The 126,927-nt window shown below is 37.7% G+C and overlaps 4 protein-coding genes across 7 annotated transcripts in view; 1 reads left to right on the forward strand and 3 right to left on the reverse strand.

The window, feature by feature from the left end:
- The window catches only part of prrt1b (proline rich transmembrane protein 1B), a 14,271-nt gene extending 9,878 nt beyond the window's left edge, over positions 1-4,393 (forward strand). Inside the window, exons 3-4 of the mRNA XM_079827148.1 lie at positions 3,437-3,565; positions 3,648-4,393. Coding sequence (XP_079683274.1) covers positions 3,437-3,565; positions 3,648-3,794 — 276 coding nt within the window. The 3' untranslated portion in view covers positions 3,795-4,393. The remainder of the gene's footprint in view (positions 1-3,436; positions 3,566-3,647) is intronic.
- A 731-nt stretch (positions 4,394-5,124) lies between these two features.
- Positions 5,125-33,401, reverse strand: sh3glb2a (SH3-domain GRB2-like endophilin B2a). Of its 3 annotated transcripts, XM_079826252.1 has the most exons (12): positions 33,228-33,395; positions 32,805-32,946; positions 32,251-32,379; positions 22,754-22,887; positions 22,575-22,667; positions 16,791-16,853; positions 14,133-14,156; positions 13,662-13,751; positions 11,823-11,923; positions 10,313-10,327; positions 10,014-10,224; positions 5,125-9,889 (listed from the first exon to the last, which is right to left on the reverse strand). In XM_079826252.1, exons 1-12 carry the CDS (start codon positions 33,288-33,290, stop codon positions 9,782-9,784), a joined length of 1,173 nt encoding a protein of 390 aa, XP_079682378.1. In that variant the 5' UTR covers positions 33,291-33,395; the 3' UTR covers positions 5,125-9,781. The 3 variants fall into 3 exon arrangements, with proteins under 3 accessions (XP_079682378.1, XP_079682379.1, XP_079682380.1); XM_079826253.1 differs by lacking the exon at positions 10,313-10,327 and having other exon boundaries at positions 5,138-9,889; positions 33,228-33,401; XM_079826254.1 differs by lacking the exon at positions 10,313-10,327 and having other exon boundaries at positions 5,138-9,889; positions 10,014-10,221.
- An 8,980-nt stretch (positions 33,402-42,381) lies between these two features.
- On the reverse strand, positions 42,382-108,724 carry eeig1a (estrogen-induced osteoclastogenesis regulator 1a). Of its 2 annotated transcripts, XR_013817357.1 has the most exons (13): positions 108,530-108,653; positions 108,016-108,283; positions 69,585-69,705; positions 69,314-69,343; positions 62,870-62,986; positions 61,343-61,389; positions 61,079-61,203; positions 56,540-56,635; positions 54,744-54,912; positions 54,061-54,182; positions 52,675-52,744; positions 52,401-52,553; positions 42,382-42,755 (listed from the first exon to the last, which is right to left on the reverse strand). XR_013817357.1 is itself a non-coding variant. In XM_079827792.1 (12 exons), the coding sequence occupies exons 2-12, from the start codon at positions 108,159-108,161 to the stop codon at positions 52,508-52,510; spliced, it is 1,089 nt and encodes a 362-aa protein (XP_079683918.1). In that variant the 5' UTR covers positions 108,162-108,283; positions 108,530-108,724; the 3' UTR covers positions 51,840-52,507. The 2 variants fall into 2 exon arrangements, 1 of the variants encoding a protein (XP_079683918.1); XM_079827792.1 differs by lacking the exon at positions 42,382-42,755 and having other exon boundaries at positions 51,840-52,553; positions 108,530-108,724.
- A 2,204-nt stretch (positions 108,725-110,928) lies between these two features.
- Positions 110,929-120,821, reverse strand: naif1 (nuclear apoptosis inducing factor 1). Its single transcript, XM_079828272.1, has 3 exons — positions 120,275-120,821; positions 117,985-118,032; positions 110,929-112,200 (listed from the first exon to the last, which is right to left on the reverse strand). The coding sequence occupies exons 1-3, from the start codon at positions 120,708-120,710 to the stop codon at positions 111,728-111,730; spliced, it is 957 nt and encodes a 318-aa protein (XP_079684398.1). The 5' UTR covers positions 120,711-120,821; the 3' UTR covers positions 110,929-111,727.
- Between the last annotated feature and the right edge of the window lie 6,106 nt (positions 120,822-126,927).

Raw genomic sequence — 126,927 nt, forward strand, 5'->3', positions numbered from 1 at the left:
CATATTTTACTCACATTTGGGTTGAAACAACCCAGCATTTTTGTTAGAGTGTATGAATCACCCATAGTTCCAAGCCAGGGTTGCCAGATCTGCGGTTTTCCCTACACAAACATGATTTGTAATGCCTCCCATCCAATAAATCGCTAAGAGCTTTTGTTACTTCAGATAAGAAACAAAGCCTCATCTTTCAAATTCTGTCAATTATATGAAATTCAAACAATAATTGGCATTTTGACACTCTTAGACGTGATAAATCTTTTCTTCCACTTTAATACAAGTTATAGCACAAAAACATGCATGAACATCGAAAGGTACAGTATAACAATGAAATGCATCATATCTCATGTACTCGCTCAATCAGTGTTTCAACTAAAGAAAGACTTTGTCTTTGAAACAATTTGTCACTTAACGTTGCATTTATCTCAGGAAAGTTATCCAATGTTCACTCACAATTCATTATTAAGCCATAAAGAGGAGTTATTTACTGTTAACTATATATGCATATTTGAACCAACTTGCCATGACTGTGTTTATGAAAACTGCCTACAAATATTTCAGTTTTTATTTGAGTGTAATTATTATATCTGAAAATAAACATAAAAATACAGTAATGTACCAAATGAGAGGGTTCCCTGTATAGTTTACAGCATTAGTCGGGAGATTTTTTTTTCTTTCATTAAGAAAATCAGCTGGATTGGCTGAGAAAGTGCATCTCTCTTTGTGAATTGTGAAGTAAAACCATCTTTTATCAATGTCTAGGTAACATTTTACAGTAAGGTTCCATTAGTTAACATGAACTAATCTAATCTAAAGCATCTATTAATCTTAGTTAATGTTAATTTCAACATTTACTAATAAATTATTAAAAATCAAACATGTATCTGTTAATGCCATTTTAATAATAAGCGGTTGTTTTTTATTAGAGATTAATAAATTACTGTAACAAATGTTTTGTTAGTCAAAGCACTAATGGACTTATTGTAAAGTGTTACCATTGTCTCTTTAACTTCTTAAACTCCAAGGACCCTGATAAGGAACCGAAATGACGTAAACAAGTACATATTTACATTTTAAATGTCTGTGGAGGAGCTCTGACCTCATATGTGGTACCATCTGAAAGCTTAGAATGTCTACTTCCTGGCATTTTTTTTTACACAAAGTAACTTATTTACACTAAATTACTCTGTGACCATTTCCGCCTGGATTTGGCCTACCCAAATTGAAAAGCTTCCCATACCCGCATACAGTGGCCTCTAAATACACAGTATAAATACAGTGGACCGCATACAGTCGCCTCTGTCGCTTTTGGCTTGCTTAGTTGGGGACACTAAATATTCAACTATATCACTGATCTGCCCGCATTGACATTGACACTATATGATAATTGAGCTGGATGACATCACTGTTTTCTATAGAGCGGCTTAACAGCCGGATCAAATTCTGTTGCATTATGTTCAATGTTCAATGTTCAATTTATTTATAAAGCACATACTAATACAACAGAAGTTGACCACAGTGCTGTACAAGGGCCAATACTACATAATTATACAATCACATTCAAATTCAGTTTCATTACACCACCATAAAAATATAAAATAAAAAATAAAATAAAATAAAAAAAAGCATATAAACACCACTAGCACACACTCATGTATGATCGAACGCCAAAGCAAAAAAATATGATTTTAACTGTCTTTTAAACTCCCTAAGACTGGAGCACTGTCGGATATAATGGGGTAATCCATTCCACAGTCTAGGACCAATTATTTTCCGGTTTACACAATGTGAAGCTGCTTTGAAACAATCTGCATTGTAAAAAGCGTCAGGGGCGCTGCTAGCAATTTTGGGCCCTATGAAAGAATATGATGTTGGGGCCCATACCACACCAACCTAGCTATCCAAAATCTTTGTCTGCAATTTATTAATACTGACCAATAAGCTCCGCTTGCTCAACCCAGAATGCCCCAATTGGCTGATGAAACATTTATTAAAATTTAGATACAATTTATACAACATTTACTTTAAAGAAAGGCTTTCTACAAAACAAAACATAATGAAGTTGTCAAAATAATGTCTGACTCATTCCCACTCTCCTGGCATTGCGCATCTTATGATGTGTCCTTTCTCACTCATGCTGTTCACTTTTCATAATCAACATAGATAGACATAAAAATAACTTTACACCTTTAACTTTTTATACCTTTTCTTAATGCCTACAACAAGTATAGTAGCCTACAGTACAAAGAAATTCATGTTGGAGTGGGATTTGAGCAAATGTTGTTTTACCCATGAGCTTAAGCGGTTCATGAGTGGAGCGTTTTGCTGGATTTTTCCGGAAATGCAGAAATAAGACATAATTTTGTTATATTTGTAACTCTTTGGTAGATTACTCATTTATAATTTCTATTACATTACTACTTGTACTGTTACTACTAATAAAACCAGTCTCTGGGGGCCCCAAAAGTGCGGGGGCCCTTAGAATCGTCCTAACTTTCCCCCCCTTAGTGGCACCCCTGAAAAGCGTTACATTAATAAAGGTGACTTGACTCATTTAATGCAATTTTACAGGAAACCCTTTGAAGTTAACAAACAAAAAAGCAAAAGTGATAAACATTTAGGTAGTATATGTTGCCTGAGCTGTGATAAACCCCCCAAAAAAGAGGCGCTTTTTGATTTTTTGGTTATAAATTCATTTTTGAAAGTGTATATCTCAGGCCCTGTGTGCTCTAGCACCCTGCAGACAATTTGGGCTGTTTCCAGCATATGTCAGCATACACTGGAAAAAAATATTTTGTGACACTGGGATATTGCATTTATACCACTGTATATGAGGAGACTTGTATATTGGAGAGATTTGGGTAGGCGGAAATTACATTACAAAAAAAAAAAATCATATTCCTCCCTTCAGATCTATTTGTATAAATTTTGCATACAACATGATACAGACAAAAAAAATTCAAAACATTTTTTTTTTCCAGTATTTGCTAGTGGAAACAGCCAAAACTGTCTGCTGGGTGCTAGAGCACACTGAGATATACACTTTAAAAAATAATTTATAACCAAAAACATTTTTTGGGAGGGTTATTACAGTTCAGACAACTTAAATGTTTATCACTTTTAGCAGTGTTTTATGTAATTTCAAAGGGTTTCCTGTAAAATGACACCAAAATGGTGTATTTAGAGACCACTGTGGGTATGTGGGTATGGGAAGCTTTTTAATTTGGGAAGGCCAAATCCCCGAAAATGGTCCCAGAGCTAAGGAGGTTTAACAAAATCTTTAAATTCAGGTTATTCTTGGCTATAAGTAAACCATGAGTCACTTTAGATCAAAAGTATCAACCAAATGACTAAAGATTGCATTGTAGGTCTGGAGCTTCAGCTGTAGTCATTACCTTGTCCTGCTGTTTGGATCTAAACGTCTAACTCTTGATTTCAGTACATGAACGGGCCACCGATGGGAGAGGAGCAGCCGCCCCTACCCAAAGACTACCTGGTTGAGTCCCTGCTGGTGACCATCTTCTGCTGTCTCATGAGCGGCCTCGTCGCGGTGATGTACTCGTACGAGGTGAGCGCCTGAAAGACAATGCATGAGTACAGATGCAAACACAAATGATATTCATTAATCCTGACCTCTGACCTCTCTGCAGACGCGTGCAGCGTTGACCAGGGGTGATATCCGTGAAGCGGAGAAAACGTCCCAGAAGGCCCGTCTGCTTGTCATGTTCAGTTTGATGTTCGGGATATTTGTTTTTGTGGGCTGGATTATTTATATAGTGATATTGTTCTGTGTGTAGAAACCACTTACAGAGAAAACAGTTATTACGTACACTACCGTTCAAAAGTTTGGAGTTGGTAAGATTGTTTTATGTGATCAAAAATACAGTAAAAACTGTGAAATATGATTACAATTTAAAGGAACTGTTTTCTAAGTGAATATATTGTAAGATGTAATATATATCCAGTGATCAAAGCTGAAATTTCATCATCATTACTCCAATCTTCAGTGTCACATGATCCTTCACAAATCATTCTGATATGATGATTAGCTTCATATTTTTGTTGAAAACGTGCATTTTATTTTTCAGGCTTCTCTTCAAGTTCAAAAGAACCGAATTTATTTGAAATAGAAATGTTTGCTACATTATAAACGTCACTTTTTTTGATGCATTCTTGCTGACTAAAAGTATGAATTTATTTAAAAATAATAATAATCCTGCTCCCAAGCTTTTGAACGGTAGTGTAACGCTTGAGAAGAAACTAGCATTACAGCATGGAGATGTTTAAATGTGGCACTTCTCATTCTAAAATGTGACCCTGCACCACAAAACCAGTCATAAGTGTCAATTGAAATTGAGATTTATGCATCATCTGAAGCTGAATAAATAAGCTTTCCATTGATGTATGGTTTGTTATATTTGGCCGAGATACGACTATTTGAAAATCTGGAATCTGAGGGTGCAAAAAAATCTACATATTGAGAAAAACTCCTTTAAAGTTGTCCAAATTAAGTCCTTAGCAATGCATATTACTACTAATAATACATTTTTGATATATTTACAGTAGGAAATTCACCAAATACCTTCATGGAACATGATCTTTACTTAATATCCTAATGATTTTTGGAAGAAAAATTGATCATTTTGACCCATACAATGTATTGTTGGCTATTGCCACAAATATACCCTGGCATGCGACTTATGACCAGGGTAAATAGTAATAATCAAGTCATTAAAACTCACTCTCATAATAACTGCACAAAGCCTGTAAAAAAGATTTAAATACTAAAGTCAGATTCACCCCTGACTTCATGGTATCAAAGCGTACAATATTGTAGCATATTTCAGGAGGAAATCATTGATAGAGTTTGTATTTACATTGAAAGCTCTTAAAGATTATGTCATTTCTTCCTAGAATCGGGACTTCCTGTCACCGGTAATAAACCTTGTGCCTTTGTTGACTTTATTACATGAAGACTACCATCATCTATAACTGCTAACAAACTGAATTAGGTGTACAGTGGTCATCTAAATATTTGTAATAAGCGCTATTGTGTGAAATGTATTGAATTTATTCCCAATAAAAAAAAGCTATTTATGTGTTTAAATGATCAGTGAAGACTTTGAACGAGATATAAATATCAATAAAATGACTTTTATTACATTATTAAGCCTGATTCTCTCAGCATGGTTTGGAGAGCCCGCATTAAACACAACGAAGAGCAAAAGAGAGCTGGAAAAACAGGAAGTGACCAAGAGAGGGCGCCATTGCAGACGACCTTCTTGGCTTATATGGGTTCATGAATTCTGTTTATGCTATTATACATAAACCACAATGATTTACAATAAAAATAAAAGAATAAAACATCAATACAATAAATACTGCACAAATCTAAAGAACGTCACAATATCTAAATAACGTTTTGCTGCATTTTGGCACTAAAATAAATAAATAAGCAGGAAGAAAGTTATGAAGCCAAACTCTAAATCAAGAAAGGTCTGAAATGAATTTGAAATAAATACATCAACAGGCGTCATATAAAACAGGCTGTGCAGTCAGTGGGTTCATGATGGCATAAATCAATCAAGTACGGTTTGAATCAACACTATATAAATAAACATAATAGTGTCATGATTAGAATTACATCAGTCAGAATAGTTTGAGAGGTGATCAAATTCATGCATTATAGATGCGGCGCTGCTATTACAGAGCAAAACTCATTTAAATCAGTAGATGAGACTCAGGGTGTGTTCACACTTGAAGTACGGTCCGCTTGGACTAAAAAAAAAAACAATCAGTCCTGGTCCGTGTTCACATTGACAGTATAACATTGAACCTAAAGGCATAGGGATACGTTCACAACCTGATTGGTCGGCTTTTATGGTGCATATTTCGCATGAAACATCCAAAACAATGCTGTGTTCTGGGCTAAATGTGCTCACTTGTGTGTGTGCGTAGCTACATACAGGGTTTCTGCAGGTTTCACCAAGTCAAATGTAAGACTTTTTAAGACTGTTATTAATTAAATTTAAGACCTATAAAAGGAAAGGCAGTCACAAAATTACTTAAATTGAACAAATCGATAAACTTGCACTTCCTCATAGCTCAATCCCACCAGGATTTCGCTAAATTTTTGGTGATTTTTGAGATCAAAATTACTGAATTTGTGGTGGTAATTTCCAGAAATGTGAATTTTTTCAAAAAATGATTATTTTCATAATTAAGATACCACATTTGCCATGTATTATGTTAGATGCACAATAGTCACGCATGACAGTAGAACACACACAATACATAAATCTTGTTTTTTTGGTTACGAATAATGCAGGATAGAAATGCATGTTGATTTTTTGTTGTGTTTAGTAATTGCAGAAACACGAAAAAATGGAGGACTATTAACAGAAGAATAAAAACTGTTTAATGAGTCTGTGGTACAATCTGAAAGAGACTCCAATAACAGGAAAGCTGATTGGCTGCAATATGAGCTGCATGTTGGTCTCATTTGTAGTCGTAACACAGGGAATTATTTTTGGACTAGCGAAAGAAAGAACTACAACACCCCAGAATAAAAAATAAAAAAACGTGCACGCACACACACGCACGCGCGCACACACACACACACTCTAAAGCGCTGCAGGAGCATTAAAATGAGCAATAGAGGTAGCGTTACATTGATGTAGGAACATTAAGACCTGTTTAAAATTATTGAAGACCTAGAACTCAATATTTCAGCGAATTTAAGACTTTTTAAGGCCTAAAATTTAGATTTTGAAATTCTAGACTTTTTAAGACCCCGCGGAAACCCTGTACATATGATGGTATTTTGACCAGCTGAGAACTCGTGAAGAGCTTATAAAATGTGTAAAGGAGTCAAAACAACGTCAGGAATCTCTCTGTCACACACACACACAAACACAGATATGCTGTGAGGAGACGCAACTAAGGCGTCCAAAATCGCATACTCTCTTGAGTAGGTACTTATTTTGAGTAAGTGATCTACTTCACGACTGCTAAAAAAGTATGTATGTTCCCATCACCCTGTTTTCATGCGCATTTTGAAGTATCGCATCAGAAACGAGCGATGGAAACCAAATTTCGCAAAAAAAAAAAAGTTTTTACTCTCGCTTGAGGTGTTTTTTTCGCGAAAAAGAGTTATTGCCAATAATTGTGTCCATTTGCACACTTCAGAATCTCACCGGAAGTAGGTCATCCGGATATTTTTTGCCGACTCTTTTATGAGTACTGGGATTTCAGACATACATCTTTTGCCAAGTACTGTTTTTTGCCTGCTAAATAGTGGGGACGTAAGTGGTTTCAGATTGCTGTGTCCCAATTCGCCTACTTATACTACGCCCTCAAAGTAAGTACTCTTTTTGTGAAGAAAAAAAAAAAGAAAAATCGGTTTGTTGACACGTTATTTTGAGGAACTGAAAACAACTGCGCCATTGACCAACACAAACCTGCTCTAAAGTCAATAGTGCTGTATTTTTTGTGTTATTTAAAGGGTGTGTTAGTAATATGCGCCTATAGGCGGTGCACAACACGCGTACACTCTGCTTATTACACACACACACAGGGACGTGCAGCAGCACACACACACATTTTTAAATATTAAAAATAAAAGGATTCCTCTCTGGAAAAGCGTTCAGTCTTTCCGCTCGCATGTAATAGTGAATCCGGCATGGTGCGAGCACAACTGGCTTTTAAAGGGAAAGGGAGATGAGACTCTGATTGGTTTATTGCACGTTACGCCCAAAACACACCCATGACTCCTTAAGAGACGAGGCACAACCCTTTTGGACCATGCACCTGGCGACAGTTTTTCTATCGTTAAACTAGCAAAAGTGGATTCGGACACGCCCTAAGTGCACCTGTGCCGTGTTTTTGGCTCATTTACACGTCTTTGGTCCGTGTTGCATTCATATTTCACTAGAACCACACCATGGTTCGTTTGGAAGCGGAGCGAGACCCATCTTTTCAGCGGTCTCGGTTTGCTTGTTTGGTTCAGATGGCAGCGTTCACACTAATTCAAATGAAACACGCTAAAGCCTTGTTTAGACTCGACGCGTCCGCACGAGCGCGGCAAAAAATGACGTCAATGTGGAGTGGGCGGTCGTGCGTGTTGGGTGCGCAAGACCCCATTTCGCCTGCCAGTGTGCAGAGCATTTTTTGTAACAGCGCCCGTGGCTCCGCATTCGAAGATGAACGAGTTCTAGGCGAATCTAGCCGAGCGTGACGTCTCATCACACCGGCACACAGTTTGCACATACAAATTAGGCGCTTATATTTACAACATGAGCCTACAAAAGCAGAAATAAGCCCTTTTAAATAAAGATCCATGTTTAATGAAAAAAAATGAAAATGTTTAGTGAAATTAGGAAATATTTAAGAGATTGTTAATTTAGTTGTATACATGTGTGCATATATTTTGTTCTCGTCACAAGTAATATCAAGGTTTTTTATACTGAGTTTTACACGATTCTTTTGTAGTGTGGTTTTCGGTGAAGAGTACTAAAATAAATCATCACCTGTGTACATTAGCCCACTTCTTCTTGACGCTTTTTCCTGATGTTTATAGAATAATTACACCAAGTCGCCCTCTGTCGTTTCAAAGAATAGTACAACGGCGAGCGCGTCGAGTATAAACGCCTCGTCCGTTTGGGGAGGAGCGCGCGCAGTCAGGCGAAAGTATAAACAAGGCTTAATGGAGCAACGGCAACAGGGTTCGTTTGAATCAAACCAAACATGCCAAGTGTGAACACACCCTTAAAAGAACAATGGAATGTGGCAACAGCACTTTTCAAAACAATAATAATTACAATAAAATTCCACATATATCTGTAAATCATGTCACACTGGGCCTTAAAATGGAGATACCTTACATTTTGTCTAATTAAAAGAGATTAAAAAATACTTAAGTGGCACTTTTCTGAGCAGCTATTAGTGCGCTGTCAGCTTCCTCATGCATTACAAGTTTTGCCGAAGAAGAATTTAAGGCTGGAGATCAACATTCATATTCTGGACAGTGCATGGAATATTTAGTTTGACGTTGTTTGCAGTGATCAAGGCTGAGCTCGTTGCATTACATCTGTCTGTATGAGACACGGTTAAGGCTGCGTTTAATCTAACTCACTAAACAGTGCAAATATGTTAGTGCTTAGACAGTGTTGATGAACATTTAATATTAAGTGAATATTTCATATCAGTGGTCAGTTTCAGGAGAACCTGAATGAAGATCTTTAACTGTGTATTAAAGGCAGAAAAGACATTCTGACAGTTTCTAGTGCAGAAAACAGGCACACACATGCATGTGCTCGTCATGAGGGATCGTTTCAGGCATTTGTGAATGAATTATCAGTTTTGCACTGGCAAATATCTGTGAGATTTAATGTTAGTCTGAAATGTAAAAAGAATTATATGTTCTGTGAATTATAATGCTTTGGTATTAACATCACTTAATAATTCATAAGGGTTTGATGTTCGGTATTAAAAAAGAAGAGCGGATTATAATATTACTGTGATGCCCTGATTTCCACTCAATGTCTGGCAATATTCATGAGCTTCTCCAAAATCATGTCAAAACTGTCAGAGACATTGTGCACATCTTAAATATTAAAATCAAACAGAAACAAAGCCCCTGACATGCATGTAAACACACAATAGTTTGCTTTCCTGTAAATAAACCCACACTCGGGTCGATCCCACAAGCGTCCGTGATTCTGTTTGGGTGTTGAAGCTGGAAACTGTGTGTGAGGACATGGAAGAGTGTGTGTTTCTCGCCTCTTTAGCTCAACAGCTCCAGATATGTAACAGGCACCTTCCCCTTCTGGTTTCCTCTCTCTCCAATCAGCCAATCAGAGTCCATTCCAGGCACTGTGTACACAGTGATGAGCTGATCGTCCAATCAGAGGATGGAGAAAAAAGACATTAAGACTCTGAACTGATGAAATGTTTAAGTAAACAGAAGTGCTGTGCGATTTCTAATAAGCAACAATATCCATATGTCTGTTTTTCACCTCATCAGCCTGCAGTGAGAGCTCACTGGAATCTCCAGCATCGTAGGCATACAGGACTTTGGCCTTGCGTGTGCCGCTGGCGGGCGGCTGCACTTCTTCAATCTGAAGAGCGTCCGTGTCTGGAGATGGAGAGTTCAGTGGCAGGACGGCGGACGGGTCTGTGGGGCTGCCGACACCATGGGAATTCACCTCCAATGAGTCGGGGCATCTTCTGAAAGAGAGAAGATTGATGAAGGAGACGTATTGAGGGCTCTGCTGACTCGTGTGTACACTAACAAGACGACAAACTCAAAACTCACATGTCTCCACTGGAACTGCCAGCAGATGGGTGGGAAAAGTAAAACAGCGGTTTAGAATAATGTCTATAATATCATGTAATGAAGGTACACCAAGTCATATTTCCACTGTAAAGTTTTAATCTCGGTAACACTTTATTTTAGGGTCCAATTCTCACTATTAACCCTCTGGGGTTCTTCATTTATGGGTCACACTCAGGACCTTCGGGTCAAAAATGACCCAGAGGGCGGGATTAAGATAAAAAAAGATTTGAGTAAAATCAATTAAATATATTTTTGTTCAATAATATTTTTATTTTCTTTTTTGGTGTTTTGAGATAATTTTATGATTTATAATTAATATTTATGTAATAATTATGAGTGAGGTAACGCAACTCTGTTTATCGTATTAGATATATCTGAGTGTGTTGAAAAGGAAGTTATGACGTTCGCTCGGCGGCTGCTATGACACTTGTTCACACTGCAGTGAGAGTAAAGTGTTTCACTGAATAAAACCGGAAACCGAGGGTGACGCAGATATGACGCAATCGACAGACGACTCCCTCACACGCATAGCTCACACGTCCTGGTTCCTCGCTTAAAATAGCAATTTCTCACGATTTACAAATAGTTGGAAACATTTGGGATATTCTAAGTACTCAACTGAACAAAATATATAATACTGGCCTAATGGTTTCTGGATATTTTACTGCAAAAATCCTACATAGTTCACCTTTAAACGAAAAACGACATGATGGTGAGTACATGATGACAGTTTACATTTGTGGTAGCCTACATTTGTAAATTTGTGTTTGGGTGAATTATACCTTATAAATAGGCCGACTACAGCAAGTTGAACCTTGGATAAAACAACTATATATCGCGAATCATATCGTTTCCATCAACGATACATATCGGCGCATTTTTATATCGTGATATATCGTTTAACGATATATCGTTACACCCCTATAACTTACCTGTATAAACTGTGTAAAACATGCAATTACCATAGTTATTCTGAGCATCCATATTGCATAAACAAAGATAACTGCTAATAAATCTTTCCGTGTGCCTGCAAACTGCACTTGATGTGACTGACGGGGTGTAGTCACTTGACTAAAACCGGAATATCCAACATGGGAAAATTACATTGGTTAGAGGTTCTGAATTTCGGTTTCGATTACTTTTCGATGAATCGTCCAGCCCAAGAAAAAACATAATTGGGGCACTTTAACATGAACTAATAATAAACAATACATCTACAACAATTATTAATCTATGATGTTAATTTCAACATTTACTAACATTTTCAAATCAAAAGCAGCATCTGTTGACATTAGTTAATGCACTGTGAACTAACATGAATAAACAAAGAACAATTGTAGTAAGAAATGTATTGCTCATGTTAGCTAATGAGACCTTATTATAAAGTGTTAACATTTAATGTTATATTTTTTAGGTTGGGAACAATTATTCAGTGACCCGAATTGTATTGTGCGCATGCTAAACAGCATTAAATGTGAGGTACGCCCACCTGCCCAGCTCTCTCTGCAGCTCCTGCATGTATTTGTGGCACTGGTTGTAATAGACCGTCTGCGCTTCCACAAACTCACACAGGCAGCGCAGATGATTCACCTGCACAGACACAAAAGACATCATTAAACCTCTTTAAAACCCTCGGCATGCTGTGCAAACACAGACTGCACTTCATTTGTTTGCATTAGGATAATAGATATTTAAGCTTGTTGTCAAAGCCTTTTAAACTATGATCAAACCATCATGCTTTGATATTCTTTGAGTTTCGATAGAAAGCCTTTAAGTCAATCCTGGCAATGAGGGTTATCCGTTTAAAGTGGCTTGTTTACGTGCCGTTAAACTATTCAAACACACACTTCTGATCAGGTGTGTGTAGGTTTGGGTATCGTTTGAATCTGATTCTTACTGATTCCCATTTCCAGTTATTGATTCCCTACTGTTTACGATGATATTGTGACATAATTGTGTGTGTATTTGTCTGTTCAAGCGCAAGAAGGCGCAAAAGAGAACTCAATTCAGTATTTGCACACTACATGAGAGGTGCTTTGTGTCCACGCTTCAGATGTGTGCGCAGAGAAAACAGCTCACATGTGCTGAATTGAGTTCTCTTTCTTTTTCTCCAACCCTAGGTCAGTGTTGCCAGGGTTTGCTAGAGAAACAAGTGAGCCATTCTGAAAAAAAAACAAGCCACAAATACACAAACCATTCTGGAAAAGCAAGTCCAAAAGACCCTCTTCTAATCCCTGGTTTTGGGGGTGGGGGTTACAGAGAGCACCAATCAGTGCAGAGCAATAGATAATAAATGATATGCAACGAAAATGCGGGGATTATGAAATCATGCAATCCCTGCATGTTTTGCGGGCGGAAATCGCAATTTATGCAGCGAAAGTGTGGCGTATTTGAAAAAATGCGGCCCCCGCATGAATATGCGGACTTTGGCTGATTATGCATTGAATTATGCGATCGCATAATCGCATTTTTCAGGAGGGACTGTATAATGTTGGATTATGAAGCAGACGTTACACAGCTCAGTGCCTTCACGCAGTTCATTAATAAACCATCGGTTTGTTATATCGGCCTTTCATGCTATAGCCGATATGCCGATGGTTGTAAATTGATCAAAAATCGGCCGATACATTGGTGCATCTCTAAAAATATATATATTTTGGCTTCTTTTATATCATGGAAATTTGTCAATTTTGACAAAATAACAGAACAAAACACCCTGAAGGCATTTTTAATGATTTCATGCCTAAATGGCATACTTAAAAGTAAAGGGTCATAACTCTACAAAACAAAACAACATATAAATATATATTTATACAAGTGCATGGTCTCATTTGATAGAAAACCTTTTAAATATAGAAAACAATAGATTTTGATCATGTTATGTTACATCATTGCTGAGAAAAACCCAGAAAAAGTAATGCAATTTATTTTGTTATTATTGATTATTGACATGATGACTATTGGAAAGTATATATGGAAGCTCATAAAATCATTCACAATCACGTCAACTACATCTGAGCCGAATTTTGTGTTTAAAGAAAAGTAGTAAAGAAATAAGATCTGGTTGATGAGTGATCATTTCAGCTGTGCTTTATTCTATGGTGCACAGACAGAGAAGCATCATCACACAGGATAAAGCGCTCCTGTGTTTTGTCATACGAGTGCTGATCACTAACAAGAAATAAACGCAACCCGTGACTGGCCAAATATATGCGACTTCTTGAAAAAATAAGTACAAAGTCGCGTATAATAAACAGACTTGTAAACTCTGCCCTATGTGTGTGTGTATCGTGTGTTAATGCAACATGTGTGTGAAAACATGACTCACGTGTGTGCTGCTGATGCCCTCCACGAGCAGTCTGGTGACCTCAGCCTGTCTGTCAAACTCTGTCTGAGCAACACGCAGTTCATGCTCCGCCTGCACGAGACGAGGAGAGAGAGAGAGTTAAAAGTTAGAGTTAGTTTAGTTAAAAACAGCAAAAATATAATAAAAAATGTGTGATTTACAAAATGTTTTTGGCTATGAAAATTCTCACAATGCAATTTTTTTTAAAAGCCTTCACTATTAAAACTTTGTGCGACATATTTATTTTATATTAAAGTATTTTATGCATAATATTTAATTTCTTATTTTGAAATATGACCTGACATTTCATCAAGAAATTCAGTCAAAATTAAATTCAAAGGAACTAAAAATGCACACAAGAAGCATTGACAAAATGACCTATGATGACCTGACGAATAATATATATATATATATATATATATATAGACACACAGATGGTGATGTCACACTTACTTTATTAAGCTCCTCATGCCAGAGCTGATCAGAGGAAAGAAAAAAAATGCAGATAATATAATTCTGAATGCTGGCCAACTATTAAATACTATGTAATAAAACTGTTCAACAAGAGTGCATAAGAATATGTGATTAGTTCGGTTATAGTGGTGAATATGCCGTTGCTCATTAACCGTACTGTACATAAAGAAGACCAATGTAGATTTGTGGTAAAATAATTACAAAATAATCACAATCTCTGGATGTACAGAATTAGACAATAGCATGCCAGGATAATGATTAATGATGAATGTGGGCCCAATTTTACCCATCTGAGCACATGTTCTGAAGCTCATGGCACAGGTGCACTTAGGGCGTGTCCGAACCCACTTTTGCTAGTTTAACGATGGAAAAAACGTTCTGAGTGCCCGGCTCATAGGATTCGCTATTTACATGGCGGAATTAGCAAGCGGAAAGACTGAACGCTTCTCCAGAGAGGAATTTATTTTATTTTTTAATATTTAAAAATGTGTGTGTGCTGCTATGTGTCCCTGTGTGTGTAGTAATCAGAGTGTACGCGCGTGTGTTGTACCCGCCTATAGGCTCATATTACAAACACTCCCTTTAAATTACACAAAAAACACTGCACTATTGACTTTAGAGCAGGTTTTTGTTGGTCAATGGCGCAGTCGATTTCAATAACAACGCGCCAACAATGCTCCTGAACACACCTGGGGCCCGTACCATGAAGCCGTTTTAGCTGGCTAGCCAGATATGTTTAGGCTAAGTTTTTGCCAATCCTGGGTTTTAGGTACCATTAAAGTGGTTTGGCTTTTAGCCGTGTTCATCTCCATAGTAACTTATGCTCCACGGCTAACCTGCTCCAGGGCAGGTTATGTTCTGGATAAGAGATCTCAAACTCAAATTGGACCAATCAGCTGTGAGCACACCTCTGATGCAATAAAGTCACTCCTCCTTTTTCTACTCCAAATTAAAGGTTACTACATAGCAAATGGTTTTTGAAGACTAAAGCATCTGGCTTTAAACAATGGTTATTTATAATAATAATTTTGAATGATTTAGATATCATTTATGTAATTATTATATCCTTATATCCTATATCCTACAATTATTATGTATAATTTTCAATCATTAACAGGCACTTTGTTAAAATTAATATAAATAGTCTATATAAAGGTCATACAAAAAAGCTTTAAAATCAATAAATAAAGCTATAAAAATAATGCGTCTACATGTGAGCTTAAATGTTAAATTTCTCTATGTATCAACTAAACAATAACTTTTACTTGCATTGACGTATAAGATTTCCTCTTCCATAGACAGCTCTTTTCTTCTTGCTGTGTAAATTTGTTTAAATTAGAAGAGAGAAATTAATCTCACTGCTTCTCTCATGAGAAGTGAATCTCAGTTTCCCTGATCCACAGCATGTGATTGGCTGTTCACTACTGATGTCACAGCTAAACTCCTAAACTCAGGATCAAAGCCTGAGTTGACAGAGACAGTTGATGATCAGCATCATGGGACCACCAAAGCCTGAATAGATTGGTTTGGTTTTGTCAACTCAAAACTAATCCTGTAACCTTGAGTTTGTTAAACCACCATCATGGTACAGGCCCTTGGTTTTCAGACCAGACGCCCATGGGCGAACAGATGTGCCAGTGCATTTGATATTTAAACAAGGTGGCGCTGGACATGAAAATGAGAACTGCGTCAGGCTGAAAGTAGTTAAAAACACTTGTGTCGCGCCTGGCCTCACATTGTGCCGGGTGTATAGGGTGGCCATACGTCCGGATTTTAAATCCCCCTGTCCGGCGTCCGGCACAGCCTCAAGCCGGACACTCATTTGTCCTCCTTTTTGGAGTTGCGCTGAATCTGCCTAAGAAAAACCCCGCTCTAGAATCTTTATTGGGATGCAGCAGCGCAGCGTCTAATGCTGTAAGATCTCTGGTCAAACAAATGATTGGCTGAAAGCGGTGTCAAATAAATATCTGATATATCATTGGTTAAACAAGCCTCCACGTGCTGGCTACGTCACATCATAACGTTAACATGCCGAAACGTCACCTCATTCAATCCGGAATGGAAAAAAGAGCACAAATTTATATGAAAAAGCAGTGGAGATGTTTTTATTGGATTTCGCACACTGTTTTGCTGTGAAATGTTATGTTTTCTGGCACTGTGCCAGATTATTTGTTTATTAAAGCCTATGCATTTCTTTTATTTCCAGAAGTCCAGAAATGTTTTTTGCACTTTGCAAGGTTCCTCTCAGCGGTCAATTTTTGAAACAGATATCACAATGTCTTGAATACTGTGAACAAACACTTTTTTGCCTCTTCTGATACACATAGGTCTACATCAAAATATATAGTAGATCAAATTTGTCTGGCAATGAATAGAGTAGGCCATTTCAGAATCACTGTATCATGATACCATCGATATGAGGGACAAAATTGTATTGTAGTTGCGAGTACACCAGAGTCCTATGCAATTATTCTTGTCTCACCAAATGCTGCAAAGTGTCCTCCTTTTTGGTGTTATGGAAAAGGACACCCTTCGGGTGTATGATAGCGCCCTGTGTCTCTATACTGGAAATGTAATCGAGTATGTGCATGTATATGTGTGAGTTCAGACAGTGAATGTCCAGCAGGATGTTCTTACCGCAGATGCACTGGCAGACAACACATAATTACGTGGTCTGGTCTCTTGAAAGTCTGGAGCAGCCTGAAACAGACAGCAACACACATAGATGCACACCTCATGCCAAAACACACTCATCAAACACATAATGCAGCGGATATTTTAGGTAAGAGACTGACTGGCACCGTTGAAGTATGGGAAGATAACTCCGTGCAATGTGAGAAGCTTCTAAATGCCATGCATCAGAACAACAGATACATTCATAGATCAGAATATTGCTTGTGTAAATCTAGATGACATTTATCTGATCTCTAAATAATATGAGAATGAAAGATCTTGCTAAATGGCGAAATAAAGTTCTGTTGCATTAATGAATCCCAAAACAATTAGCGTGTGTATATATTATGATATGATGGAACAAATTATCACATAAATCACTGGAGAAAAAAATTAAGCTTGTTGCAATGCATTCTGGAAATTTGGACTTTTAATGTTTACTTAGATGCATGTAATTCCATCATATCATTCAAAAGAAGATCTTATGCAGTTCCTGGCAAGTGGAGTGCATGAAAAATGAGGAACAAAACTGAAAAGCCATTCAAAAATGTTAAAAAGGCACAAAAAGCACAATGAGGAAATTCCCTGCGATACTCACTTCTCCCTCACACTGTGAAGGTTAAAGCAGAGACACAAAGTTAGTGCTCGTAGGGTCAACAGGGGAGAAATCGCTCAATATTCACAACAAACACGAGGCAATAAGGAAGGGGAATGAGAGGGTTGGGAATCGAGAACCGGTTCTTATTAAGAACTAATTACAAGTAAGATGCAAGTCTTCAAGATTAACAAAGCTGTAAATGCACCTTTCAGTGATGGACATGCAGAGGAAAGACACACACGTGGAGCATGTTTAAGAATTATACTGTTTATTTCTGATTTGGCATGCCTGCTCTGTTGAGTTCATCATTTGACAAAACTTGAGGTCAGTAAATGCATTAAGACTTGTTTTCCAATCATTGTCCATTAGTCTTTCCTCAGAATTACTAAAGGTACTCTTAAAGGTGCACTATGTAAAACTTTTTCAGCCAAATATCCAAAAACCACTAGGCCAGTGTTATAGATTTTGTTCAGTTGAGTACTTACAATATCCCAAATGTTTCCAACTATTTGTAAATCGTGAGAAAATTGCTATTTTAACCAATGAACCGGGATGTGTGAGAGCGTGGCCTGTGAATTGAGTCATATCTGCGTTCCCCTCGGTTTCCGGTTTTATTTTGCAGAAACGCTTTACTCTCACTGTAGTGTGAACAAGTGTCATAGCAGCCGCTGAGAGAACGCACTGAGAGTAACGTTATAACATCATTAACACACTCAGTGTGTGTCTAATATGATAAACAGAGCTGCGTTACCTCATACTCATGACCAAAGGAGGGGAAATGGCGCCGGCAACTATGTCAATAAAAGTCCCGCTGCTCGCGAGGCGTGTGTTGCGTTCATCTTATTAACAATCGCTCCAGCGGTTCCTCAGCTCCACAACACTCGGTCCTGCTCTGCTTCAGACTACAGTAATGTTAATAATCACATCAACATGATTTCTGCCCGAGTCCTATCCCGATTCTTTCCCATCGGCTGTGAGGTGAAGACCACATGTCCCAAGATTCTGCGCTCAAACCTGATGTCATCAAACTACGCCTTTGTTTTGAATAGGCGACCTCTAGTGGACGGAAAAGTTACATAGTGCAGCTTTAAGGAACCAGAATCATTAAGTCATTTTTACAGTGGTTTATACTAATAATTATTAGGCACGTTGATTTTCTGATCATATTTTTTTCCAGGCACATTTGACCAATTCCAAACCACAGTAATCCTAATAACTACTATTCATTTAGTATTTAATAATGTACAAGTGATATATAATTGTGCATGAAGGCTGGAAATGAAAAACACCTTATATATCTGGCAGTAAGTTTTGGGAGTTCATTTTTAGTCCATCCTGAAGTCTGTTTTGCAGAGATAGACTAAAAATGAACTCCCAAAATGTACTGCCAGATTCTGGAAGATGAATTCTTCAAACAGTGGTACTAGAGGATGTGGTGCTGGTCCTTCAAGAGTCATTCTCAACCTATCTGTCCATAAAGCCTATAAAATATGTTGCTTATTAGCATGCATATTACTAGGATCGTGGCTGTTTATAAGTACTCATAAAGCACATATTAACGCCTTATTCTGCATGACCATATTCTACATCCCTTAAAGGGTTACTTCAGCGATTAGCATTAAGCTTTGTATCAGTAGAAAACCGGTAATATATTCAAATGATTGTGCTTCTCCCCCCTCATATCCCCCTGAGACGAGAGATTTATGTATTTTATGTCTGGAATAAAGCCTCCGATGATGCAAATATCGTCATTTTGCGTCATTGAAGGATTTTTTGGCCAGAGGCTAGAGACTACAGCCAGTAGAAGGAGCTAGTTCTGCATGTGTTCAACCCGCACACAGGGGTGAGATCTCACTCACAGAATGTAAAAAATATGGACGTAGTGTTCGTGACGTCACCCGTAGGTTTCTGAAGAGAGTTTTTGAAGTCTCAAAGTTGGTCGTTGCCATCTTGGCAGTGCGTCACTCCCGGATAACAGAAAATGGGCAAAGAGGCGGGACGTGGGCGGAGCTGAGGTGTTGTGATGACTAACAGACAGCAGATAAATGGCTATCCACCTGTCACTCAAAGTGTCCACGTCCTTAATTATGCAGAACTTTAAGGCTTTATATAATGTAAATGAATGAGTTATAAAAAAAAAAAAAATCACCCCCTCACAGTCATCATGAAGGGCAAAATTAGCCATATAGACCAAAACCACAATTTGTACCAGACTGTAAACATGTGTTCTTCTGCTCTAAAGTTGGGCATTTTAACATGAGCTCAATGAGATTCTGCTGTCTTTTGGAGTCTGTCTCTAGCAGCCAGTTGATCGATTGTGAGCATCAAGAAGGTAAAAATCAAACATATAACCTCTGGAGCACTCGGAGTATGCATTTATTTGTCATTTTAACTGTTGGAAAGCGTAAAAGTGTCAGGAAATGGCTTATCTTGTTGCGACCTCTATAGGCCATGATCAGTGACTAGACAACATCTCACTTAAAGCGTCATGGGAGAGCATTAAAGTCGACTAATTGATCAGTCTGTGCAACCCCTAATATGTTACAAAAACAGCCTTCTTCCACCTCAGACACATCGCTAATCTACAAAACATGTTATCTGTTTCTGATGCAGAAAAGTTAGTTCATGCATTCATGACCTCTAGACTAGATTACTGTAGTGCATTACTAGCTGGCTATCCTGCATCCTCAATAAACAAGCTACAATTAGCTACAATCATCTCTACACTGACCAATACCAAAGTTTAGCTCCTATGTATTTAACCCATCTTCTATCTTACAACCCATCTCGCTCTTTAAGATCACAAAACTCTGGCCTTCTGGTAGTACCTAGGATATCTAAGTCCACTAAAGGAGGGAGAGTGTTTTTTGACATTTGGCTCCTAAACTCTGGAATAGCCTTCAGGGCTGTACCCTGCACCCTAACTTTTTTTGCACATAGCACTGGTGCTACAGAGGTTGAACGTTTTGTAGCACAGGCCAAACAATTGACCGTTCGCAAAGACCCACCCTTTAGTTACTGTTGCTATGCCCGACAAGCCATGGGCCTCTCACGCCACACACACACGTTCTCATGTAGAGAAAATACATCGTGGAGCAAAGAAGATGCTGACAATGCGCCGACAGACAGGACAGAGCAAGTTACTTTTGATATGAAACAGTCTCAACTTTAAAATGTTGTCTTTTTTTAAGAAATGTAAACCACAAATAGAGTTTTGTGGCTCTTTAATGTGTCGTGATCGCTGGATCACGACTGTTAAACAGGGTATCTGCAGGTTTCACCAAGTCAAATTTAAGACTTTTTAAGACCTTTTCAAGACCATTATGAATTAAATTTAAGACCTATATCACGCAACAAAAAATAAAAAAATGTACAAAAGGAAATGCAGAATCACAAAATTACTTGCAAAGCAAATTAATTAATTCAAATTGAACAAAGTATTAGTAATCTTGCACTTCCTCATAGCTCAATCCCAGCAGGATTAATATACAAACACACTACCGGTCAAAAGTCTGAGAACGGTAAGATTTTTAAATGTTTTTACATTCTGCTCACCAATGCTGCATTTATGTTATTAAAAATACAAAAAGCTGTAATATTGTGACAGTTCTGTTGTGACTGTTTTTTATGTGAATATATAGTAAAGTGTCATTTATTCCTGTGATCAAAGCTGAATTTATCATCATTACTCCAGTCTTCAGTGTCACATGATCCTTCACTAAATCACTAATCATTCTCATATGAGGATCTGATGATCAACAAACATGATTATTATCAGTTTTTTTTTTTTTTTTAATTCTTTGATGGATAAAAAAAAGGAAGGATTATGTGACTCTAAAGTCTGGAGCAGTGAATCTGAAAATTCAGCTTTGAATCACAGAAATAAATTCTATTTTAAGATATATATTGAAACATAAAACAGTTATTTTAAATTGTAAAAAAAATAAAAATGAAAATATTCACAATAATACTGTTTTTGCTGTATTTTGGATCAAATAAATGCAGCCTCGGTGAGCAGGAGAGACTTCTTTAAAAAACATTTTAAAAATCGAACCGTTCTCAAACTTTTGACCGGTAGTGTGTGTGTGTGTATGTATATACATTTTTTGTGAGATCAAAATTACTGATTTTGTGGTGGTCATTTTCAGAAATGTGCATGTTTCTCTTTTTTTTCATAATTAGGATGCCACATTTACCATATCATTATATTAGATGCACAATAGTCACACATGGCAATGAAACAAACAAAATGCATGAATCTTGTTTGACAATAGGACAAATAAATACAACTTAAATATACAGATACAAACAGTGCTTTAAGTTTAGGTAGGCTACTGTTTGTTTTTCCCCGTTGTTGTTGTTTGATTAATACTAACGACACATGGCAGGTGAGAAAGATTCGCCTTTGCTGTCACTATCGCGTGAACTGGAAGAATTGGAGAACTGAAGCTGAAGAATAAAATCCGTTTGATGTGTCTGTGGTACAATCAGAGAGAGCCTCGCGCCAATAACACGAAAGCTGATTGGCTGCTATATAAGAAGCACATCCAATCTCAAAAGTAGGTTATTTTAAACACTCGATCAAATGTTCTCTTTTGTTGGACAACAGGTTTGTAAACGCTTCTCATTAGAAGTTCGGAAAGATGTTTGGCACATGTTGCCTTTGGCTTTTCGCAGCATTGGTCTGGTTTCACACTCAACTTGATTCTATCGAACCCTGGTGCATTTGCGTTCATCTCATCACAAACGTGCACAGCATGATAGAAAACGGGGTAAATATATCGTTTTTTATTAATTTGGTGCTTATTATGCGCAGCTGAGTGAACGACACTTTTACTGTACTGGGTTTACTGTACGTGCATCGCATGAAGTTGGCTTTCTGCTGCTTGCAAACGGACTCTTTAGAGGAAACAGTGGATTGCCATTCGCTGCCCTGATTGCACTCACTATGTGCAAATACACTGTAGGCTCACACTTGAAATGTTTTGAACAGCAGCACTAATTATTTTCCTATTGCTTTTCTGTTTCTACCTCAGGATGCCCATTATCATTCAGCTCAATCCAGTTAATTGCTCATTTAGTTCAGTTCAATAATAAAATCTGACTGTGAACCTTGAGAAAAGAGAGAGAACGGGGTAAATAAGTCTTACAGCCGCTCTGGTCTCTGCTGCTTTGGCCTTCTTGAGTCGAGCTTTACAGGCGTCGAGATCCAAGCGCCGATTCTCCAGGAGTCGCCGCTCTTTCTGTAAAGTCAAGAACATTTGTCCATGCATCAGAATCGTGCTAATGAACAGAAATACCATCTCTCAAATCTACTAGTCAAACTCACAGAAATGGTCCTCCAGTCTCCCTCCAGAAAGTTGCGCAGGGGTGTGAGGAAGCTAATGGATGAGGTCTGCAGGAAGTCTCTCTCCGCGCCGCCCAGCCTCCTCTGGCAGTCGCCCACTTTGATCAGGGTGCTTCCTACACGGCCAAAGCACAGATGAGTCACGGTGTGGGCAGATTCAGAGCTGGACTTACTTTCCCACACAAATAAATAAAGAGCATTAAATAGTTGTCAGGTTTGTCCTGAGTGCAGTGCCATTTACTAAATTGCAATCAATGCAGAGTTTGTTTGTTTGTTTAACGGCATGCATTTTCATGCTGTGAAAAATCAGATTTGTCCCAACGCTGAGTTTGTTCATGGTGTATAGATCCCCCTCTGTTTGCCTTTTGCCATTAATATAGGAATTTACCAAATGTTTGAAATCCATAAGAGGTGTGCTGATAGCAAAATGGAGAGTCTTACTCTTGCTCCAACGCAAACCCTCTTTTGGCGTTAAAAAACTACTGTCAGGATTTACTAAAGACACGCAGTGAAAAATTTGCGCTCAATAGGCATGGACAGGGTTATTTTTGCAGCTGACCTTATAGCATATGCACTTGTAGGAGTTCATGGGATGCAAAAAAATGTATGGGAAATATTTTAATAAATCATGCAAGGTGAATGGACGGATGTTTCCCGCATTAAAAAAAGATGTTCCCTTCATCTCAGTGGCATGAGATTTTGTGACTTTTTTTGTTACATTATCCGTCTAAACACACACAAAAACTGGGCTAGATTCGGTTGTTTTGAAGGTATGTTATTAAAAAAATAAAAATAAAAAACGCACTCATCTGGGGCCGAACGGACCCCACATTGAAAATGAATGGGAAAGGCGAAAATAAAGAGTTTTTTGAAAAATAATTTTTCCATAAAATCAATTAATACAGCATAAATCCAACATAATTCACACAGAAATGAAGGCCTGGTACTAGAGGACAAATGCAATGTGGAACAAACATACTCACACTCACTCTCACTCTCACTCTCACTCTCACTCTCACACTCACACTCACACTCACACTCACACTCACACTCACACTCACACTCACACTCACACTCACACTCACACTCACACTCACACTCACACTCACACTCACACTCACACTCACACTCACACTCACACTCACACTCACACTCACACTCACACTCTCACTCTCACTCTCACTCACACTCTCACTCTCACTCTCACACTCACACTCACACTCACACACTCTCACACTCACACTCACACTCACACTCACACTCACACTCACACACTCACACTCACACTCACACTCACACTCACACTCACACTCACACTCACACTCACACTCACACTCACACACACACTCACACACACACTCACACACTCACACACTCACACACTCACACACTCACACTCACACTCACACTCACACTCACACTCACACTCACACTCACACTCACACTCACACTCACACTCACACTCACACTCACACTCACACTCACACTCACACTCACACACACACACACACACACACACACACACACACACACACACACACACACACACACACACACACACACACACACACACACACACACACACACACACACACAGAGAGAGATGTGCTGCAACAAATTTTGTGGCGTTTGTACATAATTTGGCAAACAAAATAAGCCACAAATGCAGATATGAAGGGGTGAGACCCTAACACACACACACACACACACACACACCTCCTGTTCTTTTCTACTTATTGCTATTGTTTTTATTAGGGGCCAAGCACCGAAGGTGCAGGCACCTATTGTAATCGTTAGATTTCTTATTATTATTATTCCGCCACGAAGTCTATGGCAGCCCATAGAACCGCTTGCGGGAAAGTTGTGAAATTTGACACACAGATAGAGGACAGTCCCAGCATTAACCACACCAATTTTGGAATCTCTAAAACAATCCCTCTAGCGCCACCACCTGTCCAAAGTTTGACTCATGTTTTTGCTAATAACTTTTGAACCATAAGGGCTAGAAACAAAATTCTTTTTTCCTCTGATTCCTTGGCTCAAGCCGATTCGATTGCACCCTATGACGTCACTTTCCGTCATAATAATTTTCCCGCCATTTTTAATTAACCGAAAAAACTACTTTTGCGAACTCCTCCTAGGCCGTTGCTCCAATTTGCACGAAAATTGAACCAGATCATCTTCAGACTCTGCTGACAAAAGCGTATTAGACTCGAGATGATTAGTCAAACTGTTATTGAACAACGCTCGAATTAAATCGACAAAGTGCATGCAAGAATGAAAGTCAGGCTTTATCTCCGAAACACTTTAGCATATTCTTACCAAACTTGGTGTGTGTTATGCCAACCATGACCTGAGGCTGCCTGCAGCGTTTCGGCGCAGTGCCACCTAGTGGTCCAGAGATACAGAAATTGGATATTTTGGATTATAACTTAAGAACGCTTTAGCCAAATATCACAAAACTGGTCTCTTTAGAGTCGGGGCATCACGCCGAGTCAAACCATACCCAATTTTCCCATATCAACCATTTTGGGCGTCGGCCATTTTTAATTTTGTCAGAAAGTGCTATGTTTTACAAACGCATTGGCGTATCGTTACGAAACTCGGTGTGTGTCTTTGTCACCAAGCCCTGAAAGTACACAAAAAGTTTCAAGGCAGCGCCACCTTGTGGACAAAAGTTATAGTGAATTTTCCAATAATGCTAATAACTTTTGATTAAATTTGACTATTGTCATAAAAATGGTTTCAATATATTCCTTGGGTCATGCCAAAAACATAGATCCCAATTTTGCCATATTTGGCCAAACATTCTGTTCGCCATTTTGATTTCCTTCAGAAACCTACTTTTTCGAACTCCTCCTAGTCTATTTGCCTGATTTTCACCAAAATCGAATCGTAACATCTTCAGACTATTACAGCAAAAAGTTATTAATTTCGTGTCAACAGACAAAACCGTTTTCATATACTGCAGCGACAAAGTTGAGCCATGATGCCAAAATGACTCTTGAGGCTGTATCTCTGCACTGCTTTGACATAATGACACCAAACTTTGCCTTTGTCATTGTCATCTCACTCTGACCACAACACATCAATTTCGTTACTGCGCCACCTATTGGTCAAAAGTGACAAACCATTAAATCATATTATTAGTGACTGTATATATGATTTTTCAGCCATTAATTTACATATATTTTTTTTATTCTAAAGCAAGTGATTTTTTTACATTTGGTTTATTGAAATAAATAATTTGTGAATCTGACATTATTGCAAAACCCTTCACTTCAAACAACAACAAAAATTCTAGCCATTTTATAATGTTTATATACATATATATATATAACAATTAATGGATATCTCTGGTCCTCTGTTGGACATATAAGGTCCATAACACAATTTCTAAAACTAATTCCTACAGGTTTTCAATATCAATATCCAGAAACAACTCATATTATTTAATTTAGATAATCACTAGTCATTTTTTTCATTAAAAAAAATGTATATTTCATATGCAAGCTAATGGTGTAGTTAAGTAATTTAGTGGTAAACAGGTAAAAAAGTACCACATATCCATCCAAAACACAGCATAAATGTGTAGTTGAGAAGTAAATTAAAAAAACATGATAGATCTTTGTATTAAAATGTTTTATTTATAGTTTTGATACAAATCGCTCCGTAAATGTCTGGGTCCAAACGGGGAAATGAGGAGCGTATGAGGGTTAAACCAGACGCTAATTTGCACTGCTCTTGGTAGATTGAGTCAGTCATTATGAAAATGATCCGTCATATTTTCGTAATTTGCACGTCGTCAGTAGATGAAGTGAACTTTCCATCAGCGCTTTTTTGGAATTGCGCTCTAATCTAATGTGCCCTGTTTTGTAAATCTGGCCCTTGATGTGGATGCAAAATGGAGATTGGAAGGAATTGTCACAGCGGGTTGAGAGAGGGACGTTCACACACACACACACACACACACACACACACACACTAGTCAGAGCAGCTGTTCGGCCCACTGAATCAATAATCAATGCTGAACGCCTCTTCACAGTCTGTGGTTTTAACTGCAAAATCGAATTGGCTGATCTAATCTCGTTTTGACCTAAAACTAAAGCTTTGAAAAAGTTCAGTGAAACTAATCCAATGCAAGTCAATGAGTATCATGTGACTCTTTGTACAGATGGTCAGATGTTCTGTGGATCATCCTAAATCCTGCTGGAGAACATTTTTAAATGTACTGTATTTCAACCTGTATGTGGAAATTATAGCGTGCTTTCTTGACATAAGCAACCTAATTAATGTCCTACTGCAAATCCAGTCAAAAGGTCAAAAGATTCATCCATTCATTTTACAAAACACTTCAAGGTTTTCTATACTCTAGATCGGCTGTACTTACAGAGATAAGTGTATTTCCACTCTCACAACAGCCCATCCTAAAGCATGTGGTCAGTCACGGGACGTTAATGAGCCATTTAAAACCACTAAGAGCACTTTAGCTGGAGAACAGAACAAGAACAGCACTATTCCCTCAGCACTGAATGGATCTATTAGATATGAGAAGTGGCAACCGAAGACAGCTAAAAAAAAAAAGTACATTTATCATATGGATGTAAACGAAACAAAAACAGAAAACACCTAAAAATCCAGCACTGGAATTCATATTCATTCGCTTATTAATGGCTATTTACTAGTATATCCATATTTAAATGTAGTCGAGTCAAATTTATTTGTATTGCGTTTTTGACAATACCGATTGTTTCCAAGCAGCTTTACAGAAAATCCTGATGCGTTTATAATATCTTAACATTAGCAGATTAGAGCTGTGTGATAATACACCGATCAGGCATAACATTATAACCACTGACAGGTGAAGTGAATAACACTGATGATCTCTTCATCACCTGTTAGTGGGTGGGATATATTAGGCAGCAAGTGAACATTTTGTCCTCAAAGTTGATGTGTTAGAAGCAGGAAAAATGGGCAAGCGTAAGGATTTGAGCGAGTTTGCCAAGGGCCAAATTGTGATGGCTAGACGACTGGGTCAGAGCATCTCCAAAACTGCAGCTCTTGTGGGGTGTTCCCGGTCTGCAGTGGTCAGTCTCTATCAAAAGTGCTCCAAGGAAGGAACAGTGGAGAACCGGCCACAGGGTCATGGGCGGCCAAGGCTCATTGATGCACGTGGGGAGTGAAGACTGGCCCGTGTGATCCGATCAAACAGACGAGCTACTGGAGCTCAAACTGCTCAAGAAGTTAATGCTGGTTCTGATAGAAAGGTGTCAGAATACACAGAGCATCTCAGTTTGTTGTGTATGGGGCGGCATAGCCACTGACCAGTCAGGTGCCCATGCTGACCACTGTCCACCGCCCAAAGCACCAACAGTGGCACGTGAGCATCAGAACTTGTAGACCATGTCCAGCCTTTCATGGAAACAGTATTCTCTGGTGACTGTGGCTCTTTCAGCAGATAATGCGCCGCCACAAAGCACAAATGCTTCAGGAATGGTTTGAGGGGCACAACAATGAGTTTGAGGTAGTGGTGTAACGGATCACAAAACTCACGGTTCGGATCACACTACGGATCATGAGTCACGGATCGGATCATTTTTCGGATCAGAATAAAAGGGGGAGGAGACTATTTTCATTTGCTTTCCATTTATTGCATGAAAACTTTTGGTGTTAACATAACCTATATGATTTATAGGCTAACAAGGAACTTTTGGTTTTAACAAAAATAAAATAACCATCTGAATAAATCATATTTTACTCAGTTGTTAAAGTGTAACATGTAAAAAACAACCTGAGACGTGAAAATGGGCCCTTTTTTTTAAAGATAAGGATGTCAACATTCTAAGGGGAGAGAGTAGACCTCTCACACTTGTCAGCATTGCAATTCTCTTTGTAGGCCTATACACTATTTTATAGATATAATGTTAAACGCACTACACTTAAACAACGTTTTATTGAATTCATTACTTTATATTTATATAGCCTAGCGCCTACTTTAGATGTATATATTACATTGCTCATGCAAGTTGCAAAACAGGCTATAGACTATGTTAAAATAACAAACATTTTAAATTAAAACTTACGATAGACAAAAACCGACTCTCGATCGTCTTTTCTTTCATTTCTAAATCTTTTTACACTAAATCCTGCAGGTCATAAAGAATTTTGTTTTTCCACCTCCAAGAAAGGACAGGTGCTCTCCATTATTTCTCCTTGTTTACTTAAAGGCCGTTTTCCTTGCTTTACCTGAGGCAAAAAGGAGTTTTGTTCAGTTACAGTTTTGTCCACCACCCTTCTTCCGTCATCATTATATTTTATGGGGAAGCCAAAATGCTCCCGTACACGCGATTTGAATGATGCGGGAGGCTTTTCAAGTTCTTCTACTTCTCCGCTAGCCACTGTTGACTGATTAACATGCCCTGTTCACGTGAACACATGTGTTTCTCTGAAACTCAGCATCGAGTTTAAACGAGATCACTTAAAAAGCAATATCGGCAGAAAAACTGTCTTTTAGTCTGCGATCGCTTAACAACTCAGATTAATCCACAAGTTAAAAAAAATGCGCAATAAATCCACGGGTCACGTGCGTTCCGAACCGTTATACCCCTAGTTTGAGGTGTTGACTTGGCCTCCAAATTCCCCAGATCTCAATCCAATCGAGCATCTGTGGGATGAGCTGAACAAACAAGTCTGATCCATGGAGGACCCACCTCGCAACTTACAGGACTTAAAGGATCTGCTGCTAACATCTTGGTGCCAGATACCACAGCACACCTTCAGGGGTCTAGTGGAGTTCATGCCTCGACGGGTCAGGGCTGAGCAGGGCAGCAAAAGCGGGACCATCACAATATTTGGTCATAATGTTATGCCTGATCGGTGTTTTGTTACATTTTACAACGATACAAGCAATCAAGCAGCTGAAATTTACTATATAGTATATAGGGCTGGGCGATATGGCCAAAAATATTATTACAATATTTTTTTCCATATTATATGATAATATTTCCCACAATATTTATTTACTATATGTAATGGGGATTGAAATGCTTTCCACATATTTGTTAGACCTTGAGAATTAATGCAAACTTGTTTGTGCAATAATTAAACTCCACAGAGTTACATTTTAATTTATGGCCCCCATTTTATTTTTGGGGATTCTGTGTTTTAAGATTAATACAAATTTATGTAAACTTTGACAATTTAATCAAGCTTTTAAAATGTAACCAAATTAAAATGTAACAATTCATTTACAACAAAATATTTTTTTGTCAAATAAGGACACTTAAAAACTTTTTTTAAATGGATGAAAAATTATATTAGTTGTGTGATATTAGAAATACTTTACTATATATTAAATGATATACATTTCTATAATTTTAAATTATATGAATTATTATTATACATTAAATATATTATTATAAAAATATCCAGAGCTTATCATCATCGACATAACTTTTATCGAGATCCCTATATAATTGTGTTTATCGCCCAGCCCTAATAGTATAATCATGTGCCAATATGCCAATAAAGTACTTTTGTCTCTTTATATAAAGTTGGATATTTTCTTTTACATACTGTGGTTTTGTTCATAGTGACAGATGAATTTCCCCCCAAATTATTATTATGTATTTTGATGGCACACATAACCTTTGGTGGTGTTTCATATCTACTGAAAGTTATAAAGGTAAAATCTCTGTGGAAGAAGAAAGCTGGCCAGGAAATGACATCAGACACTGCTGTGACCTCTATTGACCACTGTGAAAATGCATGGAGATGTATTGGTTTGGCTGTTTCCACACAGCCTGCAGGGAAAACCCATCAGAGACGGCGAAATCAATTATCAATTCAATCCCACCGAAAAACTTCAACATCACAGTCTGTGCCATTTAATTATTCCAGCACTTAAAGAGCGCGCCGCTCGCTAACCTCGCTAACCTATTGTGTTTTCAAATGACATCTACCAAAGCAGCTTTAGAATTACAAACGCTAACTTAATGTTACTGAATTCAATTAAGAGCAACATTTCAGAACCAAATCAATGGATTTGTCCTCGTCCCAGCGGAGTTCAGCTTATTTCCAAATCAAGCACTTCATCTCTTGGCAGCCAAAACTGCACATGATCAATCCAACGCTGAGGTGTGCAAAGATGCAACACATGCTAATTAAAGGCACAATATGTAAGATTTTTGGATTAAAAATATCCAAAAGCCACTAGAACAGTGTTATATATTTTGTTGACTTGTGTACATTACCCCAAATGTTTCCAAGAATGTTTAAATCCAGAGAAATAAGCGATTTTTACAAGAACACGGACCGTTTCCGTGCATTCGCCTATCAATGACATTAGGGGATATTCGATATGCCGATATTTTTCAACTCCTTTTGGCCGATGCCGATATCGATACAGATATATGTTTATTTTTTTTTTGTACAAAAACTGCATTTGTATGTTTATCTGCTTACCCCCAGGGCATCCAAGATGTAGGTGTCTTTGTTTCTTCAGTTGAACACAAATGAAGATTTTTAACTCCAACTGTTGCAGTGTGATAGTCGTATAATGCATGTCAATGGAGATATTTTAGAGTATGAGAGCTATGAGAGTAAAAACACATAGACATACGAATCCTTATTAAACCATGCGGTCTATATATACCATGCGGTCTTAAGACACAAAACGATCGGTTTCTGCGAGAAACCCAACAGTATTTATGTTATTTTTTTACCTCTTATCAGACGAATGTCATCTAGTATTCCCAGCGCCATAACTTCCGGCGAATAAGGTCAAAATACTGGAGTGATCAAAGATATATATACGTAGATGCCTCATTTCACCGATCCGCGCAGGCACTAATGAGGAATCTATGTACATATCTATGATCGCAGCTTTATTTTGACCTTATTTGCCGGAAGTGATGGTGCGGGGACGGAGAGCCATAGAAAAAAATGAAATACATTTTTAAATATGGATATTTTTCTTACACAAACGCATCGATTCGCTTCAAAAGGCCTTTATTAACACCCCGGAGCCGCGTGGAGCAGTTATTTGACGGACAGATGCATTTTTTATGGACTTCAAAAACACTATTATTGCTATTATAAAGCTTGGATTAGCCAGAACATTTTTAATATAACTCAGATTTTATTCGTCTGAAAGAAGAATGTCATATACACCTCGGATGACTTGAGGGTGAGTAAATCATGGGCTAATTTTCATGTTTGGGTGAACTATCCCTTTAATACAGTAGCTCATCCATGAATATGATTTCTGCCCGAGTCCCATCGGATTCTTTTCCACCGGCTGTAGATGTAGAACTCCCATGATTGCGCAAAATCAAGGCGTCATCAAGCTACACCTTTGTTTTGTATAAGCGACGAAAAATTGTGCCTTTAACAAGTATTGATACAAAAAATTCATGGATTATTGCGAATTGTGAAGACACAAAAACAATAAATGAATGGTGAAGAGTTTGGATTCTTACCATAAGGGGTTCCTGCTCCGAACTCTTTCGCTGCCTCCAGCATGAACTGGCCTAATATTTCTCCATTAGTGGCCCGCGGTGGAACCTTCCGGTCAAGCTTTTCATACAGGTACTCTTCGATGCGAGAACCTGCCGCACAAACAGACAAATAATCAGTCAGGGCTCCAGACCAAATGGTCACATTTTGATTGATGGATGGATGGATGGATGGATGGATGGATGGATGGATGGATGGATGGATGGATGGATGGATGGATGGATGGATGGATGGATGGAATGTGTGTTCAACACAACAAAGAAACTCATACAGGTTTGTAACAATTTGAGGGCGATTACATGATGACAGTATTTTCATTTTTGGGTGACCGGTCCCTTTAACTGAAGCAGGACCCTTCCAGCAGGTAGGTGTGTGTAGGTAGGTGTGTGTGTGTGTGTGTGTGTGTGTGTGTGTGTGTGTGTGTGTGTGTGTGTGTGTGTGTGTGTGTGTGTGTGTGTGTGTGTGTGTGTGTGTGTGTGTGTGTGTGTGTGTGTGTGTGTGTGTGTGTGTGTCTTACCAGGGTTCGGCTGCAGCAGAACTTCAGTCTGTCTGTAGATTTTCTCGGTCCAGTTTCTGGTGCAGTCGGCTCTGGTCAGCAGACTCTCAAAGTGAGTGTCCAGCTCGGTCTTCTCAGCCTGTCCCAGTTTCTCCTCTGTAAACTGGAGCAAAAGTAATGAGAATCTACATTATCCCTGAGAGGAAACGCATCAAAATAATAACAAACAGCCTGAAATGTGTAAATAAGCCACATATCACTGTGTAACTGTTGTTGATAACTGATGTTTGTTTTTATATACACTGGATGGAGTTGTGATGATATCAGTGAAACGGTTTCTTGTTTTGGTGTAAACGCAGAGTCACGCGCTACACATTAACTGTCACCGACACTCTGACCGTTGCGTTTAAACTCGCATATTTATCCATAAAGGGGCCTTCTTACCTGAACAGCCCGAGAGAAGAATATCCCAGCATCTGAAGCGAGTTTCCTCACGTTGAAATCCATGTTGTAAACGGAGAAAGAGGCGGAATCCCCGCGGCATCAAGCGCTCCTCAGAGGCCAGTGTGTGTGTGTGTGTGTGTGTGTGTACTTGTCTTTTTCCGACCGTTTCTGTTTATTCCTCTAGGGGGCGCTGAGCGGCTAACAGATCAGTAACAGTCAAATCTTAGTTCGGTTTTATTTTTTCCTGTTGGAAACATTTGCTCATGGAAGAGCATAATTGTTAGAATCCGTACATTCTAATGATTCATCGCCGATTTACTAAAAATAATAATAATAAAATAAATCCATCAGATTAAATGACAATTTCGCTGACTCGCACTGTGATTGGTCCATTCTAGCAGGGCTGAGAAGAGTAACAGGTATCACGTGATGTGACGCAGTCTATATTTCGTGTTTTTTCCGTATTTCCGTATGTCGTTTTAGCACATATCCCGATAATAACTTAGTCCTGAATATTGACATAGACACTGAGAACTAAATAATAAAATAGTAATTAAAATAATTATTACGTACCAATTACTTTCATGCAAATGCGCTCATCAGTTTACAGCTCCGCCTGATTTAAAGGGCAATAGCACCGAGTGCACGCATGAACCTGTGATTGATGTGGGTAGTAATTTGAGAAATTAAATATAATTTTTGTTTCATGTGTTATAATAATTTGATGCACCCCTAAAAATTAGTGTAGCCTAAACACATATGAAATACACTATACTGCCAACATTTTTGGGATATCTGCCTTTACATGCACACGAACTTTAATGACATCCCATTCTTAATCCGTAGGGTTTACAGTTTTTCTCAGTCGCTTTGGTACATTTCTCGAATCATCCTCGACATTTGCAAAACAGTAAAGACCATTTCTCAAACCAATTCGTACAAACAGCAAAACACCATGGATTACCTGCAAAAGCCAGTCTCTTGCTCAAAATCCTTAGTTCATCTCTCAAAAGTAAATATCTGTGTCAATGAACATGTCAGTGCCATCAGAATGACAAGTCCTTGTGTCATTGTGTATGGATAAGACAGTCAAAGTGCTTAGTCATATTGTCAATATAACTGTACTCTGGAGGGATGTTCTGATGAAAATATGGCTAAAATTTTGATGACAATTATTGTAAATTGTTGGTTACACCTTAGTGTATGTGTGAGTTTGATTGTAAGAGACTGGACAAGATTCACATTTACGCTTTTACTGTTTGTACTGTAATTTGTTGACAGACCGTGTCATTGCGATACAGAGAGAAAAAGACAGCACTGCATAGCACAAAGGGAAAAAAAACTGAAAAACAAAAGTAGAAATGTGAACGTCTAATGGAAATGTATAGAAATATGCTTGACATATTATGACAACTTGTTCTACCATTTTGCATGTAAAGACTTCTGCTATGAACTAATGGCTAAATGTTGTGGGGGGTGAGACAATTAAACGCACCTGTACCAGCTAATCAAGGTCTTATTAGACATACTAGAAACTTCCAGGTAGGTGTGTTAAGGCAAGTTGGAGCTAAACTCTGCAGGACAGTGGCCCTACAGGACCGACTTTGGACACCCCTGTTCTAGAAGCACATTTGTGAGGTCAGGCACTGATGTTGGACGAGACTCTAACTCATTCCAAACTCATCTCATGTTCTATCGGGTTGAGGTCAGGACTCTGTGCAGGCCAGTCAAGTTCCTCCACACCAAACTCGCTCATCATGTCTTTATGGACCGATGCTTTGTGCACTGGTCAGTCATGCTGGGACAGGAAGGGGCCGTCCCCAAACTGTTCCCACAAAGTTGGGAGCATGAAATTGTCCAAAATGTCTTGGTATGCTGAAGCATTAAGAGTTCCTTTCACTGGAACTAAGGGGCCAAGCCCAACCCCTGAAAAACAACCCCACACCGTAATCCACCCTCCACCAAACTTTACACTTGGCACAATGTAGTCAGGTAAGTCCCGTTCTCCTGGCCACCGCCAAACCCAGACTCGTCCATGGGATTGCCAGACAGAGAAGCGTGATTGGTCACTCCAGAGAACACGTCTCACTGCTCTAGAGTCCAGTGGCGGCGTGCTTTACCCCACTGCATCCCACACTCTGCATTGCACTTGGTGATGTAAGGCTTGGATGAGCTGCTCGGCCATGGAAACCCATTCCATGAAGCTCTACACACTGTTCTTGAGCTCATCTGAAGGCCACAGAAGTTTGGAGGTCTGGAGCTATTGACTCTACAGGCAGATAGATAGATAGATAGATAGATAGATAGATAGATAGATAGATAGATAGATAGATAGATAGATAGATAGATAGATAGATAGATAGATAGATAGATAGATAGATAGATAGATAGATAGATAGATAGATAGATAGATAGATAGATAGATAGACGGACGGACGGACGGACGGACGGACGGACGGACGGACGGACGGACGGACGGACGGACGGACGGACGGACGGACGGACGGACGGACGGACGGACAGACAGACAGATAGATAGATAGACAGACATAAAGACAGATAGATAGATAGATAGATAGATAGATAGATAGATAGATAGATAGATAGATAGATAGATAGACAGACAGATAGACAGACAGACAGACAGACAGACAGACAGACAGACAGACAGACAGAAAGACAGACAGACAGACAGACAGACAGACAGACAGACAGACAGACAGACAGACAGACAGACAGACAGACAGACAGACAGACAGACAGACAGACAGACAGACAGATAGATAGATAGATAGATAGATAGATAGATAGATAGATAGATAGATAGATAGATAGATAGATAGATAGATAGATAGATAGATAGATAGATAGATAGATAGATAGATAGATAGATAGATAGATAGATAGATAGATAGATAGATAGATAGATAGATAGATAGATAGATAGATAGATGATGAGCTGTTGTGTAGTTGGCGTGAGCTCTGCTGGAATCTCACACACTGGTGTTCATTCTCTTCACTGGTGTGTTAGTGGTCAGTGCTGTGGTGAGTTAGTGTCCGCTATGGTTCCCTCGGCTCTGACTCTGCTTTATCTCTCTTTTGGCCTCATCTCAGCGGATCCTCCACACAGCGGCTGTATTAAAGTGAACCAGTGTAAATGTCTGATGCGGGACGGATCCGGGCTCATCAATCTGGGCTCAGTGGCGGATGAGGACGGGTTCTTACAGCGGCTGAAGCCCCTGCCGTCAGCGCCGCAGGACACGGACCAGCTGCTGTCCTTCAGCCCCTGTGTGTCCTTCTCACAGCCCGAGCGCTTCAGCACCAGCGACTGCACAGATGTGGCCGCCTGTGTCATTAGAAGGTCAGGTCAGCACCTGTGCTTAGTAGGAACACAAAAACAGCTAAGATGCATGGATACAAGCAGTGTTGGGGAAAGTTACTTTGAAAAGTAATGCATTACAATATTGCGTTACTCCCTTACTTTACTCCCTTAATTGAGTTACTTAGTTACTTTTTAAGAAAAGTAATGTGTTACGTTACTTTTGTGTTACTTTTTCTCACCTGGGCTGGGCTTGATTTTTTTTTGTTTTTTAATAGCAAAAAAACTTCTATTTTTGTGCAAATGTAAAGACCTCTTCATACCAAAATTTAAATAATAAGCCTATATATAATAAAAAGTTTTGCTCATGGTTTAACTGAATCATCGAAGGTCAGCAGCAAGAAATTAGTCAATTAAATGCATAACAATAGTTGTTTTATTTAACATTTAATTATTGGATGTTTGCGTAGTACTCTGATTCTGCATATGACTGATTTTATTGATTTTGAGGAGAACTGAATCTTTATTGTGCAAGTGAAGTGAATAAATGCTCACATTTAGTCTAGAACTACAATAACCATCATGTTTACACACAACGCCTCTGCAATTACTCTCGATTTCTCTCCACATGGGGACAGGAGAGCTGTCAGTCAAATAAATGTGAAAAAGTAACTCAGATATGTTGTTGTAAATTTGAAAAGTAATGCATTACTTTACTAGTTACTTGAAAGAGTAATCTGATTAGTAACTCAAGTTACTTGTAATGCGTTACCCCCAACACTGTATACAAGCTCAGAATATCTCATTGTGAACTCATTGTCCGTCTTATCTGTAGACGTTGAGATGTTGAAACTCTGTTTTTAGGATTCATCAGGACAACAGCTTCATCACTCAATACTTGAACTACGGCAGACACGAGGGCAATACATTCAGCTATAACCACTCACAGAAGACACTCTCTGTGTCTTATTACAGTAAACGATCTATCTATCTATCTATCTATCTATCTATCTATCTATCTATCTATCTATCTATCTATCTATCTATCTATCTATCTATCTATCTATCTGTCGGTCTGTCTGTCTATCTATCTGTCTGTCTGTCTGTCTGTCTATCTATCTATCTGTCTGTCTGTCTGTCTGTCTGTCTGTCTGTCTATCTGTATGTCTATCTGTCTGTCGATTGGTCTGTCTGTCTGTCTATCTATCTATCAGTCTATCTATCTATCTATCTGTCTGTCTATCTATCTGTCTGTCTATCTATCTATCTATCTGTCTGTCTATCTATCTATCTATCTGTCTGTCTATCTATCTATCAGTCTATCTATCTATCTATCTGTCTGTCTATCTATCTATCAGTCTATCTATCTATCTATCTGTCTGTCTATCTATCTGTCTGTCTATCTATCTATCTATCTATCTATCTATCTATCTATCTATCTATCTATCTATCTATCTATCTATCTATCTATCTATCTATCTATCTATCTATCTATCTATCTATCTGTCAGTCTATCTGTCAATCTATCTGTCAGTCAATCTGTCTATCTATCTATCGATCTGTCTGTCTGTCTGTCTGTCTGTCTGTCTGTCTGTCTGTCTATCTATCTGTCTTTATAGACCATGAAACATTAAAATAAACATTTTTATTTTAAGATCATTTTGTTGAATATTTGGTGAAATATTGTGTCTTTTTGTTCATGTCTGTAGTCATGAGCACTTCTGAATGCTAGGCTGCTCCTAAACCTCAACAAAACATTTGTTGTTGTTTTTACAGATATTGTATATGCATTTAAAATTACAGCATTTCTCCAACTGGGAAATGGAGCAAATATATAATTGTTTTTGTCCAATATGATACTCTCTCATAAAGTGAATCATGTGTCATGGCTGTAAAAACAAAAGGCATAATAATGAGAACAATATATAATTGTTAGCACACAGTAAAGAAAACTGCACACGATTTCACAAGATCTTTGAGTGGCACTTCATCCTCCTTCATAATTCAGAGCAATATAGATAAATGTTTCATGCTGTGTGTCAGTCATAAATTCAGCTGTTGATTGTCTCTCATCAGTGTTTCCTGACAGCGAGCCTCAGACTGTGGTTCATTACCGATGCAGCCCGAATCACTCCGTCACGTGCAGCCAGAGCTTCAGCGCGCGCGCGCCCCTGCAGGTGTGGGTGGAGAGTCCGTGCGCGTGCCCGAACGCCTGCGCGCCGGTGGACGTGGGTCCCGGGACCGTCCTGCTCATCATCCTCTGCCTCAGGGCCGGCCCTGACCAATTTGCTGCCCTAGGCAAGATTTTACTTGGTGCCCCTTGTATCAAGGTTTAGCATTACACGTTATCAGTCTAAGTTGTGGAAACACTCGCACTGTTTTATTTTTGTAATGCATTGATGTTTTATTTTTATTGTTGTTGTTTTATATGATGTCCAGTCCATTCTACCCCATCATTATGTTCATGATATTATTATTGTTTTTTATTTTTTAAAGGCTGATGATAGTAAAACTGTACAAATATTACACCTATGCCACATTACAGCCTAAACACAAAGAGCAAGAGTAATTGCATCTAACATTCATGCACAAACTATTCATTGAGATCTAGCAAAAGTGTTTGTTTTCCAGTGGATGGCAGCAATCTTCCACTAAACTATGAGCATTCATGTTTTCACCAGGAATTCAACTGAGAAATTTTGATATTTAATGTGAATTTTACATAAAATGTTGCCATTTTAAATAAACCTGTATATAAATATCATTACTAATTTCGGCAAATACATTTTATAATTGCTATACACCCCCTTAAAACTGCACAACTGCAGAGTAAAAACATTAGGCTATTAAAAAAGTGATATTACATGCGTTTAATATTTTTATATTATTTATTTTTTACAAAATCATACTGGCTGTGGCCTCTGGAGAACCCAGAACAGCTGCTTGCATAAAGTTTAAGGTAAAAATATCTGGAATTAATTAGCAAACATTAGTATTTTCCTACTACGCAATTAAATAAACTGTTAATTAATTTGCCTACATCACTTTACTTCTGTCTTTACACAGCAAAAAAATGCTCTTCTTATTTAGAATCTTTTTCTTGTTTCCAGTCCAAATATCTAAAAATTCTTAAATCAAGGTGCATTTAGATGAGTAAAATGACATAGCCTACTTCATTTTGATTTTATTTTCAAGTAAACAAGAAAAATGTTGCTTAAAACAAGCAAAATTATCTGCCAATGGGGTGAGAAAAAAAAAAAAGATTATTTTTCCAGATAATTTTGCTTGTTTTAAGCAAAAACTCACTTCATTTTGATTTATTTTCAAGAAAACAAGAAAACTATCTTCTGTCATTTAACTTATCTAGTAAATGCACCTTCAACCTTGATTTAGGAATTTTAGATATTTAGACTAGAAACAAGACACAAATACTACGTAAGAAGAGCAGTGTATCCCTTATCTTCCCTGCATCAGAGGGCTTCTGTCTTTTTTTTAAGACACTTCAATTCGGCCATCCGTCATAAATAATCAGGCAACTTACACCGTGTCAACACCTGGAGCGAGCGGCCAAGCACCCTAAAAAATGAAAGCAATCCTGTCTGCGTTGGATGCGGCGAGAGGCGACGCGACACAACAAATTCCCCTAAAGCCGCCTTTCCACTGCACACGACATTCGGACACGACTGTCGGAATCTGCCCCCTAGTGGCAGTCGCACGTAAATTTCACTTTGATCGTACACGGCAACATGGGAGAGAAGCTTATCCTCGCGGTCTCAGAAAACCCCATTCTATATGATACTTCTCTAGAATCATACAGAGACTTTAATAGGAAAAATGAGGCTTGGAAGAAAGTTAGTGAGGTTGTCGGGTTGACAGGTGTGTTTTGTTTGCCAAATTTGCTGAATGTATTCAAATCCTTGTCATGCCTTAATTAGCCTTAATAGGTAACGTTAGCCTATATATAGGACAAATGACCGCCAAAAATTTTAGTGAAAATAAAGACATTAAAAATAAATATAATTCAATTACTAATGTAATATTAATCTATTATGCATTTTTTTGTAATGTTTTAAAACAAAATAAAATGTGATAAGCAAAAAGATTAATAATTCTCAACTTGCGCACACTGATTTGATTGGACAACTTTGGAATACATCACATCCGGTCGGCGTGTCGCATACGGTGTAGTCGTTCAAGTTCAAATATTTGAACGCATCCGCAGCTCAAATCGGATCCGAAAATTCCGCATTCGCAGATGGTCGGCACCCCACGCAACCCCTGTACGACTCTCCATTGGAAATGAATGACTTCCGGTACGACGGCTGTCGTTTGTCGTGTGCAGTGGAAAGGCGGCTTAACGATAAACTGATCGCGCGTTGTATTTCTGACGCACTTCAAGTAGATCGGCGGGGGAGATTGATGAGGCGGACCGGAAAGAGGCGGGGGACTTAGTTACGTTTTTTTGCGCTTTATTTGGTAATATTTCAAATTAATATTAATAAAATAGTATCAGTAATACATTTTGGCGCCCCTATGGATGAGTGGCGCCCCTAGCATTTGCCTATTCCGCCTATGCCACGGGCCGGCCCTGCTCTGCCTCAGTGCGACGGCTTACTTCATTATAGGTCATTCTGCATCTCTCGCTGATAAACTTGTGTTAAAGTCCAGTAGACAAGTCCAAACTGATTATACCGAACGGTTGTGGAAGAAGCCACGGGATAGAAAAATAAAATACATTATAACTTGCAATTGCGAATTTAAATCTCTCAATTCGGACGTTTTTTCTTAGAATTGGGAATTATTCTGACATCTCGCAATAAATAAATAAATAAATAAATAAAGGTATAATTGCCAACTAAACTTCTTATCTCACAATTCTGACTTTTCTCATAATAGCACGTTTTGAGTTTGATTGACAGGCGATCTGACCAATCATAATATGCCATCCGCCGAATCCGCGATTTTGTCCGTCAAAGCAGTCGAGAGTTCATCGTAGACGTCGATGGACTTGAACTTGAAAAACGGTGTGTAATGACATCTTTCCGCGGTTGAAACAAAATTCCTTCTGATGTTCATTCATGTTTATTTGATGCTATGAATTAACTAGAAGGAAGAGATGATCGGCTCACGAGCCGCTTGAACTGAGGCGCTACAGCGATCTGTCACGAGCCGTGAACGGTATTTATTGTTTAAGTAAAAAAATTTAAAATACAAAATTTGAAAGGTGAGACTTTGTTTTATATCAAAAGTTACCTGTTCTGTCTTGTCTGTCGACGTGTTGTCATGAAGCTTCGGAACCTTTACGAATCTTTTGTTTCGAATCAGTCCAACGTCACGTGATTTCAATAAACGATGCTTCTTTGCTGTTTCGAAACGTGGTTCACCGCTGACGAATTATTGAACAAGTTTCTATCTTTTCCTGATCTTTGATGAATTTTACACATTTGAAGACATTTTAATGAGGGATTTGTATAATTAAAAGGGATAATAGTAGTTAATAGTCTCCGTTTAGCCATAGAACAAACGAAATAATACTATACAGACACTTAATATTTAGTTGGGATTATGATTAGTTAATTTGAGATTATACTTTCGATAAAACATTTGCAGTTTTTATGCATGTTTGGCATTAGCTTTTGTTGCATTTACACTGTTCTGACCAGCAGGGGTCACCAGCGGGTGGTGTTTCGAACGCTTCGACACAATGAATCATTTTGCGAACCAATTGATTCGAATCTTTGAAAAGCTTCGTTTCTCCCATCTCGGTCGTAGCAACCGTAGCTAAAGGAGGCTGGTCTTTGCAAACGGTCAAATACGAGTCAGAAATCAGTTTATATCTCTCAATTCTGACTTTATAATTCGCAATTATGAGTGTGTATCTCACAATTATGAGACAAAAAGTCAGAATTGTGAAAAAAAAGATGCAACAAGCTTCCATAAAAGGTACTTATTTTACTTTTCATGTAAATTCGTAGACTCCTCACACACGAAAATTATTATTTTTTTTCGTGTCAGAAACAAGCATCCATTATGGCATTAGTACAATATCCTGCATAAAACTGCATAAAGGTAATGATGTGTGTCCTGCAGGATCCTGTGCGCTCCGGCCCTTCAGGACCAGTAATGGTGTTCAGATGGCTCCGGAGGAGAGTGTGTGGTGTATGATCTGCTGTCAGCTGACCGTCAGGAGGAGAAAACGCCACTGCTCGCTGAGAGAAGACACACTCTGACTGAGAGCCGGGCCAAGGAGGGTCATAACACTATTTCACACATTTCAAATGCATATGTATGGACATTTAATTTGCTGAGGTGTGAGTAGCCCACACGTTATTTTAAAGGGATGGTTGATTACCCCTTTTTGCTAGATGTAAAATAAGTCTCTGAGTGTGTATGTGAAGTTTTAGCTCAAAATACACCACAGATAATTTGTATAGCATGTTAAAATTGTCACTTTTTAAGGGCGAGAAAAAACGTGCTGCTTTTGTGTCCCTTTAAATGCAAATGAGCTGCTGTTCATGGGGCGGAGCTTCAAGAGCTCATGTTAGCAGCTTTGATGACCTCATTCAGACGGGCAATGAAACTGTTCAGCCTTTTATGTTAGGGTGAACATATTTTGACTACCGAAAACCAGGACACTCAATGAGATACTCAAATGATACTCGAAGTTTACTCAAAGATTCCTTATTAATTTCAATACATTTAAAGTATGCCCCCTCTGTATGGATAGAAAATTGTTATATAGGGCCAGGACAGGACTTGAAAACAAGACATGTCCTGGGAAAACAGGACGTTTGGTAGCCTATTTTATGATCAAACCGGAGTCAGACAATGATGGAGAGACTAATTTATGAGTTAACGATCTTCAAGTCATTGATTAGCATGTTCTGTCATGATAATATCACCCCCTTTGTTGTGTGTTCCTGGGGGCGGGGTTTATGTAAATTTAAGGGTTTGTGATGTCACTAACATCACCAGCCGTTTGTTGTAGTCCTTAAAAAGCGATTTCTTTAAAGAAAATCTCTCCCTTTGCTTTGAACTTTGAGCGTCATAACTTTGCAGATGTTGTTTATGCTCAAACAGCAACATTACACACTAGCTAAAGTTAAAAAATACTGAAATCATAATCAACCACCCCTTTAAAGATATAAGTAGGCATTTTTTTCCACCAAGGATGCATTACATTGATCAAAAGTGACAATACAGACATTTATAATGTCACAAAATATTCCATTTCAAATAAATGCTGTTCTATTCAGCAAAGAATCCTGAAAACAAAAATATGAAGTGGTTTCAACTAGGGCTGGCCGATATAACGATATGTATAGTGATAGACACGTAATCAATATCAATAAAAAATGCGTTCAATAAAACGTTCAATCTTTTTTTTCTTCATTGGAAGAAACCAGAGGTTGCGAAGCAAGTTTGGTTGCATGAACAAAGGCACTCACTCTCTGGTAACCAAGCAACGTAGGGAGTGACACACTAACAGCCAATCATGTAACAGTATCAGGTTTGGTTGTGCCATATTGTTGTCTCGTGTTGGATTCTTCAGTGGCCCTGTCCCAAATGGCACCCTAAACTCTCACGGTCTTCCTCTGAGTCCGCACTTTCATGACGTAATGCCGCTTTGACTGCCGGGTAGAAGTTCTCTGCGTAGCTCGCAAACTTGCGGCCTCAGCTGAAGTGCGCATCGAGGGCGCATAGCAGCCCTAAAGGGGGCGCTCACAAGCACCCTTCTTTAAGCTTAAATGATGAATGGGACACCCTACGGACTTAAAGCTACACTGTGTAACTTTTTTAGTCTATTCTTAGCTAAAAACACTTAGTTCTTTCAAAAATATATGTGCTCATTAATGTATATATACTTCTTTCAAGTAATAAAGTATTCTCGTAAGTTTATAATATGCCATTGAAAATACATAAGGTAATGGGATCTAACGGTGGTCGCCATGTTGCTCCTCCATCTTGAAAGTACATTAGCCAACGAGGGACATACCCGTAAATTCAAGCTTCGCCATTCGCGTTTTAACCGGTTTTAACACTGTGCGCGTCAACTTGTTCAGACTTGTCTGGTGCATGCACAGAGAGTTTTCATCTCAGCAGCTCCAGTAACAGAGTTATACGGAGTTTTCCTGGCTTGTTTATTCCTCAAAAGTCTGTTTTTCCTTGTGTGGTATTTCTGTGCGTTAATAACTCTGTAAGTAATAATAGTTATTGTCATTGTAGATGTGTTTTAGAGTGTGTCATCGCGTAATTCAGTTGATGTCACCTCAGAAGTATTTTTGTGTCAACATACAATAGCGTAATGCTCACCTATTTGAATAATCATTCAGTTATTAACAATGTTTATTCGTTTATAGAAAATATTTGCTTGTAATGTATGTTGATGGAAATATGTATCAGGTCTGATCAGCATATTAACACTTGTTATACAGAGCTAAACCTGCGCACACACTTTTGTAACCGGACACCGCTTGTTAGCAGCAGCAGCGGCAGCTCCGCTCCTTTTAATGCAGCTGCATTTAGCGCCTATATATGGTACAATAAGCTCTGGTTTACGGTTACATTATACAAATGTAACTTATAAGTGTAGTTATACAGTTCTTAACTGTGTATATTCTGTCATGTCATTATCATGTATATTTACCATCCTAATTTGTTCTCTCACAGAAACCACATTTATGTACATATCCATGCAAACCTGTTTATGCCTTGCAATTGGATGACTGAATAAACATTACTATCATCAAAGTTCTGGATTGGCTGCAGTTCTTTCTAGCCGAATAATTAGGCCAGTTGAGTTCCAACCATCCCACTGCGCACAGAATATCCCACAGGCACCGTGTCGAATGTGGACGAGGTCGAACAGGAAGCCATATTAATCTTGGACTAAATCGGCCACCGTAGGAGTTAAAACGAAATCGGAATTGAACAGAACAGAAACTAAAATTCACTGGATGGTCATATACCAGTTCACCACTAGATGGGGGAAAATATCACACAGTGTAGCTTTAAAGGGTAAGTTCACCCAAAAATGAAAATTCTGTCATTAAAGTCAGCGTGAAACGGATGTTGAGATCGTCTTTTTCTCCTTATTGTGACGTATATCCGAGTGAAACGGCTTCTGAAATAAGAAAATAATGTAGGGCGAGGCTTGATTTCGTCCTTCGGGAATTGATTGGATCGTTGGAAGTTGTTGCTAACAAAATGGAGGCAGATTTGAAGTTTGCACTCAGTTGTGGAGAAAAACTCGATCTATCTCTTAAATAAATGTATTTTCTCTCTAAATCTTTTCTACATATGTTGCTGAGCATATTTCCTCACTTTTCGCTGGTTTATGCTACAGATCCTACAGATCACTTATTTTAAGCCTTTTATGGCTTTATTTCTGTAAAACTTTTTTCTCAGCTCTGCCTTATAAGGGGGTTCACACACGCTGCATTCCTAAGTGCGAGCCGTCATGACAAGCTGTTCGTCCGACTATATTGAGTAATTTTTACATAAAAAAGCTTTTATTTCTCATATATTTCTCTCTTTTTGAGTCCTTCTTGAAGAAGGTATTGTGTACACCGAGAAAAATGTACCTAACCACCATATTGCTACGATCAGTGTCAGGTTTCTGAGAGGCGGTGCAGAAACGAGACAGGGGGCGATAACCCCGCCCTCGCGCCATAGCCCCGCCCTCACGCCATAGCCCCGCCCTCGCGCCATAGCACATGACCGGGAGAGAAGAGAGGTCGTTTCGATGGGGGAGGGAAAGTTAACTTATTTGATTAAAGATTATAAGGGTAAATTAATTTAAAAAAAAATAATGAAGTGCACAGATAAATCAGTTATAGTAAACACTACAATATTAAATATAAAAATACGAATTGTAAAATTTGATTTCATGCCGCCTTTAATTACTTACCCTCATGTCGTTCGACACCCGTCAGACCTCCGTTCATCTTCGGAACAAATGAAGATATTTTAGTGTAAATCTGATGGCTCTGAAAGGCCTCCATTGGCACAATGCACTGTACACTCTCAAGACCCTTAAAAGGCACTAAAGACGTCGTTACAAAGTCCATCTCACTACAGTGGTTCTACAATAACTTTATGAAGCGACGAGAATAGTTTTTGTGCGCAAAAAAAACCTAAATTCTGTCAGGTCCACTAAAGTAAAAAAACACAATAGACAAACATTTAGTAAAAATTTTTAATTGCATATTTTGCAAAGATTTAGATTTGCAAAATTCCCCTTCCTTTCATGAGCTCCATGAAAAGCCAAGACAGGGAACAGCAGCAGATTCTGGGGACGACCTCCCATTTAACTGGGAGGGCAGAGCAAATCCCCCATTTAGAACAGAGCATGCATCAATGACAACAGAATGACATGATTAAGTTAGCAATTTAAGGAGGAGGTGGGTTGCAAAGCAGCGTGCAGCAGAAGCGTGCACGCCAAGCAGGCAGATTGAAGTGAAGCTATGCTTAAGTAAGGCGCTCTGTTTGAGAGAAGCCAATTGAGAGCATAGGATCAGCTGAAACAGATCAGCTGAAAGAGGGGCGGAGTTAGAATTTCCCAATCAGCTGATAGCGGAGCTTGACTACGTGGCCTGCCAGAACTAACGCTGGCGCTTGATTAACGAATTATATAGCGATGACCGATATCAAAACACAGCATCATGAAGCTTCAAAGCGCTATGAATCAGTGAGTCGAATCATGATTCGAATCGCGTGTCGAAACCGCCAAACTGCTGAAATCACGTGACTTTGGCGATTCAAACCGCTGAATCGACTCTTCGAAGCCTCATGATGCAGTGTTTTGAAATCGTCATCCCTATACAAGTCGTTATTTAGGTTGTTTTGCGCACAAAAACTATTCTCGTCGCCTTATAAAGTTATTGTAGAACCACTGTAGTGAGATGGACTTTGTAACAACGTCTTTAGTACCTTTTTAGGGTCTTGAGAGTGAACCGTGCATTGTGCCAATGGAGGCCTTTCAGAGCCATCGGATTTACACTAAAATATCTTCATTTGTGTTCTGAAGATGAACGGAGGTCTGACGGGTGTCGAACGACATGAGGGGAAGTAATTAATGACAGAATTTTCATTTTTGGGTGAACTAACCCTTTAACAGACAAGCGCACACAGCGACCATTGTAAGTCCACAAGACCGAAAGTGCACATGAAGTGTGCCATTTGAGACCGGGCCAGTAACAGAGCCGGCGTGGAAAATGAGTGCCGCGGCAAGCGAGGAAATTGTTGATAAAACAGGAAAACAAGTCAGCTCGCCAGTATGGCCGTTTTTTGGATTTTATAAGTGACCGTTGTCAGACCAATGTCGTCTGCAAATTATGCAAGACCGTCGCCCCCACCAAGACTGGTAATACCACAAACTTGTTTTACCACTTTAGCCGCGCTCATCCTTTGGAGCACTCGTCTAACATCCAACAACATCTGCAGCTGCAACACCGCACATTGTGATTTTAGACTTGTGTTTACATTTGAATTATTTGAGTGTTTTCCATGGTCGTGTTGACATTTCTGCCGTTATAACTGAGGGGATTATAATCAGAGGAAGGTTAAGTTTAAAATAAAAAGTTTTAACCTCCTGGGACCCAGGAATAGATAGACTTTTGTCCACTGTAGTGCACATTATATTGGAGTTAATTTCTCTGACATGTCACAGTTTTGAGTCTGGATGTCCTGTCAAGAGCACATTCAGGGCTTTAGAGATACCAAATGTTTGGAGGTTTCACCAGGACAACAACAACTCCTTGGTCTTTAAAAACGGCTGACATTAATGTTTAGCCCTCTTATGGAAAATGATAATATTTTTTACTTTAAATCAGATTAATTTTCAAATTGTTTGTTATAAATCATCATCTCAGGAAAATGTTAAGGGGTTTCTAATCAAAATATGACTTTCTGTTAGAAAACAGGGCATTGATTTCATAAATGTCCACTTTAGTGGACGCCTGGACTGTTTATCAGGCAATCTGGGAGACACAACAAGTGAATAGGGAAAGAAATTACATATCAATATTCCTATGAAGTATTAGATATTATTATGAAAATGTTGCCAATTATTCCTCCCATTATTACACTTATTTTTTCATTACATGTTGCACCAAGAAAACATTAATATGCAAATTAGATGCATTGTATAGATATATTGTATTGTATATTGAATGGGAAAATCCAAGTATGGCCATTTTACCCACATATTTCATAAAGTAAAATGGTATATCAATGCATTTCATTATATCTTTCATAACACAGTTCAGAATAATCTTTAAACAAAGTTTGTTTAAAAAAAAAACTGAAACCTAAAAATTGATTGGTGAATTAAAAATAAATCCATTGTTTCTGCCTATACATGCAATTTAATGTCACATTATTGTTTAAACAACTGAGTCCTGGTGTCAACTACAGAGGACATATCATAACATATGAATAAAATATCATTTTTCAAAAATGTTTTTTTTTTTCATTTGTTTCTTATGCTCTAAACAATGTAATGACATGGAAAAAATACTGTTAAAAAAACTTTTTTCTGGGTCCCAGGATTTTTCTCCTGGTCCTTATTTTAAATAGGTCATAAAAATATCAATAATTATCCAAATCGACCGATATGAAACACTTATATCGTGATACAGTTTCGCCCAGTCCTAGTTTCAACACTGATCATAAATGTTTCTTGAGCTAATCATTATATTAGAATGATTTCTGAAGGATCATGTGACACTGAAGACTGGAGTAATGGTGATGATAAATTCAGCTTTGATCACAGGAATTAATTACATTTTACTATATTCACATAGAAAACAGTTGTTTTACATTGTAAAAAATATTTGACAATATTTCTGTGTTTGATCAAATAAACTCTTGGTGAGCAGAAGAGACATTAAACAAATCTAACCGAGCCCAAACTTTCATTACCTATATAAACTGTCTTTTTTCCATCTTAGAGAATTAAAGACTTCTGTTAATCAGAAATATGGAAGATTAATGCATCACATCCATAATGACAACAAAACGGCAACGGGTAAAAGAACTTCTTAAAATTTATTGATTAAAAGCACATTTGAGATTCACAAAAATAGTGCGCTACATATAGAACTACGAGTGAATTTCATTGAAATTATAGACATTTATTAAGTTATAGGTCTATTTTATTAATATAGCATTAAAACGTTAGCTTATTTGCGAGAGATATGAAGGGCTTGTGCATTTTGTGCTCAACAGTTAAAGAGCATGTGAAGATCTCGGTGTCTGTGCCGAGCGGATGAACGTCATTCTGCTTGTACGGCCCAAAGCTGAACCTGCGTACTGTTTAGTGCTTATGATCGCTAATATTAATGCAGGTATATCCTCATTAAAATAAATGAGAACGGTTTGAACGCTACAAGCACTCAGTTCATCCGAGCGGCACCGAAAGAGTCCGTCACAGCTTATCAAGTGCACTTGAGAAACACAAACACACGCTTCGTCTGTCCTTACTGCAAAACTCCGGCTCTATTTGTCTTTAGGGATTGTTTGTGAAGGAAACTAACCAGCCAGCTGGCTCTGGATTGGAGAACTGAGTCTGTGAGCTCAGGTGAAGGATCTTAAAGGGATAGTTCACCCAAAAATGAAGATTCTGTCATTAATTCCTCATGTCGTCCAAACCTGTGAGACCTTCGTTCATCTTCAGACACAACTGAAGATATTTCTGATGAAATCCGAGAGCTCTGACCCTCCATAGACAGCAGTTTAATGAACACTTTCAAGGGCCAGAAAGGAAGTAAAGACATCGTTAAAATAGTCCATGTGGCTCAACCTTATCCTTGTTATGACTTTATTCAACAATTTCTTCTCGTCTGTGTCAAGTCTCCGACGCTGTTGACGTTGGTCAGCTCGTGTGTCACATGAACAGCTTCGGCCAATGGTAAGCCGGCGTTCTGGTGTAGAACTAGGAAGCTCTGCACTGTATTTAAAACGTCAGGTAGAAGAAACGAAGAAATTGTTGAATAAAGTCGTTATTTTTGCGCACTAAAGTATTCTCATGGCTTCATAACATTAAGGTTGAGTCACTGGAGTCACATGGACTATTTTAACGATGTCTTTACTTTCTTTCTAGCCCTTGAAAGTGTTCATTAAACTGCTGTCTATGGAGGGTCAGAGCTCTCAGATTTCATCAGAAATATCTTCATTTGTGTTCTGAAGATGAACGAAGGTCTCACGGGTTTGGACGACATGAGGAATTAATGACAGAATCTTCATTTTTGGGTGAACTATCCCTTTAAGAGCAGCTGAAACTCACTCAAGACAGACTTCACTGCATGTGAACCAGCAGTGGCTGCGATCATGATTATGATGTTGTGAATGATCACACAGCCGCTGACTCTTCATATCTGAGGGAAAACTCATTTTATTATTTTTCTGACCTCAGTGGCAGATATTTTTACTCAAAAATACTGAGTATTAAAGTATAGTGTATTTAGAAATATGTATTTTCTATTATATGTATGAAGTGTTTGTGGGTATTAGTGAATCTCATTAAATCTCTCAAGACGCGTCCAAGTCACATTTTATCCCAAAATCAGAAAGGAAGACTATTATTAGAACCATTAAGATTTGTGACTTTATTCTTTATGATAAAGCACATTACCTCTAATGTCTTGTAATGCAAAATATGTCTGTGTGTGTCTGTGAGTGTGTGTGTGTGTGTGTGTGTGTGTGTGTGTGTCTGTGAGTGTGTGTGTGTCTGTGAGTGTGTGTGTGTGTGTGTGTGTGTGTGTGTGAGTGAATGTGTGTGTGTGTGTGTGTGTGTGTGTGTGTGTGTGTGTGTGTGTGTGTGTGTGTGTGTGTGTGTGTGTGTGTGTGTGTGTGTGTGTGTGTGTGTGTGCGAGTGTGTGTCTGTGAGTGTGTGTGTGTGTGTGTGTGTGTGTGTGTGTGTGTGTGTGTGTGAGTGTCTGTGTGTGTGTGTGTGTGTGTGTGTGTCTGTGAGTGTGTGTCTGTGAGTGTGTGTGTGTGTGTGTGTGTGTGTGTGTGTGTGTGTGTGTGTGTGTGTGTGTGTGTGTGTGTGTGTCTGTGAGTGAGTGTGTATGTGTCTGTGAGTGAGTGAGTGCGTGTCTGTGAGTGAATGTGTGTGTGACTGTGCCTGTGAGTGAGTGTGTGTGTGTGTGTGTGTGTATGTGTGTGTGCGTGTGAGTGTGTGTGTGCGTGTGTGTGTGTGTGCGTGTGTGCGCGCGAGTGTGTGTGTGTGTGCGTGCGTGCGTGCGTGCATGTATGTATATATATATATACGTTTTTTTTTGTTTTTTTTTAAATGTATTTGTAAATAAAGATAGTATTTGTTGTACTGCCTATGCATTTAGTCTAACATAAACATATATTGCAATGAAAAACTAATGGGAATTACAAAAATACTAAATTATCAAAAAATCTTAATGACCTAAAAGTCATTTTCTTGTCTTTTTGATTTTGATTTACTGTGTGAGCAGGACGTGTTTTCAAGAGATTGCCCAGTAAAGTGCATCAAGCTGGTCTTTATAACACTAGAATCTGAAGGGAGGGAGTTTTGCGTCGCACAGCAACAGAAAAACAAGACGAGACGAGACGTCCGGTGGGTCAGAGAGCATCTCTGGTCCTTTCACAGCATTCAGACCGGCTGATGCTCCAGGACAAACGCCCACATCACAGCCTGTGCCAAAACTTAGTGTTCGCCACAAATTATAAAAGTGCCATCCGACACGCACAAACACACACACACACACTTACAGGTGTGAAACCTCATTCAGAGACAAAGAAACACGCATATATGCAGCTGTAAGTAGACGACACACATGTGCTCAAGTGTTGTGTTGTGCAGTGGTTTGTTCAGGCACCTGCAGTGGCACTTAAACATCTGGAAATGAAAACGCAGGTGATTTGAATAGATCAGAGATTGTGTGATTGTTCCAGTGATAAAACCGGACACACAGTGGCAATAACTCTAATGGCTCTCAATGACGACTGGCTCGAACACACCGGCTGAGACCCTGTGAACACAACACACAGATTGATCAGTACGTTTGTGTTTTTGTGACCGCAGAACAAACCCTGTTCCAGTGTGTGTGTGTGTGTGTGTGTGTGTGTGTGTGTGTGTGTGTGTTGAGTCACCTGTTTCCCAGCTGGATCCCGCTCAGCGCTGTAGTGCCGTCTCTGCTCACGAACAGTCTCAGGTTACTGTCTGAACACACACACACACCAGAGGAGAAATGAGTGCATGTCTTTAACACTGGAAGCTCTTCTAAATGGATTTTGTCAACATTTTATCGCATTAAAAATAAATAAAATGCAACTAAATGCAATAAAAATGTACATACAATAATGGAACTCATTTTTGCAAAATTACAATAAACAATTTTATATATTTATTGCATTATTTGCATTTTTTATTAACAGTTTTGATGCAGGTAAATTAATAATACATTCTAATATGTTAATGTATAATTTTGACTATAATTTATTTAACACACACTCACTCACAGACACAAACACGCACACATTCAGACACACACAAATATTCACACACAGACACACTCACAGACGCACACAAACACTCACGGACACACACACACACTCACTCACTCGCAGACACACACACACACTCACTTACAGACAGACACACTCACACACACTCATTCACTCGCACACAGACACACACACTCACTCACTCAGACACAATCACAGACACACATACACACTCACAGACACACATACACACTCACAGACACACACTCACACGGACACACACAGACTCACATTCACACACAGACTCACAGACACACGTATTCACTCTCTCACACACACACACACACACACACACACTTATTCACAGACACAAGCAATCACACACACTCATACACACTCACAGACACACTCACTCACAGGCACTCACTCACAAGCACACACTCTCACTCACTGACACACACACACACACACACACACACACTCAGACACATGCAGTCACGCAGACACACTCACTCAGACACGCACACACACACTCTCTCACACACAGACGCACACATTTTGATGTAAATAAATAAATAATAGATTACTCTATAAATTATAATAATATGTTCATAAATAATTATATTATATATATTATATATAATTATAATTAATTTAAATTAATACACACACACACGTATATATATATATATATATATATATATATATATATATATATATATATATATTAGTTTTTAAATAAAAAAATAAGATGGATATACAAAAATGGAACAATGGAAATATGCAATGGAAATAATTTTATTAAATCACATTTAATTGAAAAGACTTTAATTGCACGTGTTAGCATTGGTAGCATCAGCAGTTTTCTTTTAAAGCTGTATTTAGCTGGCGATGTTTAAAGCCTTTATTTTTATTGGTGCAATAGTTATTGATTATGTGAGCAGCCATGAGTATCTACTACACATGTGAAAGACGTCCCTGATCAGTGATCGGACACATTCAGCGCCGAGACGGAGGACCTGAGACTCTCACCTTCATTGTTACTGATGTCAGAGAAGTTCTGGCTCTGGACGATCTTCTCCACGATGTCATCTGCGTCTATGCGCGTGTCGTTGACCCAGGTCGGGTGATCCTCCACCGAATCTTGTTTCCTCCTGGAATAAACAGAAGGAAAGAAGCACCAGTGACATTTACTGTCAGACATACGAGCGGAGGAACAATATTTCATGACTACATACATCAGTGTGTCGCCGCATGTTTATATCAGCGTGTTTAAGATGTTCGGTGGAGTCGTGCGCATGTAAATGAAATTAAATTAAGGTAATTCAATTTTAAAAAATAGAAAAACAAAAATGGAAGTCAATGCGATAAATATTTTATCATTATAATATTTTATATAATAATTTTTATTGCAGATTTGCATCGAGTTTCATTTTTTATTTCCAGTTTTGATGCAGATAATGAATTATTAAATAAATTGTATACATATATACACACACATATATATATAATTCAATAATAATAATATGATTTATTTATTATATTTTATTTTACATCATATATTTATTAATTGAATTTAATAATAATAAAAATGCTTTATTTATTTATTATTATTAATTAATCATATTTTTTCCAGTATATATATATAACATGAAATATAATAATGCCTGTCATTTATGTATTTCCCATTTGAGGCCCGGCTGATGTGGGCGTACCGTGGAGGTCTGTTGGAGGGTAAGATGGGCCGCGGAGGTCGTGGAGGCCGGTCGGGGCGGCTGTCGCTCTCAGAAGGGACGTCTGTGCTCACGCTGCTGCCTGTAGATGTGTTTCTGCGATGGGTCAAATCAGACAGACTGGAGGAGCAGGAGTGTTCGGTGCTGTAGCCTGCACACACACACACACACACACACACACACACACAGAGTCAGTAGACTACACACACACACACGCTCAATCAACAAGGGTTTCATCATGCACCACTTCAACCTCCACCTGTAAAGCACTGCAGCATCACAGAAGAGCGACTTTATGAAATTACTAAATAGTAAGAAAGCAGAAAGTGTGCATAGTAAACTGAAAACATGCATTCTAACAGAATAAAGCTCTGCCAACGGCTTTTTTGTGGATTCAAAGTGCAAGTTTGTTTCATGATGCTTTCGAAAAATCTCGAAATGTCATTTCAGATCCATGTTTACCTCTCCTTTTGTTTTAAGTAAAGTGATAAATGTTGACAATTACAAGTTCCAGAGAAAGAATATCAATCAAACATCAGATGACAGCAAATAAACAATGAGAACACTTTACAATAAACTTTCATTAGTTAACATGAACTAAGAAGAAGAATACTTCTAAAGCATTTACTAAAGGTGCACCATGTAACTTTTCTGTCCGCTAGAGGTCACCTGTTCAGAACAAAGGCGTAGTTTGATGACATCAGGTTTGAGCGCAGAATCTTGGGACATGTGGTCTTCACCTCACAGCCGATGGGAAAGAATCGGGATAGGACTCGGGCAGAAATCATGTTGATGTGATTATTAACATTACTGTAGTCTGAAGCAGAAGCAGGACCGAGTGTTGTGGAGCTGAGGAACCGCTGGAGCGATTGTTAATAAGATGAACGCAACACACGCCTCGCGAGCAGCGGGACTTTTATTATGCCACAGTCGCCGGCGGGACTTTTATTATGCCAAAGTCTCAGCATCAGCTCTGCTGATCATATTAGACACATCTGAGTGTGTTGAAAATTATGTTGTGACGTTACTCTGTGTGTTCGCTCGGTGGATTTACAAATAGTTGGAAACATTTGGGATATTGTGAGTACTCAATTGAACACAATATATAACACTGGCCTAGTGGTTTTTGGATATTTTACTGAAAAAATGTTACATAGTGCACCTTTAATTTTAGTTCATGTTACTTTCAACATTTACTAATACATTATTCAAATCAAAAAGAGTATGTGTTAATATAATTATTTCAAATTCCTGAGGTGACATGAACTAACAGTGAACAGTTGTATTTTTATTAACTAACATTAACAAATATGATTAAATACGGTAACAGATGTATTGCTCATGATTAGTTCATGTTAGTTGATGTATTACCTAATGGGACATTACTGTAAAGCATTACAGAGAAAGTATGAAAAGTTAAACAATATGCATGAAAAGAAATCATGAATGAAAATAAACTTAAATTGGTCCCGGCGTAGCAAAGACAGTCTGACGGTCATCGCATATGTCGGGTGAGTTGTCATGCAGCAATAATTAGCTTCAAAAGTGCACAAACACTGTAGCTGATGAGTGTGTTTTTGCTCTCCTGCAGTGTCAGTGTCAGTAGGAATATGTTAAACAAACATTCCCACACAATAGCGAGGACCTAATGGGGAAAAGACAGGAAGCTGTAGGCGCACTTCCTGATTCAGCAACTAGTGACGGCACGCAAGAAAACGTTCAGAATTCACTGAGGACTCCTTGATTGTGAAGAGACACACACACACACACACACACACCTGATAGTTTGCTTTGCTGACTGGCATAACTTGAGTTGCGTGAATGACCCGTGTGAAACGATTCATCGGGACTCTGATCCACCTCCTCGGGAAGAGCTAAATGAAAACAGACAACAAAACAGACAAAATAATGATATAGAACAACTCAAGATTGTCAAGTGGTTCATTTCGTCAGCTATTTAATTTAGTCTTAGTCCTGTGTCAAATGTGCTTTTTAGTTATCACAGGGCTCCAGACTAACTTGTTTCACTAGGAGCACAGCGGCCCCCAACTGAAAATTTTAGGGGCACAACCAGAAAATTTAGGGGCGCACACTGTAAATCAACATGCTAACCAAATCTACTAATTTCCACTGTATTACTAATAAATACTTTGATAATACAGGGCTCCAGACTAACATTGGAGAGCAGTGGCACCAGCGCCTGATTTGGTGGCACTGGAGGAAAACGTATCATAAGGTTAATTTAATCATAAAATTACTATTGTTTTGCATTGTTTTGCTAATAAGTGCAGTTACTTATAATAGTACATGTTTGTTTATTGGAAATTTAACCGTGAAGCGCTGAGCTTGAATTGTTATGCAGAAAAAATTTACTTTTATTAACAACAGTAACGTGCAAAAACCTCATTTTTATAAGGAAAATTGTAATACTGCGATGTCTATTATTGCTCAGAGCTGAGAAAGGGTCCGCGCAGCACAGCTCAAACGAGTAGCGCGGGTCTGTTCCGCTTTCGTTTCGTTTGCCGTCCGATGTTTCTCGTATGTAACAGAAATGGCAGGTCTTATCAGTTCGCACCAGTGCGACCTCCAACCAAATTCAGTCGTACCAGCAGGAAAAAAGGTCACAAAATGCCACCATTTAGTCTTAGTCTGGAGCCCTGTATCATCATATTTAGTCAACCATGTCCTGTTTTTGCTTAGTCAAGTTTTAGTCGACTAAATGTCTGAGCAGTTTAGTTTTCGTCAATGAAAACATAAGCCCTATTGGGACGGTTTCTCGTGGGGTCATAAGGTATTTCATCATTGACAGGGGCTAGTCAGTGATTTTATTGCCGTCTGAATCCAGAACGTCAGTGTTTTTCTCCCAACACCCGCGTAAAAATCCCCGGCCGAATTACCTCCTGTTTTTGGACAAACACAGAGGTTGTGTGGTCATTTAATTGCCAAAAGAAGGCTTACGATCAGGCAAGAAGTCTCAGCTTTCCAGCGCTGGAGAGAACTCAAGGAGTGAAGGCAGAGGGTGCTTTATTTCTTCTCGATAGGCGAGTAACTTTGGTTTTGTTTTGTTTCACAGAACTAATATATGCTGGCTTTTGCTTGAATATGATTGTGTGTCATGTTTGCTTGCTTGTCCATTTGTGATCGTATCGTCGTTCACTTCAGCGATGATAAAGACCCATTCATTTCCACACTGTATAAGCCTGGAGCGTCTAAACCTCCTCTCTGTCTGTTTCAAGCGTCAGCTCCCAAAGTGTGTCCGAAGAGTAAGATAATATACTCCTAATATATGTTTGTTTCCTTTGGTTCCTCTTTTCGTGATTGATACAACCAACAATGTTTGTGCCAAGGTTATAATCGTTAACCAAAAACGAAAACTAGGTGGGAAAAAACATTGTCGTTAACTGAAATAAAAATAAAAACGAGGCATTACAAAAAAACGCTAACTAACCAAAACTGTAATGTGTGTTTGGCAAAACTAACTAAGATAAAACTATAGATTAAATGTCCTTAGTTTTCGTCTTTGTCAATGTCTTTCATAGAGCAAATAACGTTCAGCTGCATTTCCTTTCCCTGCGTCTCTCTCACGCGTCTCTCTCGCTCTCACACACACACACACACACACACACACACACACACACACACAGCCCCTCCCCTCTGTGCACACCGCGTCTCCATGAGAACGAGTCTTCGACGTTGAAAGCAAGTTTGCGAAAGGTTGTTATCTCGTGAACACCTTTACACAATCACACATTAAAAAGTGGTATAAAAATATTTATAATTCTGAATATAATTTTGTCGTCCCGAGAAGCGATGGCTACTTTAGTAAGTTAACTATTCGTAAGTTTGAGGTAAAATGCACTTGGGTTGTCGATGTCAAAACACTATATAAGCTGTGATTCAAATACTAAATAATGTTATGTCATGCGTTTCCTCATACACTGAATGTTTGCTGCTTCAGTCCAGATGAGTGGGCTATTGTGTTGGGTAAAATTAGTATAGGGTGTGAAAATTGTACAGCTGTGGTATTTGTATAGGTGTGAATTCTGTATAGAAGATGTGTAGATTTTTGGTACGGCGTGTGGATTTTGTTAGACCTTTTTGAATCTCGACCCTGACAAATAACCCAAATTACAAAAAAAGACTAAAACTAATAAAAACTAAACTAAAACTAAACATTTTCAAAAAATAAAAACTAAACTAGCAAACCCACTTTAAAAACAAATTAAAACTAAACTGAATTTGGAAACAAAAAAAGTCAAAATAAAAATAAAAACTAATGAAAAATGCAAAACTATAATAACCTTGGTTCGTGCCCGTGCCATCGAGTTGTTGATGAGAACTGTGTTTGTGGGATGTAAGGGATGACTTTTTCACTGAACATTTGACCTGGATTACCATAGTAACACACATTGCTTTCACTTTTAGACGACATTATATCAACATGCAATATTGTTGACGAGGGTATGTAGTCACAATTATCGTTTAATGACGTTTGTGTCATCTCGTCTCGTCTTAGTCATGGAAAAATAGGTCATCAACGAACCTTTTTCGTCATATTTTCGTAAACGAAATTAACACTAATGTCAAGTCACATTTATTTCTATAGCGCTTTATGAGATACAGATTGTTTCAAAGCAGCTTCAGTAATAAACAAGAAAACATCACTATTAAAGTCGCAAAATTATTCAATTATGATAATGATAAACTACTGAAAATTAACAATAATACCACAAACAAAAAAATGTGTGCTGTCAAATCGATTAATCGCATCCAAAATAAAAGTTGTGTTTACATAATATATGTGTGTGTACAGTGTATAATTATTATGTATATATAAATACACACACATATATCATGTAAACACTAGGGCTGTAATCAACCAAAGAAAATCTTGGTCGACTGAAGTCCTGAAATTTTCGACTAAAAATCGACTAAAATGACGTTAGGAAAAAAAACGTTAAATGAATAAGCTGCACACTGTGCGCAGTACTTGGTAGCCTTGTTGTCTGCCTAAATTAATTATAATAAACATAAAAAACTAGTAGGCTATTTGCAGAATATTAAATCGTTTTTGAGCTGATTATTTTGCACTGAAATGAATCTGACACACGAGTCTGTCGGCTCTGACAGCATTGCATCAAGTGCACCTGCAAAATATCATAGCCTATGACTTCCGAAAATATAGTACTATGTGTTGTCAACTAGATATCATCACAAGAACTTTTGAGGAATATGCAACATAATTTAGACAATTGTTTTTGTCATATGTATTATAATAACTGACAGACACGATCATTTCAGCCGCTCTGTGAACACAGGATCAGCTCAGCTTCGCGGCTGAGACACGAATAGACTATTAACTTAAAGCTTTTACTCTTAAACACAAAAGGCACGTCCACTTTAATAAAAAAGGAATATTTATTAAACAAGCCAGATCAAGAGCAGAAAAAACGCTCTCACATTTAAATAAATAATATACAAGAAAACTAGCCTTCTTCAATCTGTCTCTCTTCTCCAGTGGGTTGGGCTAATCCAAAAGTGAAAACAATGGGGGTGTTCTGAAGGCAGACTGTTACCTGTGAAACAGGGCTGCTCTGAAAACACCCCCATTAGCAATTAGTGCTTTACACCTGATGAAATGAACGCGGCGCGGCAAAACTCGGCAAAACTGATGAAATGAACGCGGCAAAACTGACAGTACAGATCCACTTAGCGCGTTGTTGTGACGCTTCCCCTCATGTGTATGTTGATGGGCGTTCCTCAAGTTTACCGCTATGGGTGTGCGTTTGAGCCAGCGGGGAATGAAAAACAAAGGACCCGCGAGAGACTTCTCTTCGCCAGCTGGCTGGGCTAATCCAAAAGAAGTGAAAACAATGGGGGTGTTCTGAAGGCAGACTGAGACCTGTGAAACAGGGCTGCTCTGAAAACACCCCCATTAGCAGTTAGTGCTTTCCACCTGATGAAATGAACGCGGCGCGGCAAAACTGATTAAATGAACGCAGCAAAACTAATGAAATGAACGCGGAAAAAAATCGACCAATCAGAATTTTGGTCGAGCCAGAACGTATCGACTAATAATTGACTAATCGACTGGGAGATTACAGCCCTAGTAAACACAACTTTTATTTTGGATGCGATTAATCACGATTAATCGATTTGACAGCACTAAAAAAATATAAACATTTCCTGGACATGCGCCATGATGATGAAGTATCTTGGAGTACCAAATAAATATCTTAATTCAATTTTGAAACACTGACACAAATGACTCGTATCATGTCTGCGATGAAATACAGCTTTAATAATGTGACTTTTACCAGAGCCGAGTATAGAAGACCTCTGTTTAGCCAGCAAAACTTCAGCTGTTCCTTCTCCTTTACAGTCCAGCTGCAGGGAAGAGTCTTGGCCGGCCACAGATATACATTTGGCTGTGCTTGGTGCTCTAAATGACACAAAAACACATTTCAGACTCTCTTAAATCAGTCACAATCTCATTATTGCTTGTTGTATTGTCATTTATGAGCCTCAAGGGGGCGCCAGAGCACACTTTACAGCAGCAGACGATAAAAAGTCACACTCACGTTTTAAAACACGGATCTCCAGATAAGAGGGTCATTCCAATGGTCACCTTCAAATGGACGGGGAAGAACATTAAGAATTATGCTTGCTTATGTTACAATTTTAGACTTTAATTCAATATTTTGGGGGCAAGATGTAGAATATTGCATAACCACGTCTAACAAATCATATTGGAGAGCAGAAATGTGCATGACATCACATACATGTTTACAAACCTGGTGTTATTTTTCTTTTGTGATTGATTTTAAAAGTGTTAAGTTTACTTTCTTTCTTATTTATTTACTTATTTTTCTTTAATTTCTGTCTACTGTCCCTTGTATTTACACCCCTGTTGGCTTAGAAGAAAAATAAATACGTAAATAATAATAATTATTATTATTATATTAATAATAAATATATTAGGGCTGTCAAAAAATTAATCACGATTAATCACATCCAAAATAAAAGTTTGTGTTTACATAATATATGTGTGTGTACTCTGTTAATTATTATTTATATATAAATACACACACAAGCATGTATATATTTAAGAAATATTTGCATGTATATACTGTATATACATTTATATAATCTATAATATATATAAATATAAATGTTTTATATATATAAAAAAAAAAATCTTAAATATATACATGCTTGTGTGTGTATTTATATATAAATAATAATTAACAGTACACACACATATATTATGTAAACACAAACTTTTATTTTGGATGCGATTAATCTTTTGACAGCCTTAAAATACATATATATGTGTGTGTGTGTGTGTGTGTGTGTGTGTGTGTGTGTGTGTGTGTGTGTGTGTGTGTGTGTGTGTGTGTGTGTGTATCTATATGTGTGTGTGTGTGTGCATATTTATATATGTGTGTGTGTGTGTGTATGTGTGTATATATATATATATATATGTGTGTGTGTGTGTGTGCGTGTGTGTGTGTGTGTGTGTGCGTGTGTGTGCGTGCGTGTATGTGTGTGTGCATATTTATATGTGTGTGTGTGTGTATGTGTGTATATATATATGTGTGTGTGTGTGTGTGTGTGTGTGTGTGTGTGTGTGTGTGTGTGTGTGTGTGTGTGTGTGTGTGTGTGTGTGTGTGTGTGTGTGTGTGTGTGTGTGTGTGTGTGTGTGTGTGTGTGTGTGTGTATGTATGTATGTATGTATATATATATATATATATATATATGTATATGTATATGTGTGTGTGTGTGTGTGTGTGTATATATACACACACAATTTAAAATGTATATATGTTTTTGCTTTCCTTTTTATTTATTACATTTGTTTGTTTTTATATTTATTCTAAATTAAATATGTCTACTGTCCCTTGTATTGGCAACCCTGTTGCCTCGATTATAAAAATGTTAAAAATTGTTATTATTTATTTGTTGTCTTTGTTGCAATTTTACTTGTAATTACTTGTAACTTGTAATTGTATCTCTTTGTGTATATCTGCTAGAAAATAGTTTCTAATAAGGAAGAGTTTAAAAAAAAAAGAATGATGCAGCATGTCAGCTGGAGTTTGACCTCTGACCTTCAGGATGGAGTTGTCCTGGCGGGTGTTCTTGGTGTCGTATCCCTCCAGCAGACAGCAGCGCGCGGTGGAGCCTGAACCAGCAAACTCCGCCATGTTCAGATCAGCAAAGCCCAGCTGGGAAGATCAGACGCATACAGACACGGTTGACATTTGCTTTTGTTTATAAGCACAGGATTCCCATCATGCCACAGTAAATGTGAAATATGCGCTGATTATAGTTTGGCAGCGCTAGAGAGCATATGGTGGACGTCAGGCTTGTTCTGCTGTGAACTCCCGCCTGCTCTTTCTCAGCCAAACAGCTTGTTGAATATTTGCCTTTTCATAACTAATATGATTATAAGATTGAACTGTGCTACAGGGGAAAACCGAATCCGTCCATACCGGAATATCACAGTGATGACAAAATTAATCATGTTCCCCAGATAGTGACAAAAAACACAAAATAACTTCCTCTGTAAGATGTTTTTGTTTTGTTTTTGAAAGAAGACTCTTCTGCTCACCAAGGCTGCATTTATTTGATCAAAAACACAGTAAAACTGTGAATTATTATTACAATTTAAAATAACTTTTCTATGTGAATAAATGTTCAAATATAATTAATTCCTGTGATCAAAGCTGAGTTTCTTCATTACTCCAGTCCAGGGGCGCCGCTAAGGTGGGGAAAGTTAGGGCGATTCTAAGGGCCCACACACATTTGGGGCCCCCAGAGATCATTTTTATTAGTTCTAGTAACAGTACTACTTTAATAGAAATTATAAATGTATAATCTACCAAAGAGTAACAAATAAAACAAAATTACAGCTCCCTCACTGAAAACAAACAGAATGTAATTTTGGTTTTTGTAAATGTGACTTATATAATGCATTTAAAGGGGCTATATGCGTTTTTCTGAAATTTAAACTCGCGACTGACACCTGTGGCCAAAAAACAGAACTGCTCTTATTTTCTGCTCGCTCTCGCAGCGGTGGTGACGTCACATCCGCAGACAGCGCGGGAAAATCCGACCCGCCAGAAAATAGGAAAAATAGGATACGGGCTTATAGATGCACCCACTGTGAGCGGATAAGGTGTCAGTATGCTCATCAGGAGACGTTTGAGTCATAAATGGTAAAATAAAAAGGCTATTGTTACGTTTATTTTGGGGGAAAAGTTGCATATAGCCCCTTTAATGTCAAATAATCAAAAAATAAAATAGGCACTTAAAGGTTTCTATTGATAGATTTCTCATGTCTGTGCGTCAAGTATTTGCTGTGTTTTTGTTCATTTTTGTGCACGTGAGCCAGAAAGATGTTTAAGGAGACGGAGACCGAAAAGCGCATCCCGTTGTTCCCTTTAGTTTTCAAAGGCATGACATTTTGTAGTAATTTTTAATGTTACGAGTACTCTACTGAGATCACCAGGGGGAAAACAACACTGCAAAAAATACTTTTCTTATTATTTTTGTCGTTTTTCCAGTCCAAATATCTCAAATTCTTCAATCAAGATGCTTTTATAAGTAAAATGACACAATATTTTTTCTTGATTTCTGGGGGGGAGGGGATTCTAAATGAAGTGAGGTTTTGCTTATCTTTATTTCTCATTTAATATATCTACATTAAAAATGGAATAAAATTAGATATTAACCTACATTTCTGACAAATTACCACGGTTACAGTTAGTGTTACCACAGTAAATCCATGATAAATGTTAGTGAATTGTTGGTTGAAACTGGATCGGCTCAGTGTTTCTCATGATTTGCACGTTAGTGTTGTTGATTAAGTCAGCGCAGTTTCGACTGGCTTTAAACTAAACTAAAATCAAATCACTTTTACCGGAGACCTCTACGCCAAACTCGAACACTTCTCACTGGCTGTGCAGTGGTCATGTGAACGAGACACTCAAGACAGCAAGTAAACGGATTTGTTCAGACTCGGAGCTCGCGAGTTGCGCTGCACGCAAGTAGCACTGTTTCGTTCCGCTTTTGCCGCTTTCCCTGGCCTTAAATCTTGACATTGTGAAACTGCACGTTTTGTAAATTATGCGTGGCGGGCCACATATAATATATTTTAATAGACAAGCTGCGGGCCGTTTGAAATTCATCCCTGGGCCGCATTTGGCCCGCGGGCCGGACTTTGGACATCCCTGGCATATACTTTCCTCACAGACATGAGAAATAGGCCTCTAGAAAGCTTAAAATATCTAGCTAAATAAGCTCAAAAACAAATACTGTATGTAATCCAAAAGAAAGGTGCATTTCCCTCTATAGGCGCACTACTGCGGAGATGACGAGTCAGCATCGTCAACGTAATCTTTGCAGCCCAACTCGGACTCAGAAAACACTAGTTTATTAATAAACAATTAAAATTAATGTCTCATTACTGTTGTAAACATAAACATTAGGCTACTTTTGCCAGTGCAAGGCATAAATTCTGCCCCCCAGTACCCTATATATGAGTCTTTGAGTCTGTAAAAAAGTCAACAAACTGAATAAATAAAACCAAAGGGTTTTTCTGAGGTAATGTAATCTTGTTAAAACAGAAAAATAAAAGTTCAGGAACTGGTATCGAAGTCAAGGTATCGGTATCTAACATTTTTTAACAATACCCAGCCCTAATCTGTAGTAGGGGTGGGCGATATAGCCTCAAAATTATATCACGATATTTCAAGAATATTTGCGATAACGATATTTATGACGATATAGAAAAAAAATTTATGGAACAAAGTTTTATTGGTTATTGCAGCTGGTAGGCAGCAGCATGTATTAGTGCAAACAAAACCATTACATAATATTTTAGTTTAACAATAATGTAATTTATGCCATGGTCTGTCTGAATATTTGATTCTGATTGGCTGGAAGGTGTGCAATAAAATAGTTTAATGCACAGGTAGTTCCAAGTCAGATGAATCCTCGTTCTATATTAATGCGCTGTTTTCATTTCAGGTGTGTTCATTTCAGACGGAGCACTGTAATCGGTTTAAAAGTCTGAAAGTCCGAATGAAAATGCTGCATATAAACACTGCTTTCATAAGGATACACTAATATTTCTGAAGTGTAAAACTTTTTATTTTGTAACAAGTTACGAAGATAAATGTTGGAATAAGGACACAGACATAGCCTGGCTACGCCATCTCATCTGACAGCGTTTGTCCCAGGTACTTTCTACTTCAACTGCGCCTGATGTGTTTCTTACAGCAACACCAGATCGGTTTAGATAACGTCTCGTGTAAACTGTCCACAGAATCGTTCAATCGGAATGATTTTAATCGGAATGACATAAAAGTGTGCATGTAAACGGGACTATTGAAGCGCGCACGCACACACACGCACGCGTCACTCGCATTCAGAGAGCAGAGATCGCGCTGCACATTCATGAGCACAGAAACTATTAACGCCGCCCCGTGACTTTTAGCAATAAAATAGCTAAGTTACTGGATCACTACATTATATTTCTCAGCAACGATGGGGTTACATGGCTATTTTTCAGTAATAAACTCACATCTTCGTTAAGAGAGACGCTGAACTGACGCAGTCATACAGGTACGAACCTCTCTCTCTCTCTCTCGCTCTCATTAATCCAAATAAATGCTATGATCCATTAATTCAAATAAATGTAATCTTACGCACTACTTTATCTCTGTGTCTGATTCAAAGAAGGCAGAATGCTAGATCTAACCAGCCGTAACTGACGAAAATAACTGTCAATGTTACCCTTCCGGTCAAATATTGCGCTGCAAACATCAATAGCAGCTTTAAGTTGTCAATGTTTAGTCAGTTGTCAAGAGGCCTGACCTCTTGTAACCAAGTAGCTCCCTTTTTAGGTACTAAGTCATTATCGGAGGCTGACATGCTATTCTTCGTGTATACTCTGACAAGTGTTGTTGTTGTGCGCGCTAGGGAACGTAAATGCGCCATACGCCGTCGCGTCGCTATATCATTTATATCGCGATATGACACTTTTTTTATCATGTAAAAATTTATACCGGTATTATCGTGGACGGTATGATATGGCACACTCCTAATCTGTAGGATATTTTACATTTTCTGTTTGAGTTGAAAATCATACGTCTAAACTTACGACTAACAGACATTTCCTCAACTAGAGCGACTAACAGTAAGTGCATTCATTAGGTTGGTACTCTGACACCAGCGGAGCGGCATTGAGCGTTAGGTAAATGTTTAGTAGAGGTCTGCGAGTTAAACATCCTGTTGACTTATTGTCAGTTCTCGGAGCTGCTCGCCCGATCCCCCGGGGTTCGTTTCCCTGAACACCTACTGCTTCCAGATGCACGTATTTAAAGAGCCCTTCATGAGTATTTTTAGATCCGGGAAATCCAAACTTAGCCCTGCTGCAGGGGAAAATACAAGGAAAAGTCGATTAACTGCTGAAGAATGAAGCATTTCCCACTTCTGTGTGCTATCTAGAGCACTCGTTATGGGTAACACCGGGTCACGCCGCGACTTTGAATAATGTGAGCAGTAATAAGCATTGCTTATGTAAGATAAGCGTCACATGCCTGAAGACTGCGGTCAAATGACCATGGCATCATAAGAAGCGTGTAAATCTTGTGACAAGCCAGACAAATGCGTTTACAACATGGTGAGTTGTTGACTCCTGTACACGATAATGCTGTAAAGTTTAATGTGATGTATGACTCCAAATACACCTTGTAAAGGTCTTTTCACATGACATGAAAGCACAGATAGACGAGATTTCTTTATGAGATTGTTATGCCATTTAAAGAATAAAGTTGAGAGTATTACAACTCAAGGGTTCATTGACCAATAGAAAAGAGGCCTTTCCATTATTTCATCATTTCATTTTCTATTTTACTGCATGACTTCAAATTGACACAGCACTTTATAGACCCTTTATTAAATTCATTGAGTTTTATGTGACAAAGTCATAGGCATATCATGACATTCAGATAATAATCTTAAGTATATTATCCATGGTATATTATTTATGCAAATTAATAAGTAATAATAATAATGCTTGATTCAAACATCACTAATAAAATGTATAAAACCACTGATATACACTAGGGATACACAGATACCACTTTTTCCATAACTAGTCCGATACTTTCATTTTATGAATACCAGGTACCGATTCCCCGAAATTTCATTGCATTTGTAAAATATAATATTTAAATATAATAATTTAAATTTGATTGAATGGTCAAAAATATGTAAAAATGCAGATCCTGGCGTGTATTCGGGTAAACGCAGCCGGAAATGTCTTTAGTGAACGTATACAGAGTTGAATGAGAAATCGGGTGTTACAATGAATTTGGTGCATGCAGCTCTTAAAGGGCCGGACCTCATATTCTGTGTGAAGCAGGGCAGGGCAGGAACATGCCGGCCATGTGAGTTTTTAGGGTCTACATTTTTTTTTTTGATAAAACAATGAATAGTAAGTTCTGTCATATTATTCAATTACTTTTACTGTTTTTTGCCATGGTATGGATTCAGTATCGTATCGAGGTATTTTAGTCTGGTATCATATCAAAGTCATAATTTTGGTATCGTGACAACCCTATTCTATATAAAAAGTATTTGCTGATATTCTCTTTTTTTGTTATGTTGGTTTACAAATTTGTACCTTTTTACATTTTTACTCTTTTAGTTTTACATTTTGTCAAGAGCTTGTTTACATTTATACTTTTTATAGTACACTACTGAAGGCCAAAGTAAATTAAATGTTTTTAAGTAAAATAGTTGAAAATGATTGCGATAAATTAGTCGATAGATTAATCGATAAATAAGTCGATAGATTAATCGATATAAAATAGTCGTTAGTGGCAGCCCTAGTGTGTACTGTGTATAATTATCATTTTAATACACACACATGCATATATTTATATAAACAAACTTTTATTTTGGATGCAATTAATTGCGATTAATCGTTTTATATATATTGGGTAGAATAAAATGAATATGAATCATATTAGTTGGCTTAATTCGTTGAGCAAATAGAGGTTTCCTTCAATTATTTGCAAGCTTAATTATGCCTGTATTACTGTTTTTTTGTTTCTTTTTTTCCCCTCTTCTACTCACCAAGGCTGCATTTATTTGGTCAGAAATTCAGTAAATACAGTAATATTGTGAAATATTTTTAAAATTTAAAAGAACAGTTTTCTATGTGAATATATTGTAAAATGTAATTGATTCTGTAATTTATTATTTTAATAGCATTTATTTGAAATAGTAATCTTGTATAACATAATAAATGTCTTTCCTGTCAGCATCCTGAATGAAAGTATTCATTTCCTTCTTTCAAAAAACACTTGAACAGTAGTAGAAGTCTTCATCTCACGTGAGTGAACATCATTTTAAAGAGATTTCAGTATTATTCATTCTTCAAGTATACAGTAAATTGTTTGAATGAACCTTTGAGTGTTAAATTGCACAGTCTTAGATCTATATGTACGGAAAGGAAAGATGTGGATGCTTTCACTCACCTTTGAATATGTTTTTCCTCCTTTGAGTTCCTGTAATGAAAACAGGAAGAGTGTGAAGTTCAGTGACGGGACAGTCAGACACACTAAACGGCATCAATGTTTATCCCAACATACCTAAACACAACCTCACCCAAACACACTCCTCATAAGCAACACTTCAAGCTGACAATATGTAATGAAAACCTTTCCAAGTTCAACTCAAACTCGGCATGCAAGTCCTGCGGGAGTTAAGACCTCAATTTTTAATCTCACTTTAACGAATTCATCCTACCTTCCTCACAGAGACGCGACACACACAGGGGTCCAGAACGCCGGTGTTGGGGTTGGCGCTCATTTTGCATACAAAGGAGAACCTCTTCCTCCAGCGAACGGCGTTGTCGTGGACTTCTTCTCTGTGGGCGAGAGAACAAAGATTCAGGACTGTTATTTCAGACACATGCTCGAGTCGGATCCAGACTGATGCTGATGATATGTTGATGTTGGTTGTGACATCGACTCTCTGCTAATGTTTCAAGCTGTGGGTCTGTTTGTAATGGCTGGTCGTGTAGTAAAAGGGTTCAAGCCGTTTGCGACTGGAAACCATCCTGACCTTCAAAGCCAAGGAACTGGGATCAATCAAACCTCATGTTCCTCCACTAAAGCGAAGGGAATTTGTTTAAATATAACAGCCATTCTGAAGCATTTAGTAATAATGTGAAGGATATCCACATGATATTATATCACATCGGGTCAATGATTGACACAACGCCAGCTTCTGTTCCTACTAGTCGTGCACTGGAATTGAACAAATTTAAGGTTTTCACAAAAAAGTTTACTTAATGAATTAATCAAATTGATTTAATAATCAACATTCAAATAAAAGCGGAATTGCATATAGACATTTCAAATTGCACATAAGTTTTTATATCAACTTTTTAAGTATATAATTATGTTTCTACTCCAATTTGTTGTTATATAAACATTAAATAATGAAGGCATCAATAACATGTGAAGTAAAAATATATGAATATGTAATATAGTGCAAATATTTCTCTCTCCAGAGTTAATGGTCCTTGAATGGGTTTTCTGAGTTAAATGTGACGTTGTGTGACATTTTGTTTGTTTTATCGACGTCTTTCCACAGTTGAAACAGTGATTGATCGACTGCATGAGAGACAATACATTTCAGTAAGTTGTACTGTTTCATTTAACATGCCTTCTGATGTTTACTCATGTTTATTTCATTATTTTCGTATCAATATCTGTTCATCAAAAAGAAATTGAGAAATCATTTTGAAAATGTATAATTGAGAAATCGATATTGTCATTGAAATATCAGTGCATCACTAATTCCTACCTCTAAAGACTGCCAACAGGACAGGCTTTGCTCAAAAGCCTACATTCACAAACACAACGCTTATTTACTATACAAACACACAAGCGTAAAGTCAAATATATAGAGATTGGGTACTCAAGCTCAGACTCGAATCCAGCTTTTAGCAGACTTGAGTTGTCAAACTCGAGCCTTTGTGTCAGTATTGTGTCAGTACTGCATCGTCACAAAACACGGATAAACTTGGTTTTAAAGCAGGCGTGTATCAGTGGATCCGTCTGCTTTGAAACGCTCCCGTGTGTATCTGTGCAAGCGCTCGATGAAGAGCGCCAAGGATGTCTATTTACAACATGTTTTTGAAGCACTGATCATTGTAGCCAATCACAGACATATATGTTGAGTGCGTGAACACAACGGCCAATCAGAGGTGTTTTTAAAAAAAATGCTCGTTAAAAATGCCAGCGGGAAATGCTGGTATTGTCACATTTTTTTAATTCTCAGACTCGATTGGTTAAAGACTGAGACTCGACTCTCGCTCAAAGGGTTAAAGACTCAGAATTGACTCGCTCAAAGGGTCAAAGACTCAGACTCGACTCGCTCAAAGGGTTAAAGACTCAGACTCGACTCGCTCAAAGGATTAAAGACTCAGACTCGACTCGCTCAAAGGGTTAAAGAGTCAGACTTGACTCGCTCAAAGGGTTAAAGACTCAGACTCGACTCGCTCAAAGGGTTAAAGACTCAGACTTGACTCGCTCAAAGGGTTAAAGACTCAGACTCGACTCGCTCAAAGGGTTAAAGACTCAGACTTGACTCGCTCAAAGAGTTAAAGACTCAGACTTGACTCGCTCAAAGGGTTAAAGACTCAGACTTGACTCTCGCTCAAAGGGTTAAAGACTCAGAATTGACTCGCTCAAAGGGTCAAAGACTCAGACTCGACTCGCTCAAAGGGTTAAAGACTCAGACTCGACTCGCTCAAAGGGTTAAAGACTCAGACTCGACTCGCTCAAAGGGTTAAAGACTCAGACTTGACTCGCTCAAAGGGTTAAAGACTCAGACTTGACTCGCTCAAAGGGTTAAAGACTCAGACTCGACTCGCTCAAAGGGTTAAAGACTCAGACTTGACTCGCTCAAAGGGTTAAAGACTCAGACTTGACTCGCTCAAAGGGTTAAAGACTCAGACTCGACTCGCTCAAAGGGTTAAAGACTCAGACTCGACTCGCTCAAAGGGTTAAAGACTCAGACTTGACTCGCTCAAAGGGTTAAAGACTCAGACTCGGACTCGATTGGTCAAAGACTCAGACTCGACTCTCGCTCAAAGGGTCAAAGACTCAGACTCGACTCTCGCTCAAAGGGTTAAAGACTCAGACTCGATTCTCGCTCAAAGGGTTAAAGACTCAGACTTGACTAGCTCAAAGGGTTAAAGACTCAGACTCGATTCTCGCTCAAAGGGTTAAAGACTCAGACTCGATTCTCGCTCAAAGGGTTAAAGACTCAGACTCGATTCTCGCTCAAAGGGTTAAAGACTCAGACTCGACTCTCGCTCAAAGGGTTAAAGACTCAGACTTGACTAGCTCAAAGGGTTAAAGACTCAGACTCGATTCTCGCTCAAAGGGTTAAAGACTCAGACTTGACTCTCGCTCAAAGGGTTAAAGACTCAGACTCGACTCTCGCTCAAAGGGTTAAAGACTCAGACTCGACTCTCGCTCAAAGGGTTAAAAACTCAGACTTGACTCTCGCTCAAAGGGTTAAAGACTCAGACTCGACTCTCGCTCAAAGGGTTAAAGACTCAGACTCGATTCTCGCTCAAAGGGTTAAAGACTCAGACTTGACTCTCGCTCAAAGGGTTAAAGACTCAGACTTGACTAGCTCAAAGGGTTAAAGACTCAGACTCGACTCTCGCTCAAAGGGTTAAAGACTCAGACTCGACTCTCGCTCAAAGGGTTAAAAACTCAGACTTGACTCTCGCTCAAAGGGTTAAAGACTCAGACTCGACTCTCGCTCAAAGGGTTAAAGACTCAGACTCGATTCTCGCTCAAAGGGTTAAAGACTCAGACTTGACTCTCGCTCAAAGGGTTAAAGACTCAGACTTGACTCTCGCTCAAAGGATTAAAGACTCAGACTCGACTCTCGCTCAAAGGATTAAAGACTCAGACTCGACTCTCGCTCAAAGGGTTAAAGACTCAGACTCGACTCTCGCTCAAAGGGTTAAAAACTCAGACTTGACTCTCGCTCAAAGGGTTAAAGACTCAGACTCGACTCGGACTCGATTGGTTAAAGACTCAGACTTGACTCTCGCTCAAAGGATTAAAGACTCAGACTCGACTCGGACTCGATTGGTTAAAGACTCAGACTTGACTCGTTGAAAGGGTTAAAGACTTTGACTCGACTCAGACTTGAATAAGGTGGACTCAAACTCAACACTACAAATATACACACAAACACAAGCACACAAACTCATGATTGCCTTTGAGAATGTAAAGAGAACACGAACAAACCATACTGAATATTCATGAGCTTCTGACCATCTGCTATGCAAATATGTCTAATAATACGACTCAGAAAACCGCAGAGGCAGACTATCAGATGGCTTTGAATTAGAATGGCAAATGTTACATCAATGTTAACAGTAAGACATTTCCCAGCAACCACATAGCAAAATGTTAAAACACCATCTTAGAAACAATGTCATGGAAATCCAAGTTTGAGTGGATTTGCTAGCAGCTGGACAAAATAAACCTGTTGAATGATACTAAAACAGTGTGTCATCATGGATTTGGAGAATATAAAAACACATCTGAGTTTCAGGACAGAACCAGAGCAGACACCTCCATCTACAAAACATTTAGAGAGCTGAAATGTGGCTTATCGCCAACACCAGCATCTGTTCCTAATCCTTCGTCACACTCAAACACTAACACACACACACTCTCTCTCTCTCTCTCGCTCACTCTCACACACACACTTCATACCGCACTAAGGAGTGGCATTAGTGTGTGACTAATGTTCATGTTTCATGTTCTGGGACAAAAACAAACTGCAAACATGTTTGCTTCCACACGTTTGTCTAAATCAGGTCACACCACCAACCCATTTTTATATAAAGCAAATTAACTAGACTAACCCAAACCATAACCCTGAGCTATGTTTGGGTCTCAGAGCCGTGGCATTTAATAGCTCAAACATACTAAAAGTGTTTTTAAAATGTGCTTGTGCTGAAGAAAAAACTTAACTGGAATAAAATAATATAACTAGTCACATTTTTGAAAATGTCTGATACATGTCTGATAAATGGGTTTTATAAGGTCAGATCAACATATTACAAGAATTCGAAGGGAAATTAGAAGGTAATTTTGTAAAAATATATGTATATATAGACATATATGTACTGATAAGGCATAACATTATGACCTAATATTGTGTTTGTTCCCTTTTTGCTGCCAAAACATCCCTGGCCCGTCGAGGCATGGACTCCACTAGACCCCTGAAGGTGTGCTGTGGTATCTGGCACCAAGATGTTAGCAGCAGATCCTTTAAGTCCTGTAAGTTGCGAGGTGGGTCCTCCATGGATCAGACCTGTTTGTTCAGCACATCCCACAGATGCTCGATTGGATTGAGATCTGGGGAATTTGGAGGTCAAGTCAACACCTCAAACTATGCATCAAACTGAGATGCTCTGTGTATTCTGACACCTTTCTATCAGAACCAGCATTAACTTCTTGAGCAGTTTGAGCTCCAGTAGCTCGTCTGTTTGATCGGACCACACGGTTCAGTCTTCACTCCCCACGTGCATCAATGAGCCTTGGCCGTCCATGACCCTGTGGCCGGTTCTCCACTGTTCCTTCCTTGGAGCACTTTTGATAGAGACTGACCACTGCAGACCGGGAACACCCCACAAGAGCTGCAGTTTTGGAGATGTTCTGACCCAGTCGTCTAGCATCACAATTTGGCCCAAACTCGCTCAAATCCTTACGCTTGCCCATTTTTCCTGCTTCTAACACATCAACTTTGAGGACAAAATGGTCACTTGCTGCCTAATATATCCCACCCACTAACAGGGACTGTGATAAAGAGATGATCAGTTTTTGTAGTATTATTTTGCATACTGTTCAAATGTTTTGTAAATCTGTACGATTTTTTTAAAGAAACTGATACTTTTAATCGTTAAGGATGCATTAAATTGACCAGAAAGTGACAGTAAAGATATTTATGATGCGACAAAAGATTCTCTTTTAAAAATTAAAAATGTGAACTGTTTTCAACATTGATAATTTATCAGAATGATTTCTGAAGGATCATGTGACACTGAAGACCGGAGTTATGATGATAAATTCAGCTTTGATCTCAGAAATAAATTACACTTTACTATTATATTCACATAAAAACAGTTATTTTAAATTCTAAAAATATTTATATATTTTTTACTGTATTTTTGATCAAATTTAATACCTGTAAAATCGAATTTTACCGTTGAAAATATAAACACACACACATATTGATTCCAAGAACCCTCACTGTCCACAAAAGTATCTGCGTATTATTTATGAAGCAGCATCGAAGTGGCCAATAAACCCCTTCAGGGTCATCAGAGGGTTTAGTATTGTCCGGTTCTTCTGTTATCAGAGCCGCTGTGGTTTATCTGCCCCCCCCCCCCCCCCCCTCCCCAGCCGCCACATTCTTTCACAACATTCCAGGGGCCGTGGCACTTTGTTCCATCGCCGTAGTAACCACAACCACCTCGTGTCCACAGCAACACTGGCGGAAGGAGAAGAGTTGGAAAGAGAAAGTAAGCAACACCCTAGCAACCACCCACATCATCTTGAGTTTTGCGTGCACAATCCCCACTTTTTAATGAATACGGCTTCCGATCATCAATGCAACCGAAAGCTGCACATCACATCTTCAAAAGCAACAATCTCATAATAAATAGTCCCACAAACAACAACACAACAGGCTTTGTGCGTCCTCGCGCTTTCATGCTCTCGGCTCGACTCTCTCCCACGCCGGCCAAAGGCAAACCCAATCAAGCGCTCCTGAATGGACCAATTGTTGGGAGACTCGGGACAATTTAGAGCGTACAAAAGATCCATGAGCGAGATTCATGTGGAATAAATATGCATTAGATGCTCGCCGGGCAGCCTAGCAGGGAGCAAAGGTTTCTGGGAGAGAAGAATCACAGGCACATTTATTAAACTCGTAAATGATCAATGGCAAATAAAGGCAAGATCATAAAAAGATCTTAAATTGTTTAAAAAGCATAGAAAGTTTGTTATTTTTGTAAATGTATCTCATACTTAAATAAAAAATAAATTAAAAAAACCTTTACAAATATATTATTGAATGCACACAAACTTTATCATCTTTTTTTTGCATAATGTAGATTTTTTTATCAAAAATTATTTCTTACAAATATCATGAATGCATGAAATCATAAATACCACGAGTCTCTAACTAATAAACGAATCTAATAAATTGCTAAAATGATAAATTATCTTTTTCTCAGAACGGTGGGTAATTATTAAACACCCACAAATATATATATAAATATATATATTATAATATATTATATTAAATATAATATTTAAATATTTGTTTTTTTACTATTATTCAATTTATATATTTTAATTTAATAATTTAAATGTAATTAATTAATTATATATATATAAAATAATTAATAAATGTATTATTAATTAATATATTTATTAAATATATAATGTTATATTAAAATTATTGAAATATTTTATATTTTTTTACTATTATTAATTTTTTTTTTTATCATTTAAATTTAATATTTTATATATATATATATATATATAATAATTAATAAATGTATTATTAATTAGTATAATTAATTAATAATTAAATAATGTTATATTAAATATAATATTGAAATATTTTATTACATTTTTTACTATTATTAAATTGATATATTTAATAAAATATTTCAATTTTTTTTTAAATTTCCCAATGGTAAGTGGTCTCTTAATTCTTTCCAGAGCTGTATAAAATATTGTAATACGTCATTCTAATACGATGATTTGCTGCTCAAGAAACATTTATGTTTATTATCAGTGTTGCAAACAGTTTATACACTCTATAAAATGCTGGGATAAAAACAACCCAAGTTGGGTTGAAAATGGACTAACCCAGTGATTGGGTTGTTTTAAGCAAACATTTAACCCAACCGCTGGGTTAAAACGACCCATTCACTGGGTTTGAACAACCCAATTGCTGGGTTAGTCAATTTTCAACCCAACTTGGGCTGTTTTTAACCCAGCATTTTTTAGAGTGCATGTTTGTGGAAACTGTGATACATTTAACATTGAAGAATAGAAAGCATTTATTTGCAGAAGCAGAATCTTTTGTAACATTATAAATGTCACTAATGTCACTTTTAATAAATGTAATGTGCCTTTGCTGAATAAAAGTGTTAATTTCTTTCTTTTTTTTTTAAAGAAGAAAGGATCTGTAGTGTTTGTATATAAAATGTGCTCATCAAGGTGCATTCAAGTATGAAATGCATTTTTTAAAATGAATGCATTTATAATAAAACAAAAGTGTTGGATCACTGGTGCTGTTAGAGTACCGCTAACACACTGAATATTCATCTGCAAGACACAGTAACCCTGATTGTGCGTGGTTTCTCTTGAGACGTAGCGTGCTGCACACTCTGGGGAAGACGATCAGAATAGAAAACAAAAGAGAGAGGCTTCATTAAAAAGAGGAAACCCTGAAAGAGGACAGATCCTCCCCCTGACCCAAAGCACACAATGCTCACAATGCCCTACTCCAACTCAACAGCAGCACGAGTCGACTAACCCAAACCTGCTGTAAACTAACCACAGTACGACTGAAATCTACCTCATCCAGACCAGAGCCTAACCATCACAACACTGTTGGCCGCTTTAATACTGATACACACATGAACAGCTCCACTTGAGTATGATGAATAGCATACTAGCATACTAGAGATGCACAGATTGACATTTTCTTGGCCGATTCCGTTTGTTTTGCAAGTACCAATTTTTGCAGATTTTCTTTCAAAGCACTATAATTGACAGCATGTACAAAGAAAAATCTACTTTTCTGCAATGCAAAATTATTTTTTTTATAAAAAGACAGTAATAAAATCAGAACAAATAAACATTTCAAACAACAGCAGCTCAAATGCAATAGAATAAAGAGAGATATGAAATAAATGACAATAATAGGGCACTATGAAATGTTTGTGTTGTGTATTTTAGTTGTTCTGGTAATCAAATGAAGGCATAAAACATTAATACATTTTTTATTGATTATACATTATTATATTATAATGTTATTTTTATTTTGAAAAATTGTGTGATTATTCCTTTAAAAAAAAAATTAAGTTTTAATAATTATTGCAATGTTGTTATTATTAGTAGTAGTAGTTAAGACATTACATTATACTGTATAATTGTAATACAATTGTACATAGTACTATATACTAGTAATATTAACTATATGATATATGATAAAATGTTCATGAAGTGACTCTGGAGATGAAGTTCATGTTGTCACGATTAGGGTTGAGTACCGAACTCTGTACTTCTAAGGGCACCGACCAAATTACGTCTGTGCTACAGAGCACCGATTCACATGATATCAATCGGTGCCAAATTTCGGTACCTGAGAACGCATCTGATGATATAGACTAGTGTCTATGAATATTAACCCTCTGGGGCTCTTCGGTCATTTCTGACCCGAATTTTTTTAAATAAAAAATGTTAAAAATCGTAGCTTCATCGGAATGGTCCGAAACTTGGTGACTTTATTGGTACTTGGTATATAAACACCCAAAAAAATTGGGGACAGGATTTGAAAAGTCTAAGAAAAAATAGTCACAATCAGGACCTTTGGGTCAAAAATGACCCCCATACTAGGAAATGAATGTGAAATTGGCAAAAATATGAAAATACAGAGTTTTTTGTGCATACAATCTAAAAATCAGCCAGGATGCAGAAAAAAGGACTCAACAGTGAAGGGGTGAATCTCTAAAACATCAAGAGTGCAAAACAGACACAAAAACACACACAAAAACACAATTAGCTTTTGGAATGGCACGCGTTAATTTGTGTGTGGGTGTGTTTTTGTGTCTGTTTTGCACCCTTGATGTTTTAGAGATTCACCCCTTCACTGTTGAGTCCTTTTTTTCTGCATCCTGGCTGATTTGTAGATTGTATGCACACACAAAAAAACGAATTTCCCATTCATTTCCTATGGGGGTCATTTATGACCCATAAATGAAGAATCCCAGAGGGTTAAACCACAAAAATACTAATTTAAATACGAATCCTGCATATCTCAGTGCGAATGAATGGAGCAGACGCACGGTTTAATTTACCTCACCCACCCACACTGAATCGCACGTGTCGGTCGCATGTTTCCATCTCTGCCGTCTCATATGAGGACATGAACGCGTACATACGTCATCTCCAGAGCCACTCTGAGAGTTACTTTATGAGCATTTTACCGTCGCATTTGTACACATAATAACACTGCGAATGTCACGCGTGCTTCAGTGTGTGTGTGTGAGGTGAGGTGAGTGAAGAGAGAGTAAATGCGCAGCTGATGTTATCGTCTGTGCCGCTGGCAACAAAAACCGGCTCGGAATCGGTAGCCGATTGAGCCGATAATGCGGAAAATCGTCCGATTCCTAGCCGGTCGATCTCTATAAACATACTACTTACAATATGCATACTACTCTTATTAAGAAATGTCAGAAATAAGGCCATACATGCAAAAAATCTACATGCTGAATTTAACATGCAGCGCAGTGACAACATTCCACTACCATTCAAACGTTTGGGGTCAGCAAGATTTTTTTGTTTTCGAAAGAAGTCTCTTTTGCTCACCAAGGCTATATTTATTTAATCAAAAATACAGTAAAAAACATAAAAAATGTGAAATATTATTACAATTTCAAACAACTGTTTTCTATTTGAATACATTTAAAAATGTCATTTATTTCTGTGATCAAAGCTGAATTTTCAGCATCATTACTCTACATATAGTGTCACATGATCCTTCAGAAATCATTCTGATATGCTTCATATTTTTGTGCAAACTATTGTAGGATTCTTTGAAAGTTCAAAAGAACAGCGTTTATTTGAAATAGCAATATTTTGGAACATTTTAAATGTTTTTGCTTTGATCGATTCAATGCCCTTTCAAAAAGATCACAGTGATCGAGCCCAAACTTTTCTGACAGTATGCCAAAAATATTTCAGATAGTCCAGTTCACTTATATTGTGAATGCAGCCCATGTTACTGACCAGTAGTGTTAATTTCGTCAGACGAGACGAGACTAAATATGTTCGTTAACGACCTTTTTTTCCGTGACGAAGACGAGACGATGACGAGACTGCACCATTGTCCAAAAACACTGACTAAGACTAAATTAACATGCATTATTGTTGACGAAAAAGGACGAGACTAAAATGTTTTGCATAAAATAAAAACTAAGATAAAATCTCTCTTCATTTTCGTCTACAATCGTGTCTACTTTTTCATTATGAGATGAATATTCAGCTGTTCAAAATATTCCGAAAGAGTTCCCGCTGTTGCTGGAGTACAGGACTCCGCCTGTCATCTCGCGGCCGCGCGCGTGTGGTCACGTGGTTCCCGGAGCGCTCAATACCTCTAGCGCTGTGTCCGTATATTTGAATGGCTTAAGCCGCGTAAAGGCCCTGTTATACTCGCGCCTGGCTCCGCAGCGCAAGCTCCGCAAACTGCGCGCGCTCCTCCCCCAAACGAACGAGGCGTTTATAGTCGACGCGCGCGCCGTTGTAGTATTCTGTGAAACGACAGGGGGCGACTTGGAGTAATTGTTCTTAAATCCGTCGAAAGCAGGAGCGAAGAAGTTGTTTACCGGAACAGGTGAACAGAGCGTCCCGCAAGCCGTTCGTGGAACATAAACGACCCACATGAGCCCCGTAACTTTACAAGAGAGACTGGCCGTCACACTACGTGTTCTTGCGTCTGGCAGTAACCAAAAATGTGTTGCCTCCAGTTACAAGTTGGGCTCGACCACAGTTTCGTTGATCGCAGTACAAGTACAGGACTGTCATCAGAAGGGGATGTATACAGTAATGTTGCCAATCAAAGTAAAAAAAAAAAAAAAAAAAGTGTTAAATCTTGTGTGTTTGCTTTGTGCTTTAAAATATATTTTTCACTTTCATGTATAAGTTATCACAGTGTTTGTAATAAAACCATAAAACTGAAAGCGTGGCATTGGTCGACATTAGAACAAAATAGATGGATGTGAAAACATGCATACACTATATTGATATTTTTATACTATATATATAAAACTAAACAAGCACAATAAATGCTGTAGAAAGTGTCTTGTAAACTAATGTACTAAATGAAGCCTCTTTGTACAGGTAGTTTTTATAAAACACGTTCTATTTCAGTTAGTGTAGGCTCATTTCGAAAATGTAAACAGTTACTTAAGACAAACTGAGTGCTTAATGCAAATGTATTCTAAAGTCCTATTCTCAAAAGGAATGGATGGTTGGACGGATGGATGCCCATCAATGCAAACTTTCCATGAATTCTGTGCCATCTGGCTGTCGCGATGATCCCTCATGGAATGGTCATAAATGTGCCGGTACTGACGCACCAGCTCGGACAAAGTCGCCTCAAAATCGTACATCTTCGGATGCGGAGGTGCGCGCGGAGTTACAAAAAATGCGCTGCGCACCGCCAGGCGAAATGGGGTCTTGCGGAGCCAACGCGCGAGACCGCCCCCTCCGCGGTGACGTCATTTTTGCCGCGCGCACCCTCGCGCTCTTGCGGCCGCGGCGAGTATAAACAAGGCTTTAGTTACACAACAGCTTCACTTTACAGGTGTTTGCAGCAATTTTTGGTAAACAGTACAGCATAGTGTGCGTCAGCCACATTTACAGTATCATTTTATTATGGAGAGTGGTAGAGATCAACATTGTTAACATTAATATTAATGTTTTTCTTGTATTTAGCCCTCAGGTATTCCTTACTAATTAAGTCACACTTGTACTCATTGATGGTCAAATGTGATCATACACCTTAACTATTTTAAAAATAAATAGCCTATATTTTAATTCAATAATATTTATTGAATATTTTGAGGAGATCTTTTGGTACTAAATACTATTTGTGCAATGCTTATGGTCCATTAATGACCACTTAAAATATTTTTCTTCTAATATTTGTATTATTTATATTACAATTAGTGTATTAATTAAGGTTAAAATAGAGAATTCCACTGCAAAGAGGCAAATTAGAGCCATTTTGTGGCTGGAAAAATAAAAAAATTCACTTGTAATGCCATTCCCCACTGGTGCCCATATGGCTCTTTAATAAATATACATGAAGTCTAGTTGCTCAAAAGATCATAACTGATCATAACTGCTTACTTATTTGGGAAATTTTGAAATGTTAATAATAGTGAATAGTAAAGAATGCAAGCAAATATAATATAACCCCAAAAAAGTGTAAAAAACCTATTTTTCCTTATATGTACAGTAGGCAATATACATATGAATTCATACTGAATCAAGATCAAAATCAATATTTGTGCCCATCGTCTCATAAGCTAATGCTGATTTTAGGCATCTATGGCAGCTGTAAATCAACCAGTTAGCTATGGTGTTGTTGCACATTATGCAGGTTATATGTACTTTATGTAACTTATTTTTCCACAAAATATATTGAGTTTTCCTTTGACTAAAGCTAGACTAAAATGACAAGACTTTTGGTCGACTAAAACTTGACTAAGATACCTTGAGTTGTCGTTTGACTAAAACTAGACTAAAATGACGAGACTTTTAGTCGACTAAAACTTGACTAACAAAAAAAGATATGTGAATGACTAAATATGACTAAAACTAACAAGGAGATTTGGCACAAGACTAAGACTAAGACTAAATTAAAAATGGGTGACAAAATTAACACTACTGACCAGTCAGAATCAGACTGAATGTCCTCAGGTTTCGTGAGGCCTGTATGTGTACCCCTGTTTTTGCAGATGATTCAGTCGAGCAGAAATGTGCTGCGCTGAAACCGGATCTTTATCTCCCATCCTGTAGCTCAGCCCCGTGTCAGACCCTGACAGCGCTTGGACAAACATCCCAGAGCGGCGCGCTCCAATCAGCCGGCCTGACGTCACCGCAGACCTTCCTTTACTATCTTCTAGCGGACACAGAGGCGCTGGCTTCCCGTGCGTGCTGGACCACAGGATAAGGGAAGGTGAAGCCTACAGAGGGTTCGGCTCACTTCAGCAAGGAAGCTGTTGTTTAATACTTAGGCCGCGTGTCCACCAAAGTGTTTTTAGACAGATGAAAACGCCTGTTTCCAGTTGAGACCCTTTGCTTGCTATGATACGGAAGTGTTACTAGTATCTCATTTCACAGAGAGTTTGTTTCTGTATTGATTGAAAAATGCAGATACAATGTAAAGTATTTGCTCTGGCTTTTGTTTTAAATCATTTTCTCTCGTTATTATGCTTGTTGTTTTCATCTGTCGTTGTACATGCAGAATGTGGCGGTTGGTCGGTGTTGTATTTGTCCCGCCCCTCCTCCACTGTGATTGGACGGCTGGGTGAAAAGTGATGAGTGCTGCGTTTTACTCAACTGAACATTTTTCAACTCTCTGCGACTGGTAAAAAAACGGTGAGTGCTCAGCGTTTGAGTGTGAAATAGACGTTCAGCATCGTTCAAAACGCGGTGCTCCCATTAAAAACAATTGGATAATTGCATTCTGACTTATTGACACTGTTAAAGAGTTGATTCTCATGCTAAACATGGCCAACATTTTAAAAATCAAGTTGGACGCATGATGGAATATTTCTGTGCCAAATACACTCCTTCAGGATTCAAACAAGTTTCGGAAAGTTTTTTTTGTATGATTTTGTATGATGTCATAAAGGGCGGAATTGCTTGTATGGGCACTTCTCCCGGATGAGCACACACACACACACACACACACACACACATCAACCAGAGCGAGACCAAGAGCGTGTCCGTCAACGAGCTTCGTTCGGGTTACGGGAGCCGTGTTTCCATTACAGATTTGTGCAAAACTTTTGAAATATTTTCTAAAACTATTGCGAAATGACGGCGTTTCCATTAACCGATGTTATGCAACTAAAACTCTTGTGATAAGTCATTCCAAAAATGATGCCACTTATGTTGGTAGGTTTATGTATATCCCACCCACCGCACTAGCCATTATTTTTAATGGAAAGAGACGTAGGTGTGTTATTAATTAAAATTAAAAGAGCGAAATGTTAGAATTTGCGTTTGAGTTAGTTTTTAATTATAATGTTTTTACTATTTCATTAATTTGACTTGGGAATTTCGCTGGTTGGAAATATGAATTGAATTTAGTTAACTTTGCGTTTAATAAACAAAATACATTTTTGAAATGAAGACTGTGTTTGGAGTGGAGTGCATGCAAAATAAGCAGTTTATTTTGTACACATCACTATGCAACATATGTCCTTATTAGGAGAAAATAGATGTTGTTTTACAAGAAAAATATGTTATATATTATTACGACATAATTGAGTGGAAAAAATAATATGTAGGCCCTATGTGGCAGCAATGTGTCACCGTACCAGGTGACCTGTAAATGCGGAAAAACTGTTTTCATAGCATTTTCGCGGAAATTTCCTTTTTCTAATTTTTCGGCCTGAAAAACCACCTCATGTGAGCGTAAAAACTTGTTTGCGATATATGGGAGTTTTAGCGAACTTCCATTGGCCGTATTTTCAATTCGCAATTTCAATTTGCGCAATTTGAAGGGAAATGGAAACACGGCTACTGTCATTTTGTTTTTAGACACAAGATCAACGATGTCACTAAAGAAGTGTGTGTGTGTGTGTGTTTTTCTGGTGGGAGGGAAAGATCACCTTGTTCAGTTTCACAAATAACCCAGCGTTAAGGGAACAGTAGATGCAGTTTGTGTTTCCGGAGTTCTGCAAGTGTGTGTGTGTGTGTGTGTTCCCGGTCATCAGTGGAAACCGCAGGCGGTGAGAGAAACTGATCAAACGTGTGTGTTTTGTTGCCAATTGGCGCGTAAGTGTGTGTGTGCCCTCGTGACTCTTTAGCTCCGCCCACTGCACGCCTCGGCTGTTTTTGGAGAGAATTGGTACAGCGTATCTGTCTTTTATAAATCTGATAAAACTAAAGCATTTTCTGTAAAGCAGCTTTGAAACAATATGTATTGTGTAAAGTGCCATACAAATATACAACATTAAGAGCATTTTCTTTTTATTATATGATTTTTACATGCGAGAAGGAATGTAATTTGATAATACTTACTACCCAAACAAACCAGAACAGACTTAAATTAAGTAGGTTATCATGATTAAAAATAAAGAAATAAATAGATAAAAAAAAATAACAAAATAATTATATTAAAAAAGTTTGCATATTTACATGCTCAAGAATAAAATCTTGTCATGTCTAGCATTGATTTGAGCACAAAATCATCCCTAGCTTGTGAAGAGCATTGTGATGCATATGAAGAAAAAAAAAACACTGTGAAAATGGCATTAGATACATTTCTAATTACAAATGCATCTAATTCCTTTTTTCAACAAGGCAGGAAGCGATAGCTGATCAAAACAGGAAGTGACAGCCGGCACATCCAATAAATAAATGCAATCTTTCTCCATCTCTGCCAGCCTGAACCCGCTCGCCTCCAGATCGGATGAGGAGGACCAGCTGTGTTCAGACATCCGGCCGGCCCCAGGCCCCGCAACAGCACAGGGGCCAAATCAGATTCTGAGAGGACGGTGGTTTAAAGGGTTAGTTCTCCCAAAAATGAAAATTAGCCCATGATTTACTCACCCTCAAGTCATCCTATGTGTTTATGACATTCTTCTTTCAGACGAACACAATCAGAGTTATATTAATGTCCTGGCTCTTCCAAGCTTTACAATGGCAGTGACCTGTCCATAAAAGTGCATCTATCCATTATAAAAGTGCATCATCCATCATAAAAGTGCATCTATCCATCATAAAAGTGCATCTATCCATCATAAAAGTGCATCTATCCATCATAAAAGTGCATCTATCCATCATAAAAGTGCATCTATCCATCATAAAAGTGCATCTATCCATCATAAAAGTGCATCTATCCATCATAAAAGTGCATCATCCATCATAAAAGTGCATCTATCCATCATAAAAGTGCATCTATCCATCATAAAAGTGCATCTATCCATCATAAAAGTGCATCTATCCATCATAAAAGTGCATCTATCCATCATAAAAGTGCATCTATCCATTATAAAAGTGCATCTATCCATCATAAAAGTGCATCTATCCATTATAAAAGTGCATCATCCATCATAAAAGTGCATCTATCCATCATAAAAGTGCATCTATCCATCATAAAAGTGCATCTATCCATCATAAAAGTGCATCCATCCATCATAAAAGTGCATCTATCCATTATAAAAGTGCATCTATCCATCATAAAAGTGCATCTATCCATAATAAAAGTGCATCCATCCATCATAAAAGTGCATCTATCCATTATAAAAGTGCATCCATCCATCATAAAAGTGCATCTATCCATCATAAAAGTGCATCTATCCATCATAAAAGTGCATCCATCCATCATAAAAGTGCATCTATCCATTATAAAAGTGCATCCATCCATCATAAAAGTGCATCTATCCATCATAAAAGTGCATCCATCCATCATAAAACTGCATCTATCCATCATAAAAGTGCATCCATCCATCATAAAAGTGCATCCATCCATCATAAAAGTGCATCTATCCATCATAAAAGTGCATCCATCCATCATAAAAGTGCATCCATCCATCATAAAAGTGCATCTATCCATCATAAAAGTGCATCCATCCATCATAAAAGTGCATCTATCCATTATAAAAGTGCATCCATCCATCATAAAAGTGCATCTATCCATCATAAAAGTGCATCCATCCATCATAAAAGTGCATCTATCCATCATAAAAGTGCATCCATCCATCATAAAAGTGCATCCATCCATCATAAAAGTGCATCTATCCATCATAAAAGTGCATCTATCCATAATAAAAGTGCATCTATCCATCATAAAAGTGCATCTATCCATCATAAAAGTGCATCCATCCATCATAAAAGTGCATCTATCCATCATAAAAGTGCATCTATCCATCATAAAAGTGCATCCATCCATCATAAAAGTGCATCTATATATCATAAAAGTGCATCTATCCATCATAAAAGTGCATCTATCCATAATAAAAGTGCATCTATCCATCATAAAAGTGCATCCATACATCATAAAAGTGCATCTATCCATTATAAAAGTGCATCTATCCATCATAAAAGTGCATCTATCCATCATAAAAGTGCATCTATCACTTCCTCAAAAGTGTCATTTATTAGCCCGGGAAACATTACGAACTGACATGAGCCTTCACAAAACGGCTCCAAGAAATTGCATAAAGTCAGTCAATCAGATATAAACCGGAGATTTCAGAAAGACACTTGCCATTTTTGTGTACAATATGCATAAAACTATCCATGCACAGCCGCTGTATGGTTGTTATCCATAACGTTTCACTCTGGATTAAATCAATCAACCTCACACGTGACAAACTGAACTCTATCTGTGTCAATCAATGAGGATCACATGTGACTTTTAAAAAGCTGAGGTCAAAAGGTCACAGCATGACTCTGATCAGCTGGCTGACTTTGGATGATTTTTAAAAACCCAGTTGCATAACCACAAAAACTGGACGGAGAGAAAGCCCAAGGCTGTATGTCACTGTTTCCAAAGAGCCCTTGTTCTGAGCAATCTGGATTTATATCTATCAGACATCGGGGAGTGAAACTTCCAAAACACGAACGATAAATCCAAAATGGTCTGATTACATAACGCACAAAGACGCACAAAGATGCTTACAGTTCAGAGCAACAAGAACACGTCGTAAAGGGCAACGACTGACCCTTTGAACCGGCCAGCTGCTTATTACAGCATAAAAGACACGTCTCTCATTACGAGAGCAGGCTAAATATCCGCTTTGAATCTTGATAAGTCCATGCCGTGCTTGTTTGGCTGGTTTATGGCCGTTAAACATCATGCTGATGTGCAGGACGCAAAGCAGATCATGTTTGTGAGGTTCAAATTGAATTGCAACAAGGGATTTAGAAACCGAACCCTCTCTGAAGCGTCTTATCCCGGTTGTTTTGCGATGTTGGCCACTTCTCTGAGGTTGAGAGATAATCAGATGAGACGGACTCTGTGGAGATACTGTAATGAGGACAAGCACGAAGCAAGAGAGAAGACCGATCTGAAAGCAGGACATACACTGTATTGCACAATCCTTTACATGCACATGAACTTGAAAGGGTCTTGAAACCCCCCGTTTTAGCAGCCGTTAGTTCTCACCACAGTTTTGAAAAATTAAAATGACGATGAAGTGAACCCAAACGGCAAAATTAAAGTTTCACTGGAACTAAGGGGCCAAGGCCAACATTTAAATTGCTGACAACAGTTATAGTTTGTTAAAATAACTTTAAAAATGTTTGCATTAGAGCTAAAACATCACAGCATTTATAATTTAATTTAAAGAGGATTATACATCAATGCATGTGGCAGAATCGTAATGATTAATGAAGGACCTACAAACTGAGAGCATGCTGGGTAAAACACGCAGGTTTCACAAATGAGAGGAAAAATGCACATGTGGCAAAAGACTGGCTGTGGAGCCGGTATCATACACCCAGTGGTTTGCCTTTTTTATGGTTAACATTTCAAGAACTAAACTAGTCTTAAAACTACAGGGCTGTGTTTCCCAAAATCATCGCATTGCCACCAATGGTCTCGACCATCAACTTAACTCACAAAGCTTTTGAGAAACAATTTGGTTATGCAGTAAAGTCATCCATACAACTCTGAAAAGTTCAAGACATTTCATGTTTGCTTCCCTTTATCATCTAAAAGCCCAAAAACCAAAGTTGCCCAAAGGTTTCCACCTGTAGAACTGAATAGAATAGATTATAATGAATAAAATAAGCCTGCTAATGAAGTGAAGCACTAAAAACTGTTGATTGCAACTGCTTGCTAAAGACATTCGACGTTTCCTCACTCTCATATCCAGTCCAAAACGTTAATACATGCAACACAATAAAGAGATATTTTGATAAGTGGCTTTTCTTCTCTGATCACTGTCATCATATGAAAAAGAGAAGACTAGATGTTCGCTAAACTACCTCATTCTGAGTCCCAGGAAGTCATTCAGATGTGGAACAACATGAGGGAGAGTACACTGAAAAAAAGATTGGTGTACAATTTCCACTAGGGCTGTGCGATATGACATATATATCGGATGGATGAAATAAAAAGTCTATCGTTTCATATTATGCTCTATCGTTTATATTGTGGTGTTGCAAAATACATTGTTTATAGCAATACTTTTCTCATCATTTGGATGACTGTAACCGGGTGGATAGAGCAGGAGGTGATGGTCTAAAATCGCTTGAATGTCCAAACTGGCCTTAAAACACATACAATTGACAAAGTTTAGTGAAGACGCAAGTGATCTGGCTTCAGGGCTCACGCCTTGTTAGAGACACGACGCGGATCGGCTTTGCGTCACAGAAAACAGCTTGCGGGCACTGAAGTGCCATGTTTTTCCTACTGATGTTATTAAATGGTGTATAATCACTTGAATGTTCGAACTGGCAAGCCTTTAAACCAGATACAACAAATACAATTGACAAACTTTCGTGAAGATGCTGTCTGCGTGTGTTGACCAAAGACTGTAAAAAAAATATGGACGTAGTGTCCGTGACGTCACCCATAGGATTCTGAAGAGCAGTTTTGACGCGTAAAGTAGGGACCTGGATAATAGAAAATGGGCAAAGAGGCGGGACGTGGGCGGAGCTGAGGTGACGCGATGACTAACAGACAGCAGATAAACGGCAGTCCACCTGTCACTCAAAGTGGCCACGCCCTTAATTATGCAGAACTTTAAGGCCTTATATAATGTAAACCAGAGCCATAGAGAGAGAGAGTTGCGACAACTCCATAGACTCCAATGGAACGTTTTTTTTTACAGCAATGGCGGCTCGCGGAGACTCTCAATAGTTCCCGGAAGTAGCAGCCGCGCCATAGAGTTACAGCAGAACAGACCGTTTGTGATGCACTTTTAAAAGGGAAGACGTTTAATCAGTAAGATTTTAAATGATCAGCACATTTTAATCAAAATAACTTGTACATTAAAGCCTGCTTGTGTAGATTATTCATCATTAAAAAAATATATATTTTAAAAACAACATCGCTGTAACTACATACTCATGCTACATACACATGTCGATGTGTAATAAAATTATTGAAAATCAATGCATTTATTGACTATTAATTACCAAAAAGCGCAGTTCTATCACTGTGACTATCAATTTGAATTGCCCGTCAAAGCACTTCCTGGAACTATTCGAGGTCTACATGAATCACCTGACTATCAAGCGTTTTGAACTTCCGTTGTCGCAACTCTCTCTCTCTATGGCTCTGATGTAAACGAATGAGTTATAAAAAAATTCACCCCCCTCACAGTTGTCATGAAGGGCAAAATTAGCCGTATAGACCAAAACCACAATTTGTCCCAGACTGTAAACATGTGTTCTTCTGCTGTAAAGTTGGCCATTTTAATATGAGCTCAATGAGATTCTGCTCCTTCTGGAGTCTGTCTCTAGTGGCCAGTCGATGAATTGCAGTTTAAGTCACTTCCGTATTGGCTTCAAGAGAAACTGCGGGAGGTGCCGCTTAGTTTTGACTCCGTCTTGCTTTCCATGTCGCTGACTGGACGGGGCGGAGTCACGTGACTACACACCCATTAGTATATTTAAAGGTATATTTAATATTTATATGTAAAGTCAAAACTAAACATGTGTTCCGAGTTCCTCACACCACAGATAAATGTGTAACCACCCAGCCAAATTTGAATCATAAAAAATCCGGCAAGTACATAAAATAGCTTATCAAATACTTGAAAAAATGAGCAGCATTCTCTGCTCTCAAACGCTGGGGGTGTGTCCGCTGTCTGCACCGAAACCACGCCGCGGGAAACCATTTTCGCGGGAAAGCTGCCGTAGCACACAAGACAAAACACTCGCGGACTGATCACGACCATATATGATCACGACGCACCAGATGTTGGCGGGACGGGAGGAATAAGGCCGGGGCGGGGGATAGTCGGTTCTGCAGCGGATTATCAGTGAATCCCAGTTTTCTCCGGTGAAAGTTTGTAAAACTATCCGGTGTAAAGTCACTTTAGAGGCAGGTGTCGGTGGTGATCCTCAGCTCTCCATCAAGGTGGCTGTTCACAAGATTAATCCACCTCTTCTTGATCATCGTTTTTGTTTTGAAAGCTGTTTTGTAAGTTGTAGGCTGTAATAACTAACAGTACTGACTGTAACTAGTAGGGGTGTAACGATTCGTTTTAACAACGATTCGATTCGTATCACGATTTGAGGTTGTCGATACGATTCAAGGACGATTTTGGTTCATTTAGAACGATACGATCCGAAACGATTCAGTGACCTGAAATCGATTCAGTAACTTTTTAGCCAAAAATTGTGTGACTGAAATAAATATCTGGATACTGGTCAGTGCAGGTGAAGTTTCCTAGATTCCTGTTGTTTCTTGTAAGGGAATCAGGTATCAATTAATTATGGATATAAACAAACAAGTAAACAACAATTAATGGCAAATGCATTCAAATTTTATTTGAATAAAGTGCAACCAACAGTTTAGGTTGAATTAACAGGAAGTTAACCTTTTCTGCTCTCATTTTCAATATTCAATACATATTCAATAAAAGCACAGTAAGTGCAACCAACATTTCAACAGTAGGTTAACCTGCTACTTCTGCTTTTGTTATCCAACATAATAATATTACAATATTAGTATAAAAAATAAAGTGCAACTAACTTCTCTTCAGGTTTAATTAATAGTAGGTGTACCTGTTACTTTTGCTGTTGTTTTTCAACATTAAAATAATACAAATACAATATTAATATCAAAAATAAAGTGCAACCAACATTTCTTCAGTTTGAATAAACTGGCTGAACCTGCTACTACTCTCAGTTTAATAAACAAACAAAAGATAAAATGTAACCACCTACTCTTCAATGACTCTACAGATTTCTTTTTCAAAAATATCAACATGATCTGACCGCAGAACACTTCTCTGTGCCTTCACTATGTCGCCAGCTGTACAAAAACTCGCTCTACTGGCACACTGGTGTCAGGAATGCACAGGTAACATTTAGCAAGGGTTGAAAGTACAGGTAAAACGTTACTAACTTAGCTCTTTCTCCTGGTGGCTTGATCATTTCTCGCTGGTTGGCTTCTCCTCTGCCATCCGCTATGTTTTGTTTTCTTAGCGCTGCTGCTGGTGCGTGCGTTGCGATGATGTCACAGATAGGCAGACTGAATCGAGTAACGTTTAACGCCTTTATCATTAAAAGTGCTAAGAAAAAACATCCATATAAAGTCTGACGTGCTTAAATCCAATGCGTTATTTCCTATGATCGATACAATCGATTGATTACCTTTTAAAACGATGTTAGATCGATATATGTCGTCCGGAAGGCCAACTTGCCGAGCACAGATCGATGTAGTTAGATCGTAGGAAAATAAATCGATACATCGATGTAGTAGATGAATCGTTACACCCCTAGTAACTAGAGATCGAGCGGGCGAACTGACGCGAATGTGCTCTAGTTATGATCGTGTTAGGGGAGGAGCCAGACTCGGTGGCTCCAGTGCGTCATCGAGCCACCGTTTTAGCCCCGCCCAGAAAATCCTGAACACAGCAACGGTGAAAAACTGTTTAACGGTCTAACTTCTGAATTCAGTACTACATAGTTCACTGTCTTTGTAATGTGTTTCAGCAATACATTTCTAACATTTATAGGCCCGGTTTCACAGACAGGGCTTAGACTAAGCCAGGATTAGGCCCTAGTTCAATTAGGACATTTAAGTAACTTTTATAAACGTGCCCAAGAAAAAAACATTACTGGTGTGCATCTTGAGACAAAACAATGCCACTGACATATTTTAAGATTTGTCAGTGCAAGATTCTTTCAGTTAAAACAGCTCAAACATGCATTTTAGTCTAGGACTAGCTTAAGCATTGTCTGTGAAACCGGGGGACAATGTGTTTAGAAACAAATCTAAGAATTGCCTTTATAGGGACTTTAAAGGGGAAAGTATTAACAAGATTAAAAACCTACACTGAAATTCAGATCCTCTAACCGATGTAATCCAGTTTCATTTACTTTTCAATTAATCGCCCAGTCCTACATCAAAAATGCTAAAAATAAACCACAGAGTAAAACGTTAGAACAGGCTTTTGCCCGCGGCACTCCATATAACAGAGACTCGCGAAGATGGATGAATGTCAATGTCTCATTCATCACGACTTGTTTTGTTATTGGATGAATCAGCGTTTGGGAATAAATCTTTTAAACAAATGATTAAATGACAAACACTTCTAAATCAAGGGAGAAAAACAATCACATATGAATGAACACATTTTTGAGTATATAGGCTACTTTAAAATGTAAAAACAGAAATAGTCATTTCCATGTGGTCAATGTATATACAGTTGCAAGAAAAAGTGTGTGAACCGCTTGCAGAATCTGTGAAAATGTGAATCATTTTAACAGCATAAGAGGGATCATACAAAATGCATGTTGTTTTTTTATTTAGTACTGTCCTGAATAAAATACTTTGTAAGATATCTTATGTTTACACATAGTCCACAAGAGAAAAAAATAGCTGAATTTATTAAAATGACCCGTTCAAAAGTTTATGAACCATTGATTCTCAATACTGTGTCGTTCCCTGATGATCCACGGCTGTGTGTGTGTGTGTGTGTGTGTCGTTCCCTGATGATCCACGGCTGTGTGTGTGTGTGTGTGTGTGTGTGTGTGTGTGTGTCGTTCCCTGATGATCCACGGCTGTGTGTGTGTGTGTGTGTGTGTGTGTGTGTCGTTCCCTGATGATCCACGGCTGTGTGTGTGTGTGTGTGTGTGTGTGTGTGTGTGTGTGTGTGTGTGTCGTTCCCTGATGATCCACGGCTGTGTGTGTGTGTGTGTGTGTGTGTGTGTGTGTGGTTCCCTGATGATCCACGGCTGTGTGTGTGTTTTGTGATGGTTGTTCATGAGTCTCTTGTTTGTCCTGACCGGTCAAACTGACCAACGTTTTTCAGAAAAATCCTCCAGCACCTGCACATCTTCAGTTTTCCAGCATCTTCTGCCTATTTGCACCCTCTCCAGCAGAGACTGTGTGATTCTGAGATCTGAGGACGATTGAGGGACTCAAGCACAACTATAAAAAAAAAAAAAGCTTCAAACTTTCACTGAAGCTCCAGAAGGAAACATGACACATTAAGAGCTGGGGGGTGAAAACTTTTGAACAGGATGAAGATGTCCAAATTGTTCTTATTTTGTTTAAATATAAAAAAAATTCATTTCAGTACTGCCCTTCAGAAGCAACAGACGAAACGTACATGTTTCCCGCAAGACAAATACAATTTACCTCGAGCTTCAAATTCAATAAGTTTTCACCCCCGGCTCTTAATGTGTCGCGTTTCCTTCTGGAGCATCAGTGAATGTTTGAAGCTTTTTTTAATAGTTGTGCTTGAGTCCCTCAATCGTCCTCAGGCTCAAATATATATATATAGAAAATCTCCTCAGAATACACTCATTTAAAAAGCATCCAAGCAACATGTTCAGCCACATTCTCCAATATGATTTTGAGTGAATGAGGCGTGTCGCAGGACACTTACAGCGCACAACCTGCCGATTATGAATTACAGTAAATACAAACCGAGAGGCTTATGGCAGGTGGTTACATAAACTGAGAGAAGAATCTGCTATAAATATCAACTGTTGGTCAATGTATGAAATTAGTAACTCTTCTAAAGCCATACCGTCTCAGCGCTGGTGCAGGCGAATGAGGAATGAGATTGTGATGCTTTTAATTTAACTGCAGGCCAAACCCTCCTAATTATGAGGCTGAGACAGGCGATGATACGGCCCACCCAACATTCCTACGGGAGCCTATACTATTCATAGAAAATACTACATTTCTATGTATAACAATCTGCATTTATGTGTCTGGTAGGCATTTTGACAATAGTTATAGGCATTTAGAAATAGGTCAGACGCTATTAAAAAGTGTCACATTATAAAAACAGCATTTGCCTTGTTCAACTCATTTGATACTGTTGTGGAAACAAATGCTGTGCCACATTTACAACATTTAAAAGCAGAGAAGCTCATCTGAAAAAGATGCAGCAGAAATATGTAATAAAATACATCTTGTGAGTATTAAAGCATCAACAATGTTTTATCAGTGTCTCTAGAAATGTTTTGTTTATTTGTTTGTTTTTATTGCCATACCAGCATTTATGTCTATCATCATGACAACAAAATGGCCTTAAGAGTTCAAACTGTCAGTTTCAATAAATTGATTCAGAAAGTCCTGATTTACTCTGAAAATGTTTACAGAAGTGCATGCATCGCATTTTTTTTCATGTTATGAAATGATTTAGTAGCAATATATGGAGGTAAAGAATGCCGTTTATGGCTATGAATTGTTATATTGGTGCAAATTAATGAAAATTATTAACTATAATTCTTCCTTGTGTTCACTTTGTGAAAAAAAGTGTAGAAAAGCACATCTTGATTATTTTTCAGTAGCTATATTAGTACTATTTACTATCATTTTGCATATATTTTACTTCTACTAGTCAAAATGTAGTCAAATAATCAAAGTTAAAAAATAAAAAAATTCTACATTTACATTTATGCATTTAGCAGACGCTTTTATCCAAAGCGACTTACAACTTGGGGGTACAATAAGCGATTGGTCGTGAAGAGTCGAGTGAGCGCAACAAGTGCCTGAAATACTTAGTCCGTGTACATTTCTCAGTGTAGCACAGGCTAGAGTAGGGCGGGAAAGAGGAGGAAAAGAGGAAAGGAACGTTTTTTTTTTGTTTGTTTTTTTTAGGAGGTTAAGTGCTCACGGAAGAGATGAGTTTTTAGTTGACTTTTGAATGTTGTCAATGAATCCGCATTTCGGATGGCGGTGGGCAGATCGTTCCACCAGCTGGGAACGTTGAATGAAAATGTTCTGGAGAGGGATTTTTTGCCTCTCTGTGAAGGTACCACAAGCCTTCGCTCCTTAGCTGAACGAAGGCTTCTGGTGGGGGTGTGGAGTTGTAGAATCGAGTCAAAGTATGCAGGAGCTGAGTGCGTGGTGGCTCTGTAGGCAAGGGTCAGTGACTTAAACTTGATGCGAGCAGTGAGTGGTAGCCAGTGCAGAGAGATGAAGAGTGGTGTGACGTGGGTCCTTTTGGGCTCATTGAAGACCAGACGTGCCGCTGCATTCTGGATCATTCGCAGTGTTTGGATCGCACCAGAGGGGAGTCCAGCCAGAAGCGCATTGCAGTAGTCAAGTCTAGAAATAACCAGGGCCTGGACAAGAAGCTGTGTTGCGTGTTCTATTAGGAACGGTCTGATCTTCCTGATGTTGTAGAGCGCAAACCTGCACGAGCGAGCTGTCTTAGCAATGTGTTCTCTGAAGGACAACTGCTCATCAAATGTAACTCCAAGATTTCTGACTGATTTTGAAGGGGAGATCAGGGATGCACCTAGCTGGATGGTGAAGTCATGTTGCATAGTGGGACTGGCGGGACAGATGAGGAACTCAGTCTTTGCCAGGTTGAGCTGTAGGTGATTTTTACTCATCCATGCTGAGATGTCAGCCAGACAGCCGGAGATTCGTGCAGCTACTGTGGGGTCGTCTGGTTGGAATGAAAGGTAGAGCTGAGTGTCATCAGCATAGCAGTGATATGAGAAGCCATGTGCCTGTATGATGGGACCTAATGAAGTAGTGTAGATGGAAAAAAGGAGAGGTCCAAGCACTGAGCCCTGAGGAACCCCCGTGGTCAGTTGATGTGCTTGGGATTCCTCTCCTCTCCAGGCAACCTTGAAGGACCTACCTGTGAGATAAGATTCAAACCAATGGAGCGGAGTCCCTGTGATGCCCAGTGATGAGAGGGTGGACAGAAGAATTTGATGATTTACCGTGTCAACAAATTCTAATTTGTTGCACTGTTTATTTAAGTTTGTTATAATATTTTCTTCTATTATTTTGATGTGTTTTTATTATTATTTTATGTTCATATATTCCAAGCTTTTGCAATACTTTACATTCATGCCAATAAAGCAATTTTGAATCAAAATTAATTAGATACATTAATATACACTGATCAGGCATAACATTATGACCAAATTAGAATATTGTGTTGTTCCCCCTTTTGCTGCCCTGCTCAGTCGAGGCATGGACTCCACTAGACCCCTGAAGGTGTGCTGTGGTTAGGGCTGTCAACGAATATTCTAAATTCGAATATATATTCGAATAGTTTTTAAAAAACGAATTTCGAAGGTGAAAATTAATATTCGAATAAATAAAAAAATGTGGGGAAAAAAACGCCCGCGGTAGTAGAGGCGTGGCTGTCTGCTTTGCGAGTGGGCGCTAGCGCGCCTGAAGCCTTGTGTACTTTGGCCCGTCTCCTGAGCGCATGCCTCCGCTGACTGCGCGCGCTCCTCCCCAAACGGACGAGGCATTTATATTTGACGCGCTCGCCGTTGTGCTTTTCTTTGAAACGACAGATGGCGACTTGGAGTAATTGTTCTATAAACTATCAGGAAAAGCATCGAGAAGAAGTGGGCTAATGTACACAGGTGACGATATTTATTTTAGTACACTTCACCGAAAACCACACTACAAAAGAATCATGTAAAACAGATCAAAATAAACCTTGATATTACTTGTGACATGAGAACAAAATGTATGTAGAAATGTAACGTTAACTTATACAACTCAATTTATGATATCTAAATGTTTCCTAATTTCACTAAACACTTTAGGGAGTTTTCACTTAGTTTCGTGAACTTTTCTTTATTAAACGGGCTTTTTTATGCTTTTGTAGGCTCGTTTTGTAAATATAAGCAACTAATTTGTATGTGCAAACTGGACCAGCCTTACTTTGCATCGCCCGCCACAAGCTCTCTGTCTGCAACACGCGAGGCCATAACGCAGAAATTAATTTAGTTCATTTGTAAGGACATGAGAGCGATCAGTGTCGTGGATGGGGCTTCAGGGAGTTCTGTCAAGCAGAGGAACCGAGGTACTGACTGAAGAGATATTGCATGAATAAAGGATAAATGCACGGCTTCCACTGGTTTGATTATTTACCGTTTCATGTCAAGGAAAAGTTCCATGTTTAGCACAGCACAGCTCGCTCGGAGCGTTCAATAATATGCAGTAAAACTTATATTAATATTTGTTTCAATCACTGAATGAAGCCTGCTATATTTGGGACAAGAGTCGCGACCTTAAATTGCTTGCACAAAACTCTTGATCAGTCTCAAAATGTGTGTGTGTTCATTTAAACCGCTATGCGCAGAGAGCGTGAGGGCGAGAGAGTGAGGTCTGCGGTCTTTAGCCATTAGTGATTTACTTGTTTTTGTGTAGGTTATACGTTGTCAAATATGTTTAAACTTAAATAGACTACCTATATAAGTAGTTATGTGTCTTTGTATTCATTTGTCCTGTTATTGACGTAATGCGTGTCATTGATAAAATGCGCAACCAGATGTTCGAATAGTTCGAATATTCATGCTTTTTTTAGAGGGAATATTCGAACGTCATTTTTGAGCAATTTTGACAGCCCTAGCTGTGGTATCTAACACCAAGATTTTAGCAGCAGATCCTTTAAGTCCTGTAAGTTGTGAGGTGGGGCCTCCGTGGATCAGACTTGTTTGTTCAGCAAATCCCACAGATGCTCGATTGGATTGAGATCTGGGGAATTTGGAGGCCAAGTCAACACCTCAAACTCGTTGTGCTCCTCAAACCATTCCTTCATTCCTTCATTCCCTCATTCGTTCCTTCCTTCCTTGGAGCACTTTTGATAGAGAGTTAGAGACTGACCACTGCAGACCGGGAACACCCCACAAGGGCTGCAGTTTTGGAGATGCTCTGACCCAGTCGTCTAGCATCACAATTTGGCCCTTGTCAAACTCGCTCAAATCCTTACGCTTGCCCATTTTTCCTGCTTCTAACACATCAACTTTGAGGACAAAATGTTCAAGAGATGAAAAATATTCACCTAGCAATTAAATTGGGAAATGCATCTAATTTAAAGTCCAGAACAGAAAACAGCTGATGGTCTCACTCTTCCTGCTTCCTGTCGTCTGTCTGGAACTTGTGAATCTAAACACCCCATTTAGCAACAAACTTCCTGCGGAAAATCAAGCAACTTTCCCTGTCTGATGTTTCTGTTCGAGTATCAACAGCATCCTAACAATCCTCAAACTCAAGACAGCGGGATGATAAACTGAACCGGACAAACTAGTCGCATCTGAACTTCCTCTCACTGATGTTCACCGATGTCTCTGTCCGTCTACCGTCTGCACGCGCTGCCATTCGACTTCCTCCTGCCAACCAACACAGGCCAAAACAAAAGCGGTGTGTGCGTGTGTGTGTGTGTGTGTGTGTGTGTGTGTGTGTGTGTGTGTGTGTGTGTGTGTGTGTAGTGCGCTAGACAGGAGAATGTGTGTGACTTGAATGAGAATGTTAAAAGGACAAGAAATAAACGAGTCAGTTTATGAGAGAACCAGTGCCAGAATTCAGCCAAATTCAGTCGAGTCAACGTGAACCATCATAACCTTTCATCAAAATGTAACTTTTGAAGCTTTTTCTTGCTGAATATCCCATGCAAACCAATACTGTATTGCTCCGAGGTTGTTCATTCATACCTCAATTGACTTAATGGAGATCTCAGTTGTGTTTCATGCAAGTATCAACTTTATCTGCAATGTCACAGATGGAAAAACACTGCAGCTTCACATAAACACAACTGAGATCTACATTAAAGTCACAAACCACCGGAGATGACACACTCCTGTTGTTTCAATCACGACCAAAAACAAAGACTGCATTCAATCTTCGTCCACCAGCTAAAATGAAATGATACTAAAACCACCAGTAGGTGGCGGCAAATCATTGTCTTAATGAGTTATTCATTCAGTCAAATGATTCGTTCAACAAAGCAGAAGTGACTGGCTGCGTCTGAAATCGCATACTCTCTTGAGCAGGTTCTTCTTTTGAGTAAGTAAATACATTGTGACATCTAAAAAAGTATGTTCTATATGTGTAGTATGAATGTAATCTGGACGTACGACATTCGCCATGCCGTCATTATCATGTGTCAGTTGCTCCACTTCACTGCCATTCAAAAATCCTCTCCCGTGGCCTCATGGGATAGTAAAGTGTCCATCGTATGCACACTTCAGAATCTCACCGGAAGATGTAGGTCATCCGAGGACTTTTTGCATACTGTGAATTCAGACATACTACTTTGTCACATACTGTTTTTCGCCTACTATATAGTAGAGAAGTATGCGATTTCGGATGCAGCCACTGAGTGAGTTGTCGAGTCATTTATTAGAACAATTCATTCAGTAACAAAACTGAAACTGTTGCTCGGAGACGCACAATGGCTCTACTGTTTGGAACTATTTTCAATTATGGCAAAATAGAGACAATATTGTGTCTAAAATGTAAGTCCAGACTGTGATCAAATGGTGGCATTTTGCTACCTTTTTTCCTGCTGGTGCGACTAAATTTGAGAAAGCGTTTGAATTCACCACAGAATTAATAACATCATTACCGTGAGATCTAGAGGAAGCGTTCAGCGCAGAATTCTCTGTTATAAACCACAGATATCAGATCAAACAGAGCTGACGTGCAAACCAGGGGCCCGTTCTTCGTACGTCGCTAACTCAGTTAGCTGGATTTGATTGTTGACGATTTGACATGATCTTGGATTGTTTGGTTCTTCGAAGCTCATCCTGGACTTGCTGTCATAGTAACAGGTCCGTAAGCTTAAACCTGCTCGGGAGCTTATTTCATGTAAACAGGATTAGATTGCATCTTGAGGTGATAATTAAAATCTGTCCCAGCCACTGCTACTTTATTACAAGAGTGCATTACTGAACCAGGGGCAATAATAATAATTTTAAATAATAATATAAAAATGTTATATTGTATATGTATATGAGAATGTATAATACTATAGACACAGCCACTTGATTGAGCGATTTATTTGTGATGGAATATTACTTTATATAATTTTATTTTTATTGGTTTACACACATGTTGTACAGTTAATCTGAGCCGTGCAAGTAGGTGATCACTGATATTATGGGATGCTTGATGCAGCGCAAGAGAGGATAATTTGATCTTGACCCATAAGAAACTTGAATGCTGTCACGTTACAAATCTGCTTCAAATTGAATTAAAAATGTAATTACAACATTGAAATAAAAATGTAAAGGGTGTACAAATACTGTATAAAATCGTGAATATAAATAATTGGTAATCATGTAAAAAAAAAAAAAAAACATTTATCATTTATCTATTATAACTGTTATGTTGGTTTGGTCGTTTGGCTGTTTCCTTATAAAGGTTCCCTTACGAAACAAAAATATATTGCAGTATATTGGAAAATATCATGTAATACATTAGGCGATATATTCCCATATATGGGATTTAATATTTATATTTTCCAATATATTGCAATATATTGAAAGCGGCAATCATTTGTATATTTTGCAATATACTGCAATATATTACATATATTGTATATATGTACCATCAATATATTAACAATATATTATAATATACTTCAAGTAATATATTGGTAAATATATTTTCCTTCCGTAAGGGTTCAGAAATTCGTGGGGTTTTTTTGTGTGATTTGTCAAGTTTTTTGCCAGGTGGCGGTGGCTTTTTAATTATATGATGTCATTACGTTGCTGTCTTGACGCCAGCCAATCGCTGCATTGCTGATCGTGGTTTCGAGTATCGATGCATCTGCCCTCTTCAGGGAAAAAAAGAACGCTCAGTAATCTTAGATCATTTAATCCAGATATTTTAATCCAATCCGCAAATTCGTTTGAAGAACCAAATTAGCCAGGGATCAGTTATCACGATTAAAATATCTGGGATCTGTCAAATCATCTCAGATGTATTAAGCGAGGTACGAAGAACGGGCCCCAGGAGAGACATTGAGCCGTGAGCGAAGATCAGGTCAAGTCAAGTCAACTTTATTTATATAGCGCTTTTAACAATGTAGATCGTTTCAAAGCAGCTTTACAGTGTTAAACAGGAAAATAATGCAGCATCATTTTTTTCAGCTTTATAGCCATTCTGGAGAAAACGCTGATGTCATCAGTTAATTTCAATTATCATACAGTGACAGTGTGGGCTTTATATCAATAATAAGATCAGTAATTTAGTTTATATGGTTAATTTAGTTTATTAATTAGATTTATTTCGATGTTTAGTCGAAAAATGTAGGGGTTTCAGTCCACGAATCACCAACATTCACCATGATTTACTGTAGTAACACTAACTGTAACCATGGTAATGTGGCATAAATAGTCGAATGTTTTAACATTATTCATCTCAGGGTTCGTACAACCTTTTGAGAGTAAAATTCAAGCACTTTTCAAGGGCTTCACACTTTTTCCACTTCAAAGCTCTAAATATTGTCAAATTTGAATGTTATTTTTAATGGGATGATTTGTACAAATTAAAAGTTTAAAGGTGTAGGCCACTTTGTGGCAAACAAGCACTTTTATTTGAAAAAGACATTACCACTATAACTAGTAGATGGCGGCAGAGGAGCTTTTATTTGACTTATTATGCTGCGTTCACACCAAATGCGAATAGAGTGTCTGGAGCGAGTGATTTCAATGCTAAGTCAATGGAAAGGCGCGTTGACACGCGTCTGGAGGTCCTGTGGCGCGATAGTCCAATTCGCTGTGTGCGCTAGGCCTGAACGATATATTGTTATCGTATCTATATCTAGATATGAACTTTCAAGATATTACTATCAAAAAAAGCAACGATAAAGACGATATAGATTTCCCCTCTCCGCGCTCGCCCTGCATACAACTCTGGCAGTCACAACAAACATCAGTTTTACGAGTGCCCTTGAATGCACCGCTAAAGCCAGCGCGCACACACTACAGGGACGTGGGAACTATATTGTGAGAGGGGGGGCGGCGTTTCCATGGTGACGCGTCATTGCTTGTCACGTGACACACCGCAGCAGCAACAGCGCTGCATGAATGATGATCTGCTTTTATGTCATTTTTTCCTTTTTTATTCAGAATATTCACAAATGTGTTAGCTATGGCATGAAATATCTGATATTCCGATTGTCAAATACATGCAAGTGGAAATATATTGTTGTTTAAACACCTTTATAACGATGGCGTTAGTTGAGCTGTATGCGCGATGGGCACCGCCGTGTTGGTTTGTGCCGCAGACGCAGTTCAGAGAATCGGATCTGTTGGATTTACAACCTCTATGTTTACAACACGTGAATTCATCCACTTCTCCCGAAATACTTAAAAGTAAGTGGCTGGTGAACTGGGAATAGAACAGAGTAAACATTGAAGTTACTTACACAATGTGTAAGAATATAAATGTTGTTGCACTTCAATGCACTTTCAATGTTCCACCAGCTGCTGCATTTGTTATTTATTGTTAAAGCAGAGCTGCAGTAAAAGATTTGATTTGTAATTTATTTTGTGGTAATTTATGTTAATGTTGATGACTTGTTCTTAAAAATAAAACTATACTTTCCAAAAAATTTTGTATTATGATCTTTTTATTTTTCTGAGAAATGCTTGGTTTTCACCGAACACGTAGTCATATCGTATTGTATCGATATCGAGATATCTGGCATGAAAATCGAGATATGAAATTGTCCATATATCGTTTAGCCCTAGTGTGCGCGCGAATGGATTCAAAATGTTCACGCGTCCAACTAGACACGGTAGACCCGATTTTGACGCTCTATTCGCGTTTGGTGTGAATACAGCATTAGCCATTTCCACTCCTTAATATATGGAAAAAAGTAGGAAGTCACAAAGTCTCATGAAAAACAAAAACTTTTCTTTGAATTGTGACTGAATCACACAGAATTAGAAGCTGTCGGTCAGTTCAGTGTGATACTATAAAAGTACATTGGTACATTTAATAAGAGTAGAATATTTACATTTTTACAATAAAAATGTGGTATTTGCACGTTACTGTTGTTAATAAAAGTTAATTTTATCTGCATATCAACTCAAGCTCAGTGGTTCACAGTTAAATTTCCAATAAAAAAACATGTAATATGCACAAAACAATTAACTTCTCTACATTTACATGGTAAATGGACTGCATTTATATAGCGCTTTCAACAGACCCATGGCCATCCAAAGCGCTTTACACATTGCCTCACATTCACCCATTCGTACACCGACGGCGGAGACAGCAATGCAAGGCACCATCCAGCTGGTCAGGAGCAGCTGGGGTCAGGTGTCTTGCTCATGGACACCTCGACACTTGGTCAGGTGGAACCGGGGATTGAACCACCAACCTTCCAGTTTGTAGACAACCTACATGAACAACTCAGCCACTATACATAACTGTTTATTTCACAAAAAGTTGTTGATTAGGGACGGGACCTTGATATCGCGGCCCATCTACACGCTCACAACTGCCACTTACGTCAACGGAAGAAAGTGAAGGCGCGTCGTCCATCTTTTTTTACAGTCTATGGCTGCGTCCCAATTCGCCTACTTATACTATGTCCTAAAAGTATGTACTCTTTTTGTGAAGAAAAAGTACATACTTTTGAGTGTGTAGCAGAAGAGTATGCAAGCTTTGGGACATACTACTTCGTCACTCTTACGTGAGTCCCGTCACCGTTTAAACTGCCCTGTCAATCATCGTCACAGTTCAAATCCCCCACTTTAAATTTAATTTCCTACCGTATCGGAGAGAAATGTAGTCGCTCGTTGATCTGCCTTTCGTGGGTCTTTAATGCAGAGACTCCTCTCATGTGTTTGCAAAGTTAATGGCCAAACGTATCATTACAAAAGTTCTCAATGCTGCTGCAGGAGAAATATAATGTGGATAATATTGAATAAATATATTTTCGCCAGGTTAAATACTGATAATTGCTCACTCAAACCACTTTATCTAATCCTCTCCACTTAACCGTCAGACTCGCGTAACCGTCATGTTTGTAGTTTTTTAAACACTTTTTATCCGCGTTTGTAGTTCTAATTGAATCCTCGTCCATCTCGCAATGGGTTGTGGGCAATATCAGCCGTTAGAGTGCGCATCGATCTGCACTTCAGATTCTGACCGGAAATAGTAAACCATCCGGGAATCTTTGGAATACTCTTTTCAACATACTACGATTTGGGACATACTAATTCTTTTTTCGAATACTATTTAGTACGGATAGTATGCGAATTGGGACGCAGCATATGCTCTCAAATCTTAGTCTGGAGCCCTGTAATAGCCATTTTAACTGATTGTTTATTGAATTGTTGTATAAAATCAATATCACATTTGCAAATGTGCTGATATCCGGGAAAACAGCACTTTTGCTCATGTGATATTGCTAATATTTGAATACCTTTTCTATGTAAAGCACTTTGAATTTCCGTTGTGTATAAAATATAAAAAATAAACTTGCCTTGCCTTAATAAATATTAAGAACTTATACAGAGACTTTTGCACCATATCTTGTTTTTTGGAAGCATTGTTATGAACTTTGGTGGCCAAAAATGCAATCGGAGGCCCTTCTGTTGCAAGGCCCGTTTTGAGTGAAACAGCAAAGGATAGTGATAGTGAGTATTTCCTGTTATTCTGAAAGCGATGAGCAAAGAGGAGAAAAGACACCGGACAGCCGAGCTTTCTGACCGCCTGTAAATCACACTCAAGTGAAACTTTTATTATACATAGAATAAAACAACCATTCTTTACTAGTGCATTTATAGGACATCTAAACTCAGTGAGACTGTGTGTGAATGGCTACAGTGTTTGAGTTCACCAGTAAAGCGGAGGACAACAGTAAAATGCACTATCAAGATCCATTACTGAGCTTGTAACGACGACACTAAAAAAGGACGAAGTGGAAAATACATATATAGACATTAGTATCTGACTACACAAAACAGGTACAACAATTCAACAGACGCGTCTGTCTTCACTTCCCTCTGATCACATGCCATGATCGACATCCTCATGCAACCGTCTCAAACAAGCAGATCAGAACAGTGGAAACTGAGCTGATGAACTGAGAATCGAGAGCTGGATAAAAGAGTAAGCATCACTATCACATTATATCAAGGGTTAGTGATCTGAACAATCCCCTTTAATATCAATCATCTCAAATCATGCAGAAAGCATCCAAGTAGCTGTCCTTAGCAACCTTCCTGAATACCCTAGCAACTGCATAGCAACGCCCTGGCAACCACCCACAACACTTTAGAAGTGCTACTTTACAACCAATGTTTAGAAGAATCTAAAATGTAACAGAGTGTTTTTAATATCCTAGAATCAAACAGCAAATCAAGAATCCTACAGCAGAAAATGCTTATTGACAATGAAAAGGCAAGGTTATAGTAAACTAAAACTAATACCATAAAAAAAATAAACAGTAACTGAAATAAAATATATAGAAACTAGTGCTGTCAAATCGATTAATTGTGATTAATTGCTTCTAATACACACACTTGTGTATGTGTGTGTGTGTGTGTGTGTGTGTGTGTGTGTGTGTGTGTGTGTGTGTGTGTGTGTGTGTGTGTGTGTGTGTGTGTGTGTGTGTGTGTGTGTGTGTGTGTGTGTGTGTATAGATGAGTGTGCAAGTAATCGATTTGACAGCACTAGTTTCTAATACACACACACATATATATACATATACACATATATTATTATGTGTGTGTATATTAGATTAAATTAATTAATTTATTTATTTATTAATTAATTAAATTAATTGATTTGACAGCACTAGTTTCTAATATACACACACACACATATATATATATATTGTGTGTGTGTGTGTGTGTGTGTGTGTGTGTGTGTGTGTGTGTGTGTGTGTGTGTGTGTGTGTGTGTGTGTGTGTGTGTGTGTGTGTGTGTGTGTGTGTGTGTGTGTATTAGATGCAATTAAGCGATTTGACATCACTATTTTCTAATACACACACACATACATACATATATATATATACATATATATATATACATATATATATATATATATATATACACACACACACACACATATATTGTGTGTGTGTGTCTGTGTGTGTGTGTGTGTGTGTGTGTGTGTGTGTGTGTGTGTGTGTGTGTGTGTGTGTGTTAGTTGCGATTAATCATGATTAAACGATATGACAGCACTAGTTTCTATATAAATATAGAATATTTTTATAGAATATAAATATATATGCATTGTCAATACAAGATCTGGACCAAATATTTCTGCGCCTCGATGGAAATAACATCACAACATTTATTTTCATCAAAAGGTGCATCCATTTTTGGTAAAGATCATGTATTGACAATGCAAGAGTCCAGCACTCTGTCAAGTCTCCTCCAGCACATCCCAAAGACTTTCAATGAATTTAAGGTCTGGACTGAAAATTATTCTTCATGCTCCCTCCCAACCAGTCTTTCACAGTTTGAGCTGATGAACCTGGTCATCCTGGAATATGGCCATGATGTGTCTTCCTACATGTTTGTTTAAGAAATGAAAAGCTACACACTCCATCAGTTAGAAGAACTGCTGCCAAACATATAACATGCTAGAAACATAACAATCACGAATGATCCAATCATTGACTTGTAAGCATTTGCCACTTTAAATCCAAACAGCGACTTTTTTTGGCCGTGTATTATATAAATCCCAAACTTTTGTTAGACATGATAAATCACGATTAGTCGATTTGACAGCACTAATAAAAACTTAACATTTTCAATAACTTGTACTAAAATAACTACACAAAATGTAATAAAAAAACTATAGACATAGTTCTTTAGAAAACTAATTAAAACTAACAACAAAATGACAAAATAGAATTAAAATTAAACTGCAAACAGAACATAAAATAAAACCTAATTCAAAATATGAATACCAACTGCTGAACTTAAAGCGAATAACTTTTAATTTAAAGACTGTATAGCAACAAATACTATGATGACAATACCACAGTACTTTGAGATATACCATGGTACTGAAATTAATCCACCATGGTAACTTATTTACATTAAAAAAAGGTAGTTCCCTGGTACTTTTCAGGACTTTCTGCAGGTGTAGCACCATTGTACTCTTTTAAATGCACAATGTAAACACCCCGAGGCATAAATATGTACCATAACTGTACCATCAGTAGGTAAAGGTCCAGTTTGAATAAAGAAATGATGATTACCTGGATGAAGCAGAGGTGAAGTCTCCTCCATCCAGCAGTCTGATCTTACAGAACAAAACCCCGTTGACAAACGGCACGGCTGTCAGCTCCTCCAGAGTGACATGAGTCTGAAACTTAAACTTCTTCTTCTTGACTAGAAACGCCATGAACCCGAGCTCTGAATGATTTATCTCTCTGGAGAAAGCCAATGTTTGACTGAACGCGGAGTAACGGTTTAATCTGGCAGTGGAAACTCTCCCTGAGCGATCATGTTTTCATTGATGATCATCTGTGGGGGGGAAATCACAACTCACATGAGAACACATGAACACTAGCATATCAACAAATATATATACAAGTAACGTTACGTGATTCATTATCATTAGAAAAAAACGTTTCTTTGTTATTTTTCTGTCAGGTTTTAGTTCACACACCCGCGAACAAACAATCGCCTCAGGTTTTCTCTCGTGCGCGCGCAAATAAACGGTCAAACTTTCAAACATTAGAAACGTTAACGCTGATCTCGTGAACTCACGTCTTTGGTGTTTCTGTCTGTCCTCTCTCGGTGTGTGTGTGTGTGTGTGTGTGTGTGTGTCCTGTGTTTGGATGTGATTCTGTCCCACGGATCACTGCGTTTAGTTTTTCTACAGGGATAGAACAGGCAAGCGCCGCCCTCTCTCTCTCTCTCTCTCTCTCTCTCTCTCTCTCTCTCTCTCTCTCTCTCTCTCTCTCTCTCTCTCTCTCTCTCTCTCTGTCCCCCCTCTTTGATTTCTCTCAGGCCAATAACAGTTATTAATATTGTCAATAATAATCCCTTTAAATATACCCTAACTTATAATGGTTATATTGGTCTCCAAATAATTTAGAGTTCTTTCTAAAATATTAAAATATTTTAATATATGCAGACATCAGTTTTATCGTAATTTAATAGCTAATGAAACACAAATGCTTCAGGGGCCCGTTTCAGAAAGGAGGTTAAGTGAAAACTCTGAGTAGGTTAACCCTGAAATGAGGGAAACTCTGGGTTTTCTGTTTCAGAATGGGAGGTATGTCAAACCTGAGAAAGCAGGGTAAGTCAAGCCCGTTTCTGAAAGAGAGGTAACTTATACTCAGAGTCAGTTACCAGGGTAACTTACTCTGTGAACCTAACCTGGTCAGAAGCAGGTTTTCTTCGGTAAACCAAGAGTTTCTTTCAGTCTCCTCCCCTTTTTAAAGCACCAGCAGTGTTTAAATACTTTATTCATTCATTCAAACGCCACAAATGCTTTTCTTACTGAGTATTTTGGTTGTATTTCAAGTATAAATATAAAAAAATATATTAATTTAATCTAAATCTAAAGTAAGCAAAGTTTACTTAAAACAAATTAAATTATCTGCCACAAAAATACATAGTAAGAAAAGCATTTTTTGCAGGAACATTCATTGCTCATATTTTCATCATGAGGACACTGTCAAACTGACAAAAATGGCATGTCCTTTTACACAGGATCCTGACGTTCACTTGATAATCCTCTAGAAGTATCCTAATAATTAGATTTTCCTTTAGGATTTCCAGCGGTTGGACGCATTTATGACATATTCCCATCATCACATTTTCTGAAAACGGATAACTGTATGGAAGGATGCTGCCAGATGGTAGTACAAGATATATGCCATAACCACCACCACAGCTGTTAAATACATTTATTTACAATTTTTATAGTCATCTTTATTTCCTACAAATACTTTATTCATTAAATATATATTTTTGTGTCTCCATTTGCTCAAATAGCAAAAGAAAAACTCCACAATAGGGATTTCACAACTTTCAAAAAGGGAAAAATAGAGTGAGATTGATAACTGCAGTGAAAAGAGAGAAAGATGTTAATTTTCACCATCACTCCCATAGACACTGTATTAGAAACACCCTCACAGCAGCGGTATCTTGATTTTTGTAATTTGATGCAAAAGTAATATAATACAAAGTATTAGTGTTATAAATGTACATACATAAAAAAAAAATACAAAAAACGTTGCAGGATTTACGATATTGATGATCGTTAAAACGCGTCATCACAGTCTGTGAAAAGGGTCTATGTGAGAAAAGCTGCTGAACATTGGACACTGAATGATTTATTTAATATGGCAAATGTTTGTAAAGTCATGAAACCAACACCCATGAACATTTTATGCTTAAAGCTTTACCTGATTGAATTATGTTTTTTTTTTTTTCATTTTTAGCTGCTGCCACATTCTTTGTTTGCCTTTTGGATACCATGAAAATTAAACTTCATTAAAATAATTAAGAATTAAACTTGTGTATTGACCCGGAAGTATGCAAACGTCTTTTTGTTGGGTGCTGTTGCCATGGTGAATCGTAATTTCGGAGCTCCATTGATCGTGGCTTTTCATAGTTGGAGTGCATGTGTTTAACTCAGAGTCAGTCTACTCGGAGTTGATTAAACTACCTCAATTCAGCTGTTCTGAAACCCAAAACTCAGAGTTTCCCATCTCAGAGTAAGTCAACTCAGAGTTCAGGTTTAAACTCAGAGTTGGTTGAACCTCCTTACTGAAACGGGCCCCAGGAAAGGTTTGAGGAGCACAACAACGAGTTTGAGGTGTTGACTTGCCCTCCAAATCTCAATCCAATCGAGCATCTGTGGGATGTGCTGAACAAGCAAGTCCGATCCATGGAAGCCCCACCTCTTAACTTACAGGACTTAAAGGATCTGCTGCTAACATCTTGGTGCCAGATCAGTGTATACACACACACACATACATTTCTCCATGTCAATAATATGAAGTCCCTCAGATGAAATATGGCGCGTTTTGTCTCCCTCTCGTGGTGGCAAAGTTAATATTAAAAGTGAAATGAATAACATACAATTAAAAAACAACAACAACATAATTGTAGATACATGGATTTTAGCTTAGCTTTAAAAAATAAATGAATCAAGAGACTTCAAAATTTTTATAAGAATTAAAAATATATAACAGCATAATAATTAAAGTTACATTTGAGTGTGTCCTTATTCACTTTAATGACAGCATCACTATTACCTCCAATATAATATATATAATATAATACCTCCAAATTATGTATTTTTTTGTCAAGCAATGACTCTGACACGGCTCTGACTGCACATGGATATATTGATAGTAAAGCCTGTCAGACATCTGGACATTTGATCACACACGGAGGCTTTAGCATCAATAAAACACAACTGAAGACTAATAGGTGTGTGGAGAGTTTCTTTATTTAATATACATAAATAAAAATGGTATTGTCAAAAGCTAAAGAAACAAAATCCACCACAAAGTCTTCCAAGGCCTCACCTGTAAAAGGAGCCGTTTTCTACATAAATAGGAGAAACTGTGTTTTCTGTACATCTCTGACCCACATTCGGGTTTTGGCGTTTGCATTCAATGCATGCGATGCTTTCGTTTCATTTGAGGGTCAATTAAACAACAACAAAAATAATAATTGTCATCTATTTGCTTTTTAAGCACACCAAATGTAAAAATAAAACCCAGAGGTTGAAGTTAAACTGAAAAGACGTTTCACTTCAAGCACAAAAAGGCTCTTTTGACATTTTAGATTTTGGCCACTTCTTTAAAATGCTAGTAAAAGTCCTAGTTTCGCTTTATCCCTGAAACATTCACACATAGAAGCACAACTCTTGGAGGCACTGTGCTGTGCAATAATTTACAGTCTATTCTAGAGCAGACCGGTCACTCATAGGCCTATTCCTCTCTACGGTCCGTCTTCAGGCGGCGGCGGCGGCGGCACGTTCTCCGCTCCTTCTCCAGTCTCTGTGGCGGCCGGTGTGTTTGTGCTGTTGGCGTTCTGCAGAAACTTCCTCAGGTCCTTCAGAGCCGGTCTGAACATCTGAATGAGGGCGAGCAGAGCGGCCTGCGTGCCCTCCAGAGCCTGGGCTTGTCTCTCTTGAGCGCAGGCCTGGGCCTCCTGCGAGCGGCGGATCATCTGGAGCAGGTCGTTCTGGTTCTCCAGGTGCTGGGCGATCTCGCGCACGTGCAGGTTGGTGACGCGGTGCTCCTGGAGCAGTCTGGCCGAGTTGAGTGCGATGCGGCTTTTCAGCTCCTGAGGTTTGGCGGAGCATTCGGCCTGCGCCGCCAGCATCTCCACCGGCGCCTCCGCGGTGACCGTCACGGGCGTCTCGGTGCAATACTCCACCATGCCCTCCTCCAGCGTGTGGTACGTCGTCTCTGCAGGGGCATATATGGAATTAAATTAATGACAAATGTATTTGATACAAAGCTAAATTTGCATTTGACTTATTTCTTGCATTGTTATGGGCTGAAGTTCAACATATAGGGGAGAGCGGGGCACAACCTAACGCTTTTTGACTTTCTCAGTTTTTGTATATCCACTTGGGATTCAGAGTATTTATTGTTTCCCACATTAATTGCACACATGTCTAGTACAATTATGTGGTTTTGTTTCATTAATACAGTGTATACTTTTTTTCTTGATTTACCCCGAAAGAATGGAAGTGAAATGTGAATGGATAGATGCACTTTTATGATGGATAGATGCACTTTTATGATGGATAGATGCACTTTTATGATGGATAGATGCACTTTTATGATGGATAGATGCACTTTTATAATGGATAGATGCACTTTTATGATGGATAGATACATAATGGATAGATGCACTTTTATAATGGATAGATGCACTTTTATAATGGATAGATGCACTTTTATGATGGATAGATGCACTTTTATGATGTATAGATGCACTTTTATGATGGATAGATGCACTTTTATGATGGATAGATGCACTTTTATAATGGATAGATGCACTTTTATTATGGATAGATGCACTTTTATTATGGATAGATGCACTTTTATTATGGATAGATGCACTTTTATGATGGATAGATGCACTTTTATTATGGATAGATGCACTTTTATTATGGATAGATGCACTTTTATAATGGATAGATACACTTTTATGATGGATAGATGCACTTTTATGATGGATAGATGCACTTTTATGATGGATAGATGCACTTTTATGATGGATAGATGCACTTTTATTATGGATAGATGCACTTTTATTATGGATAGATGCACTTTTATTATGGATAGATGCACTTTTATTATGGATAGATGCACTTTTATTATGGATAGATGCACTTTTATTATGGATAGATGCACTTTTATTATGGATAGATGCACTTTTATTATGGATAGATACACTTTTATAATGGATAGATGCACTTTTATGATGGATAGATGCACTTTTATGATGGATAGATGCACTTTTATAATGGATAGATGCACTTTTATGATGGATAGATGCACTTTTATGATGGATAGATGCACTTTTATGATGGATAGATGCACTTTTATTATAGATGCACTTTTATTATGGATAGATGCACTTTTATTATGGATAGATGCACTTTTATTATGGATAGATGCACTTTTATTATGGATAGATACACTTTTATAATATAATGGATAGATGCACTTTTATGATGGATAGATGCACTTTTATGATGGATAGATGCACTTTTATGATGGATAGATGCACTTTTATAATGGATAGATGCACTTTTATGATGGATAGATGCACTTTTATGATGGATAGATGCACTTTTATGATGGATAGATGCACTTTTATAATGGATAGATGCACTTTTATGATGGATAGATACATAATGGATAGATGCACTTTTATGATGGATAGATGCACTTTTATGATGGATAGATGCACTTTTATAATGGATAGATGCACTTTTATGATGGATAGATGCACTTTTATTATGGATAGATGCACTTTTATTATGGATAGATGCACTTTTATAATGGATAGATACACTTTTATGATGGATAGATGCACTTTTATAATGGATAGATGCACTTTTATGATGGATAGATGCACTTTTATGATGGATAGATGCACTTTTATGATGATAGATGCACTTTTATGATGATAGATGCACTTTTATGATGGATAGATACATAATGGATAGATGCACTTTTATAATGGATAGATGCACTTTTATAATGGATAGATGCACTTTTATGATGGATAGATGCACTTTTATGATGGATAGATGCACTTTTATGATGATAGATGCACTTTTATGATGGATAGATGCACTTTTATGATGGATAGATGCACTTTTATGATGGATAGATGCACTTTTATGATGGATAGATGCACTTTTATAATGGATAGATGCACTTTTATGATGGATAGATGCACTTTTATGATGGATAGATGCACTTTTATAATGGATAGATGCACTTTTATTATGGATAGATGCACTTTTATAATGGATAGATACACTTTTATAATGGATAAATGCACTTTTATGATGGATAGATGCACTTTTATGATGGATAGATGCACTTTTATGATGGATAGATGCACTTTTATAATGGATAGATGCACTTTTATTATGGATAGATGCACTTTTATTATGGATAGATGCACTTTTATTATGGATAGATGCACTTTTATTATGGATAGATACACTTTTATAATGGATAGATGCACTTTTATAATGGATAGATGCACTTTTATGATGGATAGATGCACTTTTATGATGGATAGATGCACTTTTATAATGGATAGATGCACTTTTATGATGGATAGATGCACTTTTATGATGGATAGATGCAATTTTATGATGGATAGATGCACTTTTATGATGGATAGATGCACTTTTATGATGGATAGATGCACTTTTATTATGGATAGATGCACTTTTATTATGGATAGATGCACTTTTATAATGGATAGATGCACTTTTATAATGGATAGATGCACTTTTATGATGGATAGATGCACTTTTATGATGGATAGATGCACTTTTATGATGGATAGATGCAATTTTATGATGGATAGATGCACTTTTATGATGGATAGATGCACTTTTATGATGGATAGATGCACTTTTATTATGGATAGATGCACTTTTATTATGGATAGATGCACTTTTATAATGGATAGATGCACTTTTATGATGGATAGATGCAATTTTATGATGGATAGATGCACTTTTATGATGGATAGATGCACTTTTATGATGGATAGATGCAATTTTATGATGGATAGATGCACTTTTATGATGGATAGATGCACTTTTATGATGGATAGATGCACTTTTATTATGGATAGATGCACTTTTATTATGGATAGATGCACTTTTATTATGGATAGATGCACTTTTATTATGGATAGATGCACTTTTATGATGGATAGATGCACTTTTATGATGGATAGATGCACTTTTATGATGGATAGATGCACTTTTATAATGGATAGATGCACTTTTATGATGGATAGATGCACTTTTATTATAGATGCACTTTTATTATGGATAGATGCACTTTTATTATGGATAGATGCACTTTTATTATGGATAGATGCACTTTTATGATGGATAGATGCACTTTTATGATGGATAGATGCACTTTTATAATGGATAGATGCACTTTTATGATGGATAGATGCACTTTTATTATAGATGCACTTTTATTATGGATAGATGCACTTTTATTATGGATAGATGCACTTTTATTATGGATAGATGCACTTTTATTATGGATAGATGCACTTTTATTATGGATAGATACACTTTTATGATGGATAGATGCAATTTTATGATGGATAGATGCACTTTTATGATGGATAGATGCACTTTTATGATGGATAGATGCACTTTTATTATGGATAGATGCACTTTTATTATGGATAGATGCACTTTTATTATGGATAGATGCACTTTTATTATGGATAGATGCACTTTTATGATGGATAGATGCACTTTTATGATGGATAGATGCACTTTTATGATGGATAGATGCACTTTTATAATGGATAGATGCACTTTTATGATGGATAGATGCACTTTTATTATAGATGCACTTTTATTATGGATAGATGCACTTTTATTATGGATAGATGCACTTTTATTATGGATAGATGCACTTTTATTATGGATAGATGCACTTTTATTATGGATAGATACACTTTTATAATATAATGGATAGATGCACTTTTATGATGGATAGATGCACTTTTATGATGGATAGATGCACTTTTATGATGGATAGATGCACTTTTATGAAGGATAGATGCACTTTTATAATGGATAGATGCACTTTTATGATGGATAGATGCACTTTTATGATGGATAGATGCACTTTTATGATGGATAGATGCACTTTTATAATGGATAGATGCACTTTTATTATGGATAGATGCAGTTTTATTATGAATAGATGCAGTTTTATGATGGATAGATGCACTTTTATGATGGATAGATGCACTTTTATTATGGATAGATGCACTTTTATTATGGATAGATGCACTTTTATGATGGATAGATGCACTTTTATGATGGATAGATGCACTTTTATGATGGATGGATAGATGCACTTTTATTATGGATAGATGCACTTTTATGATGGATAGATGCACTTTTATGATGGATAGATGCACTTTTATGATGGATAGATGCACTTTTATGATGGATAGATGCACTTTTATAATGGATAGATGCACTTTTATGATGGATAGATGCACTCTTATGATGGATAGATGCACTTTTATGATGGATAGATGCACTTTTATGATGGATAGATGCACTTTTATAATGGATAGATGCACTTATAATGGATAGATGCACTTTTATGATGGATAGATGCACTTTTATGCACTTTTATGATGATAGATGCACTTTTATGATGATAGATGCACTTTAATGGATAGATGCACTTTTATAATGGATAGATGCACTTTTATGCACTTTTATAATGGATAGATGCACTTTTATAATGGATAGATGCACTTTTATAATGGATAGATGCACTTTTATGATGGATAGATGCACTTTTATGATGGATAGATGCACTTTTATAATGGATAGATGCACTTTTATGATGGATAGATGCACTTTTATGATGGATAGATGCACTTTTATGATGGATAGATGCACTTTTATAATGGATAGATGCACTTTTATGATGGATAGATACACTTTTATAATGGATAGATGCACTTTTATAATGGATAGATGCACTTTTATGATGGATAGATGCACTTTTATGATGGATAGATGCACTTTTATAATGGATAGATGCACTTTTATGATGGATAGATGCACTTGTATTATGGATAGATGCACTTTTATTATGGATAGATGCACTTTTATGATGGATAGATGCACTTTTATTATGGATAGATGCAGTTTTATTATGAATAGATGCACTTTTATGAAGGATAGATGCACTTTTATGATGAGACAGATGCACTTTTATTATGGATAGATGCAGTTTTATTATGAATAGATGCAGTTTTATGATGGATAGATGCACTTTTATGATGGATAGATGCACTTTTATTATGGATAGATGCACTTTTATTATGGATAGATGCACTTTTATAATGGATAGATGCACTTTTATGATGGATAGATGCACTTTTATGATGGATAGATGCACTTTTATTATGGATAGATGCACTTTTATGATGGATAGATGCACTTTTATTATGGATAGATGCACTTTTATGATGGATAGATGCACTTTTATGATGGATAGATGCACTTTAATGATGGATAGATGCACTTTTATTATGGATAGATGCACTTTTATGATGGATAGATGCACTTTTATTATGGATAGATGCACTTTTATGATGGATAGATGCACTTTTATAATGGATAGATGCACTTTTATGATACCATATATTTGCTATATATAAATAGCTCACAGTGGGTCTGTCTTAAATGTTTATAAGCTATCATTCCAAATCTATTTCCTTATGGAGAAAATTAATGTGTTTACCTCCAGAACCGGACTGTTGAACTCTATAGAAGACCACAACCATCCAATCAATTCCCCACAGACAAAATCAAACCCTGCCCTACATTTGTTCTTGTTCAGTAATCTTTACATTTGTATATATGTCTCAATAGGTAAGAAAAGACATAATGTGAGAGATAATGTGTAAAACTAAACCCATACCTTCAAGAGTTTTTATCTCGCACGCTGCTGCGGCGGCTGGTTGAATGCCTGTGAAGAGACAGCATCGAAATGCATTTGTAAAAGTGTAAACTCAAAATGTAAATTGTAAAATGGTCCTTTTCCTTTTTAGACAGGTTGAACGTTAAAGCAAGACACTACAGACAAAACCATTGTTTTTTCATGCACTGAGATTGTAGGCTATTTTGCTTCCTTAACATGTTTTCTGTTAAACTAGTAGAGAGAAAATATCCTTATTAATCATACTTTATCCATATCTATAGATTTCAACTGGGATACCTATCTAAATATCTTATCTAGAAAAATTATGTTTTCTCAAAGTAAGATTTTTCACAGAAATCTTCACTTCAACTTAAAATTCCCAGTTTTACCTCATATATATATTAGTGCTGGGAAATCGATTAATCACGATTAATCACATTCAAAATAAAAGTTTGTGTTTACATAATATGTGTATGTAATGTGTATGATTGTTATATATATATATAAATACACACACATGCAATAATAACATTTATAGTTACATAAGATAAATTATATATATATATATATATATATATATATATATATATATATATATATATATATATCATTTTATTCCTAAAATCATGGTGAAAATAATGGACATAATTTTGACAAAAAATATATATATTCTATATTATATTACAAATTATTCCTAAAATCATGGTGGAAAAAAAATAACCGAATTTTCTGATTTATGAAGGGATAAAAAGAGAAAACTTTAACTCAAACAAGTCAAGAAAATTAAATAGGAATTTTGAATTTGGCTTCATCCAGTGTTCAGATTTCTCTTCTTGTAAATTATGCAAATGAGCAGAGTTGGGCAAATTTGCATAAATGACTTTTCATAAATTATTCTTGAACTGACCAAAGTATTTAAAGAAAGGCCACATGTTAACGTTAGATGTTAAATTTGGATGTTTAATCCACTATTGTTGTATATAGAATTGTTCAATAATGTATAATGCAATGACATCAGAACTGTAATTAAACTGCAGAACATTTTTAAAGTAATTCCTTTTTTTTTTTTAAGAGAGAAGTAGGCAAATTAAATTATACTAATTACTTGAGTTACACCCAATAGGCTACTGCGAATAAATGCATATTTAATAAGATAGATCTAAATTATATCTCATTTGCATATTAAAACAACATTTCAGGGGGAAAATATGAAGGCAAAACTATTGTTTTAATAAACTTTGATTGATCAAGTGGGGAAGTATTATGATATCTATAGTTAAAATATATGTTTACCTGCGGTTAAAGTGTTTTACCAGGTGAAAAAAACGGAAGTAAAGTAAGTAAGTGTAACAGTTGTTGAAGTCTTTAAAGAGAGATTACATTACAAACACACATTTTATCATTAGTTATTTAATCCACTATTGTTTTATATAGAATTGTTATATAGTCTATAATGCAATTACATCAGAAGTCAATGTAATTAGTTAAATTACAGACAAATTTAAGAGTAATCCCTTACTTTACGTTTTCAAGGGAAAAGTAATTAAATTAAACTAATAAAAGTTACACCCAACACTGCAAATTAGTGCATATTCAATTAGATGTCTCATTTGCATATTAAAACAACATTTCAGGGAGAAAATATGAAGGCAAAACTATTGTTTTAATAAATTTTGATTGATCAAGTGGGGAAGTATTATGATATCTATAGTTAAAATATATGTTTACCTGCGGTTAAAGTGTTTTACCAGGTGAAAAAAACGGAAGTAAAGTAAGTAAGTGTTTCAGTTGTCGATCTTCATACATTATTCTTGAACTGACCAAAGTCTTTAAAGAGAGATTACATTACAAACACACATTTTATCATTAGATGTTTAATCCACTATTGTTTTATATAGAATTGTTATATAGTCTATAATGCAATTACATCAGAAGTAAATGTAATTAGTTAAATTACAGACAAATTAAAGAGTAATCCCTTAAATTAAATTAATTAAAGAGTAATCCCTTAAATTAAATTAAACTAATAAAAGTCACACTCAACAATGTCTCATTTGCATATTAAAACATTTCAGGGGGAAAATATGAAGGCAAAACTATTGTTTTAATAAACTTTGATTGATCAAGTGAAGAAGTATTATGATATCTATTGTTAAAATATATTTTTACCTGCCGTTCAGGGTTTAACGTATTTTTACCAGGTGAAAGAAATGGAAGTAGAGTAAGAATGTGTAACAGTTGTCGGTCTCTACGCAATTAGAGTTACGCAGCTGTAACGCTAGTGTCTTACTTTGCGTAAGCGTGACGGTGGCGGCGGAGCTGATGGGCACCGCAATCTCCGCGCCCGCTTCCGCCGCCGGCAGGCTGATGATGGTCGCCTCGCCCAGCAGATTGCAGATGCGCTGCTGCATGGAGGTCAGGATCACGGGCACGGTGGTGCAGTCGCCCGTGCCCTCCATGGCCGCGCGCGCCTGGGCCACTTTCCGCCGCACCTCCGTCTTGAGATCGGACCATTTCTTCTTGACCTCGGCGAGCTCGCGCTGGCAGGTGCTGACGGCGTTCACGCGCTTCAGAATCTCCATCCACGAGCTGTTCTTAGCGATGTGCGTGACGCCCGCGTTAAAGTGATTCACCAAAATGTGTTTTTGCTTCTCCATCTCCTCCACGATGATCTCCACCTCCCTCTCGGAGAAATTAGTTTTTCTCTTTTTGGCCTGAGATGCCATAGCGTTTATAATTGGACGCAGGGGGAATAAAAAATTGCGTAGAATACGCAAAAATAGTAAGTTTTTGTCCCGACACAGTTGCGCAGCGTAATGGCTTCTTGAATCGACTTCTCGTCCAACAACAACGTTTGCGGCCGCAAATGGCTGAAGTCCCGCCCCCTCCGTCGCTTCTTACGATTCCCATTGGTTTAGACTCGTCAGTGGCGATGACGATCTGTCTTTTCATTTGTGGAAACTGTGATCAATCAGACCTTACGCTTGCGCGGCTAGACTTGTTGTCAGCCAGAGGAGGGAGCTATTTAACAACTTATATACAAGTATTTTTTGAGATTTAATATATTTCTCATATTACAAAATTGAGATTTACGAAGCGTTATGAGAAAACAGTGTTCGGATTTTATCAGTATAAACATTGTAAAACAGTGTCTGGAAGAGGTATGGCTCTAATACTGAATAAACAAACAAGCAGTTTGACATAATTGGGTCTTTTCTTGGATTGTGCCTTTTGTGTCCCTAGTAAAGATCATGATCTCTGCCTTAAAATGTTAAAAATATAAATTTTAGTCATAAATATCACTATTTGAAGTCTAGGCATATTGAACTTGATTAAAAACATTTTTGAACAACCACATAGCCCATTTTCATGATAACTACAACACTTAGGTCTACTATATATAATTATTTTTTTATATTTTTGGGTTTATCAGTAATGATTCTCTCTAATTTATTTATATATATATATATATATATATATATATATATATATATATATAATTTTATTTTATTTTTTTTAACTATTACAATGAAGGTTGTTAGCTTGTCCCTCAATTTATTGTCCACCCTGTTATTTTTGACTACTTTTGAATATTGGAAAAATGAAAATGACATAATATCATAAAGCAGTCATCACTTCTTTGGAGGAGAAACAACTTGGTCAAGATCCTCGATTATTTTAACTGTCAATTTTTACGAATTTTATCTTACAAATGTGATGTGGTCAACCTTAGTATGTCCACCCTAAGGGAAATATGAAAGAAAAAGAAAAATGTAAAGGCCATGCAATTCTTTATTTGATAGACCTTCTATGTCAGCTTGTTTTTGCTCAGACACGGTGCATTGGCTGATTTTGGATCAGAATGTCCACTCTGTTATATCAGACGTCCTAACAGAGTGGACACCGAGTGTACAGTGCCCTCCACTAACTTTAGCACCCTTGGTAAATATGAGCAAAGATGGCTGTGAAAATAAATCTGCGTTGTTTATCCTTTTGATCTTTCATTCAAAACATTCACAAAACCTTTCATTGAAGTAGAACAATTGAAAGTGGGGGGGAAATCTCATTATGAAATGTTTTTCTCTAACTCACCTCGGCCATAATTATTGGCAACCAATTATTGCAACCTCCTTTCCCCAAGATAACAGCTCTGAGTCTTCTCCTATAATGCCTGAAGAGTTTGGAGACCAGAGATCCCAGATTCAGATTCCCAGCTCTTCCCTTCAGTTTCTACAGGGTTCAGGTCAGAGGACTGGGATGGCCATAGCAGAAGCTTCATTTTGTGCTCAGTGTTTGTTTTGGATCGTTGTCCTGATGGAAGATCCAACCACAGCTCATTATCAGATTTCTAGCACAGGCCGTCAGGTTTCGATTTTTTATCTGTTGGTATTTGCTAGAATCCATGATATCATGTATCTGAACAAGATGTCCAGAACTTGTAGCAAAAGAAATAGGCCACAAATTTCACAGATCCAGCGGAGTATTTAACCGTGGACATGGGGTGCTTTTGAGCCCTGTTTGCCTGAACTAATCTCTGCGATTCTCCATCGGTCATCCTCTGAGAGTGTTTGTCCACTCAAACTCTCCTCCTCGCCGTGCATTAGGACAATATAGATACACATCAGATTCATAACATCTTTAGTTGATTGGAACTTCTTAATTATTGCCCTCATGGTGGAAACGGGGATTTTCAATGGTTTAGCTATTTTCTTTCAGACACACACACACACACACACACACACATTCAATTTTTTTACTTCAATGAAAGTTTAGAGTTTTGTGAATGTTTTGAATGAAAGATCAAAAGGATAAACAACGCAGATTTCCACAGCCGCCTTTGCTCATATTTACCAAGGGTGGCAACATTAGTGGAGGGCAACATTAGTGGAGGGCACTGTACATGGTGATTGTGAAAGTATTTTATGTTTAAAGTTTGAGGAAGTAGGGTATTTAAAGTTCGTTGGCAATGTTTTACATATTGTTTCCCATCTAAATCAATTTCAAAATAAAGTAAAATTGTATTGGTAGTACGAGAGCGAAAGGAAATCATCCATCCATTCTTTATACCACTTCCCCACCCTGATATATTTTGTCCACCCTGATATATTTAGTCCACCCTGTTATTATTTAGTCCACCCTGATATTATTTTGTCCAGTCTGTTATTATTTTGTCAACCCTGATATTATTTTTGTTCATCCTGTTATTATTTTGTCCACCATGTTATTATGTTATTATTTTGTCCATCCTGTTATTATTTTGTCCATCCTGTTATTATTTTGTCCATCCTGTTATTATTTTGTCCATCCTGTTATATTTTGTCCACCCTGATATTTTTTTTTTGTCCAACCTGTTATTATTTTGTCCACCCTGATATTATTTTGTCCAACCTGTTATTATTTTGTCCACCCTGTTATTATTTTGTCCACCATGTTTCATTTTGTCCACCCTGATATATTTTGTCCACCCTGATATTAATTTGTCCACCCTGATATTATTTTTGTTCATCCTGTTATTATTTTATCCATCCTGTTATTATTTTGTTCATCCTGTTATATTTTGTCCACCCTGTTATTATTTTGCCCAGCCTATTATTATTTTGTCAACCCTGATATTATTTTGTTCACCCTGATATATTTTGTTCACCCTGATATTATTTTTTGTCAACCCTGATATTATTTTTGTTCATCCTGTTATTATTTTGTCCACCATGTTATTATGTTATTATTTTGTCCATCCTGTTATTATTTTGTCCATCCTGTTATATTTTGTCCACCCTGATATTATTTTTGTCAACCCTGTTATTATTTTTGTCTAACCTGTTATTATTTTGTCAACCCTGATATTATTTTGTCCCCCCTGTTATTTTGTCCACCCTGATATTATTTTTTTGTCCAACCTGTTATTATTTTGTCCACCCTGATATTATTTTGTCCAACCTGTTATTATTTTGTCCACCCTGATATTATTTTGTCCAACCTGTTATTATTTTGTCCACCCTGATATTATTTTTGTCCACCCTGATATTATTTTTGTCCAACCTGTTATTATTTTGTCCACCCTGATATTATTTTTGTCCAACCTGTTATTATTTTGTCCACCCTGATATTATTTTTGTCCACCCTGATATTATTTTTGTCCACCCTGTTATTATTCGTCCACCCTGTTATTATTCGTCCACCCTGTTATATTTTGTCCATCCTGATATTATTGTGTTCAAACAGTTTTTTAACAATAATTTCATAAAATCATGGGGGGAAAAAACTATTAATTCAGTGGCAATGAAGATTTACTAGAGTATCAATAATGTAGCACTTTACAAGTAAACAAAAATGCCTTTTAGGGTGGACTTTTTTTATTTTATTTATTTTGTTTAATAAATTGTTACATTTTACAATTCACCCTGTTATATTTTGTCCACCCTGTTATATTTTGTCCACCCTGATATTATTTAGTCCACCCTGATATTATTTTGTCCACCCTGATATATTTTGTCCACCCTGATATTATTTTGTCTACCCTGATATTATTTTTGTTCATCCTGTTATTATTTTGTCCACCCTGTTATTATTTTGTCAACCCTGATATTATTTTGTCCACCCTGATATATTTTGTTCACCCTGATATTATTTTGTTCACCCTGATATTATTTTTTGTCAACCCTGATATTATTTTGTCCACCCTGATATATTTTGTTCACCCTGATATTATTTTGTTCACCCTGATATTATTTTTTGTCAACCCTGATATTATTTTTGTTCATCCTGTTATTATTTTGTCCATCCTGTTATTATTTTGTTCATCCTGTTATATTTTGTCCACCCTGTTATTATTTTGTCCACCCTGATATTATTTTGTCCAACCTATTATTATTTTGTCAACCCTGATATATTTTGTCCACCCTGTTATTATTTTGTCCACCCTGATATTATTTTGGTCCACCCTGATATTATTTTTGTCAACCCTGTTATTATATTTTCCATCCTGTTATACTTTGTCCACCCTGATATTATTTTTGTCAACCCTGTTATTATTTGGTCCACCCTGTTATTATTTTGTCCATCCTGTTATTATTTTGTCCACCCTGATATTATTTTGTCCAGTCTGTTATTATTTTGTCTACCCTGATATTATTTTGTCCAGTCTGTTATTATTTTGTCCACCCTGTTATTATTTTGTCCACCCTGATATTATTTTTGTCAACCCTGTTATTATTTTATCCACCCTGATATTATTTTGTCCACCCTGTTATTATTTTGTCCACCCTGATATTATTTTGTCCAGTCTGTTATTATTTTGTCTACCCTGATATTATTTTGTCCAGTCTGTTATTATTTTGTCCACCCTGTTATTATTTTGTCCACCCTGATATTATTTTGGTCCACCCTGATATTATTTTTGTCAACCCTGATATTATTTTGTCAACCCTGTTATTATTTGGTCCACCCTGATATTATTTTTGTCAACACTGTTATTATTTTATCCACCCTGATATTATTTTGTCCAGTCTGTTATTATTTTGTCTACCCTGTTATTATTTTGTCCAGTCTGTTATTATTTTGTCCAGTCTGTTATTATTTTGTCTACCCTGTTATTATTTTGTCCAGTCTGTTATTATTTTGTCCACTCTGATATTATTTTGTCCACCCTGTTATTATTCGTCCACCCTGTTATTATTCGTCCACCCTGTTATATTTTGTCCACTCTGATATTATTCGTCCACCCTGTTATTATTCGTCCACCCTGTTATTATTCGTCCACCCTGTTATTATTCGTCCACCCTGATATTATTGTGTTCAAGCAGTTTTTTAACAATAATTTCATAAAATCATGGGGGGAAAAAAACTATTAATTCAGTGGCAATGAAGATTTACTAGAGTATCAATAATGTAGCACTTTACAAGTAAACAAAAATGCCTTTTAGGGTGGACTTTTTTTATTTTATTTATTTTGTTTAATAAATGGTTACATTTATTTACCAGATTTACGTCACCCTATCATAACTACACAAAAGTATTAACTACAGTTTGATTTTCTACATTTTATGATGGCCAAAAGGCACGAATACCAGGAATGAGCCATTAACATGTTGGTTTTCAACAGATGCTTTCTTACTTAAAGTGCATCCAGATCTCAGGTGAATTATGAGGCTTTGTTTTCACGTGGCGGATACTGTGCTTTCATTCCAATGAACAGAAGTTTCTGGACTGTACTTGTATAGGATGGAAGGCAAGGAAACCAGAAGTGTCACAATAAACAGCAGCCCTTATATCCCTACCTCTCAGACTGTTGGCAAAACAAAGCGCTCTAAAAATAGTTATAAGGACACTGACAGGATGCTTCCAGTATTGCCAAGCATGTGTGAATATGTCCACTTGTCTATAAAGATTTGACCTGTGGCGTTTCTAAGCAGTTATTGTGGAAGTGTGCAAACTTATAAAGCCATTTCTACAGAACAGGTCCAAGAGCTTTTGAAGTTCATAATGAGTCTCGTAAAAATGGGCTATGCCTTTGACAATGGCGAATTAATAACAGTGGACTGAAATAGATCAGGCGTGACCTTTCTGAGAATTCAGATTTAAAGATTGATAAAGCTGAATTCTTAGAATAAAGTCACCTATTGAAATGAAATGAGAGGTGCTGCCTCATAACAGCAAACACACAAGCAGCCCTTTATAGTGAACACACTGACATTAATGGATCACTGTGATATTTACAGCTGCGCTGCTGTTCTGCTGTTAAAGATGTGTTGACAACATCCACTTGCTTTCTGACATACCTCATTATCCACTCATTTGAATTCAGTTGCATTGTAAATCTTTCTGTATTGTTTGCAACTGTTTGAAACAACCACCAAACTATTTGCATTGTATCATATCCTCAAGCAGGAGCTGCCCTCGCTTTCTGACGGAAGTTTAACGCTTCTCATTTGCAGATTTCGAAGA

The sequence above is a fragment of the Gobio gobio genome (genome assembly GCF_949357685.1).
Source record: "Gobio gobio genome assembly, chromosome: 10".
Lineage (NCBI taxonomy): Eukaryota > Metazoa > Chordata > Actinopteri > Cypriniformes > Gobionidae > Gobio > Gobio gobio.

Excerpts from the sequence above, each read along its gene's own strand:
- sh3glb2a (XM_079826252.1), bottom strand. The coding sequence starts at position 33,290 with ATGGATTTCAACGTGAGGAAACTCGCTTCAGATGCTGGGATATTCTTC. Across the intron at positions 32,380-32,804 it reads TCTGCTGCAGCCGAACCCTG|GTTCTCGCATCGAAGAGTAC; the intron begins GTAAGACACACA and ends TTTGTGCGGCAG. Across the intron at positions 13,752-14,132 it reads GGCATGAGGAGCTTAATAAA|GCGGAGCATGAACTGCGTGT; the intron begins GTAAGTGTGACA and ends CGTCTCGTGCAG.
- eeig1a (XM_079827792.1), bottom strand. The coding sequence starts at position 108,161 with ATGGCGTTTCTAGTCAAGAAGAAGAAGTTTAAGTTTCAGACTCATGTC. Across the intron at positions 69,344-69,584 it reads GTCGCGTCTCTGTGAGGAAG|GAACTCAAAGGAGGAAAAAC; the intron begins GTAGGATGAATT and ends TTTTCATTACAG. Across the intron at positions 56,636-61,078 it reads GTCTTCTATACTCGGCTCTG|CTCTTCCCGAGGAGGTGGAT; the intron begins GTAAAAGTCACA and ends GTTTTCATTTAG.
- naif1 (XM_079828272.1), bottom strand. The coding sequence starts at position 120,710 with ATGGCATCTCAGGCCAAAAAGAGAAAAACTAATTTCTCCGAGAGGGAG. Across the intron at positions 118,033-120,274 it reads CACCGTCACGCTTACGCAAA|GCATTCAACCAGCCGCCGCA; the intron begins GTAAGACACTAG and ends GTCTCTTCACAG. Across the intron at positions 112,201-117,984 it reads CGAGATAAAAACTCTTGAAG|AGACGACGTACCACACGCTG; the intron begins GTATGGGTTTAG and ends ATGCCCCTGCAG.